Source organism: Vulpes vulpes, chromosome 4 (genome assembly GCF_048418805.1).
Source record: "Vulpes vulpes isolate BD-2025 chromosome 4, VulVul3, whole genome shotgun sequence".
Taxonomy (NCBI): domain Eukaryota; kingdom Metazoa; phylum Chordata; class Mammalia; order Carnivora; family Canidae; genus Vulpes; species Vulpes vulpes.
Genome location: NC_132783.1, coordinates 110,028,432 through 110,172,610, shown reverse-complemented (window position 1 = coordinate 110,172,610; position 144,179 = coordinate 110,028,432). Strand labels below are relative to the sequence as shown.

Sequence of the window (144,179 nt, the reverse complement as noted above, 5' to 3'; positions counted from 1 at the left end):
TACTCTCCATGTATTATCCACTTATTCTTCACCACAATCCTATGAACTACTACTCTTACCCTGGTCTTACAGATGAAGAAACTGAGGCTTAGGAAAGTTCAGTGATTTACCCACAGCCCAAGTCAACAGTGGAAGAGCTGGGATTTGATCCAAGGTGCTGTGACTCCACAGCCTGTGGTCTTAACCAATGTGTGGACTGCCTTTAGGCTGCAATATAAAGCCCCGGAGTTTGCCCAAGTTCAATACCACTGAGTAAAAGCTAAAAGGCAACTTCAATGTAGGGATCTTTTTCCTCTGATTGTGTTCCCCATCTAAAATAGCAGTCTTCTATTTTCCTTAAATCAATATATTCTTTGTTAACCTTAATTCTTTGTTAATATTCCAAATTATTGGAGGGTTTTTTCAATTCTGAGACACTGAAAGCTCCATGAGGGCAGGAAAAATGCATGTCTTAGTCACTGTTACAGCCTCAACCCTGAAAGCAGTGACTGGTGTAGAGGCTCAATAAATATTTGTGGAAAGAAAAAAATGAATGAATCCTCATCCAAGGGGACTTAGTTACTATGATGAACTTCAGTAAGGCAATTTTGCTTATAAGAAAGTCTCATAGCCATCATCACATTAGGAATAACAATCCACACAGAATACATTACGTTCAAATTGCAAGCACCTAATATGACTTCAAGCACCTAATATGTACCATGCCCTGTACTAGATCTATTAACCCTCACAACTCTTCAAAATTGAAATGACTTTTCCCATTTTAAAGATGGGAAAGCTGAACCCCCTTGAAGCACAGGTATTGGTAAGTAGCAGTGAGGGGATCTGATCCTCAGTTAAAGGACTCTTAAACCTATGCCTTTGCCATCATACTCTGCCTTTGTCCCAGATTTCTCTTTGGATTAAGGCCTGCTTTTTCCCAATGAGACACACATTCATCTACTCATCAAAACAGATGAGGACATGAGAATTCAAATATTGTCCCAGCAATGGGTTCAATAATTTACATGTCATGTTATTATTATTAACATATTAAAAATCTGGAAAGCAAAGTGCCAAATCTCCTAAGAAAAATTGTTTAGATACAAAGGTTTGGGTTAATCCATGGACCAAGAGTGAATTATAGATACTAAGAAAAATAAGACTACATGAACTACAGAAAACAGCATTTGTTTCTTTACTGGGCAATTGAGAAGGGAAAAAAATCAAGCTGAGATCTAAGAGATAGGATTTCTAATCACTTGCTTTGTCACTAACAGAGTTCCTTAGGCTGCATGCCTCAGTATACCCACTGTAAAATGGAGTTAATCTGTGCCCTCACATTTGTGTGAAGAGAATTCTCTGAAATACTATAAAGGTCTCCAAAACTTTCAAGTACCATTCAGATGTAAGCGACCATGCCACTCATAACAGTCAAGGATTTTATTTGTTCTGTGTTAAGGTAAGGTGTTTATAGGCCAGGATTCAGATGCTAGTCTTTAAGAGAACAATGAATGGCTAGAATAGGACACTCCCACCTCCACAGCCTCAAAAAGAACGTCAATTTTTTAAAGATTTTTATTTATTCATTCATGAGAGGCACAGAGAGAGAGGCAGAGACATAGGCAGAGGGAGAAGCAGGCTCCCGGCAGGGAGCCTGATGGGAGACTCAATCCCAGGACTCTGGGATCATGCCCTGAGCCAAAGGCAGATGCTCAACCACTGAGCCACCTAGGCGTCCAAGGACTCAAATTTTTAAAGATACTCTGAAATGTACACCATTCATCTGAGATTATAATCTGGTTTTAAGAAAACACCAAGATTGTATAGAGAAACATGGCTTTGCAACATTGTCTGTAATAATTTCAAAGATAACCACCTTTCAGGGCAACTGGGCAGCTCACTGGGTCAAGCATCTGCTTTCGGTTCAGGTCATGATCCCAGGGTCCTGGGATTGAGCCTCGCATTGGGTTCCTTGCTCAGTGGGAAGTCTGTTTCTCCCTCTCTCTGTTCTCTCTCTTTCTCTCAAATGAATAAATAAATAAATAAATAAATAAATAAATAAATAAATAATCTTTTAAAAATAAAAAAAAGATAACCAACTTTCTAAAGAACTTTCTAATAAATATAAAAGAGACCTGTCATTTTTCACCTTTTTTTTGTCTTTGTAAAGAGTGTATGTGTGTGTGTGTGTGTGTGTGTGTGTATGTAGGTGTGGGTGTGAAAAAAATCAAACCTGACATAGTACGAAGGTTCTCCAAACTAACTTCCCATTTTGTGAGAAAACTTCAATAAGGCATCTGAGACTACTAAAATGGTGTTTTAAGACACTAAAAACATCAGCATACTAATAAAAGGGAAGTGTATGGAAAATAGGAGGAAACTATTGCTCTATTGAACAATAATAAATAAGTTGCAAATAGAATGATTGTCTGATATTTAGATAAAGCAGGGGGAAAAAAAGCATTAGTCAAATCATAGTTGCTTTAAGAAAGATGGAGGAGAAAACAACCTCTGACCATGTGAAAAGTTGTCAGCCTGAGTGGAGAGCACCATCCAGTGCAGGCAGAGTGCTCGGGGAACTAGCGGGGTCTGAGGCCATACGAAAAAGCAGCAGCTGATACCGTGGAGTAAAACATCCTAACATTTCCCTTTGTTAATTTCCAATTCATTGATTAGAAAGACAAAAAGTTATTTCAATCCTGACATGTCATGTCATGAGTGTTCAACACATCCCAGACAAGGGCTCTTCTGGTCTACTCACCCACCTCCCCATACACATAGTTATCAATATTTGGTCAATCAAGCAGCAAATGAGCAAAAAAGTTCTTGGGGGATTCTTGATACTGATTAAAAGGGCTTTTTTTTAACCATTACAAACTTTACACGAACCAAAATCTGAGAATCTTGCCAAAACTCTCCACAATCTGTATAGCAACCAGGTCTATGTTTAAAAATGCAATGTGCAATCTAATTATTATTTTCTCTTTTTTTCTCTGCCCTGGCACTGAAAGTGTTAAAGAAAACAATAAAAGAACAAGTAAGTGTACAGGGTAGGATTTACTGGCATTTACTTTTAATCTATGGTCCTTCACTCTGTAGCTTATCGGGCCTCTGTCAGTGCTTTCTCCTCCTTTATACTTCATGAGGAGCCCCCCATGCTGCTACTGAGAGACAGAGCCCAAGTGTCTATAAGCTTTTTGTCAGGTAAAAAGAGAAGAAAAAGGAAAGGAACAAGAGGAAAAGCAAAGCTAAGAGGCATCTATTAGATGTCACTAGGCTTTTGTATTCATGTCAATGATTCAGGATTAGAGTATTTGAAATAATCTTATTGAGAGGAATCAAAAGGCCCACCGAGTGAGAGGCTGCTCTGTAGCATATGGCAAAGGCACGAACAATATCTTATTAAAGATGTGTTGGCTAACACTATTACTTTATATTATATTACAAAACTCTTGTGCCTCAAACAGTTAGCGGGATGGTATAGTTACCGAGTGCCATTTTGGAGGTTATTGTGTGGGATCGAGCTATATCATTTGCCGGCGTGTCTAGTTAAGTCTTTCCAAGTAGGGTCTGCAGGCAAGTTTGGAACTGAAACGAAGCACTTCACCTTCAAAAATAAAAATCCGCAAAGCACAGCGAAGACCACTCTGTTCCCACTGAAAGTGGAGTGTAGATGGCATGGATGAAACGCCACTGGCATTCTTTTCCCTCCGAATCAGATTCATTAAGTTTGCATCATTTACCATATGTGACCCCCACACACCCTCCAATTGAAAATATGCAGGGGTTTTTTTTTTTTTTGGCTTGATTCCCCTTCCCATGAAGAACACACACACACACACACACACACACACACACAGGCAGATACACACACACACTCAGCTTCACACTTTAGCAGGATTAAGGCAATTAAAATTCTATTACAATAAGTACTGTAACGTTAAAACCTTCATTTGCTTCTGGACAAAGGCTTGTAACTAGAGAGTTTGCGAGGGAGATTTATCTTCATCTACCCACACCTTTAAAGCCAGTAAGCAACCAAAAACAAACCTGTACTGTTCACCATATTTCATTGATTGCAATTGGAGTATTTAGGTCACTTTCATATTGTCCAGGACAGGGTAGAGTTACACAGTTTGTAAAAGGAAGGATGGGACGGACATGGGAGAGGGGAGAATGAGGAATTAGTAGTCTGTTTCAGATAATGCCTCATGCAAATTAAAATGACTAAAATACCATCTCTTTATATGAAGAAAAGTTTAAATGAGGTTTTTAAAATCTGGTCAATTCTTCTTAGAGAGTTTGATCAGGTGCTGGCAGTAGGGAGGAGTGAGGGGAATTTATCAATGGAGAGTTGCACTTGGGGAGGGTTTTGGGGTTTTCTTTCCCATTCTAAGCAATTTCTGTTAGAAAAGTAAAAGCATATTTAATATAGTGATATGTTCTCATCACAAACTGACTATGCAAAGTTGCTAGATGACACACAGGGGACTTTGTACTGCTTTTCTGTATTTTTTCAAAACTGTCACAAAAGCAAAGTTATGAGGACAAGGGATAAAAACACACACTACAAGCAGACGCCTGGGCCAGTTACACACATACACTGCTGATTCTCTGAAGCTTCGTTAAATACATTTCTTGGAAGTTGCTGCCATTACTTCCTTTACAGGAAAACCACTGTTGTTCATTATACAGTGTCTGCAGGAGTATAATACCATGTAAAAGTACTTTGCATTATGATATATTGTCAGCATATTTGAAATGCATGTTAATGTATCCTGGCTGTGTATTTGGGAATAGCTGGTAGCAAATGGAATACAGACTGCTATTAGCTTATTGTATTTGCTATTTTCTTATCACGGTAGCAAACAGCACACAAACGTACCCAGCTCATCTCATATTCAGAATGGTATTATCTGATATGTGATAAAATTTAGAATGATACTTTCTCACATAAGCCTCATCGCTAATAATCACATAGGAATTCCCACTGAGAAAACAAATGTTTAAATACACTAGGGTTAATAAACAACCATAAATTCATGCTCAATGTCAATGCTGGCTTTTCACTTTTGGAAAAATGCAAACCTCTCAATACAACAAAGAAGACAGCAATTATCCTGCCTGGGGCAATTTTCAAGGGTGAATTCTCCCTCTTTTTATTTTAACCGAGCATTCAAGGTTAGGAAATCAGATGGTATGAAGGTTTATCAAAACTCCAAGAAATGCATTTACACCTCCGGTTGCTCACGCCCCAGACAACAGTTTGTGTATCTCATAGCATGATTATCTGTAGTGGTGGGTCCTTCTAAAAACTGGGTAGAAGCCAAAATAAAAAGAGTTGAAAGGTCAATGAAATGAAACTCTGACGAAAAGCCTCATTTGCAACAAAGTATATATTTCCGTAGTTGAGGACTTGATTATATGCCCCACCTTACTCTATGATAATTCTAAAGTTTTACTATTGTCTTATTATATAGATGGACACATAATCTTATACAAATACATCAGGCCAATTTACTCAGGAAATTAGATGTTGACAAGACAACATTGGGCTTTTCTAGAAAGTTCAGTCATAGCTTTTACACCTCTCAGCTTAAGAATGGATCTTAAGTAAAATTTCTTCTCTGAACAACCCTGACATGGTCAAGCTTTTCATATGATGTGTGTCATGTAAATTCAACAGGTAAGGTAAGCTTTGTATTACTTTCACTCCTTAACATTCTATATCAGATAATAATCATAAAGCAAATCCAACTAGTATTGCCTAAATGAAAGTGATCTAGATCTTTAGACAATCTTGGAAAAGACAAATACAGGCTTTTTTCTTTCCTTCTTTTTTAGGACTCCCTTTGGTCAGTATGGCCTGAAGAGAAGTAATTCTAAACAAGCTAGGTTTCTCATGTTATAAAATTCATGTATATTTAAAAATGTATCACAAGGCTTACATCTCAAACACAGATATAAGGATCTTATAAATGGAAAAAAAAGACAAATCTGTTAAAGTTAATAAGCAAATCCAAAATTTTTAGGGGTATATTAGTCAATAGGCTTTAAAAATCCATGTTTTTAATACCAGCTATGAGGAACTCCAAACTTGCAGGTTACTCAAGCACGTTATATCTCAAAAGGACTATGTCTAAATTCACATGAGACTGGAAAACATAATTTGAGGAAGAATTTCACCCTTTATTACTTCTAGTAAATGAAAAAATGCCACTTGTTAACTACCCAGGATCCACAGTAGAAGGACATGAAGAATTGGGCACTTATTTTCTCCCTTTACTTGGTGGTCTATTTCATCAGTCACACTGATCCTAAATTGAAAAACCAAAGAAACAAACAAACAGATATTGAGCCATACCCTAACCTGCCCTACTGGAAATAAGCAAAACTAATCGGGCTGGAAACTTCAGGGCTCTCTGTAAAAGGAATCCTATGATATAATTGGGAGAAAGAAATGTTTTTGTAAGACCATCTGCATTCACCCATGTCATCGCTCAAAGATAGCTTAGTGAGTCAAAGATAGGAAAATAAAGAGTTTTGTGAAGCAAAACAAGAATGGATGGTAATCCTAACTAACTGGATATGCAATAACAGCCTGCACACTTCATATGTTCAGTTCAAGTATTTATAAAGAAGTTTCCATATTTAAAAATGGAAGATTTTTTTATAGATTCAGAAAAACTGGGTTCCCGATTCAGACTACCCTGTGTGACTTTTGTCATTACCATCTTTTCTGATTCTTACAAAGTAAACCTAATTAAGAACCTCCCTCATTAGTCTTCCAGAAAAATTAGCACAGCTTATGCTAATTACTCCTGCAAAATTTAATAAACTCGTTGAAATGGGAATAGTCTAATGAGGTTTTATTTATTGAACTAAGATAACTCCAAGGAAAAAGGTTAGGACACAAGGATATCCAATGTGGTAATAAAACTACAATTTATTCAATTTCTAAACATGAATTTTATTGCAAACCTTTTAAATTCAAATATGAGTTACTGTGTGAATATGTTAAATCAATCTCCACCTTAATTTAATAACAGTAAGTCGGTTTTTACTTTTTTATTTTAACAACAATTACCACACATAGCCGTTTACCTCAATGATAATGAAATTTGCTCTTTTTAGTTCCTGGTCATCGGTTATTAAACATAACACATATGACTTTTTCCATGTCTACATAGCCCAAATATCTGGATCATTGGGCACATCCTGGTCTTTATAATTCTTAATCAAGCCATTTGGCATCAGACTGAAATATGACCTGGCAGTCAACTTCCACAAACCTTCTACATTCACAGAAATTTTCCTATAAACTTTTTTGAAGTGACTTGACAAATTGTCACAAATGTAAAAAAGAATTTGGGTCATGTTTTTCTTACTTTGTTGCATGCTATTATAAAAGAAGGAAGTAGAAACCCATTTTCTAAATCATGACATGCAACTGCTGATTTTGTTAATCCCACTTTTTTAATAGAATATGCCATGGTGATGTCCCCAAATCACTGGCAGCAAATAATCTAGCCAAAATTCAACACAGAAAATAGCTTACCCTGCACCATTACCGTATGACCAGAAAACCTCTTCTATCTATCCTATAAATAGTTTTCCTGAATAACCACTGCTAAAAGTCTTTTGACTGATAAAAATAGCAGTGTTCTTCCAAAATCCGAAGGACAAGCAAAGGGAGCTAAAAATTATTGGTGCCCAAAAGGTGACTTCGTGTTAAAACTATGCTAAATCCTAACACAGTGATTGCCTATACCTTCAGCTCTATAATTGCATATTGTATGCATCTTGTAAAAACAGTTACTATTGCTACTGAATGCAGGCCCCATAACCTATTTTTGCAAAATATGCAGAGATTCACATCCATAAATCTGAAAGCAAATCAAACCCTAAGCACGTAACGCAGATATTATGCAATCAGTAATATAGAATCAAATTGGAAACTATGAAATTCAAACACAGTTGCCATCATTTTTTTTTCCTTTGCAGCAATTTTATGGAATTGAAAAATCTTTTCTATTTTGCCCTTCCTTGTGTGAGTTCTTTTCTTGTTGTTATTTTCTTCCCTCATTGTTAAAAATGAAAGTTTCACATATCAGCATAGACAGGGCTGGAGCTTTTAAAACCTTTGGCAGACTCAAGGACAAATAAATTCTGAAAACTCAGATGCAAATAAAAATAGCTAAATGGGGTTTTGCATATCAGCTGGCATCACTGCTTGAAAAGACAGTTCATGGGAGACAGTGGCAATCGCCAGCAAATAAACATATGTTGAGGCTTCTGCAGATCCACTGGGTTTCAGCCGTTTTTAAAATACTCCTCTCTTAAGAGACCAACATTGGCTACACACTGTTTTCTACTTTGTCAAACCAAAAAGGGAAAAAATGAAAAGGAGAAATGTCATGAGTAATATCTCTCAAGCCACCAACAGTATAAAGTGCATACTTATTTTGCCTAAATTGTTTGAACTACCCCAGCCAAGAAAAGGTTTTAAGTACCCTACTGGGACAGATGCTAGGCGGCAACAATAGAAGCCACACTAATGCAATCCAGGTAACACAATCCTGTTTCAAAAACACGGGCCGGGCTAATTACAGCGCTGCTGAGTCAAGTTTCTTATGCCATCGCAACCCACAAGAACAGGTCAAAATCAAATGTTATTCAAACCACAGTCATATCAACCTTCTATATCAGAGTCACGGCTTAAAACCAAATGAAGAACTTAAAAGCTTAACCCATTCACAAGCAAAAGGAGTGTTTTCATTGCGGGTGGCAAAGTACGGTTGCTTGTCATCATGTACACCAAAAGGAACTGCGCGGGAGAACAGAATCCTTATAGTTTCAAAGTTTGGGGGAATATTTGGGCTGGTCCTTTGATCAGAACACTTTCTTTTTAACAGAAGCATAAGAAAAACTTGTTTAAAATAACAAATGGTATTTCGGAGAGATGGATTTAAATAAAACAAACAGCATAAAGGTTATATTTATTTTTGACCTTTTTCATTTGAAGATTTATCTTCCATTGCAGAAAAAGGAATTACACGAATGGCGCGTCTGCTCTTGCAGACAAACATGCTATTCCAGCTCTATAGGCAGCACACAACCTCACTTCACACTAAACATCCACATGTATTAATTTTTGAATCAAGCATATTAACAACACTCAGTTATCAAGCAAGGGTGTATGTTTTGAGTGACTATTAGAGAGATGTTTACTGAAAATACCTGATTGAAATGTAAGCATTATAAAGCTACTTGGCAATCAAAATTGGGTTTAAGCCTGAAGAATCACATGAATCCAAATGAACAAATCAATGTTTTGACATAAATTATAATGAAGCAGTTTTTCAGTCAACTAAAAACAATAAAGTAAACCCCAAAAGGTAAAGAATTGGAAAGACAGATAGATAGGGTATGTTTGGGGTTTTGTTTTGTTTTGTTTTTGGTAAAAATCATTATTACCAAACTCAAAAAGAACTTTTGTTCAGCTGTTAATTTTCTCAATGAGGGATCAGATCAGTCCGTCTAATTTGCAAGACTCTTCCAGCTAGTGGAGGGTGCTAGCTTTTCCTAACTGACAACTGACAGTATCTATAAACCTTCCAGGCCATTTAATTCTCAATGAGTAATGCTATGTAACAAATGGTTTATCATACATGTTTCCATACAATGAATTTCAATAATTAAAATGTAAAATGAATATTTGGGATGCAACTCTGCATAATATGTGCACACACCGATTCCAAATTGCACCAAACAACTAAAACAGATTTATTGTTCTACAGTGATTTACTTGGTCATGTCAGATTAGTAATATGGATCTGTTTAAAAACACAATAATTAAGACAAGCAGGATAAATTAATCAACTTACAATACAGTATGAGCTACCATCAAATGCCGGGAGATAAGAGTAGAAAGTCTTGGTTCACAGATCTCTTTAAAACTGCTTTTATGCATAAATAAAACCCTAAAATGTAGATGGATTACGTCCAACTACTGTAGCTAAAAGTGATAATGATTCAAACATTTTTCAAATAAAAGTTAAATATTTATAAGCACCCAACCACATTTCATAAATCACAAACTATTATTATTTTATTTCTGAAGCTTCCTGGCACAGCATGAGGATTGAGCCACAGAAAATCAGGAAAGAAAAAAATATTCCTTTAAGATCATGAATCAGACACGAAACCGAAGCAATCCAAGAAAACGGGCCTCCAAAGAACATTCCATATGGTTTTCCCAGGAATCGCAAAAGCTCGGCGCAGACTAGTCATGGCCAACAGGCAAATTTCGGCCACATGCGTTCCTCACCCTCACCCATGAGCGACACAAGGCAGGTGTTTCATTATAATGAGGAATAAGAATCCAGTGAAAGTAGAGTGGTCCCTACCTGTCAATTATCACTGGATCTGAGGGAGTCTCATTTCGGTTGCCACAGCTCTTCTTGTCACAACAGCGGCTATGGAGCAAAAGCGAAAGGATTTAGTACAACCATTACAATGTAAAATCATCATTTAGGCAGACAGAAGGTTCAAATTGCTGGGTTGCAAATGCTAGAATTACCACAAAGCCATACCTGGCAATCAACGGATCCCTGGGACAGAAAATTGTATGTGGGTCGCCTATGGGTTAATGGCCAGGCTTAACCTCTCCCTGAACAAAGAAGGAGGGAGGAAGAGAGACTCTCCTGGAGCCACACTGACAGCCCTAAGATGGGGTCTCCCCATAACTGCCCGCAGCATTGAGGAGTTCACTGTGAAATGCATTATTATTATATCTACCCAATGAGAATATTCAGGGTTGTGGGTGGCTCAAACGTTCTTCCCTCAAGATCACTCTAATTGTGTGGAACGCGTCAATAATGAGGTATGAGTGATTTCTCCCCCTCCAGTCATTCTGTATTAAATGGATTCCTTTTTCCTCTCCTTTCTCTTTCAAGGGAGATGCTTTCTTCAACCGTAGCCTGCCCAAAATCCTAAAGCTATAACTGTTTGCTTTTGAACCATCTTCATGAGAATAAAACTACAACATAATAAAGAAGACGAAGAAAAGGCAAGATAAAACAAAGTGGACATCCACATGTTGTCTGGCTTCTATGTCCTATGCTTGCCATCATTTAAGTTTTCTGGAAGCATTATGGACAGTTGATCCAAAGGCTAGTACAGCCTTGACAGTGGATGCTCTTGATTAGGTTAGAGAAAAAGCAGCCAAGGACAAGAAAAGCACCCACTATCAAAATCCCACCCCAGCTCTGATGATAAGGCTGTCGGTTTCTGTAAAACCTGGATGCTTCCAGGCGGTGAAAAATTAAGGTTTTTCGAAAATTATCCATGATCGATGGAGAACTATCCATCTGAAACCTGTTTGCAAATAAAATATGTGTGCCTTGGTCACTCTACACCCAGGGGCACACTATAAAGGCACATGTTTGATCAGTCAAGGAGGCGAGAAAGTTATCCAAGGGCTCTACATTATGATGTGCCACCAATAAAATATGCACTTTTCTCCCTCTTTCTTACACAGGCATGTCTGCACACACACGCACACGCGCACATGTGTGCGCGTGCGCACACACACATTTGACTTAGTGAATCATAGGGCCTAAATTTAGAAAGCTGCTAGAGGGAACCAAACATTGAGCTGCATTTTCAGGACCCAGAAATACACTCCTGGATGGAGAGTCTTTCACCAAAGTTGGGAAGTCTCTTTCCTGACTATGACTATATCTCTGAGAAAAGAATCAGCTTCCAAATTTGGTGTTAATTCTCTTTGTCTCTCATATCTTCAGAAAGCAATAGTAAGAACTCTATCTCCTTTGTCAAAGCCCCAGCTGAACGTCACTACACCTAGCTTATAGCTTTCCCTTTCTGATTCAAAGGGAACTATTTCCTTTAGCCCTAAGTTCTAATGGGACTATGGGGATAGAAAGCACAAAGTGTCTCAATGAAGTGGCAGATGAAGAAACAAGGGAATGAGAAGTACCCTGATTGGAATGTTTGCAAAAAAAAAATTAAAAACTAAACATCATGATCCTTCCACTGTGATCCCCTACACTTACATTTCAAAGGCTTGCCAGAAGAGTGTGGTAGTTAAGAACAAATGGTTCCAGAATCAGACAGAGCTACCTGTACCACCTTAAGCAAGGTGATGGAATCTTAGCTTCCTCATTTGTACCATGGACAACTTTCGTGCCCGCCTCCAAGTGCCAGGGTGCAGACTCAATGCAATCAGGGTATAAAGCTGGGCTCTGCGACTGGTCCTACTAGCTGCTGCACAAAGGTTAGCATCATAGCATCATTATCACTCCTTGCTCCTTCCTCCTCTGACCTCCTCTTCCTCTGAACCTGAGCAAAGCTGCTCTGCACTCTGCAAAAGCAGCAGGTCTCCAATAGCTGCCTATCAACAGATCTCATGTCCCCTTTACCCAGGGAGAAAACCAGTGGGTGAGAAGGCCTATTTCTCTTCATCTTTTTCCATACTCCCCCACTTTTTTCCCCAAACAGTGAGTGGGCAAGGCAAGTTCCTGATGGTTGAACCCTCACCAGAGTCAGTGCCCTCCAGGGGCTCTACCTTACATGATGGCAAGTTCAGAGCAGAATCTATATGTCATGTCTGGTTCTCTCTCCTCACTGCCATCACCCTCATCCATGTCACTCTCATTCTTCACTTGGACTTCTGCAGTGGCCTCCCATCTAGCCTTGCTGCCTCCACTCTTTACTTCCTATAACAGCCAAGTAGGCTGGTCCCTACTTGACCAGCCTCTACTTCCTATTCAGGTCTCAGCCTCTACACTCTATCTCCAGGGGGGCTGTCCCTGACATCCTTTAGGCTTTTCCTGGTTTTTCCTTGCAACACAATGTAACATGGCATGTAACACAATGCAAATTATTCTTACATAAGTGTTTCTGTGTTGTTACTCTCCTTCTACTCTCAACCTCCTCCCCTACTAATCCAGATGCTTCATAAAGGAAGAAACTGTCAATTTTATTTACCTAATGAGTACTGTAAGGCCTGAAATAGAATGGGGACGCTCAAATATTGATTGATTGATTGATTGATTGATTGATCGAATGACTTCAAGAATGATGTAAGGTACTAGGGGAAATACAAACCAAGAAAATAGGAAGGTGACAGGTAGAGGAAGCCAAGCTGACCCTCTGATCAGGCACTGCTGATGGAAGGAAGGTTCACTCCCATCCCACCCCATGCATCAAACCACCTCCCCCAAGCAAGTGCCACACAAGGCCTGAGATTTGTCCTTTGACTTAAACCCTGTCTTTCTTCATCCCCTTAAAATAAAAATGCCCTTGAGCACAACCAGATGATTTGAAGCACAGCATAAATGAGAACCACTTCTCTCTGCTGTGCCCCAAGGGACCCCTGGGAAAGGCAGATGTGAAGAACAGAAGTGTAGAGGGGAAAAATGGAGCAGTAATAAAAGGAGGTAATGAAGGAAAGAAGAGAAAACAAAATCAGGGGGCTGAAGGTCACTTAACACCTATGAAAAGAAAACTTTAGGCAAAGTATAAAAATGGCCCCCCCATCAGGTTTCCTATCTCTGGGTGGGGTCATGTTCCTGCATCACACGGCCATCATTCCCCAAATGGGAGCCTTGGGCTCTACTCTGCACCTGGAGTGGTGACAGAATAGTGTCTACAGGATGAGCCCTGCTTTAAAAAGACATAGATATTGCACATATATGTGTGTATACATATATGTGTGTGTATATACATGTATATATGGAATTATGTACAGCATTAAAAAGATGAAGGTGGGTTTTTATACACTCTCATGGAAAGAAGTCAAAATCAAATTATGAATCAAGAAAGCCAAGTTGCTAAATAGTATGTATGGTATGGTCCTAATTCTGGGAGTAAAAAAGTAAAGAGTGAAAGAGAAAGGGGAAGAGGAGAGGAAGAGAGAATTGGCCACAAGCCAGTTCACCCCTCACTTCACTCAAATCTCTATGCAAGCCCTTCCCTGATTGACTGCCCCCAGAGCTCTCCTTCATCCTGTCTCACTTTTCTCCCTAGCACTCATCACATCATATTTTATATTTATTTGCTTCCTCCTATGCTGTCTGCCTCTCCATGAGGAAAAGGTCCTAGATGGTTTTGTCCACCCCCATATTCCCAGCAACTAGAACAAAGCCCAGGGCACAGCAGCAGACCCTCAGGAAATGGGTTTTGAATAAATGAATAGAAACTTCAAAGAAGTCACCTGTAGGGAGTAGAATAAGAAGCGGGGAGGAATTGGAGGGTATATATTTTATTTCCACACTTCTGTAGTCTTCTGCTTTGTAAGTTGGTGGAGACAGGTGACTTGGGGACCCTACTCTTCCACCATCTTGCCCTGCCCCCAGTCTTCTGCTTTGTACTGCAATATTTCTTTCCTACTAAAAAATTGAAAATCAACCAATCAATCAAGTTGGGGAACAAATGTCTTCTGTTAGGCTGAACTGACATCTGCCCTCCCCACTGCCTGCCCCCCACATGCAGCTCCCTAGTTCCGAGCCCAAAGCCACCCTGAGCAGGAACTAGCCCTTCCTCCCCATGACAGTCTTTCTCGCCCTTCTCTTTCATCTCTTCTCTAAACCTAGTGCCTCCTAGTTCCTTCTACTGAACTCAGAAGGATCAAGAAAGGTAGGCACTACCTCCATCACACACAAGACAGGCATTAACCAAAGAGGACAGGCTGAAAGGAGAACAGATTAGCTCCTGTTTAAGGCAGAACAGTCAGGCTGAAACAATACAGTGCATGGAACAAGAGACCTGAAACCTCTTTAAGAGAAATTTATCGTGTCAATGAAAGGAATGGCAGTGACAATTATGTCCTCATCACTGCATGACAGATGGATCTTCATCCACTGAAAACTTGTTTCTTTGGCTCTTACTGTACCAGGCACAGACCTGGCATTTGACCCCCAAAGTGGGCATCTATCAGGGGGCTCAGAGTTTCCTGATTGACTTTGTCATAGAGCAGGAAGCCCACTATTTCACATCCCTTCTCAACCTGCAACTCAAGAGGCAGGATGGCAATGTGGCATGGGTCACAGGAGTGGGTATCCAGCACCCAGTATCTACAAACACTGTGGACTCAAATATAGCCTCCTTTTTCCCCGGCAGGATGGTGCATCTCCCAGATAATTCTGCACACCCAGGGCAAAGCCAACGTATGAGCTTCCCCCTTAGCAGCTAACACAAGGTGGCATATCTCCAGGGAGCTGACACACAGCTTCCTAAATCAGGGAAAGCAACATTTATATGCTTCCCCATCACAGGACCTGCAGATCCTCATCTTACAGACATGGCATCTCTTCCTAGAAGTAGAGGCTCTCTCAACTAGAGAAAAGGATCACCTCAATCTCTAAGCTTTACAGCAGAAAACAAGATTATCTTTCCTGTTTAGCCCAAGTGGCTACAGAATGAGATACATGAATTATCTGAATAGTTTGATTAATAGTGATAAGGATAGGTTCACTCTTTCCCTTTGTAACCTAGAGGTCAAGTTTTCCCACTATCTTAAAAAAAATTTTTTTTCTCCTTTTCTCTTGAATTAGTTTCTTCACTGCCTACCTCTCTCCTCACCAGAGTCGCCATCATTCCTTGCCATCTAATCCCACAAAATCTGACTTCCAGGCCTCAGCACCTACTTGAATATCCTTTTTCAAAGTTCACCAGTGACTTTCTGGTGCTTTTCTCTGTGCAAATCCATCTGGATTTCCCAGGACTTATCATATGGATGGCTCCGCATCTTGGAAATAACTTTCCTTTCACTTCTATGCCCTGGATGCTCAATGTTCTTTCTCCTAATTCTTTTTTTAATGTTTCCTTTATTTTTAAAAATTTTTTAAAGATTTTATTTACTCATGAGACACACAGAGAGGTGTAGAGATACAGGCAGAAAAAGAAGCAGTCTCCCTGTGGGGAACCCAATGCAGGACTCCATCTCAGGACCCTGGGATCATGATCTGAGCCGAAGGCAGATGCTCAACCACTGAGCCACTCAGTGCTCCCTTTCTTCTAATTCTTGAACACCCTGCCTCCTTGCTAAATATTACCACTCCCCAAGAATATACCCGTGGCCTCTACTCTTTCTATTCTCTTACCCTTTCCAATCCCATGTAAGCCTATAGCTTCAAATCCACTGTTGGGAAAAGATGTCTCTGATGCTGGTTATCTTTCTTTTACCCTTACTCTCTCCCCAGCACCAAGCCCCAGCCCGCCCACCTGCAATCCTATCCCCAGAGAAATCATGCCAGACCACCAACAAACAGGCCCAAACACTTCTTTATACACCCTCTAAAATTCCTGTCCTATCTCACCCTCCTCCTCATTCCTGTGACCACTATCCACCATCAGGTACATCCTCCCTTCTCTGAACAACCACAGTCCCTCGCTTCACCCCTCATCACAGACAACCCTGTCTACATTGCAGTCTGGTCATCTGCCTACAGATCTCATCTCCTGGGCTGATCTGTAACCACTCCTACTACAGGACCAGTCCTTTGGCTCTGCATTCCACAGTGCTTTGCACATAGCAGGTACTACAAGAATGAATGAAAATATCCTTAACCACCATACCCAATGAACAAGGTATGTAAATGCTGTAGTAGGCACCTCACTTCCCTTCAATGTTCACTTATCATCCTTCACTCTGAGCAACTATGTACCAGGTACTTAGCTAGACACTGCAGATATTGCTGCCACTGGTACTACTACCGCTTCTGTTGATGCTACTGCTAATACTACTGCTATTCCTATCGGGAGTAACAATAGACACTCAGTACTGACTATGCTAAATATTTATGGGGATTATAGCATTTAAGCTTAACAACCACCCTATGAGAGAAGTCACATTTTCCCCCCATTTCACACATAGGACAATTAAAGCAGAGACGAAAGCTGAGTGACTTCTCTGCCTTCAGGGAGCTCTTAGTTCAGCAAAGGAGGACAGGTCCTGGACATATGGTTCCAACGTGCTGAGTGCTATGAAGGAAAAGCATAGGATATAATAGGAATGCAAAGCAAGGGGACATAACTCAGGCCCAGGGCCAGGGATGCTTTGCTGAAGAACCCATGCTTAAGTAGAAATCTGAAGGACAAAACCAGAACAAGTTGGCAAAAGAGGAAGAAAGAAAAGACTATTTCAAGGGGCCAGGTTTGCCCTGGGAACGCACAGTCCCCCAAGAGGCTGGGCACTGCTAATGGAAAAAGAATGCCTTCCTCAACAGAGCACCTATCCTCTGCAATCATCCTGTGCACTAGATAAGGAGAAAATCGGTTTTGGCCTGCCTGGAGGGCTGGGGACTAGGGCTCACCCACCAAGCATATTTCTTATTTTCCATTTACATTTAAACACAGGATATTGAGATGCACGTATAATCAAATCCCTTATAGACTCCCACTTTACAAAATCCTTGGGGAGGGCATATTTTTTAAAGAATTTAACTACTAAGTATTAGCAAAATATAATGATAATTGGTATGATAGATTCCAAACTACCAGAAATGCAGAAACTCTCCCAGAATCCCACAAAAAGTGTTCTATGTCATCAAGTCAAAGAGGTTTTGTCTCAAAGAGAGGCAGTAATTATAATCTAATGGCAGTAAATCCTTAAGCCAGCTCATGCAATGGGGTTACCCTCTCAACAGAATAAAATAATTTTTTTTTTAATTTGCAACCACCTGAGACACAACTCCCTGGTGTTTTTTGTTGTTGTTTTTTTTTTCTTTTTCTTTTTTCTTTGCCTGCAACAAAACAGAATCATCCAAGCCCTTTCTTGTCGATCTAAATTCTCTGTGTCTCCTTTACCATAGCTCCAATGTACTATAAATATACAGCTTTTGTGACATAAATGCAAAGTTTTATTGTGCCGTTAGCCTTGATAGAAAGCACTGCAGAAAGTTGTTTAGAAATTAAATATCTAAAACAAGCTATTTTAAAATCCAAGGCCCTCACTATTTCATGTCTGCAATGAAGAAATTTCATCTTGGGGAGAGCAAGCTGTCTTTCACACCATATGGCTAATGGTGGTGCATAGCAATTAGCCAGGCTGATTAATGGTGAACAGACTCTAATTTTATGCTTATAATTGAGCCTGCATTTGCACCCCTGGTGCAAATTCAGCACATCCCAACTTCCACTTACAACAGGCAAGAAATCAAGAGAAATAGGATGGTGTGGAAAGTGAGAATTTTTTTCCTAAAGCCCCCTAAAGAGCATCAGATTTGCAATTTAAAAGACTGTTAGCCACACAATAGATGACAGGTTTGTGTAATAGGGTCATGGCGGCCTGGTAAACAAACAGTACCCCTTACACATCTATAGGCAGCCAGGAAAACCGTAATCTGTAACATTAGCAGGATGACATTTTGAATATGGCTTTTCCCTCTTAGCCACACAGTACAAACATCATCATTTGCCTTCAGTGGCTTGAGAATTTTATTTTTGCTATTTTTATGTTTCTGAAAAATAGAAAGAACATCAGCAGCGAAGCACGCCAACCAGCATAATAAAGTACTTTGGACCAATGAATTTTAAGAACAAGAAAAATATAAACTGCACTAATAGAGGGTAGGCTTGTGTGTGAAAGGCATAATATATCTTTAAGTATTTCAAGAACAGAATTATTTCTAGCACAGTCCAAACGTGTACAGATATGAGATGCAAATCTATGATACATAGACATTAGTTGGCCTATTGTTGGAGATCCATCTTCCTGTCTGTCCCCTATTTGCCAGAACCACATATAACAGAACATGGAAAATTCATTCTAATGACATGCTAATTGCAGGAAGCTAAAATAGAGATATGATCAGAAAAACAGTAATACAAAGGAGGTCATTTTTTAAATGCTTTTCAAAATGATTTTACTCATTTAATTCTGAAAAGTGTAACTCAGCTTTAACTGTACAATTGCTGTATATGGTACAACACTAATTTTTATCTAATAATATCTTCTAAGAAATTGATGACCATATTTTTGGGTTGTGCTACTGTTTTAAACGCAAGGAAAAGCTACCTGTTCATGGAATAATTGACAACTTTTACAAATCACTGAAGTGAAAACTTGTCCAACACCTGGGGAATCTGGAATAATCTATTGAAAGTATGCTCTTTAAAAAGAAAAATAATAATTTTACATGCATCCATAATAACAGATATTGAAGTTAATATTTAGGATTTCAGTAAGAAAACACACTAAGCCCTTTTTATTTTATTCCCACCTGTGGAGTTTTAAGACTGCTTTCCCCATAAGTCCATGAGCTGCAGATAAAGCCCACCCATGCCGAAGTGGCAGCTGAAGCCTAAAACGACTGGTCAGTAATAGTCAGGAGCTAAGCATACTTTGTGCCAGGGAGAGCCTGCATGGCTAACAAAGCAATTAGTAGCCTTTCCCTGATGCATAGTGGCATCTTCATGCTTTGTCCAATTACTCAGAATATATCAGATGTTATTTTATGCTGGTGTTATTTTATGAAGAAGGAGAATCCTATACTGCAAGTTTAAAGGCTGTTTTCTGGTCTACTCTCTCACATGTGGAGGACTGGCTGAGGCCATGAAAGTGAATTTGGTCTGCTCTTATTTTCAAATGTGTGGCTTATGTCTGATTACAGGCAAAATAAATACACTCATTTGTGGGTGACATGAATTTTTATAACTTTCAGGTGTAAACATTTGCCATCCTTCTAAAAGCTCACTGCCACTGAAAAATATTAGCTACACTGTCACAGTTCTATACTGGGTCACTAAGATGAGAGATCAGATGCAAGGGGGAAAAACCCACGCTTGACTTAAGGAGGAATGATGCCTTTGCACCGACGGTCACATTTTCAAGTGGGAGAATTAAAAAGGGGAACTATAACTTTCAAGTCTTATCCAAACAGAGGCTTTGCTGACATCAATAGAACTCTTACTCATTTTACTAGCAATGCAGTTGAGCACATATATTAACACTAAAAGGATATACTGTATTTTGTTTGATTGAAAGGAAGAAGGAGAGGGCACTGCTTTGTGCCCATTAAAAGTGTGATATCAAAATGGAAGTATATGTCTTTCAGTATGAAATCTGATAGTCAAGAACTACTGAGATGTCTGTGACACTTTACTACCAATACTCGTGTTTAACAGTTCTTTTTAAATTATCTAATACAAGTAAGATATATACCCCTAAATAATCCTGAGCTCACCTAGATTTGAGATGCGAACTCATCTTCTCTCTGCTAATTAAAGGGAGAGAACAAGGTTTTTCTTACCTGCACATGATCTCATGTGTGAGCAAGACTCGGCACATTTCTGGGTTCTTGTCTTGGCCTTCATACACTATGGCCTGAAAACAAAGGCATGATTTGAGCTAAAAATGGAACTAAGTAAAGAGAACAAACTATTAACAATTGAGTACTTGACCACTTCAACATTGCTGAGAGCCAATTAGCTCTCTGGAGCTGCCTCACTGAGCTATTTCAAGATACATTGTTAAGGATCAACTCAAATCAAGTAGAGGGCATATGTTCCTCTCTGTCCCGTAAACTACATTACTATGACGCACACCTTTGGATCAGTAAGTGAGATGAACTTCTGTTGTCAAGACAACCACAATTTTCCTTTCAATTCAGAATAAGATAAACCTAATCATTGAAGGTAGAAAAATCCAGAAGGTTTAGCAGATTCAGATACCAGGGATTTAAAATACAGAAAAGCACGTGGATTTGACATCTAAACATGCATTTGTCACTTCATTTTACTACTTCCAGCCCCAGCATTTACTGTTCTAGAGATGAGTAGCAAAAAACAAGTGGGGGTATGGTTAATGAGTCCGTTCACTAACTGTGTCTTCTTTGAGATGATTCATCAATCAGGGAAAATCCTTCTTCCCGCCTACAGGCTGAAAACATGTGCTCTCCAGGGTGTACACCCACCCAAACAGTAATACGCGCCGGCATATGCTGTGTGTGTGTGGGCTTAAGCCATGGAGTTATCTCCCTAAACTGAGAAGAATTACATCTGACTCCCAAAATTTGGACTCCAAACTATCTCATGAGCCAGTATGTCTTTGTCTGTTTTTAGTAATGTGCATACAAACATTTTGCTTAAAATCACCCTGAAGTTTCCCTGAGATGGCAGCCTCCTGGAATATTGACAAGCTAATACCTGGGCCGGAGAAAAACACAACTATTGGTAGAGTAACGCTCTACATCAGGATACATTTTAACTAACTTAACACTCTATCAGTGCATAATACAAACACTGCTTCAAATTATTAATAAAATTACTTTCACACATTCAGATAACTCTCAATTTCTTGGTGGCAAAACTATTTAAATTAACCAGAGACTATCTTTATTTAGTACAGAGATGCTATGGTGACCTTCTTGTAGTTGGCTTTAATGTGCTTTGTTTATAAACCTGGGACTTTCAGAAGACACAGTGTGGGCAGACTCTAGAGCAGGCTCTGGGTATAATATCTAATTCCATTACAGAACAAAAATTGCAACAAATAAAAACATGATGTAAAGTACTCGTATAAGGAGAAAACGTTTCACTAGCCGTCAAAACCATTTTTTATGGTTAGTCTATCATAACCTTGTATTTTTTAACATTTTATTTTGACATAATTTTAGACTTACAGGAAAGCTGCAAGAATATATAAAGAATTACAAGATACTCCTTAATCAGCTCGTAATCAAATGTTTACACTTCACTAAAACCATTTATTCTTTCCTATTTTTTTCTAAACTGTTTATAAGTATACTGCAGACATATTTTAAATACTTCAGCATATATTTTCCTTAAAAAGAAGAATTCTCTTCCATAACCACAGTACAAGTATCTGAATTAGAAAATTAGCACTGATATACCATAAGCTAATCTACAGACTTTACTGACATTTACCAATTACCCAATAATGTCCTTCATTGCATGCATACATACATACATACATACATAAATGATTTTAAAAATCCAGTACCAATCACTGCATTCAGTTGTGCTGTCTCCTTTAATATAGAACGTTCCTGAGTCGAGTTAATGGTGTTGACATTGTTAAAGACGATAAGCCAGTTCTTTTGTACAGTATCCTCAGTTTGGGTTTGTCTGATGTTTCCTCAGACTTAGACTAAAGTTACATGATTCAGGGCCAGAATGCTACAGATGTGATTCTGGGTTCTTCCCAGTATATCAGATCACACTGTCAACTAGTTCCATTACTGGCAGTAAACCCTGACCATTTGGTTAAGGTGGTGACTGCCATCCACTAGAGATCATAGTCAGATTTCCCCCACTGTGAGATTACTACTTCACTTTATGTAATGCATAACCATCCTCTTGGAGAGATCATCTCCATTATGGTAATATCATATGATGCCTAAAATTTTCATCCACAAGTGTCAGCATCCACTGATGATTCTTTCCTGTATTCTTAAGAGACCTTTTCAAATACCCAAGAAGTTGCTTTATTCAAGAAAATGCAGAGTAAATCAAAAACATTTTGAAAGCCAAAAATTTTACCTGTCTGCTTTATTTATTCCAATCACTGCTCAAATCAAAGAAATAACTGTAAGTAACCAATTAGGTATCAAACATGGTGATTAAAAAAATGTTTTTGATTAAAAATTTTAATCATGCATTTTTGTGACATCCTATTATCACTACATGTTTGGGATATTCTCTTAATATCCCAATAACCCTCTGTTTCAATTTCAGTTTTTTGTTATGCTAAACTGATACAAGTAACTTGATAAATATATCCACAGATATGGTAGGGTTTTCCTTCCTGTAAAAAAAAAAAGTTTGGTTTTTTTAAGAGGAATGTGTTTCAGTTATATCAGCCTTCTCACTTTGATTCTTTCTAGATGATATTATTTTTGTTGAGGCTGCTGATTCCACCAAAACCAGTGATATCCATGGTGATATTCAATGAAAGGCATGCCACAGTGCAGATATGCTCACCACTGCCCTAAACAGTAGATGACCCATGGATGTCCAGGGATCCCAGGTTTTTATCTTTAGTGACTGAATATCATTTGTTGAAGGCCCAACACCTCTGTAATGCAACTCTTTACTAAATGCCAAGCTGCCAGTTCACTTCTGGCAGCAGAATCAAAATGGAGAATCCTCTAAATCAAGCATAGAAAAATAAAAGCATGACTTCAGATTTGCTCAGAAATAGTTAGGAATTCTAGAGAGAAGTGGAAGCATAAAGTTTCTGCCATCCCTCTTTTTGATGCCTCAACAGAGCAATATTTTTTAGCACATAAACACAGGGAAAGAAGTGCTACTTCTAAGATTTCTGAAATAAAAGTAAGAGAAACGGGGAGTCTTTTCATTCTCCTATGAAGTAGAACTAAAATCCTGGAAGTACAATAGATTAGAACATTAGTATAACAGAATTAGTTAAAGAGTGGACCTCAGTCACAGGCAGATCTACCTCTGACCTCACTGATGCAATATTTGTCACTGAAAAGCCTTCTTAACACACACACACACACACACACATACAATATCATATAAAAGATATGAGCCAAGAAATCAATATTCTAATGAGATCCAAAATGGTAAAATATGATAAATTTGTTTTGCTGAGTATATCTGAAGCAGAGTGTCTTTAGTAAGACAGACTTTTGAAAAATGTCACCAGGCTTTCCCTGCAGCTTACACACACAACTGAGAGCCACACATCAACTTTCTACCATCTACATTTTGTACACAAGTCAAGATGGGTTCACAGTTCAGCAAACCCAGACTTTAAGCCTAAAAGGAAAAGGAGCTTCTTATACCAACTTAGAAGTTTCTGCTTTTCTTACTAATTTAAATATGTGTCTCTGTGGGGTGTGAATAAAGCTTGCTGGGACTGGATCAGCTGGGAGATCACAGAAGCATATAAACAGCATTGACTATTTTAAGTGAAACCATTTTAATAGACAGCTGGTTTAGGGCCCAGACAATGGAACACGAAGAAGAAGGCTTATTTTATTTTCATCCTCCATAGTAAATCATGTGTCTGCTCACTGTGAGGAAGGTAGTCTGTTGTGAGAGCGACAAAGACAACAGTGGTTTAAATAAATCAATGTGTTTATCAGGAGTAAGGACCAGAGGCCTGTTACAGACATGGGCAGGAGGGGGAGGAAAAGCATATGAAATATATTATTTAAATAAATGAACTGATGGCAAAGCAAGTGCAGGTTTTCACCTAAGAAATAAAAAATACAGTATCAAGCAGAAAACGATATTGACCTTAATTCTGCCAATGGCAAGTAAATCCCTGAAGGTGACAGAAATACTTGTGCAGGAAGAAAACTAAAAGAATAAACAGCACTAACTTCAACTTAACTTTAAAAACCTGGTGAAATTGATAATGAAGTTGTCAAAACTTGACCTATGTGGAGCAGATTTAGTTTCCTGACATACTGGCCCTCTTTCCCCTTTCCCTAATGTCCTGTTCTAAGAAGCAGAAAGAAAATATCCAAGGATTTATAACACCTCATTAATTTTCAGACTGAGGATTTTTTTAGAATACTTTTTCATAATGAACAAAAATGAGGAAAAAATGGGAATTGTTAAACTTTCATACCCTTATGCAACAGCAGTGCCCGAAGTTTTACTGGGAAAGACTAAAATGCCATTAATTTCAAATTCCCAATTATAAATCCACCTATTCAGCCTTTGAAAAGGAATAAATCAATCAATGGAGAAAATCTGCCTCAGTTGCCACTGTTTTAGATAGCATCTTGTAAAGTGTGATTCATCCCTGATTTTCTAGGATATCACTGGGTCTTAGAAGTTAATTGAAACTTACTATGGATAAAGACCACACAGAAAAAACGAAAAATACACAGTGAACACGCACCAGGATCACACTTCAATAGGATGCCAAAGGAAATACAGAGAATTAAGCAGGCCTTTTCTTTGTTTACTCTTCTAATAGTTTTAACTCTTTTTGTTCTATGCCAAAACAAAGAGGGTGAGGAAAATAGTTTTGACTTTAGTTCTTCAAAACCCAAAAGCATTTTAGGAACAAATGTTTTCATGAGAAGCCTTTTTTTGGTTTACAAGCAAACAATAGGATACATGTCATCATTAGAAGGAAGGTAGGAGGGAAGGAAGAAAGGAAAGAAGGAAAGAAGGAATGAAGGAAGGGAGGGAGGGAGGAAGGAGAAAGAGAGAGGGAGGGTAGGAGGGAAGGAAAGAAAAAAGACGGAAAGAAAGAGAGAAAAGAGAGAGATGGGTAATTCATAATTAACAAAAACTCCTAATTTTCCATTTAAGTAAAAGCAGTAACCTTGAAAATGTTACTTCTTTTTCTACATACAAAATAAAGGCCAAACCGAATTTGTCACCTTCAAAAATAAGTTCATGAATGTACAAAGTACCTCCTTCAAACAGAAGTAAAATATCCTCTAAATACAGACTGTCAACAAGCCTTTGGTAGCAAATTACCAAAAATTGGAACGAATCAAAAAATAATATGAACACCTACAATATCAATGTACTATAATATTAATCATTGCATTCAACCACCAAGTTATATTACTTGTCATTAAGGAAAAAAAAAGTGCTAGCTTATGTGATCCCAGAAATTTCCAGTAGGTGAAGGAGCCCTAGTTAAAAATTAACCTGTGCCAAAGAAAACACTACAAATCTGACATTTCATAAACAATTGTGTCAAACAGCAATCCAACATTAATAGTGGGATAAAATAAAAAATTATTTTGCTTCAATTAGCAGCTGGGCTACTGGTGAACAAATTATAAAGATGTAATTTCAGCTTAGCAGCTAAGAAGGCCTGTTTTCAGAACTGAATTAGGAAAGTTGCAAAGGAATGATATCATATTCAGTATGCTGTTCAGTTACATCACAGTCCTGAATAAAAAGAGAATGTGTATCGAAAGCAGTTAGCTTTAGAATACATCTTTAATGTCTCAAAGAAATAAAATCCCCGATATTATTCAAGCACCGAGATAAAAACTGAATCACTCTAACAATCCCACATGGTATTTCTTTTTCTAACAGTAGTAAGAGATATTTCACTCATATGATAACTACATTTACATCTATATTAGTAGATACAGCTGGCTTTGTCAACCCAATGGGACAATAATAATAATAATAATAATAATAATAAAATAATAAAAGCAGCTAATTTATTAAGCACTTAATATGTGCCAGTCACTATTCTAAGCACTTCACATGTATGAATTCATTTAATTGTCACAAAAGAGCTTCAAGGTAGGTGTTATCATTATTTCCATTAGTTTTATTCCAAATGCTTACATATTTTAATTACTCTGAGATCAAATCATTCTTGCTCAACAACTATATAAACAATTCACCCACATCCAAACACTCCTTCACTCCTCTCAGCATTATAAGGAAAGACGTAAGAACAGACTATTGGTGTAGTCATCTGAGTTCGATAAATGCATCACTACTAATATGTTCGTTTTTAATGCTGTTCAAACATTCACATGGAAACAGCTCTAGCGTAAATATCCCCGAACAAATGGCTGTATATTATCCAGGAGGGAGCAGTTGGGCCGCCAGACTGGGGAAGTACTAGGCCATCTGGCTCCGGCAATCTCTCCAAAACCATCAGCTTTGTTTTCACCCCCAGACTCCAAACAACACATTTTCCACTGTGATGAGTTTACATTTTCCCAAACACAGGTCCTGATCATGCATAAAAATTCCAAACTTCTTCATTCCTCTATGTGCAAGGAAATTTAAATCACCTGCATTTTTGACATGTTACCAAAGGAGAGAGAAAGCTGCTACAAGGTGGCTCCTGACTCTAAACCTGCCCTGTCTTTTTCTGTTTGTAGGTTTTTCCAAATGTAGGAAAGAATCTCCCGGCTGGCCTCTTGAATTCCTTTGGAACTTATTGATATACTAAAAATGTGTTTATCTACCAATGAAGAACCATGAACTGAAAGGGTTGTTAATCAAATCTACGTAGCTGTGGCAGGATATAATGAAACAATCAATAGGAAGAAATGTGCTTGCATCAATAACTTAAAGTACCGGGAACAACAAAACAAATACATAAAGAAGATTAGCTTGTAAGAGAAATAGGACAGTATTTCTGATCATCGTACTTTGGACTTCCCACTATGCTTTCCACTTTTTAGGGTCCCCTTACCACATCATCTACCTTCAAGCCCATACTCGACAAGGATTTTGTGACTGTTATTTTTCCCTTTCCAAAAAAAGAGCTTCTGTCTGTGGGCAGGAATACTTTGTTTTTGATAACTTTATGGAACTTAGTACTCTTTCTCTAAATTATAAGAAAAGTCACTTTTTTAAAAGCAAGATGGTAGGAGAGAAGATAAGTTAAAGGCTTTTTTTTTTTAATTATTTAATGTTAACCCACCTAAGCAATCACAGAACGTAATCATATTTCAAATACTACATGAAAGTCTGAAATGAGACACATTAAACATCAGACCTCTCCCCACTGGGTTCATTTGAGCTTCTGCAGTAGATATTGTTTCTGAATGCAACAACCATAAACTTCTGGATCCTACAGGCCTTTTTGCATGCTCACTAATGGAATACCAAAAACAGCAATGACACAAAAACAACCTATTTTTAGTCCGGCTAAACTTGGTTTTGAACAACCCTTCCCAAAAGCAAGCCTCTCATTTTCTAGTTGGTGGATGAATTTTTTAAATATCGTCACATCCTTTGTGTTTTATGAGAGAGGCATTGGGATAAGGGTGCTCGGATCCTTATACATTCACTTATAATAAAACTTCATCTTTCCTGCTTGAGTCCAAAATTAAGAGTCATTACCCAAGGTAGTGTAATGAGACACTTTGAAAAGGTGTGAAATACTGTGTCATGCCAATACATCTTGGTTGATTGAGTACATTTCTGTTTGATTTCAATGCTGCTAACTCCACTCAAGTTCAGGAACATTCTATAAAAATATTGAGTGCACAGATAGTTTTGGATTTTGCTTGCCAAAGATTCTCTTTGAGTTTTAACCCCAACTTCTGAGTCCAAGATAAGACATCACACACATAAAGCTGCATCTCTGATATGAAAAATGTTACAAACAAGCAGCTAAGAGAAGACACTTGAACTTTGGCTAGGTATTCCCTCCAAAATTTTATGATAACTTCACTCAAATTATCCTATTTTGTACTCTAAATATCAAAATCCTGAGTCTATCTGGAAGAATTTCACAGGGGAAACAAAATTTTAACTATTTAATCAGTCAGCTAATGTCAAGCCTTACTTCTGATTCAAGATTCAAGGGGCCACTGCATACTTAATGAAAATATGAAATTTTTAAAAATTTAAATCACAGTAATTTCAAGCTAGATGAGAATCTGCTGTTTTACTCATTAAGACTAAAATATAATAATTATGTCAAAGCCAGGAAAAGTTATGCTTCTTCACACTGATCTGCTTTTTTAAGACTATTATATTAACGGTGTATACAAGAAGCTAACCTACTTCCCAAACTCTTACAGCACATAATCAACAAACAGATAATGGGCAGGGATTGCCTTTCAAAGTGAAACCTACACAGAAGGCATTAGACCGTTATTATGAAAGCAAACAGGTATGCCTCAGAAAAGAAATCCCTTTCTTTTGATATTTTTAGAACAAATTCAGATAACCATTTAAACCTTTTTCAGGTCCCTCCCCATCAAAATACACAATTGCATACATTTATAATTGTAACTTTTACTGAGATGTCATATTATGGCAAATGACTTTCTCATACCTGTTATTATTAAAAATAAACTAAATCTTGTTCTAGGCCCCCACCTCCAATTGATAGAATTTATAATACCAGGCAGTCAAAGAATGCCCTATGCTGTCATTTTTCCTTAAGCTCAATGACTTCGTTAGTAAAATGATATTTGATGTATTGCTTTATAAAAATCAAGATAATTCCTCCACCATATGAGACTGTGTAAAGTCAGTTCATTTCATAATGGGAAAAATCAGTTCTTGGTGGCATTTGTTGTTTAAGGGGTCTAAAAGTTTTGAAGGCAGTTAATCACTTCAAACGTGTCCTAGTTTTGCACTCCTTACAATTGTTTGTTTCATAGTGCTGCCTATGATTTCATATTTAAGTGACCAATGTTGCACAAGTAGACAAGCCTTTCACACTGATTTGTGGGGATTTTTTTATCTTTTAAAAAGTAATTTCCAATAAATGCATATGGAATATGTATTTGAGTTCATACTTTCTCCCTCCTCCTCCTCCCCTGTTTTCTTTCCTCTGATGAAAATGGCAGGAAAAGATATCTAGGGTATCAAAGACAATTTTTTAAAACAAAACTCCACTTAAGACATTTTTGTTTTCATACAGTAAAAAAAAAAAGAAAAGAAAAAGAAAAAAAGTTACTGAAATCAGGCTTTTGTATTTCTGCTTGGCAGGGAAAAAAAATTTTTTTAACAAAATCCAATGTGTCCAAATGAAAGAGAATTATCCTATGTAATAATCAAAATAAGTAAAGAAAATAAGACCAAGACTAAAAGTATAAATGTAGAATTTACTCTGACCAATCAACCAAGAAATAAATCTTCAAGAAAATCAAATATTTTAAGGACATAACTTGAAATAGATTTCAATAGGTATTTATTTATTATTTTTAAAACTACATTTCCCACCCTCATGTTTTCTACTTGGTTCACAATGAAATATGAGACCTAACAATCAAAATTAGCTATTATTGAAAGGTTCTTGCTGAGTAGATTTTAAAACTTCCAGCAGCTTATGAATGTGTATTTTGTACAACATATTTAAGCCGCGCTTATCTAAAAATAATTTTTAAATATGCATATGTACCATAATTTGAAAACTTCCAAGTCGGTGTCTGTGAAAGAAGGGATACCCTTATTTTATCCTTATTTTAAAGGGAATATTTTAAAATTGCAATCAAGCAAATAAGTTTTATTCCTCTTTAGTACACAATGGATAACTTTTCTCTTTGTTCTAACTTCTTTCCTCCACCCAATAAAGCTGGGTTCTTTTTTGTGCCTAAGTCCTCCAACTACCTAACCAGCTACTTAATTCTGAAACTAAACTTTTTCTTAAAATCAAAAAAAAAAAAAAAAAAGGCTCCTGTGCCTCATTAAAACGTCAGGCCTCTTTTCTGACTCGGCTCATAATTGTATCTTTTAAACCATAACTCAACCTTAATGTATACTGCTTGACACCCGAGTGTTGGAGAGTTTAAGAAAATGCCGTCTATGTACCTTTAAGACCACAAGCTCACTCATGCTGCCTGGCTTCTTGCCAAACTTGGAGGCAAAAGCAGGAGGATTTTTGCAAAATATCCTCTCTAACAATTGCCGCTCCCTCTTCCAACAGCACCACCACCACCACCTCCTCCTTTAAAAAAAAAAATCTGTGGAGTGGGTCATCTGCGCTCTCAGCTCATCTCACCACTCCTGAGTAAGCTCCCTAGGCCCCCCACACCCTTCCCTGCACTGTATCTCCCAGGAGAGGCCCGGAGGGGGTTCGGGTTTCACAGGCTCAGCCCACTCTACACCAAGGCCCCCCGGGCACCTTTTGCGCCCCCTGGGGCTTCTCGGCGGGTCAAAGGAAGTTCAGCACTTACTCTCCCCACTCAGGACCCTGTAGTCTTAAAGCACAAGGCCTGAGTCTCCCTTGGTGGGAAGGAGCCGTCGAGCCATCTTCCCCACGCGGTGGACGCTAGTGTGTGTATCCGCACCTGGAAGGCTGCGCTGAGCAACGGGGTCTGAGGTCCGCCCTGGCGTCGGGAGTTCAAGTCCCAGACCCCGCGCTAAAGAGTAGCCAGCTTCTTGACTTCCCCAAATTTCGAGGCCCTAGAGTCACCCCACGGCGCGAAATTAAGAAACTTACTTGTTTTGTCATGGAGTCGATGAGGCGCACGTAGAAATCTTGCTCCGTCCTTATCCCTGGGGAAGAGGGGAAGGGGAAAGGGGAACGAAAGAAAATTAAGTGAGAGGGGATCTGCCGGAAAAGAAACAAACAAACAAAAAACAAAGAATGGGGCTTTAAGGCTTATGCAACGCCTACTGTCCCGGAGAAGCACCGGCAGGACACCACCACCCCCACGTTCCCCAGTGTCCAGAGAGGGGCCAGTCCCCAAGCGCGGCAGCTGAGAATGTGGCAGGACCCCCACCTGGCTGCCCTCCCCTCTCTCCGTGGGAGCCCCTCTGCGCGCTCTCCGGGAGCCACCAAGGCCCCGAGCCCCCCACCCCAGCCCAGCCCAGCCCAGCCCAAAGGACTCAAGGCCTGGAGTCGGGGCTAAGCCAAGGAAACAGGCCTTAGGAATGGGAGGAGGAAAGAAACGGCCCCTGCGAGGGCCAGGCCTGCACACCTGGCCCCAGGTATGCGCGAGCCCGCTACGGCCGCCTTCCGGCTCCTCGGGGCCTCCTCGGGTGAAACCTCCTTAGGCGAAACTTAGGAGAGGCCCGGTGACCCCGAGGACCGTGGACGCCTGCGCGCGCTCGGGGCTCTGGTCCGCTTGGATCTTCCCGCGCACCCTGCCCTCACCCAGGGCCCAGGGCCCCAGGGTGCCGGCGCGGACCCGACCCGAGCCTCACCATTGCTGTAGAGGAGCTGGAGCCGGTAGTGAATCCCGTTATTGGTCTTTTCGCTGTTGGCTTCCTGGGTTGCAGCAGGACGCAAAGACACAACAAGAGACGCAGGAAAGAGGGCGGCGTGAGCGAGTGTGGACCGACTTCGAGGCAACTTTCCCAAGGACCGGACCCCCAGCCGGGGAGCCGGACAGGCCCGGGAGCAGCAGAAATTGCGGCCACCTGTGATCCCTCTGCCGCCCTCCCGACCCTTACTGCTCCCTCTTCCCTTCCAGAAAATTCCGTGGGGCCTGGGGGCTCGGGCCTGGGCCAGCAGAGGCAGGAGCCGCGCGTGGTGGCGCGGTTGAGGGCGGGTTCATCCCGGGCGCCCTTGACTCTGGAGTGCGAAGCCGGGCTCGCCTCTCTCCAGCTCTGGGGCTCCACGCGAACTTTTTTGGGAGCAGAACCTCACGGACGAGGAGCCCGGGTTCGCCCAGGACGGGAAGTGGCTTGGGGGACCCCGCTCAGGAGTGTGTTAGGGATGCTTTGCCCTCGCCGAGGAGCGCGCCTCCCGAAGCGGCTGGGCCTGCTCCCCGGCGGGGGGCGAGGGGCAGCGGCGCTGCGCCCACTTACTTTTTCCTTCTCCACGAACCCCACAAAGGCTGTCCTCTCGATCTCCACGGGCTGGCCCTGTCTGTCGTAGAGGGCCAGGACGAAGTGGAAGAAGTTGGATTTCCGCAGATTGGAAGGCGGCTGCTTCTCAAAGTGAGCCCGGGCCAGACCCACCCCGCTGCGGCCAAAGACGCAGAGTTAGACGGCTAAGCGGGACACCGACGCGCGACCCTTTGTCACCCCTCACACGCGGGAGGCCCGTCAAACACCAACCTCCTCTACCCCCAGAGCACCCAGTGGGCGCCCTACACGCCCCCTCCGGCGCCCCGGGCCCACCGGGCCGCGGACATGCGTGCTCCCGCGTGTCCAATCCTCCCGCCGAGCACAGGGCGCGCCCCCCCCCCCCCCCAACTCGCGGAAGAGCCGCGAAAGTTTTGTTTGGGTTTTGCGCAGGAGATAAAACCCTGCAAGCGTTTACTCCGACTTGACGCGCGCTGCGTGGGAAGGCAGAAAGGTGGATGGAGGTGGATGCGGTGAACCCGCGTTCGCGGAATACAGCCGGTCCTTTACAACCTGGAAGGAGGGGAGCAGGGGAATCGGTCCCCGCCACCCCCACGAGCCTCCCGCCTCAGCTTCGAGGGCAGGTGAGGATGGATGGGGAACAGGCTCAGCTTCTTGACGCCGCAGCCAGCCTCCAGGAAACCTCATGTGCCCCCGCCAAGCGCGGGCGCCCGGCCTCGGGAAACCGCATGCCCCCTCCCCGAATAAAGCAAGTGAGGAAAAGGATCTGGGGGGGGGGGGGCTCAGAGCTGTCAGGGGTGGTCGCTGTGGAACCGGGAGCTGGGGGTGTTTTTAAAAGACCTATCCTGACAAAGTTTCGCTGTTCCACAGAAATCCACACACTCATTCCAGAAACCCTGTGGACCAGGGGTGCCAACTGAGCGCGCCCGTGGGGGACCTGGAGGCTCGGGTGCCAGGGGCGCCGGGAGGCCACTGACAACCCGACCTGCTCAACACAAGGGCGCGCTCACACACACACACACACACACACACACACACACGCACACACGCACTCTTTCGCTCCCAGGCCAGTTACCCAACTCACTCTCACTACTAACCACCCCCATCCGTGTACTCAGCGGGGATGGGAACAGGGTTGCAGACACTTGTCCCCTGCCCGGAGAAGATGAGGATGAGGTAATTAGTCATCTTCCTTTTTCCCCTTCCGCCCTCTCCGAGTCCGAAAGGGCCAGGGGCCGCCAGATCTCCTACTCCCCCAAGCCCAGCTGGTGGTCTGGGGGAAAAAAAAAAAAAGACCATTTCTCACTTGGGACCAGGAGTCCCCGGAAAGGGTGATAAGAGTGCCCAGAAAAGTTCCCCCACGTCAATCTCCAAGGGCAGTGCCTCCAGGCCACACAGTCTAGCATCTCAGGAACTGAGAGTGGGAGAGGGGCTGGAAGGGACCGGTGACAGAGGGTGGAGAAGACTCTTAGGGGATGTCAGAATTAAAGTTGGGAGTTGCTGTTCTACCGGTGGACCGAGAAAAACTGAAAGCTAGCGAGAGGGGGACAGGGGGGGACAGAGAACCAGACCGAGGAATTAAGAGAAGGTTCTGGGGACACATGGAGAGAGAAAAGGGGAGAGAAAGAGAGGTAAGGAAAGGAGAAGAGAGGAAGGAGGGGTGAGGAAAGAAGGGGAAGGAAAGAATGAAGAAAGGGAGGGCGGAAAGAAGGAAGAGAGGAGAGGACGGAAAGGAAAAGACACAGGAAAGCAGTAGAAAAGGAGAAAGAAAGGGAGAAAGGTAGGATGGAAGGAGGAAGGAAGGAAAGAAGGAAAGGAAAGGGGGAAAAGAAAGAAGAAGAGAAGGAAAAAAGTTTAGAAAGGAGGGAAGAAAAAGAAAACAAGGAAGGAAAGGAAAGAAAAAAGGTAGAAAAGAGAAAAAAGAAAGAAAAAAGAAAAGGAGGAAAGAAAGTAAGAAAAAGAAAGCGAAGACAGCCAGCCAGGAAAGAAAGAGCAATCACATAAAAACACAGATATCCAACATCGTGCTGGTGAGACGCCTCTTCTGGCTTAAAACGAAATGAAAACAGTCACAGGCGAAGCAGGAGAAAGTGCCGGCAAAGCGTGGACTCCTCGCAGGCAGCTCGCGGCTCTCCGGCCGCAGGCGACCGAGGCAGCGCGGCCGGGGAGCGCGGAGCCCCGGAGGCGAGCCGAGCGCAGCGGCGGACTCCCGAGCGCGGCCCGGCCCCGCAGCGGCCGCCGCCGCCGCTTCCCGGCTCTTCTGCTTGCGGCTCGCCTCCCCGGCCGCGGTCCCCGAGCGGTACCCACCTCTGCGCCGCCGTGTTGGCGTCCAGCACCCCGGCGCCCTGCATCCACGTCCGCACCGCGTTCATGCCGCTGCCCAGCGGCTCTTCCTTCATGCTGCTTCCACTCCGTTGGATGCTTTCCTGAATCCCAAACATGAAAACAACCTTTTCTTGTGGAAAATCTCCTCCCCCTTGAAAATATTGAAAAAAAAAAAAAAAAAAAAAAAAGGAAAGAAAAACGCCAGCCAGAGATTTTTTTTTTTTTTTTTTTGAGACGATGAACTCGCTCTAGAAGATCAAGGCGGGCTGGAAAGCAAATTTTTTAAAAATGTAAACCTTCACTCAAAACTGAGCGACAACCTGAAAAAAAAAAAAAGGAGAGAAAAAAAAAAAAAAAAGAAGGGAAAATCCAACGAAAAGACCAAAATAAAAAAATAGAGATGTATGCTTGGCTGTTGGGGGTTGTTTGGTTGGTTAATTTTTGGTTTGGGTGCTTTTTTTTTTTCTTTTTTTTTTTTTCTTTTTTTTTTTTCTTTTTTTTTTTTTTTTTTTTTTTTTTTTTTTTTTTTGTAATGATCACAGGCCGGTGGAGGACAGGAGGGGCTGGAGTTTCCTTTTGTAGAGGTACCCTTCACTTGAAGAAGCAGGAAGAAAAAAAAAAAGCCCTGATGGCAATTTAAGAAACAATAGACTCAACTCGCGCTGCCGGCTTTGCTACTTCAAGTGTCATTTTCCACAACCAGGCAAGTTTTTTCCTCTCTCTCTTTTTTTTTTTCCTCCTTCTCTCCCAACCAAAGATGTTTCTTTCCTTTCAGTGCGTATAGATGAGGAGGACGCTGGTTGCCGTAGACAGATACACCAGAGAGGGAGAGTGGGGTGGGGGGAAGGGGGGAGAGAGAGGGAAAGAGGAAGGGGGGGGAAGGACAGAGAGAGAGAGAGAAAGAGAGAGGAGAGGGGAAAAAGAGAGAGGGGTGGACCCTGCTGGATGGAGATTCTGTTTTCTCCTTGCTAAAATAGAAGTGATTTGCAGGCTTTCCCTATGGAATCCAGTTTGACTCTCCCCAGAGCTAAACACAGGCACACTAACCCCAAAGGGAGGAGGCGGGGCTCGCGCCTCGCAGGCCTGCCCCTTCATTTGCATAACGTCATCCTTCCGCCTCGCTGCAGCCAATCGGGGCTCCAGGAGCCGGCTGGCTCGCGGCGCCGGGCCACGCTCCCTCATTACCATCCCTCTCCGGGTGGCGCGGGGGAGCTCGCCAAAGTTCCTCGCAAAGTGGCGCGCGGAGCATCGCCGAGCGCCGGCGTCTGTGCTGGGGAAGAGCTGGGCTGAGTCGGGCAGAGCCGGGCTGGAGAGGGGAAACAGACGCAAGGGAAGGGCGATATTTTTCTCAGGGATTTGAGCTGGGGTCTGCATCCTGGTCGTTGCGGTCCGAGTAGCATCCTCGCCACGCCCTGAGCGCGCTCGCGGTGCACTGGCTGCGCCCTCCCAGGGCTGAGGCTGCGTCCTGCTCCGCTGGTCTGGGACGTCGGGGGCAAAAGTGGAGGAGACGGGAGAGCTCGGGCAGAAAAAGCAGGACGCGCGTCCCAGGTGCCCACCTCTTCGCTTTGAGGAGGGGGTGGTGGGGTGGAAAAATGGGTGCTCGATGTCGGGGCGGGAGATCGCGGAGGGCGCTTGTCTCCACGCCGGGAGAGGTGGGTGGACCCTGGGCCCCGGCAAGCGAGGCTCTGTGGGTCCCCCCAGAGAGTAGGGGGACCCCCGACTCTGCCCGTAGCTTGGCTTCGGAAACGGTTCTCGCTCAGACGCTAGCCTCGAGCCCGCGGTATTAGGCATTATCCTCAACAAGCTCACTTATCTCGAGTAATCTGCGGGATGTGTAAACGGTGGACTGAATGCTGTCACACTGGAGTTGTAGCAGGAGGCGTCTTAAAATTTATTCAGATTCAACTCCCAACCCCTCCCCCCTACCCCAAAATGGTTTTTTTTTTCTTTTGAATAACTACCAAAGCAACAACGTCTCTGATTAGTTGGTTATTTGTTGTAGGATTTCTCTGTTCCTCATTCTTTGTGTTAAAATGGGGGACTTGAACACCCCTCCCCAACTTCTGCTCCTGCCAGTTGTCCAGAAAGCAAGGGATTGAGTTAAGAAGGTGGGGAGTGGGGATAGGAGAGAAGGAGGGACAAATAATCTCCTACCTCAGACCTTTCTGTATATATGCTTGTGGCTAGCAAACAAAATAGCTAGAAGTTTCTGGGTAATGTGCCCCATCATTTTTTAGCAGGTTGTAACCTCTAATAAGCACATGGTGAACTTCTGTTTCATTGCCCTCAAAGGAACTCCCTGACTGCAGCCAAATCTGCTAAGGACTCCTTGGGGGAAATTCTCTGCCAGAAATCCAGGTCCCCTTTCTGCTGGCCTTCCTTGGCCCTTTGATTTAGGAAGCTCATGGGGTCAGTGACGGAACAGTGCACATGCCCAAGTTGAATGGATGGAGACAGGCAAGAATTTCACTTTGTGCTCTTGGCAGAGCAGGAAAGTGAGAACCACTTCCTGATTCCTGTACCAGGAAAAAAAGACTATTTCAGGCTTGCGAGTACATGGCCACTGTGCTTAAACACTACTTTATCTTTGTGCATAAAGCCTGCCCAGCTCTCATACCATTTAATTTGGATCGCTAATGTACTGGGTACTGTGTCCCTGGTAATAATTAATAATTCATTTGATCTCCACCAAGACACTCCTGAAGAGATCTGTCTGCAACTATCAGGATCCCCATAGCGTCTACCAGAGTTCCTGGCACACAGCACGTGTTCAGGATGGTTATCTCACCTTGGTGGTGAGATTGGAAGGATTATAGGTTTGTGGGGAGGAGAAAGGGGGAGTTGGACCTTCTCCATCTCTATAGATTTTAAATGCATAATTGAAACTGGGCCTGCTGAAAACTTCCAAAGATCCAAGCTTAACCCCCAAGGCCCAGAGTCCCCAGAGCCAATCCTTCCCCCTACCTGGACCATCCCCTGCCTTCTCTGAGGGGATCCTTCAGGAAAGGGGAACCAGGAAGCAGAGGCTACCCTTCCATCAATGAGCCCCAGATAGCCACAGCAAAAGACTCAAGCCTCCCTCTCCTTAACTGCCTGAGCCTCCATTTTACCTGCCAGTGATCTATATTCAGGACTCCAAGTTGAGTCTGGCGACTACATACCCCAGTGATGGGCAACACACACTATGGTGGGGATCAGATCACTGCCAAAGGGGAGCAGCAAAGGTGCCAGAGAAAGGAGAGACACAGCCACTGCGAGGACCAAGATCAGTGTGAAGCATACAATAGATGGATTTCTAGGGGGGGGGGGGGCGGACAGAATTAAGGAGCACTCTGCAAGTGATGTGTTTGTTGAGGGGCCTGTTCCAAAAGAGAAATTGGCCCGGAGAAAGAAGACTTCAGCAGCCTGATTCCTGCCCCCCATGTAGGTAACCTCCAGAAACTAAATAAGAGGGCAGCAATCTCCACATCTCCCAGGCCCTAGAAGGAGGGAAGACAAAAGAGGGCAGGAATATTCTGATCACACTGATTCCTTTTGGCCGTGTAGAAGCAGCAGATACCTCAACCTGGGATAGTGAGCAACTGTCATTTAATCAGCCAGAGTGTATTCAGAGCTTTTCTTCTGGGTGTCCTAGTGCTTTGAACCTGGCTTTCTCACCCAGTAATAGATGTTTAAGTAGGTAGGAAGCTAACAAGAAGCTAGAAACGACTGAGAGGGTGATAGAAAACTGGGAACAACACCCCGGCCAGCAGAGTAGCAAGTTTTTGTGGATTTCTGCTGGTGAATTTTGAATAGCAATTGCAACTTTAAACTTTGAAAAAGTGCCTAAACACTTGTTCATCTTCCCTCATGTGAGGTTAGCATCACCTCCAGAAGGCCAAGCAGGTGTGTGGAGGAGTAGTGTGAAGTTACACTGAGACCGACTTCATCTTTTCACTTTTTCATCATCACTTCTCCTGTAAAGCAAAATACTGTACTCTAGCACTGGCCAGCCTTTACAGAATACCTGCGCTATGACTTGAGAGTGGTTTATAACAGTAATCCCCAAATCCTGCTCATCAGCCTAATCTGATGAGGGGAATGCAGATTTCCAGGCCTTGTCCAGATCTGCAGAATTAGGGAGGGAAAAAAGTGATGGGGGTGGGGGGAACCAGTGCATAAGAAAAATGTACAGCAAGATGCATTTTTATGTGGAGGAAGCGATTGGAAAGGCTTGATATTTCCTCTGGAGTTAAGCGTCCCGCTGAGCTTCTCAGGGTTTCTTCCGAAGGGAGGGCTGGCGCCCACTCCCTCCGTCTCCATTGCGCCAAACAGTAGGCAGGCTCCGCAGGCCTCAGGGTCTCCCCGCGCAGGAGGAAGCTCAGACCCGGTGGCAAGACCCCTCCTCCACCTCGAACTTTGGAAGCTTCTCACTCTTGGCTGTCCCAAGCCTCAGAAGTCTGGGGAAAGCATTCCGTTTCCCGGAGGGCATCAGTTGCTCCAGTAACTTCCCGGAGGTGCAGGTGGGAACACACGCGTCCCCGTCCCCCCTCCCCCCCACCCCCACCCCCACCCCCCAAAAAAAACAGAGTAGAAAGGAGATAAATAGCACCGAACTAGAACTAGCGGGACGTCCCGGGGAAAGAGGGAATCTTCTCGGCTCGTCCGCCCCCAGGAGGCCGGACTCGGGACCTGTCGCTTAGAACATCCCCTCCGTCTGTTTTCCTTACGAAGACGCGCCCCCAGAAGGGCCGCCTGCCCCGGGAAATGCCCCCCTTCCCCGGCGGCTAATCAGAGTCGGCTTAGAGTGAGACCGAAGACAAGACCCCTCCTTCGGGGCTGGGGAGAAGGGGAAGGGAAAGATGGGGCGATGGAGGCCAGAGGCTGCAGTTCCACCGCGTGCGGCCGCCCTGAAGGCGTGGGCTGGCGGCCTGGGGTCGCGGCCGCCGGGGTGGGCAGGGGCCAAAGCGCGGGCGGCCCGAGGGCAGGCGCGGGGTGGTGGCGCCGCGGGTCCCCGGGAAATGGAGGAGCTGAGCGGGGCGCAGCCTGCAGGGCTCCCGAGGCGCAGCCGGAGGCCGACCGGAGTGGCCCCGCCACCCGCGCGCGGAGCCTGCCGCTACCCTCGGAGACCTTCCCCTGCGGCCCCGGGAGAGCGGCCGAGAGCAGCAGGCCGCGGTGCCACCGGCCATCCGTCCGTCCTGCCTCCAGGCCCCCAGCCTTCGCCGGCGAGCCGCAGAGGGCAAGGGGGCATTCCCGCGGACCCCGATTCCTCTTACAGACCCCCCAGTGCTGCAGAGGCGGCGGGCTTGCTAGCCCAGCCAGACGGACAGCTCCAGTGTCCGGGAGCCCGCGTCTCCCCACGAGTGCAGACAGGGAAACTGAGCCTAGAGAGGAACAAAGACACCCACGGACGGCTAGGACAAGGGTTTGGGGCGAGAAGCTCGAACAAATCTTTCCCGGATCCAGCCTGCCGACTCTCTCGGGTTTCCCCTGGGGCGGTCCCCAGATAATAATAGATAACATTTGTTGAAGGCTTTACGGGCATAAACTCACTGAATTCCCACAAGACAAAGAAGGCAGGTAAGATCCCACCCCCACCCCCCATTTTACAGGTGAGGAAACTGACGTCTCATGTTTGAAATGAAACCACCTGTCCAGCCCCACTGCAAATAAAGACGCCGAGCCCAGATTTCCCCAGTCTGTGCCCTTGGCCTAGGATCCAAACCAGCCACCCAGCCGCGGTGGCACTTTATCTCTGGAGTTTGCCCTGGTGCGCCCTCGCCCCCCCCCCAACCCCGCCCCGCCTCCAGGGCAGATCTCCACGGCCCTCGAGCCCTCGGGTAACCTGCATGACAAAGGAGCTTGGGCGCAGGTTGCTTTCCGAGGGCAGGCAGCAGAAGGGACGGAGGAGGGGAAACCTGTCCTGAAAAGCTCCAGTGCGTACACTGGGAGCGCATCCCCTCGGGCAGCCACCCGCACGCGAGTCTCCGGGCAGCCCCAGACAGGGCACACCAGGGTGCTGCTAACTCCAGCCCTGGCTCTGCCGCGAGTGCTATGTGACCTCCAGGCAGCCGCTTCTCCCAGTCCCAGCTGACGTCTTAGAGCTCCTGGCGCCTGCAGAGTCCTCTAATTCCTCCTGACTAAACAAGACTTTTCGGGGATGCCTGCGACGCCCATCAGAGGGCAAAGATCTGCACACCCGCGAACGCGCTTTAATAGAGGAAGACCATGTGGCCTTAGCCTGACCGTAGACAGCGAAAAACTAAAATTATACCGAGCCGGGGAGTACAGTGGGGGACACCGCGGGAAAGGGTCTCCTAATCCCAGGCTATCCTGGGGCGCGCCCCATACCCCGCCCTTGGCCCTTCCCCCACCAACCTCCTACCTTCCTGCTTGGAGTCGGATCAGCGAAGGGCCCTCGCCCCTGCTGCGGAAAGGGGGCCCAGGAATCGAGAAGGGAGCAACCGGATTGTTTAGAAATTAGCATCTCTTCAGTAGTGCAAACTCAAAAAGAAGGAACTGAGGCCTGCGAGGTTTTGGCGGACGGAGGGAGACGCAGGCCTACTTGCTCCGGGAAGGTAGGATAAGGAAAGGGAAGTTTAGCAGAGGAGCTCGAGATGCCCGGGTCACAGAAAGTTCGCACTTGTATGTTCTTTGAAGCACACTCCATTAGTTATTTACTCACCGTTCGACCCTTCGAGGTCTTTGTCGGCCATCGAGATGCCAGATGAGGGTGAAGTGAGCGTGCAACTTTGTATATTTGTGGGCCTGGGTAGTGCGTGTGTGCCAGGGAGAGCGCGCACTTGGTTGAGCAGGATTGTTGCACGCAAGCGTGAGTACACGTGAGCCTGTGTAGAGTGGGTGCACGTGTTACGTGGAGACGTGTGTCACATATGTGAGTGGGTGTGCGTGTGGAGGAACACTGGGTGTGCAAGAGCATCGTACACTTTTGTGCGAGCCTGAGCTCACACGTGGTTCGCTTGTCCACGTGTGCATGTGAAACCCGGCGAAGAAGTCCCCAAAATCTCAGGTCCCGTGAAAGGAAAGGCGCAGGCAGGTGTGCGGACCGGGCACCCCCAGGCGAGAGGCGACACTGCTGCTCCTTGCGCCTGCGGGAGCGGGAGCCGCCCACGGGGCGCGCGCGCGGGGCGGAGGGTGAGCGCCCGGCCCGGCTGCGGGCGGGAGAGGCCGGTTCCCGCCCGGGCGCGCCGGCTACCGGGTCTGCGCTCGCAGGGATCCCTGCTGGGCAGCTCCCAGCGCCTAATTGTTCCTCGCGGACAGTTTCTGACTGTTGATGCCGTGTGTCCCGAAAGAGACCGCTTCCGGGTTATTTGCTTATGTTTGTATCATCTCTGTCACCGTCACGACTTGGTGGCTGTAAGAAGGTGGTGCCAAAGCCACCGGCGCGGCCCTCCCCTCCCTTACATGGAGCCACAGCGCCACCTCGCGGGCCCCAGCCTCCCTCCCGTCGCTGCCTCCCGGGGCAGAGCCCGCCCTGGCGCAGCGCCCCCAGATTCCCGGTACCGGTTGGTTTTCCGTTCGCTCTCGCCACTCCTCTTTCCCCGCACTGGAACGTGTCACTCCGCTGGAGCCCCGAGATTCCGCAAACACACCTCGCTGAGCGCGTCCGCGCACGACCAGAAGGCCGACTCCCCGGTCCACCTGGAGAAATTCTGCTGTCTTTAAAAGCACGAGCCCAAAGTTCACTTCTTTCACCAAACCTTTGCAGACCCGGCCTATGCAGTCATTCGTGCCGGTCCCTGATTTCTCTGGTGCTCTTATCACATTGGACAGGAAACCTTGTTCAAGTGTCTCTTTCCCGTCCCTAATCAGGGAGCTCACCTACAGTATTTTCTGCGTCTTAGCAACAATAATGACAATAAAACCTGGTGTTAACGAATGCACTAAGGATGCTCTAAGGAGCATCTCATGCATGCAATGTGCTATGCCACCCACTTTACTCATTATCTCGCTTAATTTTCCCAGCATAACTGTGGAGTAAACATCAATATAAATTCCCCAGTTTGCAGATGAGGCTAGACCGTTCCTGTCTAAGGTTGCTTTGCAGAGCCCAACCCAAGTCTGCCTGTCTGATATGTCTTAATCTCTCTCTCTCTCTCTCTCTCTCTCTCTCTCTTTTTTTAACCTCTATGCCTTGCAGACTTACTCGGCTTTATAGCCACAGGCTTTAAGACAGGACCAGGCACAGAGTGGGCATTGATATATTTACGAATAAGTGTACCACAGCCAATATAATAAGTTTTTTTCTTCTCCAAGAGAGTTGAGCTAGAAAAACACTGCACTTATCAGATACCTTGATTGAAATGGTACCACAATGATTTATCCCAAAAAGGTATTCCACTACTAATGAGCTAGATAACCTTGGTCAAGTCACTTCATCCTCAATTTCCTCGTTTTTAGAAGTATGTTTAGCTGTATTAAATGAGGAAAAAACGGGAGGTATTTTATATAAGCCCTAGTACTGTAATCAATACTCAGTAAAAGTTGGCTGTTCATATAATTATTAAGGATAGTTTTAAAAACTAAAGCGCAGAACACAAAATTGACTTACCTCTAGTCACACAGAATTCACCATACCTCTGCATAAAATTATCTTACTATTATATCTTCATTTTCATCTTGGACATAAAGCATGTAATAAAATATGTTTAGTTTATTGTGGTTGGGGTGTTAATGTTAACCCTGCTCTGTTATAAAATTTTAAGGGGCAGGGGGGAAAGATATAATTAAACAGTAAATCAGCAGGCTTTGACTCTCACCCTTTCCTCCTGCTTTGTAGCTTTTTACCAAGAAAGATTTAAAGAAACACTATAAAAGTGCTTATTATTCTGGAAAGTACAAAACTCTATTTTTTAATTTAGGGGACATTCTGGGCTGGTTTGAGTTTTCCCCCACTTGAAACACTTTGCTGCTAGTAATACACTAAAAGTTTAAAAATATGTATCTAAGCAAATGATTGTACCCGAATAAAAAACAAATGAGGGTTGTTTCAACATATTCCAGACATCAGATGTTTCCCAAAAAGGCTGTTTTAGAGGTTTGGGGTTTCTTTCTAAAATGATTCATTAAATAATTACCACTATCAGCAGTTAAAGTGAAAATGAACTTTTCTGTCTGGTCAGGTTATAACTTTCTTACTAACAAATTATTTTAGAAAGACTATTAACCAGTATAGTTATCTTATAAATAAGCAAAAAGAGTCTGATAAAATCCACAAAAGGCAGGGATCCCTGGGTGGCGCAGCTGTTTAGCGCCTGCCTTTGGCCCAGGGCACGATCCTGGAGACCCGGGATCGAATCCCACGTCCGGCTCCCGGTGCATGGAGCCTGCTTCTCCCTCTGCCTGTCTCTGCCTCTCTCTCTCTGTGACTATCGTAAGTAAATAAAAATAAATTTAAAAAAAATCCACAAAAGGCATAAATGTGTCTCCCCATGTCACTGACCCACAATGCGTTTCCAGAAACTTTATCCCAACCCCAATTTATTTTAGTTCATTTGTACCTGGTTCCCATTCTATGCAATACCCTTTTGTGCAGATGAAGAAATGAATTCAGGAAGCTTCACCTGCAGCAAATTAATGTGTTGAGATTTTATTGTACAGCGGACAGATATTTTATTACCCTTGATTGGGGATTTGAGTAATATTGACAGCGAGACACTGTTTCCCACAGTTTGGGGAGGGGGGCGTGTCTGTTCTGTTTTCTTTTCTTCTTTATTTTTAATATGGCAGCCACTAGAGATGCTCACCAAAATTATGGCTTTCCTTCTTCCAGGTGCATAGTGAGAGTAGAGTATTCTGATTCTTCTGCATTTAGAAGAATATTAAATACTAAACCCTGTGGTTTGCTTTGATAAATGAGGAGGCATCAGTAATATGTGTTATTTAGAGGCAAAAGCTTTAAGAACCAATGTGCAATTCACCCAATCCCCTTCCCCTTGCCATGGCTGCAGGCATATGGAGATTCCTTCAGCCTGCCACTCTTTGCAAAGATGACATGGAGTAGAGCCCCTCTAGCCCACAGCGAACACTTAACATGAATGTGAAATAATCTTTTGTAAGTCCCAGAGATTTTTTTTTTTTATGGCAGCATAACTGAGCCTTTCCTGACTAATATGCCTAGGAAGGTAACTCAGCTTTTTTCTTTTCTTTTCTTTTCTTTTCTTTCTTTCTTTCTTTCTTTCTTTCTTTCTTTCTTTCTTTCTTGCTTTCTCTTGACAATGTTAAAATTCTTCTCCTAGAGTGAAAGACTTCCATATCTAATTAAATAATCAGATCATGCAATTTATTCAACTAGAAGCCTATATCTCACTTTCTTATGCAATTCACACATTTCCTGTTGGTCAAAACATCATTTAGAAAACTCTGAAATGGGGAAGACAACTGAATTTTAGAAGTGCTGAAAAGGAATCTCAGAATCATTGCTGGACCTCCCCAGGAATTTCCAGGGGGCCCTTTGCCAGCCTGCAGATACACAGTGAAGGGTAAGCCATAAGCTCTGATTTGAAGAAATTTTATTAGCAATTGTATGAGCGGACAGAGAAACATCTGTTCCTTCGGTGTGTTCATTTCCATAACTGCAGGATGATGAAAGTGAAAAATATTTGGCTAATCAACTTATATTTCAGGAACATGACCTAGGGAAAGTTATTTCACTTTTTTAGACCATAATTTCTTCAACTGGAAAATAAAAGTGTGAGGCATGATTATGTTCAGGATGCCATCCTGTTCTACTAAGCTGGAATTCTGAGATATTCGAGTGATATCAGTTTCAGGAGTTGATGCTACAGTGTAAGAATTGTCTTGTGTTTCTATCCTCAGCACTTTTTTGTGAGACATTTAAAATTTTTTTCATGCTGATGCTAACTTAACTGCTTCTTGGGCAAGATAGATAGTGCTTTTTTTCTTCAACCTCAATTTTGTAGAAAAGTGGGCCATATAGATTTGAGGCCATGTAAAATGCTTTGTCACTTTCCAGCTAAGAGGGAAAATTTACTTTTATTCGAGAATTATTCTTTTCAGTTTTCATTATCTGACGTAAGGAAATTTCTTGTGAATTTTCAGGAAACTTGTGTGACAAAATATTGATTGTGTGGCAAGTGCTATAGGGTGAAATCATTACTATCTGTTCCTTATCCTTAGTGTGGCATAACTGATTGCCAGAAACAATACTATTACCTTCATTTGGATAATAATTTACAGCTGACAAAGAGGTTTCACATCAGTTATTGCTTTGATTCCTCTCAAGGAACCATGCAACTGACATTTCTCCCCCATTTCACCAAGGAGATGCTGAGGTTTAGATTTGCCCATGCCATGTGGCTCACCAGCAGCAAAGCTTGGCTGTAGCCCAGGAGCCACACTGCCTATGAAATTAAGAAAGCAGTCTGCAACTTTACTGGGGAATAGAGAGTGTTGAAACCAGGCCACAGGGCACTCCTTTACAGAAGATGCAGACATTGTTTCTGTCAACCAATTCCTGATTTCTCTCTTCTCTGGGCACCCAGAAAGATTGTAGTCCTCTCCTTGAAGGTAGGTGTGATCACCTGACTTACTTGAGCCACAGCATTTACTTAAAGGTGAGAGAACCTCCCCCCCCCCGCCCCCCCAGAGGACTTGCTCTGCTAAACAGAGGGTTTCTGAGGGTAGCTCCATCAGTTTGGGTCCTGATGATCAGAACCCAATGATCACAATGAACAGAATTCCTTAGCAATATGCAATAGATTTAATGTAAATAAGTGGTTAAGCCACTAGGACTTGGGGCATGTTTGTTATTGCAGCTTTACATAGTCTGTCCTGACTGGTAGAGTTTCCAAATTCAAATTTAAATATTTTGTAAAAGAGAGCTATCTCTCATGGGTGGACTCTTATAAATTTGAGTTATATGCAATTAAATTTTAGAATGAAAATACCTTCTGGATCTCTCATGTTTTTATTTAAATTAATTTTACTATCTTACAGAAGCACAAGTATAAAACTATGGACACATTCTTTATGCAGATAACATTTGAACAACTGTGAAACCAAATTACAAAGTTAATGAAAAAGAAAAACTGCACAAAACCAAAGATTTATAAATGAAAACTATAAAATGCTGGATAACATTTTGTAGAAACTAAATTGCCACTTAAATATCAACATGGTTCTGAGTTTGGTAAAATAGGTTCTTTTGAAAACGGCCTGTCTACATAATTATGCCCTGTGTAATGTCTCAATTCTTCTACCACTTTTCTCTTTTTCTGTAAACTACCTCAAAGCGTTCCTGAATTCATATGTGTAGGAAAAGCTTAAAGGAGTCATTTCAGTATCAAATCCACCTCTGTTCCTTTAAAAAAAAAAAAGATTTTATTTATTTATTCATGAGAGACACACAGAGAGAGGCAGAGATATAGGCAGAGGGAGAAGCAGGCTCCATGCAGGGAGCCAGATGTGGGACTCGATCCCCGGACTTTGGGATCACACCCCAGGCGTCCTGATCTGTCCCTTTTTTTTTCCAGCCTATTGTTGGCACCAATAAGCACAAACTAAAATTTGAGCTTGGAAATTTAGAGTCAGTGATGCCTGGGTGGCTTAGTGGTTGAGCGTTTGCCTTTGGCTCAGGACATGATCCCGGAGTTCTGGGATCAAATCCTGCATCAGAACCTGTGCATGGAGCCTGCTTCTCTCTCTGCCTATGTCTCTGCCTCTCTCTTTCTGTATCTCTCATGAATAAATAAATAAAATCTTTTTTTAAAAAAAAGAAAGAAATTTAGAGTCAGCACTCAGTTTTAAGGTAATTATTCAGGTAAGTCTGGTGGTGCTTAATTTTTTAAATAACTTATTTGTAATGACTTAGCTGAACTTAACAGTTCTTTTGAAGAACAAAGAGGACAGAGTGAATGTAAGACTCTAGAGCAGTACCATTCTGTGCAGAATTGCTGTTTGTTTTCCTTCAGGGCCACCATTAGACCTCATTTCTCAGCTTCCCTAGCAGCCACTTTGGCTATATGGCTGAGTTCTGGCCAAAAACACGTAGGTGGGATTGATGGAAGTCATTTCCATAGTTCATAAAAACCTCCCACATAGTCTTTCATGCCTCTTCCTCCTACTTCTGTGAGCTGAATCAGAAAATCCAACACAAGAGTCCAATGCTCTAGAGCAAGGCTCAGCAAATGTTTTCTGTAAAGGTCCTGATAGGCAATATTTTATGATTCATGAGCCATAGAGTCCCTGTTGCAAGTGCTTCACTCTGCCATCTTAGAGTGAAAGCAGCTACAGAGCACAGGTTATGCATGATCAATGAATATGGTTGTGTTCCCATACAACTTTATTTACAAAAAAAATAATAAAATAAAAAAGGTTTACCAAAACTTTAGATCAAATTTGGTCCATGAGCCATAGTTGGCTGACCCTACTCTAGAATATGTCAGGATCACAAGGTAGAAGAAATCTGGTCCTTAGTGACTGCATGGGGTAATAAACTTTATTCAAGCAAGAAATAAACTTCTATTATGACAAGTCATTGAGATTTAAGGGTATTTCAGCATTAACTGAGTCCTCCGATACTGCTGGAGTATTCAACCTCATGTGACCTCAGGTTGACCTATCAGTTGCCCCTACGCAATCAGAAGCTCCTCATCCTCATCCTCTCCTGTGCTTCGACTGTACATTTTGCCCAACATTCCCTCAATGGGAACTGTTTTCAAGGATGCAGTCTTAAGAGAACAATGTGCTGTTGAGACCATCTGGACTGTGTATGTGACTGAACCCAATTAAGGCCTCTGTATAAGCTTTTAAGGCTCAGGTGGGTGGATGCAGAGATTTACTTGTCTTGTGAGCTCCCCAGATGAGCCTCATATGGAAGTTCCCTTGCTTATGAAACCTGCCACCTAGAAATCCAAGAGTGCTACCACCTACCAAGAGTGGTTTACCACTTTCTTCGGCTTCTCCTCACCTTCCATGCACCAGACCCAGTGCCAGATTTCACTCTAGACCAACAGATATAATACCCCATCACACAGATGACTTTCTATAAATAATAGATTTCCTCTTCATCCCCACATTCCTTTGAGAACAGACTTATTCATTTGTCATAGAACCTTCCCAATACATGTTAGTGAGATAAATAAAACGCCATCAGATAATCGTCTGCGTGGAACATGCATATCATGCAATCTATGACATCCAAGTTGTCACTGTCACCTCTTTCCATCTCACCACCTAAATGCACCTAGATGCATATCTGAATTGTTTTGTGCCCCCTTCCAGTTAACCAGACACACATTTGGGAGACAGTTTGGTTGGTTAATAGGTTTGCTTTCTGTGAACAATTTGCTCCCACTTACATCAAGTCTCTGGAACATGTTGCAAAGTCATCTTTGGGTTTTTGCTCAGCTACTATGTAATGGCACTCTACGCTGGTCACCTACAAACCTGCAGCTTGGTATTTTTACTCCTAATTTATAATCAGGGAGCCTGAGACTCAGAGGGGTTAAAAAACTTTTCCAAAATCATATGTTGGAAATATCCTATACCTAGGCCTGCCTGAGTCCCAAACATCATGCTATCAAAAGTTGGATTCTGCAGCCTCTGGAATCTTATCCACCTTCCCTACTTGAAATGTATTTGTTGGGGAACAATTAACCTCAAGATGAGTAATTTGTCACCATTCTGTGTGCGTTTCAAATTTTCCCATTACACAAAGAAAATGAGAAAAATATGTCCTAGATAATACAGAGAAAAATGCTTCATTGTCTTAATTGCCTTTCTATTTCAATCAAGGAAGGCATTTAATTATTTCTGAACTATATTCAAAACTCTCTCTCAAGAATATGACTCTCCCCAGGTGAGTTAACCAAACCTGTGCAAAATATTTCTCTAGTCTGGATATTAATATCAAACATTTGTTGAGCATGTTTTATATGCCAATGACTGTTTGAATTCTCTCCATTTATGATCTTGTTTATTCCTCACAGCAAATCTATGGAGTGGAAATAGTCATTATTCTCCATGAGCGAATGAAGAAACTGAGATACAGAGAAATTGGGGAGCTTGTCCAAGTTCCAAAGGCAGTAAGTGGTGAAGTCAATATTTGATCCTCAGCCACCCTGGAGGTCACATTGCTCTCTTCACCATTCTGCTGTGCTGACTCTGAAGAGAAATATACTTTCCCCTCTGAGTATATGGGCAAAGCCAATGTGGAAAACTCAGGCAAGATGACTTGAGTCAGCTACTCAAGGGCCATTCAGAACCTCAAGTCTCTAGAATTTGAGGTGGATCATCTGAAAGCTATGGAGTCAAGAAGGGTAGAATTTGTCTGGTTTCTTGCACAATCTGAGGCAAGAAGCCCTTGTCATTGCTAAACACCACTGCCCGGGGCCCTGCAAATGCTCACAACATTCACTCTATCCCCTATGTCAACTTCATCACCGCTGATGTAAACCACAAGACAAGGAAACAACTTTTCTATGATATATACTTTATGGCCATTCTTCTTACCTCATTATTCTTACTTCGCTTGTAAAAAATAAAGAACAATCAAGTCAGTATTTGTTCTCTAAAATTGAATGGTATGAGCATGTGTGTTTTATAAGTAAGAAAAATAAAATATTTTCTGGTGTACTGGACTGTACTCTTTGAAAAGCATACCTTATAAAACAGAATGGAGATTGGATTTTGAAATGTGTGGGCCACATCATTAGAAAGGCTGACACTATTGCTTCCAATTATTTGAACTTGACAATAGATAAGCGGAGGACATGTAACAATATACTTACATCTTCAGACCCAAATATTTTATAATTTGGGTTTAAAAATGTTTAGTCTTCACAGTAGTCTTAGTCTTGATTTTTTTTAAAACCATTTAAAAGATTTATTTATTTAAGAAAGAGTGGGGGTGGCAAGGGCAGGGGCAGAGGGAGAGGGAAACAAGCAGACTCCCCACTGAGTGGGGAGCCTGATGCAAGGCCCTATCCCACAACCCTGAGATCATGACCTGATTTGAAATCAAGAACCAGACGCTTAATCAACTGAGCCACCCAAGTGCTCCTATTCTTAACCACTTTAATGAAAATATTCTATTTCATTAACTTTGTATCAGGGCATGTATGAGAAAACATTGATGTTTTTCAAATATGAAATATAGCCTCATTTCCTAATCAATAAGAGCAATTGTGGGTTCTCTGTGTGTCTTTAAAGGCTTCTATTCACAAGTCTAATCATCTGTTCAAATGAACCTATTTTAGCCTCAGTAAATATGTTAACACTTAAAAAGACTGAATAAGCTCAGCTTCTTATATAAGATTTGTGAAAATATGGGATGCCTGGGTGGCTCAGCAGTTAAGTGTCTGCCTTTGGCTCAGGGCGTGATCCTGGGGTCCCAGGATCAAGTCCCACATCAGGCTTTCTGCAGGGAGCCTGCTTCTCCCTCTGCCTATGTCTCTGCCTCTCTCTGTGTGTCTCTCATGAATAAATAAAATCTTTAAAAAAAAAGATTTGTGAAAATCATACAGCCTTGAGGCACGCAAGCAGATGTTTAGTAAAGACTTGAACCATATTCTTAAATACCTGGAATTTTCATTTTCTCTTCATTTTCTTTTGTGCTAGTCCATGGCTATGTGTATAGTGTATAGTCCTTTACAAGCATTTACATACTCCTATTTCACTATGTTCTGGAGAGATCATGGACATGTTTGATAGCAGCTGTCATTCAGATCAACACCCTACCCTACTCCTGCCACTGGTTCAAACATATCTATATATTTATATTTATATATTTTAATACATTATTCTAAATATTTATATATTTATATATATATATATTTCTAAAGTTTTTAAATTAATTCATGAGAGACACAGAGAAAGAGAGAGGCAGAGACATAGGCAGAGGGAGGCTTACCCCTGTGGTGAGCCTGATGTGGGACTCAATCCCAGGACCCCGAGATCATGACCTAAACCAAAGGCAGACACTCAACCATGAGTCACCCAGACGTCCCCCAGTTCAAATATTTTTTACATCTCCAAAGAAGAAAAAAAAAAAAAACCCTGAAGTGCCAAAACAACAGTGGGGAGTTTCTAGATCAGGTTGTGAAGAAAAACCTATAACCAGAGAGATTAGTGAATGAGTGCACTACAGCACTTATGCCCAAAAGCATTTCTGGTTACTGTTCACTTGGGCTTCTGCACAGCACCTGCATGGGGGGAGGAGCGGCAATGGTCAAGGCTCAGAGCCCTTCCAAGGTGGGCAATTTTCAGGAGACCTTTTCACCATAAGCTTGGATTTCAAAGAGATACATTATCAATGTCAGATCAAAGTGAGTCTAAACCTATCCCACTTCCCCCAAAGCTGGGAGACTTTTGGCTCCAGACTGGAATTGAGGAGGATTTATACTCAGATACTCACAGCCAGAGTTGGCTAAGGATTCTGAGTTTAAGATGGTAGCCAACTGGTAGGGCACCCAGGATCCTAATGGAGCAACCCTGAAGCGTCTCAAGGATGGCATATCTGTGCCAGGCCTTGGTTATCCCTACAAATAACTTTGCAAAGGAAAGAAGGCAAGCAATCAAAGACTAGCAGAAACACAAGGAAATACTATGTAATAAAATCGAGCAGAACCCATGGGAAACAGACACACCAGCACCCTGCTCAGACTTGGAAAGTATGGAACAGACTAAAATATCACCAGAATTACCATGCTCAAAGAAACAAATGACAAACTGATAACATCTGCAGGAAACAGGTATATTAACAACAACTTTGTATTATGGGAAACTATAAAATTTGTCATAGCAAATTGGAAAAAGAAACAGAACTTTTATAAATAAGTACTAAAATAACAAATGTTAAACACAGTGAAGGATTTTAACAGCAGATTGGATAAAACATAGGGAGAAGTAATTAACTGACAAACTAGGAAGATTTTTAGGTATAAAATTATATCTAATTGTATCTACAAATTATATACAACGTAATATATATTAGATATAAATTAGAATAAACTATCCAGTGTGAAACATGGAGTAATAGATAAAGAGAGAATAAGACACAGGAGGATAGAATGAGAAATCTAGCATGCATTTGACCAAGGCCTTAGAAGGAAAGGAAAGAGACGATGAGGCAGAGGAAACGTTTGAGGAGAAAAATCACTAGGAATTTTCTAAAACTGAAGAAACACATTAATCTATAGGTCAAAAAAATCTAGGGAACCCCATGAAAATAGTTTTAAAAATCTGCTAAGAGAGTAAGTCCTCAAAGTTCTCATCACAAAGAAAAAAAAATGTTTTATAACTATATGAGAGGATGGATGTTAAGTAAACTTATTGTGGAAACCATTTCACAATATATAGGAATGTCAAGTCGTTCTGCTGTACACATAAATAGATACAGTGTTATTTGTCAATTATACCTCAGGAAAATGGAAGGAAGGGAGACAGGGAGGAAAATAAATCTACAACTAGATGCACGATAGTGAAATCGCAGAAGAGCAAAGGTAAAGTGAAAAACCTCAAGCAGCCAGAATAAAAAAAAAGAAGTTACCTTTAAAAGGGCGGCAGATAGCTAGCAAACAGCTAGATGTTTTCTCCACAGCAAGAACGGAAGACAGAAGACAGTGCACTGGTCTCTTTAGTGCATCAAACAAATGCAATGGCCAGAGAGCAAGTTCTGCACCCAGTGAAAACCCAACTAAACCTGCGAGAAGTTGTCAGCAGCGGGTTCTCACTGCAAGATCTCTATTGATGTGCTTCAGGCAGAAAGAATATAGTTCTGGAAAAAAGATCAGAGACGTGAGAAAGCTGGTGGACCAAAGAAAGTAGAAAATGTGGTTAAATGAAAAAAGCATAGACTGTATAAAATAGTAATGAGAATTTCTAGTGGGGGATAAAGGGATTAATTGAAGATATTAGACAACAAAAGCGCATGAGTAAAAGAGAAGGGATGAAAGATTCTGGTTTGCAGTTTCCTTGTGCTCCTTATTCATCCAGGAGAGGGTAAAGGTTCTCGTGACTTCTAGTCTCAGGTGTATTGATGATGCAGGTTGTAGATTCTAAGACGTATTAGATCAGAAGGGCTGCCATAACAAACTACCACATAGTGACAGGCTTGAAACAACAGAAATTCGTTTTCTCAGTTCTGAAGACTAGAAATCCAAAATCAAGGTGTTGGCAGAGCCAAGCACCCTCTGAAGACTCTTTCCTTCACAGTCTTTCCTGGGGTAGCCCCAACCTTGTGGCATCATACCTCTGATCTCCATCTCTGACTTCACGTGGCCATCTCCCTTCTGTGAGTTTCTGACTCCCCTTCCTGTAAGGACACCAGTAGTACTGGATTAGGACTCATTCCAATGACCTCATCTTAGCTTGATCACATCTTCGAAATCCTATTTGCAAATCAGGTCACATTCACAGGTCCCAGGGGTTAAGATTTCAATATAATTGGGGCGGGGTGGGGAAACATACTCCAACCCATAAATAATGTAACAATGAAAACTGTAGAACTAGAGTATGTCACTTCCAAACTAGGAGAAGAAAATGAGTTGAAGATTAAAAATAATATTGATACCAAAACCTAACAAGAACATCATGAGAAAGGAATATTACAGAATAATCTTATGCATGAACACAGATTTTTTTTAAAAGATTTATTTATTTATTTTAGAGAGAGCATGAGCGAGCAGAGGGGCCAAGGGAGAGGGAAAGAAGCAGACCTCTCACTGATCAGAGAGCCCACCTAGAGGTTTGATCCCAGGACTCTGAGATCATGACCTGAGCAGAAACCAAGAGTCCAAGGCTCAACTGAATGAGTCATCCAAGAGCCCCTTTGAACACAGATTTTTAAAAAATATTAACAAAATATTAACAAATTGAATTCACACTGCATAGAAAAGATAATATCTCATCAACAAGTAGGGATTAGCCTTTGATTTTGAGGTCGATGCCACATAATGAAAATCAAGTAATACAATTCACCACATTAATAGATTAAAAGAGAAGAATTGTGTTATCATCATCATGAAAGAGAAAATAGATATTGATACAGATAATAACAGTACCTACTTTCTAAATCTATTGTGATGATAAAGTGACTCTATCCAGCACTTAGAACAGTGCCTCACACACAGCGAATACTCAATAGCATGTTATCTGTTGTTGCTATTTATCAGTTCCAGCAGGCATTTCACAAACACACACACACACACACACACACACACACACACACACACACCATCGGAATGACCGATACATAGATAAGGAAGTGCACCCTCATTACGATTCAGGCAAATACATAATAAAACTGGAACAAAATACAATTATACCCATCAAATAGGTGAAAGTTAAAAAGTCAGACAATACCAAGCATTGCCCAATACATGTAGGAGCTCTCCTACACTGCTAATAATACAACCATTTTGAAAAGCAGTCCAGAATTATCTATAAAACTTTGTACCCTATACCCCAGAAATTCCACTTCCAGGAATATGCCCTATAGAAATGAACATTAAAACAACCTAGCATTCCAGGGATAAATCCCACTTGGTCATAATGTATAATCCTTTTTACATATTGCTAAATTTAACTTACTAATATTTTGTTAAGAATTTTTGCATCTATGTTCATGAGGAAAAAATGGTTTGCAGTTTTCTTTTTCTGTGAGGTCTTTGTCTGATTTGAGTAACAGGAAACAGTGGCCCCGTAGAATTAATTTAGAAGTGTTCCGTCCTCTATTTTTGGAACAAGTTATGAAGGAATGGTATTATTTCTTCTTTAAGTATTTGGTATAATTTACCAGTAAAAATTTTTTAATTGTGCTAAAACATACATAACATACTTACATCTTAACCATTTTTAAGAATATGGTTCAGTAATGTTAAATATATTCACATTGTTATGCAACCAAACTCCAGAACTTTTTTTGTCTTGTAAAATTGAAACCCATTAAACAATACCCATTCTTCCCTCTCCTGGCCTCTGGAAACTACCATTCTACTTTCCATGCCCAAGACTTTGATTACTCTACCATCTCATAGAAATGTCTTTTTATGACTGATTTATTTCACTTAGCATAATGTCTTCAAGTTTCACTCATGTTGTAGCATGTATTACAACTTCCTCTATTTCTAACAGACCTATCCACAGTCTCTATTTTTTCTTCAGTTTGACAACTCATGTCTATGTAGGAGTGTGTATATTTCATCTATGTTGTCCAATTGGTTGGTATAAAGTTATTCATAATATTACCGTATAATCCTTAGTTTTTTTTAGGATTGGTAGTGATGTCAATTCGTCATTCCTGAGTTTTGGTAGTTTGTGTCTTTTTTTTTGTCAGACTTGCTGAGGATTGGCCAATTTTGCTAATATTATCAGAAGGTCAACTCTTTTGGTTTCATTGACTTTTCTCTATTGGAGGGGTTTCTATTGCATTAATTTCTGCTCTAATCTTTATTATTTACCTCCTTCTGCTTACAGCTTCTTAAGAAGGAAGCTTAGGTTATTGATTGGAGGCATTTATTCTTTTCTGAGATGGGCTTTTAAAGTTAAAAATTTCCCCCATAGCTCTTATTTAATGCATCCCATAAATCCCTATTATAAATCCCTATTATATTGTGTTTTCATTCTCATTCAGTTAAATATTTTAACTTCCCTTGTGTTTTCTTCTTTGACCCAGAGGTTACTTGGAAGTGTGTTGCTTAATTTCCAAATATTTGAGGTTTACCCAGAATTCTCACTAGTATGGATCCTTAATTCAATTCTGTTCTGGTCACAGAACAAACTTTGTATGATTTCAATCTTTTAAAACGTATTGAACCCACAGTTAACATCGTATTCAATGGGGAAAAACTGAAAATTTTCCTGATAAGATCAGGAACAAGACAATGATGTCCACTCTCACTACTGTTATTCAACATAGTAGTAGAAGTCCTAGCCACAGCACTCAAACAAGAAAAAGGGAATAAAGGCTTCCAAATTGGTAAGGAAGAAGTAAAACTTTCATTTTTTTTCAGAAGACATGATAATCTATATGGAAATCCCTAAAGGTTCCACTAAAACGCTACTAGAACTGATAGATGAATTCAGTAAGGTCAGAGAATATAAAATCAATGTACAGATATTCATTGCATTCCTATACACTAATAATGAAGCAATAGAAAGAGAAATTAAGAAAACAATCTCATTTACAATTGCACCAAAAATAGTAAAACACCTAGGATAAACTTAACCAAGGAGATGAAAGACCTGTACTATGAAAACTATAAAACACTGATGAAAGTTGAGACGATACAAACAAATGGAAAGATATCCCATGCTCATGGATTGCAAGAAAAAAATACTGTTAAAATGTCCATACTACCCAAAATGATCTACAGATTTAATGCAATTCCTATCAAAATATCAGTAGCATTTTTCACAGAAATAGAAAAAATAATCCTAAAATTTGTCTAAAACCGCAAAAAAAAAAACAAAATAGCCAAAGCAATCTTGAAAAAAGAAAAACAAAGCTGGAGGTATCACAATTCCAGATTTCAAGTTATACTATAGAGCTGTAGTAATCAAAACAGTATAGTACTGGCACAAAAACAGATACATAAATCAATAGAACAGGCTAGGAAGCCCAAAAACAAACCCATGATTATATGGTCAATTAATCTTTGACAAAAGAGGCAAAAATATGCAATGGGAAAAATGGCAAAAATATGCAACACCATTCAACAAATGGTGTTGGAAAAACTGGACAGCTACATCCAAAAGAATGAAGATGGACCACTTTCTCACACCATATAGAAAAATAAACTTGGCATGCCTGGGTGGCTCAGCGGTTGAGTGTCTGCCTTTGGCTCAGGGTGTGATCCCTGTCTGGGGATTAAGTCCTGCATCGGGCTCCCTGCGAGAAGCCTGCTTCTCCCTCTGTCTATGTCTGCCTGTCTGTGTCAATGAATAAATAAATAAGATCTTAAAAAAAAAAAGATAGAAAAATAAACTCAGAAGGAATTAAAGGCCTAAATGTGAGATCTAAAACCATCAAAATCCTAGAAGAGAGCCCAGGCAATAATTTCTCTGACATCAGCAGTAGCAACATTTTCTAGATATGTCTCCTGAGGCCAGGGAAATAAAAGCAAAAATAAGCTATTGAGACTACATCAAAATAAAAAACTTCTGCACAGGAAGGAAATAACCAAACTAAAAGACAATTTAATGCATGGGAGAAGATATTTGCAAATTACATATCTGATAAAGAGTTAGTATCCAAAATTTATAAATAACTTCTACAACTCAACACCAAAAAACCCCAAATGATCCAATATGAACAGACATTTCTCCAAAGAAGACATCCAGATGACCAAGAGCTGTATGAAAAAGATGTTCATCATCACTCATCATCAGGGAAATGCAAGTCAAAACCACAATGAGATATCACCTCACACCTGTGAGAACAGCTAAAATTAAAAAAAAAAAAACATAAGAAACAACAAGCGCTGGCGAGGATGTGGAGAGAAAAGAATGCTCATGCACTGTTGGTGGGAATGCAAACTGGTGCAGTCACTGTGGTAAACAGTATGGAGGTTCCTCAAAAAAATTAAAAATAGAACTACCCTAACTACTGCACAATCCCAGTAATCCTATTACTGAGTATTTATGTAAAGAATACAAAAACAACTAATTCAAAAGGATATGCACCCCTATGTTTATTGGAGCATTATTTACAGTAGCCAAGTTATAGAAGCAGCCCAAGTGTCCATTGATAGATGAATGGATAAAAAAGATATGATATATATATTCAATCCTAAAAAGAATGACATGGATAGAGCTAAAGAGTATCATGCCAAGCAAAATAAGTCAGTCAGAGAAAGACAAATGCCATATGATTTCACTCATGGATTTTAATTAAAGGGAGACAAACCAAGAAACAAACTCTTAACTATAGAGAACAAACTGATGATTACCAGAGAGGGGGTGGGTGGGAAGGTAGGGAAAGTAGGGGATGGGAATTAAAAAGTGCACTTGTTGTAACGAGCACTGAGTACTATCCAGAACTGTTGAATCTCTGTATCGTGCACCTGAAACTAATATAACACTGTATGTTACCTACACTGGAATCAAAATTAGAAACTTAATAAAAATCAAAAAATCAAAATAAAATAAAATGCACTGTGGTTTGTTTTATGATTCACTATAGGATCCATTCTGAAGAACGTTACATGTGCAGTTGAAAAAAAAAAAAACATGCATTCGGTCCTAGGGCTGTCTCACATCTGGACATTCCTGTTAAATCCTTGGCAGTCTGCTAGGCCATTGCTTGCCCCAGACAGGGCCATAAGCTCAGGCTAGTGGCCCACTGCTGGCTCTCCCCCTCTGCTTGGCACCGAGATTGCCACTTTGGCGGACAATGCTCCAAATCAAAGAGCCCATTCTGGTAGCAGCAATAATGCTGTTGGCTTTCAAGGCCTGACCCCCCTTACCCCAGGGTGAACTACTACCACAGAACTGGGGCCCAGGGAAGGGGTGGGAGTAGCTCCCGCAACAATGTCACATAGTCATATGATCTTACCCAAAGTTCAAGGGATTTCATCAGTGTGGTATGCTTCTGATCAATTGCCAGAGCACTGAAATGGTTGTTTTTGAACTTTTAACCAACTTAATTGTTGTTTTTGAAAACAAGATTTGTCAACTTTCCCACTCCATCATGCTGAAAACTGGAAGTCTAAAAACATCATCTTGAAGGAAATAACTAAGGTGTGGAAGAGTACATGCAGTATAATTTTGTATGTATTGATTTCCTAGTGCAGGCAAAACTAAACTACACGGTTTAGGGATGAATGTTTAAGTGGTAATACTGTGAAGATAAGTAGGTAAATGATAATCCTAGAAGTGAGGATAGTGGTTACCTCTGGGGGGAAGGGTTTGTAGGTGGAAATGGATACATGGAACGCAGGGATAGTTTCTGGGAAGCCAATACTATTCTACTTCTTGACCTATATGGTGGTTAACAAGGTTCCATTACCATTGCCTAAAGAATATATATAGTTTTATGCGTGTTTCTTTATGTACATTATACTTTACAATAAGACTTGTATAAAACATACTATTTATTTGTTAATGTATTCAATAAGTCTTTATTGAGCAACCTTAGTATGAAAGGCACTGTTCCAGACAATGAGCATACAGTAATAGAAAGATAAGATCTCTATTTTTATGGGGCTTACAGCTTAGTGGGAAGATAGATGGCAAAATGCAAGCCCCCCCCCCAAAAGGCATTTTCAGATTACAGTAAAGAGTCTGAAAAACAGGGTGGTGGCTAGAGGGAGGCATCAAGGATGAGAGCCTTGAAGCCAGATTGTCAGCAGGTCTCTGTGAGGAGATGACATTTGAGCCAAAAACTGAAGACCCAGAAGGAGCGGGCCATATAAAGATTGGGAGCAAGAGTATCCCACAGAGAGAAGATAACAAGTCCAGAGCTCAGAACTGTCTGGAGAAGGAGAGAGTGACATGAGAGGAACTTGCAAGCTGACATCCATCATCTAAAGGATTTGCTTTGGAGGAACTCAAGAAAGCAGGGCAGAGCGAGGGACAGTGAGTGAAAACCGAGGGAGGCCGAATCCTGCTCCAGGAAAGGCAGGACTTGGCAACTGTCAGAACTCGAGCAGACCCATCATACTTTGATGCCAGGGGCAAGAAGCGTTTTTATAGTCATCATTTTAACTGTGTACCATGTGAAAGCAATTCTGCACCTCTTCTTTTTTGGAATGGCTCTTTGAAAAGCATATTAACGTCAAGAATGTTGGCTGCAATATGCCATCTATCTCAGTGGAATGGTTCTTTGCGTTTTACTGTACAGCATACCAACAAAGGAAACAAAATGAGGAATAGTCGCCCAGCCTTTAGGAATGAGTTCGGGTGGGCCTGCTTTTTATGACCTGAAATCATAATTTTCTTCTGGAGAAAGGAAGGTGCAGATTAAATCTTATAATAGTTTTTCCAAAGATTTTATTAATTTATCTAAGAGAAGGACAGAGCATGAGCAGGAGGAGGAGAAGCAGACTCCCCGCTGAGCAGGGAGCCTCTGCAGGGCTCCATCCCAGGACCCTGACATCATGATTTGAGTGGAAGACAGACACTAACTTGAATCAGCCACGCAGGCGCCCCCAATTTTTGAATATTTTTAAATGTCTTTTTCACAATCATGTACCAGGTAATCAATTTCACACTAACCTGATTAAATAATGCATGTATGATCTAGAACTGTTTGCACTTAGAGTTTTTTGTAAATATGAACTCTAATTTGTTGCCCATTTTACATCTATTTTGTGTCACATTTAAGGAAAGATCAACCAGATTTTTTTTATTTATTTAGAAAGCATCATAAATATAGGGGTGCCTGGCTGGCTCAGTCATTGGAGCATGCAACTCTTGATCTCAGGGTCACAAGTTCAAGCCCTCTGTTGGGGGTAGAGATAACTAGAAATAAATAAATAAATAAATAAACTTAAAAAGAAAAGAAAAGAAGTATCATAATATAAACAAATTATACCACTGTCATTTTTTTTTAATTAAGACTCATGATACAAAGCTGAGGCCATCCTTGAGGACAGTGCTTCTCTAGAAAGCTGAGGGTTTTGTTTGTTTTTAAGATTTATTTATTTTGGGGGGAAGGGCAAGAGAGGGAGAGAAAGAGACTCCCCCACTGAGTGTGGACCTCAGTGAGGCTCACTCGATTTCACAACCCTCAGAGCAAAACTTGAACGAAATCAAAAGTTGGACACTTAACTGACTGAGCCACCCAGGTGCCCCTAGAAAGCTGGGCTTTTATAAAGAGAACATGTGAACCTTACATGATTAATAAAGATTTCCTTTGAGGCAGAAAAAATAAAAGCCTTTTCCCCCTAGATCAATAATGATACACAAATATTTGTATATTCATTTTTAAAAGTCAAAAATAGGAAATAACTCAAATGTCCATAAACAGGTGAATGGATAAAGTAACAATAGTATATCCAAAGAATATTACTAAACAAAATGAAACAAAACAGAATGAGCTAATTTACAGAATATCATTGATGAACCTCAGAGTAACTATAAAATGTCAAAGAAACCACAAGAAAAAAAAGAGTAAATTTTTTTGGATTTCAATCATATAAATTGTAGAAAATGCAAAGGCATCTAATGTAAGCGGCAGCCTTATTATATCTCTGTAGAAAGGATGGGGGTGGCAATCCGGTTGAAGGTAAGTTTGGGGGAACAATTTTACACTACTTTTACATAACATTTTGAATAAATGCAAGAAATTTTGACTACCCAGACTAAGAACTGATGAGGGGAAGTTAAAGTCTCCCCACAAAAAATAATCTTGGAGTCACCAGTAGATAATTCCTAAAGACATTGCCAGTTAGTACCTGGTACCCGGATCCCCAGAGTCAGTACAGGTGGTGACCTTTCTTAGCTGATTCTTTGGATTTTTTTTTAATTCTATGAGCTATCTTGTATTAGTAAAATAAATACTCCTTTTGGTTTAACTCGCCCAGAGTTGGTTTCTATTACTTGCACCACAGGTGGGGACCTGGGCACCAGATGGGATGAAGGGATCTTTAAAGCCTCTTTCGATGCTGTGGTCCTAAGATAAGCACAGATATAATCAGACCTCTCTCATAGGAATCAATAGTTACAGATGTGCTAGGAAAACACTGCTTGACTTAGTATCTCAAGCAGACATGTTGGCTCTAGACACTTTAAAACAATGAAATAAAGTATAATTTGCAGCCCTTGGGATATAGTTCCAGAAATTGGCTCAAAGTACCCTTACTAGTGATACTCAGCAAAACTTGGAAGGAGACTCTCCCAGAATACCATCATCCATTCCATTGAGAATAATGTCAATACATAATAAAATAATTGACTGAATGTTGGGGGGGGGGCATCTGTAAACATAAAGAGGATATTGGAATCATAAACATGAATTGGCATCAGGAACAAAACAAAGTTAAAGGAAAACTGAAAAATTCTTGAACAAAGCTCAAGTAACTCTTTCACCAGAAAATAACCATGCTTCATAGTCTGATTGTCATTAGTATACTCAGTGTATCTTATATATATTGAGAAATCTAATATCTGCTCACTGTGGTTTGGATTTCCACTCAGGTACAGTCATGAACAGAGGGGGAAAAAGCGGGATTTTACTCTGCACTGGGGGAGTGGGCGGTCAGAGTGTAGTTCTACTAAATTTGGTATAGAAAAAAAAAACTCCGCTGATTCAAATAAACCTTTCAATGAAAATTTCTCCTGAAAAGAAATCCCTCTAGTTTTTGGGGGGTTTTTTTCCAGATAGGAACAGTGTTTAATGCAAGACAAAAAGCATTCTGTTCCGTTGAACAGTGAAACAACTGACCTCACAGCTTTTGGGTTTCTAATGGCAAGTTAAACCCACCTTGCCAAGGAAATTAAATTATAAAAAAATAACTTTTGTAATGTGGGAAATATTTGGTATACTGATCTTTATGAATTTCCTGATTTCTTTACCTTTGAATGGTTTTCCTTGATGGCAACACCAGCATTCAGAAAACAAAACACATCTGGTAGAAATTCTTTGTCTCCCCTTTTAAATTATTTAGTAACGCTGCGTAGCTAAGAAATTGTCCCCGCTCCTATAAAACTCTATGCTAATTGTGGCCAGTAAATTAGTAATTATAACTGATTATACAAAGCAGGAAAGGGCTACAGTAATGCCAGGGAGTAAAGCGTGCAATTAGATGGCTCAGCTTTAGACGTCTTCACTCTGAATCTCTGTGAAGAATGAAGAAGAAAGCTCTACACCAAAATTGAAGGGGACCAGTTTTCTGATTGTGTCCTAGGGGATTTGGATAAAGCTCAAGCAATTTGAAGCATACCCTCAGGTTGTACTCAGCAGATTTCCTGACCTCTGCCACAACCTATCTATCATAAGCCTTTATCAGGAGAAGATGCCAAATCACAAGCCATTTGGTGGCATATAATTGCTTCGACATTGACAGCAGAGCGGTATATATCATCTTCTCTGTTAAGGAGGGAGTGAGTGTATCAATTGGAAGAAGACTGACTCCAAAAGCAAATTTAAATAAACACGAAACGGAAGCTAAACCAATACGAAACAGAAAGGATTATCAAAATAAAACAAAAGCTTAAGTACGGATTGGAAAAAACAATTAATAAATGTATGATTACTAGTCATACTCTTTAGAGTCTATTAGAAATATTGAAGAATCAAGAGTGGAAAGAAAAGAAAGAACAAATGAACTAAAAAAAAGAACAAATGAACTTAGAACAGCTTATGGAAGCATGGGACTGGTTTTAGATGGGATATGAAATATTGTGGTTAGTTCACAGATACAGAATTAAGTAATACTGAACCCACACAGACAAAGATCGTCTCTCAGTCTCAATTCTTTTGCTTACATCAAGAGGGAAGTCTCAGGGCTAGTCTGTCTTCACCTTCTCTTTAACACCTCCAAACCTCCCTATTAAAAAGGAGAAACAGAGCAGGCTACAGACTCTGAGCCTTTGGCAGACAATAACATCTACTCAAATTTAATTATATTATGTTGTTTTTATGATGTTTATTTTTGTGGTTACCCTCTATTTATGACAAGTGAACTGGTTTCCATTCGTAATCGGCCTATAAATTATTTCCTTTATTTGCATTTTTAAAAACCAAGTCAACTTAAAGACCAACATTATATAAATTAGAGTACTGAGAAAAAAAAAAATAGGGAAAATCAGTAGCAGGTCCAGCACGGTTAAGCAAAAATCTTGCAAAGGGCCCTGAAATGATCTTTGTTGAGAAAACATCAGCTTAAAATCATAAACTGTTAGAGCTAGAGGTGACTAGGAGCCTGCAATCCAAATCCCCTCATTTTATAGGAGGAGACCAAGACTCAGAGCCTGCGCAGGGCCAGGACCTGCCCTCAGAGTTTGTAATGCAGAGACAAGTTTTCATCTAAGCCTGTTATTTAGACTCCTATTATTTAACTTGTAGCCTTCTCAAAAGCTGTGTTGGAATTGGCTACATATATCCAGTCTTCAATGATGCCCAAGCAAGGAGGCAGGCCACATAGGAATGGAGATTTACTGAAATGGTGAAAACTTTGTGCAACTTGCAAAACCACAGTGACATCTAGTGGTTTTCTTTGATAATGCAACTCCTGAGGCAACCCTGGGTTTGAGCATGCTTCTTTAAAAAGCGAACATTTTCTAGAACATCCCTGTTTGGGTTTATTTCCTCATGAATTGATTTATTGTCAACCGGAATAAATGTAATTGAAGTCTTGCCCCCCTTGTGCATCATATCAAGAGGCACCTGTTGATCATTTGTCCTATCGCTGATTATGTATTACTTGTGACTGCTTGGTTAAGAGGCTATCTCCCAGTTACTGTCTTTTCCTTTCTAATTAATAAGTGATTTGTGAGACAATGTTTTGAGCCCTATAAATATCTTTTTCTTCTTCAAACTTTCATCCACTAGTTTTTGTATGCATTGATAATTCTTGCCTGAATTATTTATTTTTGTAATGGTTGCCAACTGGTATTCCTAATTCTCTCATGCTGTTTTACATTTTATTAATTATCATTTTTCAGAAAGAAGAGCTTTCCCTATTCTCTTATTTATGTTTGTATATGTTTATTAGTATGTACACATGAATTCTTACATCATCTAAAATCTACACAATAGATTATATGTATAAATATCCATATACTTATGGTTATAAATTTACCATGTATTTACCATAATTAGAGCAGATAAGTAAAATTTCTTTAGGTTCCCAACCAATTATGTCCTCTCTTGCCTCTGGGTTTTTGCTCTTGCTGTTCCCTCTCACCTGAAGACCTCTTCCCTGTAGATGATATTATGTAAAAATTCATGAGTATATTCAGGAATGTACCATATAGTAGATAATATATGTAAAATATTATATAGAGTATAGATTATGCATTCATGTATAGGTTATAGACCATAATCTATATATAATCAATACATGATAGACTATATAAAGGTTTGTACTATATATTATTTACACTATACATTATTTATCATTATTATTTATCATTATTTATCAGTTATTTATTCTATTCAAAAATTCAAATGTCACAAAAGTCAAAAAGTTTGAGAAATTGTTCCAATTATAAGAGATGTGACACTTCAGTGTAATGCATAATCCCTGGCTTGGATTCTGCACAGGGAATGGGGAAAAGAGTTGTAAACAGCTATAAAAGACATTAATGGACCCCTGGGTGGTGCAGTAGGTTGAACATCCAACTCTTGGTTTCCACTCAAGTCATGATCCTAGGGTCATGAGAGGGGCCCCCGCATTGAGCTTGACCCTCAGCATGAAGTCTATTGGTTTCCTCTCTCCCTCTTCCTCTCCCTCTGCCCCTCCCCAAACTCATGTGCACTCTCTCTCTAAAATAAATAAATAAATCTTTTTTAAAAAGGCATTAATGGGATAATTGATGAAATTTGGATAACCCTGTGAATTGGATACTGTGGACTAAATAGTATTTCTCTGCCAGTGTTAAATTTCCTTGTTTGATCATTTTACTCTGGATTATATAAGAAAATGTTCTTGTCTTAGAAAATGTACACTAAAATATTTAGGGATGGGTGGTTCCATGGCTAAGCATCTACCTTCCGCCCATGATCCTGGGGTCTTAGGATCAAGTCCTACATCAGGTTCTCTGCAGGGAGCCTGTTTCTCCCTCTCCCTATGTCTCTGCCTCTGTCTCTGTCTCTCATGAATAAATAAATAAAATCCTTAAAAATAAATAATAAGTATTTAGGGATAAAGCAGCATTATGTCTGCAGCTTATTCTTAAGTAGTTAAAAAAATAATGTGTGTGTTGAGAGAGAAAAATGACAAGCCCATGTGGCAAAATGGTAACAGTTGGTGAACCTGGGTGAAGGGTATAGAGGTTCTTTTGTAGTCTTCTAGCAACTTCCCTGTAAGTTTGAAATTACATCAAAATAAAGTTACCCAAAAAGGGGAAAATAAAGTTTAAGGGTATTTTAAATGTCTTATTATTGAAAAAAAAAGTGAAAAAAGTGCAAAGCAAATCAGTAAAACTGTACTCAGAGGCTTGAGAATTTCAAAGTCTCAGCTACTAAGTCTCTTCCCACTGCTGCCTACAGTTTGAGAGAAAGCCCCACTTTTTTCATTAGGGAATTATCATGCTAGGCAAGGAAATCTATTATAAATTTCTAGTTTAAATTCCCCAGACATCTGAAGAGTTCCTCAAAGGCACACATATTTTTATAAAAGCTCACACATTTAATACCATCACATACAAAGGACTCATCCAGGTTGGGTTCTGGCATTGAACCAACCAGCTGTGATTACCCTTAATTTGGAATAGAAGCAGCTATGAAAGAAAAATTGCTCTGAAATTGAATTCTCATCCTTGAAAGGAACAGAAAAAGAAGATACAGTGGTGAAGATAGAGTTGGAGAAAGCATCTCACTGGCTGTGGGGGGAAGTCGTTAAGAGTATCGTATAGAGAGAAAAATACAAAATAAAAAAATAATCTCCAGATTTGGAACTAAATAGCCATGGGTTAGAATACAGCTGTGGAACTTACTAGCTGTGTGATCCGCGGAATGATTTTATGTCACTGCTTTGAACCCCAGTGTCTCTCCTGCAGAATTAGAGCTATTTCAAGCGGGTGTTTCTATACCTGGCACTGTAAGCAGTGACTGCCTTCTAGGTCTTAGGCCCAGCATGATGTGATGGTAGGAAATGGATGTGTCTGACTGCTGGGGCCTCCTCACCCCCTACCTGCACCGCCACAGCCTCTTACCAGAGGCTCTACCATCCACTTTTTTCAATTCTTCCAATCCATTTTCCACATGAAAGCAGCATGACCTTCCTAAAAGAAAATCTTCAGGATCACCTGGGTGGCTCAGTGATTGAGCATCTGCCTTTGGTTCAGGTCATGATCCCGGGATCCCAGGATCGAGTCCCATGTCAGACTCCCTGCAGGTCTTGGCCTCTCTCTGTTTCTCTCACGAATAAATAAATAAATAATCTAAAGAAAGAAAAAAGAAGAAAAGAAAGGAAAAGAAAAGGAGAAAGAAAGAAAGAAAAAAAGGAAGAAGAAAGAAAAAAGAAAGAAAAGAAAGAAAGAAAGAAAGAAGAAAGAAAAAGAAAGAAAAGAAAAGAAAATCTTCATTCTAAGTCCAAACTTCCTATTATGGTGTGCTAGCCCCCTTGTGACCTCCCGACCTTGTCCCTGAGTGTCTCTCTAGCCTCTCTATCTCCAGGCTCTAAGCTCTCTTACTGTCTTGTAGACCTTTGTGCAATGATAGACATGTTCTATAACTTGGAGATCCAATACGGTAGCTCCATGGCTATTGAGCACTTGAAATCTGGCTAATGTGACTGACAAACTGAATTCTTAATTTTTGAAAGTTCATTTAAATTTAAATTTAAGTAGCCACCTGTGGCTAATGGCTACCATACTAGACGGAGCAGACACATGAAGCTTCTTTAGGGTCCCAACCAACTATGCCTTCACTTGCCTCTGGATCTTTTTGCCCTTGCTGTTTCCTCTCATTCAAAGACCTTCTTTTTGTCATTTGTCTCAGCCTACACTTCACTTGTTAAATGCCTTTATAGGATAGGAGGCGTATAATCTCTGCCACCGACAAAATTTCAACCAACTTTAATTTGTGAAAGTGTGGCTACATTTCAGAGCAATAACAATTTAACTGTGCCCTTTTGATTTCCATGGACAGATGTGCAAGATGTTTTTCTCTTTGTCCTTGCAGTTCATTAAGCCAATGGGTGGAAGGCATCATTGGGTGGTCAGAGGCCACTCTTCATGCCATCGATGTGATTTGTTTGGCTATCACATTTTTAAAATGGAGCCAAAATTTTTTTTTTAAATTTTTATTTATTTATGATAGTAACAGAGAGAGAGAGAGAGAGAGGCAGAGACATAAGCAGAGGGAGAAGCAGGCTCCATGCACCGGGAGCCTGATGTGGGATTCGATCCCGCGTCTCCAGGATCGCGCCCTGGGCCAAAGGCAAGCGCCAAACCACTGCGCCACCCAGGGATCCCTGGAGCCAAAATTTTAAATGGAAGAGTCTTCATTAAAAATCTGGACTCCTGGATGCTCTGGTAAAAACAGAACATCTGTTCACACTGGACCCACATTCACTTCTGCTCAGCAATAATCTGCTAGACTCATTCCAATATGGTTATCACTAGCCACATGTGGCTATTTGAATTTGAATTAATAAAAATTAAATGACATTTAAAATACAGTTCTTCAGTCACACTAGCCACAGTTCGAGTGCTCAAGCTACACATGGCTAAAGGCTACCACCCTGTTGGACAAGGCAGACCCAGACTTTTTCTGTCATCACAGAATGTTCTATGAAGCTGCATTACCTAGAGGGTAGTTGGGGAGGGGGCAGTAGATGCCAGCTTAAGAGGCTCCTATGCTTCTACTGAATATCACAGTGGGAATGGACATAGATTTTCTGATTTTTCTAGGGAGGTCAAGAATCCAGATTTCTTTTTTAATTTTTATTTATTTATGATAGTCACACAGAGAGAGAGAGAGAGAGAGAGAGAGAGGCAGAGACACAGGCAGAGGGAGAAGCAGGCTCCATGCACCGGGAGCCCGACGTGGGATTCGATCCCGGGTCTCCAGGATCGCGCCCTGGGCCAAAGGCAGGCGCCAAACCGCTGCGCCACCCAGGGATCCCAAGAATCCAGATTTTTTAAGTGAAATTTACCAATTTTTAAATGTTAGCTCAAATTTTTAAAGAAACATTGTCTAAGCAAAACAAAGCATATTTGCCACTCTGACTGATCCCCCTAGGTACCAGTTTGCCAGCTCTGAGCCCCAACAGTGGCAGAGGCATCTGAGGTCAGCTTGCCTGAAAAGATAGGGCATTGAGGATATAAAGGTTTGGGGTGGGAGAGGGGCATGGGGGAAACACAGGGCCCTCCAGAAACCTATCCCCCCCACCCCCCCCGCAGCAACACAAACACAGACTCTCGTCTTTGTGGGTTGTACAGTACAGCTTGTAACAGGAATGTGAGTGCCCCCTTAAATTTCAGTTGTGCTTCATCTCTTCTAAGGGACAAGGAAAACTTTCAGAGTAATTTAGGGAAGACTTAGTAGGTTTTGGAAAAGATTTATCAAAAAAACTAGAAGGAAAATGAGAATTTATAAGGTTTGTATCTATCCCTTACATGTTGCCTCTCAGTGATGTAAATTCCTCTTGGTTGGGGAGTAGTTTTATATTTTAAAATTCCCTAAATCAAGACTTGAGTCCCCAGTCCCAAACACTGCTCATCTGTTCCTGCAAACAGCACGATCGCGTGGTCTGTACCATTCGTGGCCTCTAACTACACAGAGCGCATTTTCCTAAAAAGTGATACAAGGACACTTCATAGCCAACCATTTCCTACTTCCACGTCTTGATGGGCTTTGGCTTGCTGTATAGTAAGGTTCATTCTGCACCTTAACTTTTATTTAATCATTTCCCCTTTTAAGACAATTTGTTTAAAAATTGATGTCAGATTGATAGTTTCAAATATTATGACAGCTTAGAAAACTTTCACTCTTCCATCTTTTCACCAAAGCTCCCATGCAATACCTTTTAGTTTAACAAAGTAGGACAGCCCAGGTGGCTCAGCGGTTTAGCGCCACCTTCAGCCCAGGGCGTGATCCTGGAGACCTGGGATAGAGTCCCAAGTCGGGCTCCCTGCATGGAGCCTGCTTCTGCCTCTGCCTGTGTCTCTGTCTCTGTCTCTCTCTCGTAAATAAATAAAATCTTTAAAAAATAAAAAAATATTACAAAGTAGCTCTCTTGAATACAACATAACACACATGGATATTTTGATACTTTTTTGAGGTGAGCAGAAATAATAGGAAGAGCACTAGACCAGAATTCAGAGATCTAAGAATGATGCCCAGGCCAGCCATCAGCTGTGTGTGGCCTTGGACAAGCTGGACAGCATGGTCCCTTATAAAATAGGGCCAGTTGATCTAGATCTCTGAAGGCTGGTTTACTTCTAAAATTATACAGTTCTTTAATTCTGTATGTTTGTGGGAAAAAACTGACAGTGTAAAACTGAAAATATAAATAGCTGCAGATGTTTCTGGGTGGTTAATCAACCACAATGGTTGGTAGACTAGATCAGGTCTCACACACGTGCACCTGCCCTAACATGCCCGCCAGACTTTCCTGCTTCACTGTAGCAGCCCTATAAGCTATGGGAATCCTGACCCATAAATGTTTCTCAGCGGCAAACATCTCTATGTATATTTCCTCTTTAGGAAACTTCTTCCATAAAAGCAATAGTCCCTAAAACAAGGACCCCCCACACACACACACACACCAAAGTAGCAGGAATATTTGCCCTAGGTCAAAGGTTCTCACATTTTGATGGATCAGAATCATCTGGGGGCAGCCTGGGTGGCCCAGCGGTTTAGCGCCACCTTCAGCCCAGGGCGTGATCCTGGAGACCTGAGATCGAGTCCCACGTTGGGCTCCCTGCATGGAGCCTGCTTCTCTCTCTGCCTGTGTCTCTGCCTCTCTCTCTGTGTGTCTCATGAATAAATAATTAAAATCTTTAAAAAAAATCACCTGCAAAATTTATAAAGAGAATACTCAGTCTCCATCCCAAACAGACCCAGTCAGAATCTATGGGGTTGGGCCCAAGCATCTGTAGTTTTCACAAGCTTCCCACCTGCTTCCAGTGCCCAACAAAGATGAAAGAACTCTGGCCCAGGTCCATGCAATAAGGTGGTGATATCACAAACTTCAAGTGTAGAGCCAAACTGAAAATACATTCAAATGAAACACCTGGTCACTGATTTTCTTTTTTTAATGACTACTATAATGAAAGAAAAACGAAGATACAGATTCTACACTTTCACAAACGAACATTAGATTTATCCACATTGCTCCTGGTTCTCTTCTATTTTTCACTTTGATGAATACAGAATATTTGCACTATACAATGTCATTAAATGAGAAGCCAAGCTCGCCAGTAATCCCAGCATCTCCTACTTGGACAGAAGTTTGATGATAACAACCTAATTTCCAAGAGCAGGTAATGGTGGGGAGAGGATCTGGGGTGAATCAGAAAGCCGACTCGACTCACTTTAGCTCTGCCAACTGTCTCCAGGCAGGAATGAGTAACCTCATGCAGCCAGCTCTTCTGATTTTCCAAGAAAAGCCAGATATTGGATTTGTATGTATAGGCTTGCAATTTTTAAATTTTTTTAAAGATTTATTTATTTATTTATTCATGATAGACATAGAGAGAGAGAGAGAGAGGCAGAGAGACAGGCAGAGGGAGAAGCAGGCTCCATGCCGGGAGCCCGACGCGGGACTCGATCCCGGGACTCCAGGATCGCGCCCTGGGCCAAAGGCAGGCGCCAAACCGCTGAGCCACCCAGGGATCCCCAGGCTTGCAATTTTTAAATGATTGGCAACTAACTCCAATTGTTTTTTAAAATGTCATTTAAAAGTGCATCTTTGAGGCCAAACAAGAAAACCAAGGGAAAAAAATTCATCAGCCCAGATTTCATCTGAATGTCCCAGGTTTGTAATTTCTCCTCTAGAAAGCTCTGAGTTCTGTATCTGAATTCAGTTGGAGAATCAAAAACCACTCACAGAAATGACCTCATCTCACTGGCACGTAATGTTATGCTCTCTGCCCCTAGAACTAAGAGAATTCTCTGCCATTTTTAAGCTATGGGGTTTATATAAGGAGCCACATACTAAGTTCATTTGTTCACTCAGGTATTTAGAGAGCTGCTGCTCTGTCGCAGGCACTGGAAACAAAGTAGTACTGGAACCTTAGCTAAGTTTAATATCTGGCATAGCAGATTAAAAAAAAAATCCATGAAGCTTATCACTCAGTCCCTGGTAAGGATTAAAAATACGGACAGGCAAAAATCTTAAGAGCAGAATGACACCTCAGAGATCATTTTGTCAGATGAGGCTGAAGCCCAGAAAAAAACAAAGTCTGGCCAAGGGTCACACAGCTCAAAAAAGGAATAAAAATTATAGCCCAGAACTCTAGTCTTTAGTTAGGCCTACTCTCACCTCTTCTGTGCCGATTTGCCTAAAACCAAAGGGACTGATAAATGATTGTCAGAGGAAACTAGCAGGCTTGGTGCCACGCAGAGAGATGACTTCAGTTTGGCAAGTTCTCATTTGTAAAGTAATAGAATATTCCATCTAGAATTGACACAGAAATTCTTCTAGATTCATGGGGTTTATTATTTCCAGCTACTCAGAAGCCACTCTCTTACCTTAGAACATACGGAACAACAGAAAAGCAAGGAGTTAAGAATAGAAAGAAAAAAACCAAGGGTCAAACAGCCAACATTCATAAAAAAGAGATTAGGTGAACACCAATATTAGTTTTAGCAAGTGCAAGGAAAATGGATAGGACTCTAGAGTAGGAGTAAGGAGGGTTTACTAGGTCTTTACTAAAAATGTCCCGCCTTCCCTCTGAACAATAGCAACAGAATGTCAAATCTCCTAGAGAAGAAAGGGAGTCTTTTCCTGAGTGGCCACAAGAATAATTAGTTCTGTAAGCTGCTCCTAGTATTTTTTTTTAAAAAAATTATTTTCCAAGCAAATGCTACCTATAAAATGCAACTTTAAGTCACAGCATTCTGTATTTTCAACGTTGGGAGAATAGGTGTACCTTAACTGATGAATTACAGAATTGTTTGGGATGTATTTGAATTTCAGAAACCAAACGATAGGCAACAGACTTTAAAAATAGAAGTAAAAATGACTCCCAGATGAGTGGGGATGTACTTGTCAATGAGGGGAGTTCTGTTAGCACTGTCTATAAAAGTAACTTGAAAATACTAGTAATACCAAAACTGAAATTATGGGTGATTTTTTATTCTTTTTAAATACTTTGCTTTCCAAATCATAAGCAGTGTTTAAAAAAAAAGAGGAAAAGGTATTTTCAAAAATCATACAGGGTTAAAAAAATAATCGAAACCTTATAATGCCTATCTTCAACTTGCCATGATTCTAAAATTACTCTATTTTTTATGAAAGCCAGAGTAGAAGCAACTAGAGTGTAAAACTTATTTTCTTCAAGGTTTTTTTCTCCGAAAAAAAAAAAAAACTTAGCATGTAAGTTATTAATACTTCAATCTCTGTAAGGTTCTTTTCCCATTACCAGAGCCATAGAAAAAAAGGTCTCCCTTTTAAACTTGGAAACTACAAAATTGTTCCTTCTCCACTAGCCAATTAAATTCACAATTTGACATAACGTCAAAAGCTTTCAGGAAAGCAGAGTGTTTCTGATGCAAAATGCTCATGAAAACATGCCATACTTCAGAGACAACATGGAAGTCCTAATGAGGGATCTCGGAGCCTCGTGTTTGGGCTAGTGTTTGAAAACCAGACCTCTAGAGACATACTGTGCCAACAGCATGGTTTAGATCACTGGAACAAGTCTTATAACATGCAAACACCACAAAGTGGGAATACATGTAACTAGTATGAGGGTTTAGACTGTGGAGTATGAACTTTGATCTCAAAGCTCATGGGGTGATAAAAAGAAGAGAAAACTGATTATGAGCAAAGATGTACACATGTTCTGAAAAAAACAGTGGAAATCAGTAACTGGACACAAAAAAGGCAGGCCCAAAAAGGGTATAGTGTTTTCTCACTTAATCTGAGCAAATGTAAGAGAAGAGAAAATGAATCAAACTTTCTCTTCAGCAGTAGAGAGGTTAAACATTGTCTTAAGTCAGACGTCTGAGTTAGAAACTATTACAAAAATGATTGAGAAACAGAAATTTGAAACCCAGATGGCATTATACACGAGGGGAAGGTCCCAGAATGTCAAAACAAGTAGCAAATTAAGCCAGGCTTTCAGTCTGTATCCTTGGAACAGGTGTGCTCCCCAAATCTGGTAATACGTAAATAGAATGATGTGTTGCGACAGCTGAGGTGTGCTGGTCCTCAGCCCTGCTAACGTGCTCTGGCCAGGCCGCACAGAACACCAAGCTTCTGCACCTCCCATGCTGGTGAGGGGAAAAGGGAAGGGGCAGGTGTCCACTGCTAAGAGGAGCCTGGAATTGCTAATGAACGGTCTTCCAACAGCCCTTTGTCCCAGCCATGACCATCGGGAAGGTTCAAGGGTGGCTCTTCCGTCAGCCTTGATCCAAGTGCCTGTACCAAATAGATCGCTCCTGCCAACTCGGCAGTCAGGTATGCAGTGTGCACGAGACAAACTTCTGTTGCTTTACAGCCACTTGAGATACGGAGGGTTTTGTTACTATAGCAGAATATAGCTCTCCTGAATGAGACAAAAGGTTCTACACCGAAGAGAGCAGAACACTATGCTATGCGTTCGCCAGGCTGGTGAACTGAGAGGCTCCCGTGACTTGGGGAGTAGAGCTAGGGTCTCTGTGCTAGTAGGAAGTAAAAAAGCTTATTATATGAAACATGTCCAAGAATTCTCTACTATTATTAAAACAGTTGAGTACGTTTCTTATGATCTATTTGAACAGTCTTTTGGTCAGAAGTGTAAACAATGTTAAAAGATGGCCAAGTTCACTATGCCATAAGAATGATTTCAACTTTAACTGCAATCTTAGTTCTTTGAACAAAGCAACAAAAAGTTGAATATTTGAACATGCACCTTTTGCACAAAGGCTAAAAATCAATTTTAAATCAGAGATCGCTACCAGCCTGCCACTAGAGGGGGCCATCTGCCAACAACAGTGAGCAACTTTAGCTACACCCAGGGAGAAACACACTCTAGTCTAGCTTTTTTCTAAACAGGAAGCTTTGAAAAGCACATTCCCAGAAACCCCCAAAGCCTGCCGAGTCATTGTTTGAAGTTGAGCTCAGATACGTGTAATTTTTAAGCACTTTTGGAGTAAAGTAGACAATGTTAGTTTCAGGTGTGCACCAGCGACTCCACACCTCTGTAGAGGTTATGCTGTGCTCACCACACGTGTAGCTACCACCTGTCACCACACATCACCATTACGATACCCACGATATTCCCTATGCTGTAGCTTTTATCCCTGTGATTTATTCATTCCCTAACTGGAAGCCTGTGTCTCCCACTGCCCTTCACCCATTCTGCCCATCCCACTATCTCCCTCTCTGGCAACTATCAGTTCTCTAAATTTATAGGTCTGATTTTGCTTTTGTTTTGTTTGCTTATTCATGTTTTGTTTTTCAGATTCCTACAGTATTGGTCTTTCTCAGCCGGACTGATTTCACTTAGTGTAAGACCCTCTAGGCCCATCCATGAAATGTGTACTTTTTTTAAAAGCTCCCCAAATGCTTCTACTGCAGAGCTAGGTCTACTTCCCCTGGTGTAGACAATTTCAAAGAGCTGGTCATTTTCAATCAAAAAGTTCTGCCATCTGCAGGGCATTTCTGACAGGGATCAAGATGAAAGAAACCTGGCTAGATAACAACAAAACCTTCTAAGAAGAGAATTTCAAACACTTTACAGTAATAATCATCACAGGAACAAAACAGTTATCTTCAAATTTAAATTTATTAAGACATTCAGCTATGTCTGTCAGTCTACATCCAAATTTGCTACTAAAAATAAAATAAAGTCACATCCCACATTAGGAATATCGAGTCTGAAAAACACTTTTTGAGCCAAGCCTATTGTATAAATAAATGACTAGTTTCTTTTCATATCAAAATTCCCATAAAAAATTACATTCCCCCCTCCCCAGTTCTACCTGTTGCCATGATGAATGTAAAAATTTAAATATGACACATCCTTGTCAAAGAAAAGGTGCAAAGTCTATTAACAGCTTTAAAAGTGGCATTTGCAGAGTGTGATCATACAGTTATGTACTCATTCCCAAAGTGCAAATATTGCCATAATTTAACACTGTTTTGATTCAGTTGCAAGAATTTAACATTACACAGGATCAAAAAGTACACTTAGGGCCTTTATCAGTGCCCTAAAGCCCTTCCCACTTTGGTCTCCTACACTAATGTGGACCCCAAAGTGTTCATTAGAGTTTTAGTTTACTTCACACAGCCAACACAGTATACAATATATTAACAAAAGTTTCATATACATCAAAATATTGAAGACTCCATCATAAAGTTCAAGAGTCTCAGATTACATGAATGCACCCGCAAGGCCCAAGTGCCCACCCACCCACTCCCCTAAAGCACATACGAAGTATGAGCGTGCTTCCATCTTTGAATACAATCAATGCTCTTAACGTCTTTGATTTCAATTTCAGTGCTGTACAAAACTCAATTATCACCTGACTGAGTTCCAATTAACTGAGGGAGAAAGTGGGGGTGGTGAACAGGGCTGGTCACTACTCATACTCTGCAATAGGAATGATCCTGTCCCATAGAAAGTGAAATGTCAGTTCCGCTTCTGCCTGCTTCTTCCCATGCTGTCCTGATGCTCTTTATCCTCCTTTCTTTAGCCCCTTCCAAACACTCAAATCCGATTTTATTTATCCCTTACAAATTAGGGGCAGTTTCTGAAGTTGTTGAGGTTGAATTCTCTTGGCAAACCTCTACAAAATATCAGCATAGGATATATAAATACATTTCGATTAGCATACATTGCAAAATTTTTCCCACAATGTCAAGGGGATGAAAGCAAGCAGTCTCCACTCAGAGTACTTCCTGGATCAGATCCTTGGAATGTCAAGTTTCCTGCCTCATCATCTCATACATTCATTCCTCAAATCTGAGCTCAAATTTCATAGTAAGTTAACTTCTCCAGAGTATCAGTGTTACTTCTGCTTCTCTTCTTCTAGGCTGACCTCGACAGGACATGCTTCATCTTTTGCACTAAAAGGATATTCCTTAGGGTCACGAGTCCCTTCCTGGCTATCTGATCTAGTGGCAATGCACTCATTATTGTCCTTAGAACCTTCCTGTATCCTGGTCCCTGGAGGATGCTCTTGATTTGGAGGTTCAGTTCCATCCTGAAGCATGATGTTTTGCTCAACTCCAGCATGAGGCTGTGGAGCCAGCTCAGTTCCTAACCCCGGAAGCTGTGAGGAGTGTTTGAGATGGCAGTGGCACAGAGGGCAGGTCTCCTGGACATACAGCCACTTCTTTAGACAGCCTGCATGGAAGAAATGACTGCAAGGTGTGATCACAGCAGATTTCATGTCCTAGAAGGGGAGGAAAGATACCTCATAAATGCCTATTATCTCAAAGCTTTGCTGCTAACCCCAAACTCTAGGTCCAACATTTCTTTTCCACAAATTCCCCAGAGAAAATATGTAACACAGATTTTAGAATAAAACTCATTTTATAGTGATAATCCTCTTGCCATCAAGAGACCCCCCCCCTTTTTATTTTAAGATTTTATTTATTCATGAGAGACAGAGAGGCAGAGACACAGGCAGAGGGAGAAGCAGGCTCCATGCAGGGAGCCCGATCTGGGACTCGATCCCGCGACTTCAGGATCACGCCCTGGGCCGAAGGCAGGCGCTAAACCACTGAGCCACTCAGGTGTCCCATGAGACCCCTTTATACCAACAATGCAAGAACCACTGGCTAAACAGTTTTAAAAAAAAAATAAAGAAGCAAAAACCAAAAATGAGAAAGAAACGAACTGGCTTCTGCCTTAGTATAAAACATGAGCATCACACAACTACTGCAGTGTGATTACTGGGTCTCTCCCCCACATGGCAGGAGTGTAATTAGAACTTCAGAAAATTGGATGAAGACTGGACTTTCCACAGTTAGGCTTCAACACAGCTGAACAGACTATTCTATGATGAAATTACTGGCAAGGAAACAAAATCAGCCACATAACACCAGGGTATTGGCAAGGAAGTGGCAATTTCAATAAGGGACATAACTGTATGTATATAGTAATACACTCTTCAAAATATGGCCTGGACAAGCTAGCACTTCTCAATTGGCATCACAATTACCCTGGTTAACCATGCATATTCCGGGGCCACCCAGACCTACTGAATTGGGGTATCTGAAGATGGCATTCACAAATCTGTAGTAACAGCAAGCCACCCATATGACTTTTATGCACATTAAAGTTTGATAACCACTGGATTAAGAAGTGGTACACTTTGCATTAATGTTCCTTGCAGAAGATATGCTTGGGGAGGGAAGGCTGAGGACATGATGTTTCAGTTGTTAAGAATATACACTTGGTGACTCAACCATTAATTTCATTTGAAGTCCCAAAACAAGGAGTTGTAGTTGTCACAGAAATTCCTTGCCAAGAGCTGGTAACAACCTAGGAGTCAACTTTTAAGCAGAAAGCCATCCAAGGAAAAGCAGCCAGCTGGGAAATTAAGCAATTTGACTTTCATTTTCTGTGTGGTATCAACAGGTAGTTCTAGCACCTCAAAAAAAGTGATGTGACAACAGGAAATACAAAAGAAAGACTCTTAAATCCCAGAGATGGAATATTTAGACATCAGCTACTGAAGCTGATGTGCCCTGTCTTTAATGTGCTCTGTTCTGTGTACCATGATGCTAGCAAGCACAAAGGAAGCAAAACTAAGACAATGACCACTTCACTTGGGGGTAACCTTACAATACTCCTTAGTCCCCCAAATGCACCAACAATCCAGAACACATTATTTTACAAGTACCCAAAAGTATGTTCTAATAACAATAAAAAAGTGGTAGTTGCATTTTATTCTTAGACAAAATTCTTATACTAGGTAATCTTAAACACATACAAATACATATACACCCCCTTCTAGACTGTAAAGCAGCCTTGACAATGAACATTCCCTCAGTCACTGACACTGTCTATAGTTTTATTCCACCAGCCTACACTCTTTAAGAGTGATTTCAAAGGAAGAATTTGTGTTGTTGCCCTTAATTTCTGTCCATACTTCCAACAGTACGGTATAGCTATAAAAGCTGCTACTCAACCACCCCTTTGCACAGGTTACTGGTGACTAAACTCCTGGCCTATTTTTTGTTGTGATGTTTCCAAACTCATTTAAATACTATCTTTCAATTTTAATTGTCATGACAAACATGCCAAAGATGCCAGAAAGGCCAACTACAATGGCACACTGACTGGCTGCCTAAACGATATCCTCCTGCCCCCACTTCCATAAACACAAGCTTGTATCCATCTCATATCTATATGTATAAACACATACTCTCTCCACCTATGTTAAGTAAATGAATACTTTTTCCCCATCCTGGAAATTCCAGAAGTAAAAGAGTCAAAATCTTGGCACACCACTTTTCAGAAGTTGCTGACTCCTGATTGATAGTATATATTTGATAGTACATATATATATATATATGTATGTGTATGTGTATGTGTGTGTGTATTCAGGAGTAAACATAAAATACACCTGACCTGTTTTTCCTTTATTTATGGGTGAGCAATGTTGAAAAACAATAAATTAGAACTTGAGGGACTAAATTAAAAACTTAGTTTAGAAATAAAATGGAAATATTGTATCAGGTCTTTAGTAATTTCTGAGACCTATTTTTTTTTTTTAACCAAGGAAATAATTCTGCCTAGAAATTTAACTTAAATTTGGTTAATGTGGTTAAAGTCCCAGGGGAAACATAGACAACCCACCCAAATGGATTCTTACTGTGTGAGTTACCTGATAACAGATGGCACAAATATCATTGTGTTTCTCAAGCTGCTCTTTTGTAGCAATGGGTAATGATTTAATCTTGTTCACAGCATCCCTGCGGAGAAGGAAGCTCTTCCACCCCAGCTGCGCCCGAAGCCACACATTATAATAGGAATGGATGAAGATGATCATTGAGCCCATTACAGTCCATTCTCCAAAGATGGTCTCTGAGACACCATAGGCCACCACACAGAGAGCCACAAGAAACTCCAGAAGGCGGTAAGTGCCATTCACATAGTAGATGACATCATCCATGTTTTCCACTGGCTCTTTTCTGAATTCTTCAACCATAAATAAGACATAAATAAAAAGTGTTCCCAAAACCTGGGGGAAAAAAAAATACATGTATTTTAAAACAGAGTGTGACCATTAAGAAAGGCTTTTCATAGATGTTAAGCAATAACAATATTCTCAATACTTTTAGGATACCATATTTAATATCAGAGGAGACCATGGTATAATTAAAATGTGGGTGATCTCAGCAATCCAAGGATTTGATACCAAAAAGCCATACCTTGAGACAGAACTCTGATTAGTCATCACTTCTCCCTGACTCATCCTTTCCTTTTATTCCCCAGATCACCAAAACCCATTAAAATGCTATCTACATTTTCCTAATTCTGTAGTCATACCTGTTTCTCAACTTTCAAAGAACCTTTACCTCTACAAGGAACAATGAATAAATCTTTGTTCGCAGTGCTATATTTTCTTTTATAGCTTACTGATCAGGCAGCAAAGATCCATCTTCAAGTTACAAGAAGCTTATCATTTCCAGGGCAATATTGTCTGTTGTATGTATTATGCACACGTCATATATTCATATACATCAGGAAACTAAGGATATTTTCGAGTGGGTTTTTATTTTAAAAATATGCTCAAAAAAGGGGAGGGGAGGTGGGGGATCCCTGGGTGGCTTAGTGGTTTAGCACCACCTTCAGCCCAGGGCCTGATCCTGGAGACCAGGGATTGAGTCCCACATCGGGCTCCCTGCAGGGAGCCTGCTTCTCCCTCTTCCTGTGTCTCTGCCTCTCTCTCTGTCTCTCTCATGAATAAATAAATAAAATCTTAAAAAAAAAAAAAGCTCCAAACAAGCTATATTATATTTTACTATTTTAGTGACTTATCAATTTAAGCTTTATGATTGATCTGTATCATTTTAAACATTTGCAAAGTTTACCTTGATAAAAAAAATACAGTGAAATAGATAGGTGTGGTTTTAATAACCTACCATCTGTCTAATGCCAATGCTCAAATCAGTGTAATTAATGTTTTTCTGATGAGTAGGGCAGAAAGTAATTACCTAAATAGGCTACTTATAATCATTCATCTAGAAATAGCTTAATTCCTTTTCTGGAAGGAAAAATAAAAAAATCAGTTATTATATAAAGTTAATTATTCCTAGGCTTACCTGAAGAGAGGTGAGAATGCTGCTAGAAATAATGATAAGCAGCCAAAAATCCATGTGGAAAAACTGGCAAATCATGTAAGCCATATAAGCAGGGAACACTAGCAAAAATAAACAAAGGCTCACAGCACGGAAGTGCTTCCATAAACTCCTAGAAAAAGAAAAATATTTCTTTAAAGCACATGTCACCCAGGACCACAACAACCACGTTAGCACGTGATAGGTCTTGGGCCACACCGACATTTCCCAAATCCTTTACTAAGCATCCTTCTCTGTGTCAGTCATTGTACTAGATTTCAGGACAAGGGTCATAGCCCTAGTATTTCAAAGCTACATGACTCACCTTTTCTCTTTTCTCCACTTAGTCAAAACTGCCAAGCACCATCAATTCTTTCTTTTTTTTCCAATAGTTAACTTTCAGTTCCATTTTCATTCCTACCAATTTCAAAGGGATTTCAGGCTTTTGAAGCATTAAGCCTTAACAATTCCTTAAAAGTAATATGAGATCTTAAGTCATGAGACATCTTCCCACCTGTTGCACTGTGATGAAAACCTCTTACCATGAGCACAGTATTACTAAGAGGACTGGTTCTCCAACAGCTAAATTAATCCTCACATCTGTCGGGTCTGTGGGCGAAAAACTATGAACCACTGCATTGTAGGACCTATTAGCTGGTCTTCTTCCTCTAGCGTCGGATCTATCCTGGACACTGCCTGCCTGATTAATCTTCCCAATGTTCTACTAGTGTTAAAATTGTCAATGCCTTCTCTAAACTTCTAGCCTGACATCTGAGCTCCTTGACTTCTAATTTTTTGATCCAAACTTGTCCACATCTGTTCCCCACTATAAGCAAAGATGGCTAAAGAACTGTACTCCCAGAGAAACACAAGCACTTTTACATCTGACTAGAAGTGATTCTGTTCCACTCTCTCTTGTTCTAAACCCTTTCGGCTACCTCAAACTGAACAAATCAGGTAACATGAATCCTTCCTCCAGGAATCACTGACTCTCTCAGAATTCTTAACACTGTTACCAGCCAATCATACACTAAAATTGTAGTACTGTTCCAACGATATATTTATATATTGTATACTTATATATTTTTATTTATATTTTTATTTTATAGTTATTATCTAAATAATATAAATGTACACACACATAAAATGTCTTATCACCCAAATTTAAAGTCCTTGAAAAAAATAATAATTCTTCCTTTGCAAAGTTCAGTTTCTAAGCTCAAAGGCTTGTTTGAAGTGGCAAATAAAACTTGAAAGTTATTTCTGCTTTGTGTTTTTCAAATTATTTTCCACTGATTACTACTTTTGTTTTAACCTATCTATCCACCAAATGCAAAGTCCTATGATATAACCAGGACAAAAGTTATCATAGTTATCTCATGGAGGATACAAAGGAGCCCTGTAGAGAAGGAATGTAATTTTTTCTTTTGTGTACCTCTTTATACCTCAGAATATTCTAATAAATCATCCCTTAAATTCACTCCAATGTAAGACAGATTGTATACAAGTTCTAAAAGATACATAAACAGGGCAGCCCAGGTGGCTCAGCGGTTTAGCGCCACCTTCAGCCCAGGGCGTGATCCTGGAGTCCCGGGATGGAGTCCCAGATCGGGCTCCCTGCATGGAGCCTGCTTCTCCCTCTGCCTGTGTCTCTGTGTCTCTCATGAATAAAGTATTTTTTAAAATAAAAATTAAAAGATACATAAACAAAACCCTCCCCAACAAGTGCCTTAAGCAGAACTTTGAAAAATGTTTTCATACAATAGAAAAAAAGATGATTTCCATCCCCTGCAAGTTTACTTATAGTTACTTTATATATCCAATTTACAAGCAAATTGATGGTAAGAGGGCTATCACAAGGATTAAAAAAAAAGATATTAGTTATTTCCATTTCCTGGGTAAATAAAAGCCAAAGATGGAATAATTTAACATAGTGATTACAAATCTAAAAAGAAATCAGCATGAACCCAAAACAGCTCTCCTCTCTCTTAAAACATAAAACTCAATTGAAATTACAATCTATGTAAACTGAACATCAAGACTTAGAATTATTAGTGATTTCCTATAAAACATGAACATTTATTTAAAATCATTATGAGGGGCAGCCCCGATGGCTCAGCGGTTTAGCGCCACCTTTGTCCCGGGGTGTGATCCTGGAGACTCAGGATGGAGTTCCGCGGTGGGCTCCCTGCATGGAGCCTGCTTCTCCCTCTGCCTGTGTCTCTGCCTCTCTCTCTCTCTCTCTCTCTCTCTCTCTCTCTCTGTCTCATGAATAAATAAAACTTTTTTAAAAATAAAATAAATAAAATCATTATGAGGAAATGTAGATTTCAACCAAAATAGTTTTTAGTCCATGGCTGCAAAAAAATTAATCGGTTTTAATTAAAAATCATCTGTGATGTCAAATCCATAGAGTCTCAAGGAGACAAAAAAAAGGGGGCATAAAACATCCTTTCTACCTTTAGCTATAATAATATAGGTGGGAAGGAAAAATAACCACAAAGTTAAATGCTAGACTGTGTGGGACTATCTATAATTAGTAATTCAGAGAAGAAAGTGAATTATTATGGTACAAATTAAAGCTAGGTACTTTAGAACTGTTTACATCTTTTCTTGAAAACATTTCTACCTTCCAAAGTTATGGGACAAACTTGTCAGCGGTTAAAGCTTTATTCTTTTTAAAGAAAGGCAGGAAGGGATTACTATAACAGTTGTTATACTTTATTAGATGTTTAATTATAAATTATTTTAATAGGGTAATTTGCCTTAAAACTTTAAATATATTTTCAAAATCAAGCAATGATCCATTTGTATAAAACAGGTATATATTTACACATAGGCACAAATGTGTATTTATATATACACAGAAAAGCATAGACACCATTATGCCAAGAGTTATAAATTATGTTTAATTTTGGCATAAGTGAGTATACATACAAACATGCAAATTCATATACACAAACACAGGTGTGTATGTTAGATACACAAATATATATATCCTTATTTAAGTAGTTAAAATTCAATCAAAAATCTAATTTCAGATTAAATAACATAAAATGACCCTGAAATCTTATTAATAGGTTATTCAACTAGAAAAAGTTTTAAAATTTTATATTCACCCCAATCCATTTTCTTAGAAGTTTGTCATTTAAAAATCTACTGTATAATTTGAGTAAAGAGACCATTGCTCTAAAATTCCTTGTTAAAAAAAAAAATAAATAAAATAAAATAAAATAAAATAAAATTCCTTGTTAAAAACTAGAATTAAATTTATAAAGGCAACAATTATCCCTATGGCTAAAACTGAGACACCTTTTTAAGTTAAACACTAGACATTCTCTCTAGTCCAAGCAACTCCAAAGACATAGGAGGATTTTTTCCCCTAATAATTATTTCTTTAATGACAGATAGCAGTTTTATACGAATGTCGATATTCTTATTTCTCTAATTTGAGAATTAAGATACTTTTCATTTCCTTTTTCAATCCCCAGAATATTGAATTAATCATAATCCTTGATTCAGAATACACTGTCACCACTGGTCTGTGGGTGTCCCTCTTTTATTGAATTAGTAATCTAATTAGCTATCTTTAATATTGTAACGAACCCATCTCTATACAAAAGCGAGGACATGGACAATAACCCACATTTAACCAAATAGCAGGCATGCCTATTCCACATCCTTACTCCCTGCACCCATTGAAAGCATTAACTTGAATCTGTGTTCTTTTTATTTTCTTGCTTTCCTTATTTCTAGTTATGTTTAATCTGTATGTATTTCTGAAAAATATGTTAAATCTTTAGTTTTTAACATAAAAATAACATTCTATACTGTCATCTTTTTGGATTTACTTTTTAACTGTATAACACTATGAATCATACATAGTGTTTTCTGTGTCACCATATTTCTAACATTCCACAGTGACTATCATCACATTCACTCACCCACTTTGCTGTCTGATCGTCATTTGGGTTGTTGCCAGATTTTTGCTACTGTGAATTGTGCTATGAACATTCTTCTACATATCCTTACTGAACTTGTGCAAGAATGTCTTGAGTATACACATAGGAGATAATGGCCACACTGTTTCCAAAGTGATTACACCACTTTACACGCACCCACCAGAAACCAGACCTTCTTCCACTCTAGGTATCAGTTGCCTTTCCTTTCTCTCTCCCTTCTTCCTTACTTTATTTACTCCTTGCCAATTCCACAGGTTTAAAATAGCACTTCAATGTGGTCTTGATTTACATTTCTCTCATCACTAAAGATAGCAAGCCTCTCTTCATATTAATGTGTCTCCTCTTTCACCAAAAGCCTAAAAATAAAAATTAATTTCATCCATTTTTCTCGCTCATTTGAGCTATTCATATATTGATACCAATTCCTGGGCAAGTATAAATACTATGAATATCTTCTCTCAATTCGTAAAGTTAACTTTAGGTTTAAAAAGTTATTACGTAATCATTAACTTTATCACTCTTTCCTCTCACAATCATAATCATTTTTAATTCTTAGTCTTGGTCTTCCACAGCAGTTCTATCAGTTTAAGAAACTGTTTCCTACTTGAAAGTCCAAAATAGGGACACCTGTGTGGCTCAGCAGTTAAGCGCATCTGCCTTCAGCTCAGGGCATGGTCCTGGAGTACCAGGATTGAGTCCCACATTGGGTTCCCTACATGGAGCCTGCTTCTCCCTCTGCCTGTGTCTCTGCCTCTTTCTGTGTCTCTCATGAATAAATAAATAAAATCCTAAAAGAAAAAAAAGTCCAAAGTATATTAGCCTATGTGAGTTTTAGTTTTTTGTTGACATTTTAGGTCTCTAACATTCCAGAGTTGATCCTCTTGTTTATGATGTGAGATAGGAACCCATTCCATCCTCTTCCAAGTGGAAACCATTTTTTTCTAGCAACCTTATGGAAGAGTACCACCTGTCCCCACTCATCGGACATACCTCTGTCATGTACCAAAGTTCAACATACATGGGGTCGTTTGGGGCTCTCTGCTCCAACACTCAAGTTGTATATACTGAAGCCAGCATTACAAAAGCTGCATGGTACCCACTACTATGAGTGAAATAAAACTATCTTTCTCAAGTTGTCTATCTGATTTCAATACAGGGATTATATTAGCCTCACAGAATGAGTTGGGTAGCATTCTTTTTATTGTCTGGAAGTCTGTGTTTCAAATAAATATAATCTGTTCCTTCAAAGTTTGAACTTGACTATAATACCATCTGGGTTGAGATGTTTGCCATTTGCTTCCACTTCTTTAACAGCTAACTATCCAAGGTTTTAAATTATTCTTGAGTCAGTTCTAGTAAGTTACATTTTTCTCATACTCTTCCATTTCCTTTATTTTAAAAAGTATTGGCATATAGCTGTTGATAGTACTCTCTCATTACCGCAGGTGATGGCAGGAGACAAGAACCTAACCCTAACAATCAATCCATCCCTATTTCATCCTTTGACAGCTAAGAGCCCCTCTTGCTTAAGGCTAATGCTGCAGCAGACGCCAGCAAGAACACTGACACCAATGCAAAATAACCCCCCCACACCCACACACAAGGCTTCTTGGTTTTGCTCCTTTATCCTCTGTATTTGACGTTGGAGGAAAAAGTCAGTAATGAGGCTACTTCAACATCCTGGAGGGAATCAGAACTGGATTTACTGGTTCTTATGGCAGTGGAATTATATTTTTTTTCTTTCTCTTTTCTAATACTTTCTATAGTATTATATTACTCTTATCAGTATATGCTAAATTAATTTGTATAATTAATATTGCTAAATGATATCCCCAGAAATGACAAAATAGTGTACTTAGGTCAAAAACAACTCAATCATTTAAATGAGCATTTAATCGAGTTCACCACTGAGTTCAACATCTTAAATGCTTCCATGGAGATACCTTAAACCTCAAAGCCAAATCTCAAATAACGATAATTAATTATAATTATCTGAAACAAATCGAAGAGCTCTGAACTTATTTAAATTGATTCTTGCAGCCATTCTACCATTTGAGAAAAATTTCAGAATGTTCAGCAATGTGGGATATGGGGATAAAAAAGATAAATCTTTTGAACTGTAATTAAAATGTTAATTTGGAATGTTTTAAAAATCTGCTGTAGAAATTTTATCTCCCAAAAGATTGCCTGTTCCCTTACTCATAAAACACTACCGAAGCAGCAATAAATTCAGGTATTTCAAAAATCACCAGAATGTCAACAGGTGCTGAATTTTTAGTAATTCTTTATAAAAATGTCCTGTATAAACTAATTTTATACTGTAACTAGTACTTCTAATTCTTAGAATTAGAATTCTGAGAATTAGTACTAATTCTAAGATAGAATTAGAAGTACTATCTTAGAGCTAAATAATAACCTGACTTTTACTTCTTAAGAAAACTTCTGAAATATGGCATGAACATGAATGCAGCTATTAATTTCACTGGTCCCATAAGGTATCAAGAATCCCCATTAAAACCTAAGTTGCAACTGTCTAAAGGCCAACAGATGAGGCCTTATCCCATAGATGCCTATCTTAATGACTTCCTGAGAGCCTTTATTTCTCTTTCCTTCAAATGATTTTCTCCTTTCTCCCAATGCTTTCTCTGTGTTAGTATTACACAGAACAAAATTATATTATTTACTATATTTCCTGGACTAAATTTGATGCTTTCCATTCTTCATTTTAAAACTGGACAAATATAAAAAGTATTAATTAAATGTCTCTGAAGAAAAAGCTGACTTGTAATTACATGGCCTTTGATAGGATTTCTAACTATAACAAATCTTGAGAGAAAAACCAGAAAAGTTAAACACATAGAAAAAATAAAAAAGGAAACTTGTTACCTTAAACTAATACCAATTATTCATCCATTTTCTGTCTCTAAACATTATGTTAATCTTCAGACAACAAACTCATATAAAGAATATGACAAAAATTTCCTTTAGGAAGTTTCTTACTTGTCTCTAGATGCTCCCAGCGCCAAAACAATAGGATCTGCAATCTCTAACATAGACTGTAGAATAGAAGCTACAACAATGAAAAGGATAATACTAAGCAGGAATGCCCGGTGAACAACCTGTAGTTCTATCAGACCAGTCTGCACTGCCAGGATTAACAGCGTAACTCCTTCTGTCATGCCCCTAAAAAAAAAAAAAGCATACATTTTCAAAAACAAACAATAATCAGAATTTCATTTCATTCCAAGAGAAAATAATCCAAAGATGTAGATGGTTATGTATTTGTGATCTATTCTGACTTAGACAAAAAAATCTGATCAGAATATTAACATATCTAACACTGATGTAATAGTAATATATAATCATAATATACCATTATATATGTGGAAAACATAATATCTATTATTTTAGCATACAATGAGGAAGGAAAAAAAGCAACTTCTAAGATAAATAAATGTTTTTGTTTTTTGTTTTTAAAGATTTCACTCATTTATTCATGAGAGACAGAGAGAGAGAGAAAGAGAGAGAGAGGGAGAGAGAGAGGCAGAGACACAGACAGAGGGAGAAGCAGGCTCCATGTAGGGAGCCTGATACGGTACTCGATCCCGGGACCCCAGGATCATACCCTGGGCTTAAGGCAGCGCTAAACCGCTAAGCCACCCGGGCTGCCCAAAAAGAAGTGTTCTAACCAGGTTTTGCTAATGAGCCAGCTACTCTACCATTCTTAGATAGCCACTGAATTATATACATTTATATCATGAGCTATATCTTGATTATAAAAAATAAAATCATAGGTGAATGTCTTCATAATCTTGCAGTAGGAAAGATCTCTTTAAGCAGACTATAAGAACTAGAAGACAAACTTTTTTTTGAAATTCAGTTTCCATATGGAAAATATGTACAAAATCATACTAACTTGATTTATAAAGAACTCTCAAAAATAACTGAGCAAAGGATAAGTCCAGTTTTCAAAACCACAAATGAGCAAATATTTCAAAGTTTGATGAGGCAAGCATTGACAAGGAATTTGAGAAAAAATGGGGAGACTGATGTTGATAAAACAGATAAAATATTTCTAGAGAAAAACTTGCTAATAAATTTAAAATGTACATACCCTTCAACTCAATAATCTTATTAGTAGTAATTTACCCTATGGATGTATACAAAAAAAAATGTAAGTGTAAGAAAAAAAATATAGTGAATAATATAGAACATGTTATGTGGCATCACAGGGATACGATTGGCAAAATCCAGACTGAAAAACTAAATAGGACAATCTGGTGTCTTCAACAAATAAAATGAAAAGGAAAAAATACAGAGACAGCAGGGACCTAAATATTAAAGAAAGACTTAAAAAATATTAACCAACTGCAATATGTGCCTTTATGGATCTGAAGTTGAGCAAACAAAATGTTAAAGAAAAAAGGGGGGCAGTATATGAACACCAACTAGGAATTTGAGGTCAAGGAATTCTTCTCTTACTGAGAATGAATAGGCTACTGTAGTTATGCTTTTTCAAATGAGACTAAAATATTTATGGGTGAAATAGTATTTGCACCAAACAAATGCAGCTGGGGATTATGGCAGAGACAAAGTAAGTGGAGTAGATAGGCGCACGCATGACAGAAGACTGGCCGTATTACTGGAAATGGGCGACAGGTATATGGAGGTTCATTTTACTATTCTCTCAACTTTGCTAATTGAAAGTTTCCTAATTAAGAGTTTTTAAAAAAAAGAAAACCTACAACAGTACCATGTTTAATAGCAAAAAAAAGAAAAACATTTGTATTTTGGAATACTATGTCTTAATCAAAAAGAACGATGAGGTTTCTGTGTTGACATAAAAAATATCTAAAACATATTTAAGTGAAAAAATAAGGTGTAGACCTGTGTATAGTATGTGGAGATGAAGCAAAATAATAGCAAAAATATACATATGTGCACTTTTTCCCATAAGAAATTTTAAAATAAACAGTCTATAGCTGTTACCTTTGGGGAGAGGAAATGGAAAGCAGGCGGAGGAAGAGTTTCACTTCCCATTTCGTATTTTCTGAATGGTAAGAATTTTGTGAGTTTATACACAAATTTTTCTTTCTTGTCCTCCTCCCTCTTTTGCCATTATAAAGGTGTTAGCTGAGACTAGCAGAAAGATTATGAAGCATAGGTTTTTTTCTCATTAAAAAAACTAATGTACACCCAAAACAATTTGTTTCCTCTAATTTACAAGGTACTCACCATCTACTAATTCTGAAATATTCCATAAAGATTTTAAGAGATTACATAAATTTATATAAATTAAACCATTAAAAATTCCTACGTTAAACCGAAATCATGACAAGTTCTAGAAATAAGGTTTCCCAATATCTGATCTTACTGATTTAATAACTAGATTAACTATTCTGCATTCTCATTAATGCATCCTTTGAAACTTCATTATCAAAATTCTGTCCACACACACAAAAATTTTTTAAGTATCAAATACAGAAATTTGATTTTAATAGGGCTGCACATAAACTTCAAATGGGAAAAAGCAAGCTATCAAAAATCTCTTGGGGTGCCTGGGTGGACTCAGTTGGTTAAGTGTCTAGCTCTTGATTTCGGCTCATGACTCATGATCTCAGGGGTTATGAGATCGAGCTCCGCATGGGGCTCCATGCTAGGTATTCAGCCTGCTTAAGATTCTCTCTCTCCCTCCCCCCGCCCCAAATCTCTTAAATCTACAAGTGTCCAATATATACTGTTATGCACATACACTAAAAATCCATCTTTTACATATGGAAATCCACCTTTTACATATGGAAAGTTGTATTTTTCATAGTATTCAAATCCAAATAGTTGCAACCATTCAAAAAAAAATCTTAAAATCCATTTCCTCTGAAATTCCTTATTAGTTCTTCAAGTTATATATAATATTTGAATGTCTAGAGACAACCATAGTCAAGAACTTACCGATTCATGGCAGGATCATTCATGAAAGCGCGATAACCTTGCAAGTAAAATTTGCAGAGTGTCAAAACACCCAAGGCAACAAAGGAAACCGTGAAGACCAAACCCAAAAGTGAGTAAGGAGTGCTGCAGCATTCAGCAATACTAGAAAGAAGAGGAGGGGGAATATCGACAGATAAAAATTTTCCATTTGAAATAAAACCATCTTAAGTCTTCAAATAATCACCAACCTTGATCTGATCCTCATCAATTCAAAAACCCTAAACCAAAATATGAGGTAAATTCACCTAACCTCTCCACTAATAATTTAAATCCCTATTATCCTAACTTACATTTTTAAAAATCTCTTTGGCAAATACTCAGTATAGAGCACCATATCTGAAATAAAGTATTTTTACTCTATCACCTCTTTCAAATGCAGTAAGGGCTTAAATTTTGTTCAAACCCTAAGAAACATATAATTAATGTGCTGATATTGAAGAGACTCGTATACTTGCCCACAGTTCCCCCTGAAAAATGTTGGCTATTCAAACTGTTCAAACTATGAACGATCTGTGCTAATTTAATGACTTATCAAAACTCTTTATTTGACCAAATGCTATCAGGCCAGGCCCATTATCGACTTTGCAACCCTTAACTCCTCTCAATACTAGAGTATTTTCCATACTATTGATACTTTTTAATTTAGGTTTATATAATTGAATTTTTTTCTGGGTTATTTCAAAAGCATATCCAAGAATATAACTCAAGACCATTCAAAAGTTATTTTAATATCAGTTTTTAACATAAAAGTTTGCTATGAATACTACTTATAAGGAGAACTGAAAGACCTTACACTAACTAAAGTTTGGAAATACTTTCACACTTTACAGAAATACATTCAATTCTTTCACTGAACATATTAGATACAAACTTATTAATAATTATTTTACAAACATATCTAATATTATGTAATAATAATTTGGACTTAGCACTTAAACAGCATTTAACAAATGTTCAGAGATGTTTTAGAATTCCAGTGAAGAATTTCATTTGTATACATGAGGAATTCATTCAGGCAAACAATACCTATCCTTTACTACATAGCTCTATGCTTTTGCTAATAGTTATCCTTCCTACACAATTAATTGCTTATAAGTAAGTTTTTAAGTGAAAACATCTACTTTTATATAAACCAATGTACATTATAATAAGAAAAAAATGTCTGGTTTTCTTTTAGGAGCCAAAATATCTATGAGTCATGGTGGTTGAAACCTAAAGGAATGATTTTATGGCATTCTTACAAATCTAATTTCTGAAATGTGACATTTTTCTCAGAGAAATCACTATATATGAAGTTTAAACAAACTGTCTAGTAACTTAAAAAAGTGATAACCATGGCTAATAATATATTACAAATTTTACTTCATTCTCACTGGAAGAGTCTGAAAATTTTACAGATTATCCAGACTCTTTCTCTATTCTTGACTCCATATTTAGAGAAATCTTTTATATCCAAGCAGTATGATTTAATTACATTTTCAAGAGGCTATTTTTCAAAAGCCTCTCAGTTCCCACCTAACTTTGAGGGAACTGAAAGAGTTTGGAAAACTTCATAGAACTTTTCGTCCTCTCTTCAGTGAAAGGTTTTATTGATTTTAGTTTCTATTTTCTGGCTGCAAAAACAAACCCTTTGTTTGCATGTGCTTTTAGTTGGTTTGTTTAGTCAGAGTATGCTGATAAACTTGCAATCTTCCTTTTGTAAATAAGTTGTTCTTTACCAAGGCAACACACAAATGTAACCTGGCACAAAAGAGCACCAAGGACAACAAACAATGCTTACAGAGATATAAATGAACAGAAGAACTATATGAGAACTTCTCACAAAAAGCAAAACATTCCTATTTTGAAGAGGGGGGTAATCTATCCTATGTATAAAAAAGGAATAGAGAGAAAATTATTTTGGAAAGATACCTAAACCTCATCTAAAAATTTCAGTATTACTTTCTCAGTTTGTAAATATGTCCAAATTGTAAATAAGTCCAAATTCATTCACAGCTTACTACACAGCTTTCACAGCTTTGTTAAGCCTTACACTATGCTACACTTGATCTGTGCTTTTTAATGGCTAATAATCTAGTTTAAAACATTAAAACATGACCAATCCCAGGGGCATCGGGTGGCTCACCAGAAAAGCATCTGCCTTCAGCTCAGGTCATGATCTCAGGGGCCTAGGATCAAGCCCCACATGGGGTTCCCTGCTCAGCAGAGTCTGCTTCTCCCTCTGCCTCCCCTCTCTGCTCATGCTCTCTCTCAAAAAAAAAGACATGACCAATCCCAGTGCCACACTTAAGTTACTGTCCTAACCAAAGGATTCTTTCTCTTTAAATTGAGTTATTTTGGATCATTTTAAAATTCTTCATAAAACTTCCATAATATTTACATAAAAAAACAACAGCAGTGAAATTTAATCAGTAATGAACTGGCTATTAAAATGTATTTGATATCAATTTATTGCATGCTTATAAGCTATTTATCAACTAAAAGTGTTATTTTTAGAAAGTACAAAATCTGACTCAGTGCCAATAAATTTATTCTGCTTATTTACTAAAATAAAATAGGTACTGTTCTATGACATTTTTATTGATACTTAGCACTGTGTAACATTTTCCCTACACCACTTAATGCACACTGCTCCATCGCTTGCTTGGTTGAGAAATAATGGCTCTATTAACTAAAACTCAACACTTTTATCTGCCTATACATACTTTCCCAAAGGACAGAGTTTCATTCTTGTCTTTATGTGCCAGGGAATGAAGATATATAGCCATGTGCTAGATTCTGAGGGCTTCAGATTTAAACTCAAGAGTGGGAAAATAACAAATGCGGATATAGCATAAGCTCACAATACAGATACTTTGTGTATAGAAAGGACTTCAACGATTAAAAACCTTTTTTAAAAAAACTAAATCTTAAAAAACAAGTCTTAGAATTCCTTTGGGGTAAACAGCAAAAAATTACAATATACTCATTTCCCCAATTATTTGACTATATCTGAATAATGAAGCAAAACATTAAAAATAATGGGGGCACAGCGCAAAGTAAGTCACTGGGTTTGAACTCAAGATGGAGTTCGACATCAGCACTGTTTCTTTTAGCAGTGTCACCTGGGGCAAGTTACTCTTGGTAGAGTCTCCTCGGCTATTAAAATAGTAAATGATAACAAAAGCACCTATCTCTCAGGGTTGCTGTCAAGGTTAAGTGTGAAGAAAAAGTGTTTAGGAGCATAGTTGATACATATTAAATACTTAGTAAATGATAATTATTTCTAATAACATTTTATTGACTCAACCAATAATTTAACTTGAAATTGAAAAAGTATTTTTAAATTTTGCTATGTTCCTTTTCACAAATCATTTGCTATAGTCAAATATATACCATTATTAGCTTAGCACCTCCCTACACTGCCAAATCTAGGCATCCACCGAATGAAAATCCTATCTTAATTAGATATGGGTATTCTAATATAACTGGAAATTTACAAAACTTGCTATTCCCAGACAAAAGTTTTCTTTTCCTAAGGTTATGTACAGTATCATATGTTCTTATTACCTTGTCAGGAAAAGGAAAAGAAGCCTCTCACGTGATGCAGGCTGATCTCGAGTACTGAAATAGGAGTAAATCTGAAGAGCAAATAAGACGAGCCAGAAAACCATGAAAAGCACAGGGACTACAAGCTGATTCCACAGAGACATTCCCAAGGCTAGAAGGCCATATACCTCTACTACCTAAATAAAAACATAAGATAGGACAACATCTTGTATCACTTCAATAAACACTTTTAAACACAAAAGAATTTCAAGTACTTAAAAGGAAAAATTAAATCGCTTCTCTTTCATGGTAGGATTGTTTCAGCTAAATTGCTTTGAAGTTATTAGCCTACACAGAGAGTTAGTACATTTTCTAAAATTCACTGATTTTGCGTTATTAACACTTGACACACACTCATCAAATGACAATCACAGGGATGCCTGGCTGGCTCAGTGGTTGAGTGTCTGCCTTCCTCTCAGGGTGTGATCCCGGTCTGGGATCGAGTCCCACATCAGGCTCCCTGCGAGGAGCCTGCTTCTCCCTCTGCCTCTCTTATGAATAAATAAATAAAATCTTTAAAAAAACAAAACACAAATGACAATCATAAACTGCCCTTAGGGTTCAGAGTAAAGTTGCTTTCAAGAGTAAAACTACATCAAAGGCAGGTATCAAAGGCAGGTTAAGAAGACTTTGTAAACTTACTCATCTCTAAATCAAAATGATCAGGACTACCATAAATGATGTGATAGTGTGAATGGCTAGAAAAGGGAGCAATGTAACAGGAAGAACTTTTCAGGGTTTATTTAGGAAATGTCTTAGGGGAGAAACAGTGTGATGGAAGACAGAATAAAAACTACAGTTTACTCTACTGGAGAGCAAAGATAATTATTAGCAAGTCTTTCCCCCAGACAGATTGATTCCCCTTGCTCCTCCTGTGTATTTATCAAACAACATTTCTCAATTTATTTGATTTGTCTAGTGCATTAGCGCCAGGAAAAAAGGTACAACTACAAACAAGTTTATTAATCTACTAATTAGCAAATTAGCTGTCTAGTTTGTAAAACAATCTCTTATGAGATTGATTAGGAGGAATCAATTATCATAACCTGATTCAGCCTAAGAGCATACATGTAACCAAGTTTCTGGAGTTACTATGCCAGGGACCAGACCGTGGTAACACAACAGAGTTCTGCAAGGCAGGCTACAAACTCCAACCTACACAGCAAAATGGTCTCGCTGGAACTCTCAATGTGCTACCAGAATGTTTTAATAAACTATAAATTTCTTAAATTAAAATACACAGACTAAATTAAAATACACACCTGATTTCTGATTAATACCGATCCCTAGGAAGATCTAGATCTTTTAAGTTAAAATGCAATGACTTCAAATTTAAGATTATTCTAAATTTATCTGTAAATCAAATGCTTTCTGAAATCCAGTCAAAATAACTTCCATTTTTTCCCCTACTAGAAAATATTGAAAGAAAAAGTGACTGTCCAACTAGCAGCAAAATTACTAGCAGCAAATTAATTATTGAGAGGTAGAGAGTACTTTTCCTCCTTTCCATTCAAGGAACAGATGACTAAAAAGCCTGAGAGTTTCCATTTCTTGCCTATCCAATTCTTTCCAGGTTGCGGATTTCATAACCTATATTTTCAACTACAACATCTAGTAATGCATGAATCTTAAGGCAACCAAGAAGGTGAACATGACACTGAGAAATGAGTGCTCTGTCCTTATGATGATTAAATAATGTTTACTGATTATCTGCAGTTTCCTACAAACTGAGGTAGCTCCACAAGATAGAATTCAAAGAAAAAATACATTTTACTCATTCTTACTCTGTATACAACTACAACCCTTCCTCATGAAAAAAATTCTTCATTGAGGATGAAAAGAACTTCCTCTTCTCTGAAAGATCTACTTTCGGGAAAACTGCCCAAATTAATCATTAGATACGATGAACAAAGAAGGTAGAATCAACTTAAAGCCAAGGGTCAGGGAAATTTTTTTGGGAAATCTGCCCCTGGGGCTACAAAAAAATCCCACTTCACTTAGTGATTTCAGTTTAGTCAATCTGAGGGCCTCTTGTACCTTACGGTCATATACACATAGCCAAAAGGTAGAAAAGGATGCCTATTTTAACACTCTCTTTTTTGGGACGCCTGGGTGACTCAGCTGTTGACCATCTGCCTTTGGCCCAGGGTGTAATCCTGGAGTCCAGGGATCAAGTCCCACATTGGGCCCCCTGCATGGGGCCTGCTTCTCCTGCATATGTCTCTGCCTCTCTCTGTGTGTCTCATGAATAAATAAATAAAAATCTTTAAAAGATAATTAATTAAAACACCCTTTTTATATCAATGTCAGTTTTAATATCTATTTTATATACTGAAACATCAAGTCAAATTGAAATATTTAAGTATCTATTGTTTCTGTCTGAGAATAATCTGTTTTAGAGCAAAGGCTAAAAAAAATAAGATAGAAGCATATTGACATTGGCAAAATCAATGTATCTAGACAAAATCTATCATATTATAACCCAGAACTACTTAACTTCTCAGTTTACATAACTTAGGCAAATACAGTGGAAAAAAATTGTAGGACTTTAATCAGAAGAAAAATAAGGATTTTAACTTCTAGGTTTTCAAATCTGTATTGTCTTCATCATAATAGTTAACACACAGTGAATACTGTCTGCCACAGTGAACTCATTTAAATCTCACAACAACCCTACAAGTTGAGTATAACTGTTATTATTAGCTCCATTTTATAGATAAGCCAACTTAAGTGACTAAGTCCAGGTTACACAGCTAATAAACAGTAGAGCCAGAGTAAAAACCCAGACACTCTGCTTCCACAGAATCACTTCACTTCATTGCCTCTCTACAGAACACTTCATCAGAAAAAAATCCCAGATGCTCCGAATTAGCAGAAAACAGGTGCTATTTAGAATGTTACCATGACCATGAATGTGAAATAATGAACTAAATCTTTAATATAACTAATTTTTGTGTGGAACTTTATCTACCTGGGTGTGGTTGTCAGTCTTACCTGAACCAATTCTCTGTATGCAGACTTAGCAAGGTTATAAGGTACTAAAAGATTGGACCCAAGAAAATAGAGAACTTCCAATCCAGTAAAAATCATAGCAAACTTGTTGATGATAACAATTGTCTCCAGAGGGACAAGGCAGAGTCGTGCTAGCAGGGGAAGCATGTGAGCTGAAAAGAGCCAAATCTGCTTCGTTTTCATGACACAGGAGCATAAAGTACACACCACCAACTGACCTAAAATGGGGAGGAGAACATAATGCATTTAAGATTTGCTATCCATAAAATAAAAACAAAAGACAATAAAAATGATGATATAATTTTTGAAGATATCTAATTAAGATCTCTTAGATGATATTTTAAATCAAATTTTTACCTTATCTGACCGTAATTACATGCATTGTAATTATTACATGTTCTGTCAATTTTGAGCACCAATTCCCTAGATACTGATCTGAAAAAAGCAGCACAAATATACTCTTCAGATTTCAGATGACATATATGACACAAAAAGGTTTTTTTTAATGTCTAATTCAATATTATATTTATTCAGCTACTATTATTTATATACAGCTCTTTTTACAAAGGCCCTCAATATTTAACTGTTCTGGTCTATAGGTGAAAGCATAAAATCCCAGAGATACAGTTACTTCTCTAAGATTATGCTGTAACAAAATTTATCCTGAGATTTTCAAGCTTTAATTGCATTTATAGGACTATACAAACCTTCTTTCAAAATGACTCAATAATGAAAGTTAACACCAAAAGTTTTAAGCAACAAATTCTTCCCAGAGGATTATACATGATCATTATAGAAAAGCTAGAAAATACAGAGAAATAAAAAGGAGAAAAAACTCAGTATCTTATAATCCTATCACATAAAGATAGCCCATTAATACCTTGGGTCCATTAAATGAAGCACTTCATAGAAAGCCTTAGTATTGTATCTGAAACCTAGTTAAATGCTCAGTAAAAACTAGGTATTCAGAGGCACCTGGGTGACATAGGCAGCTAAGCGTCTGACTCTTGGTTTCAGATCAGGTCATGATATCAGGGTTGTGAGATCGAGCCCCCACATCCACTCCGAGCTCAGTGCAGAGTAAGCTTGAAATTCTCTTTCCTTTTTCCCTCTGCCCTTCCTGGTCATGTAAGCACGTTCTCTCTCTCAAATAATCTTTTTTTTTTAATTACATATTCATACTGTCACTTTTTCAGATTTATTCTATGTGAACATATACAAATGTTTTATAGATTATAGTGTACATACTATTTTACAACCAGGTTTTTTTTAGTTAATACATACAATGCATGTGTCTCATCAGAAAATGTATGTGTGTGTGTATGTATGTGTGTATGTATATATGTGTACACACACATATATACATACAGTTGTTTTTAATTGTATGGTTATATTTCACTGAACGCATATGACACAGTACTACCACTTGGCTATTTTCAAATAGTTCATAATTATAAATGCTTGTTATAAATAAGCCTATACATGTATGACACCCTTGTATAAACTACTTGGAGTGCATTTCCTAGTATCTTCTTACACTAATTTCCTAAAAGTGGAATTACTGAGTCAAAGAAACATGTCAGGCTTTTGACACATAGAAACAAAAGTACCCAGTGTATATACAGGGCACCCATTTTCCCATTGACTTGCCAGCAGTAAAAATAATTTAAGAAAAGGTAAAGCAATGAATATATTCTAAGCTTTTTCAGATTTACATTTGTTGATTACCAATTACAAATAAGTTACAAAAATAATCTGCAATTATTTGGTGAAATGCTTGTTCACAGTCTTTGGCCATTTCCACTGGAGAACATAGCCTTCTAGAATTCTCTGATTAAGATACTCATTTTCCTTTGTCTTGTGATTATATTTTGCCAGTGTGTGATTTGAATCTTTTAATAATTTTTTTCTCTTACAGGATATTCTACTGTAAATAATCAAAGATATCAATCTTTTTCCTTGTTGGTTTCTACCTTTGATGCCATGATTAAATCATGAGTTCCCTTATTCAAGATTATACAAGTAATGACCTACATTTTCTTTTAGTATTCTTTAATTTAAAAATTAACACATTTGAGGGGTGTCTGAGTGGCTCAGTCAGTTAAGCTTCCAAGTCTTGATTTTGGCTCAGGTCATGATCTTGGGGTCATGGGATCAAGTCCAGCTCGGCATGGAGCTTGCTTGAGATTCTCTCTCTCCCTCTTCCTCTGCTCCTCTCCTCACTCACGCTCGCTCTAAAATAAATCTTAAAAAAAATTAATACATTTTGAATTTATTTTAGAATAAGGTAAGAATGATCTAAGTTGGTTTTTCCAGATATTTAGTCAGCTGTCTTAAAACTAGCAATTAGTGGCATAGCGGTTTAGCGCCTGCCTTTGGCCCAGGGCGCGATCCTGGAGACCCGGGATCGAATCCCACGTCGGGCTCCCGGTGCATGGAGCCTGCTTCTCCCTCTGCCTATGTCTCTGCCTCTCTCTCTCTGTGTGTGACTATCATAAATAAATTTAAAAAAAAAAGAACCATCCGATTCAAGGACACCTGAGTGGTTCAGTGGTTTAGTGTCTGCTTTCAGCTCAGGGCATGATCCCAGAGTTTTGGGATCGAGTCCCACATCGGGCTCCCTGCGAGGAGTCTGCTTCTCCCTCTGCCTGTGTTTCTGCCTCTCTCTGTGTCTCTCATGAATAAATAAATAAAATCTTTAATAAAAAGAAAAAGAACCATCTAATTCTTTTCTCATTATTGTGAAATGCCATTCTAATATACTTTTACATTTTTCATATATTTGTATCTATATCAGAACTTTCTATTTTTTTTTTAAGATTTTATTGAGACAGAGTGTACAAGCAGGGAATGGCAGGAGAGGGAGAAGGACAAGCAGACACCCAGAAAAGCAGAGAGCCTGACATGGGGCTGGATCCTAGGACCCCAAGATCATGACCTGAGCCAAAGTCAGATGCTCAATCGACTGGGCCACCCAGGTGCCCCCTTGCTATTCTTTTTCAATTATCTACTCTGATGACAATACAACACTGTCCCATTTTACTGACTGGACAAGCCCCGTCTCTTAGATCCCTTTAGAATTTCTTGAAAATTCTTAAACATGTTATTTTCCAGATAGGAATCATTTAGTCAAATTCTCTTCTTTCTTGCCAAAGCAAAACAGTACTTTGAGATTTTTACTTTGTGTTCAATCTATACAATTGTTAAAAGAACACAAAAAAATGGCAACCATTTCTGAACAAAGCTGAACAACATTTGTTAACAATCTACCATGTTATAACATGTGGTATTTTCTCCCACAGAGTATTAATTTTAACCTTTAAAGAATAGATATCTAAATAATGTGAAAAATATTCATAAAAGCATAAAAGGAGGAAAACTCATAATACTTAAAACAAACAATAACAACAACAACAACAAAAAACCTGGAGGAGAGGCCACCAAGTGTGTAATGAGAACACTTTAAAGGACAAAGAATGAAGAGATAGGAGGCAAGGAACTTAGCCAAGCCACTACTCTTTTCCGCACCCAGGAGTAAGACCAAAGTCTGCTCTCTACAGAGATCAAAACAGGCTCTTGGACACCAGAGCAGAGGTAAAGATGCCCAAATGAAAAGAGGGGATTAAAACAAAAATTTACATATTGAGAGATGAGATCTCTCTACGTACGCAAGCATGGATGCCATGTTTATTGTCACCCATTCTAGTGACTAATAATAGCCTCCCCTACAGGGGACAGGAAGTTTCCTTCTTGGGGAAGATGATCAAGTCCAAGTGAAAAGACACACAAATACTCAAAACCAGCCAATTCCACTTGAACACCAACTGTGAAACACACCATTTGGTAAACCTAAAGAGATTCCAATCAACAACTTAACTTACTTTAATACAAATGATTAGTCAAGGACTCACAGATATTTAAGTAAAACTTATTGTTTAAACAGCCTCAGAGGAGGCCTAGGCATCAGTACTTATAAATCTTTAATATAACCAGGTGTTTCAAATCCAGGCTTGAGAAACACTACTATCCCATGACAGACAAAGATCAAAACAGAATAAAAGATCTCAGAGGAAATGGATAATTCAAGGAACAAAAGAAAGTTTCAAAGAGATAAATGATATATTTAAGAAATAAAGACTATCATAGTAAAAAGCATTTGATGGAAACAAGTTCCTGGTTATTAAAAATATAAAACAAAAAAGGTACAATAAAACAGTTGGAAGATAAAGTTGGGAAATCTCAAAAACAAAAGACAAAGACAGAGAAAGGAAAACAGAACAGTAAGAAAGGTCAATGTAGGAGGAACATTATCCAATTGATAAGATTTCTAGAGAAGAACAAAAGAGAAAATAGCAGGGAAGACATTATTGTGACTGAAAAGGAGAAAGGCCTCTGGGAATTGATACAGGCATGTGAAGAGAAGTGATGTAGGAGAGAGCCAATTTTCATCATACAACTCTGATGTGGTAGGTCTTGACTTTTAAAAATAAGTGTAGGGATCCCTGGGTGGCGCAGCGGTTTGGCGCCTGCCTTTGGCCCAGGGCGCGATCCTGGAGCCTCGGGATCGAATCCCACGTCAGGCTCCCGGTGCATGGAGCCTGCTTCTGCCTCTCTCTCTCTCTCTCTCTCTCTCTCTCGCTCTCTGTGTGTGTGTGACTAACATAAATAAATAAAAATTTAAAAATAAATAAATAAATAAATAAAATAAAATAAAATAAAATAAAAATAAGTGTATTTTTTTGATGAAAGGATTAGCAGAAACTCTAAAAGAAAGTACTTGGAGGAAATGCTTCAATACTAGGAATGATTAGGAATTTTTATTCTGGCTTATCTTTCACTGTACTCATAGCTGTGATATTTAAATTTCCTTGTTCAGCATGATGTAAACTTCCTCTAAACTCTGAAAATTCCCCTAAGTCTATGCCAGCACATTCAGTGCTCAACTCTGGGGTTATAGGCTTCACTTATCTTCTTTCATAGAAGAATATGACTCATATGTTGTAATTCTCTTTAAGAGAAGACCACTTCTTGTATTTAGGTGAGTGGAAAAGGAGTGGAAATCTTTCCTATAGCCCCCAAAAAACCTGGAAGTTGTTTAAGTTGGATGTGCCTATTTCAATTAGTAATTCTGAATAAATCAAAATCACGAAGTAATTTCTGGATGTCAGGATTCCACTATCAGAAATAGCTCCAAGAAGTCTGCAACTCTAAGAAATGATGGCATATTATTATCACTTGGTTTTTCACTAAAAGTTCATTAATGAAATGGAAGAAAATAAGAAAGTACCTTTAACATCCAAATTGGATGAAAACATAGTATTTAGTAGTTTATGGATTTTATTTCCAATTAACTGGATCTTAGCTGAATAAACAGAATATCATAGCCACTGATAGGAAAATTTAAGGAAATGTTTCCATTTTATGCTATATTGCACCAATTATAGAATGTAAAATAATACTTGACAAGCTTTCTAACCTAGCAAATATAGTTGACATCTAAACAACGCAAAGGTTACAGGTGCCAAGACCCCACAGTTGAAAATGCTTGCAGAACTTTAGACTCCCCAAAATCTTAACTACTAACAGCCTATTGTTGACTGGCATTCTTAGCAATAACATAGTCAATTAATACGCATTTTATATTTTATATGCAATACATACTATACTCTTACAATAAAGTAAACTATGGAAAAGAAAATGTTATTAAGAAAACCATAAGGAAAAGCAAATACATTTACAGTACTGGATTGTAAGTGGACCCACGCAGTTCAAAACCGTGTTGGTTAAAGGGTCAGCTGTATTTTCACATTTGAATGTTACAGCTATTAAATACACTAACTCCTAGGATACGGTCCTAAAGCAACATTATTTTTTCCCCTATCGTCTTTTAAAATCCACTCTGTGAAGATTAGTGTTCTCCTGTCCCTAAGTAAGTCCTATAACTTTTCTAATCTAGTTTAGGTTACACACTCTCAATTGAACAATAGCCAATACTCTGAAAATGATTTGAAGTTGAGGCTTTTCCCTTACTCTAGCTCAGGCCTCCTACAGGACTACAGATTGAAAACCTGCAGTTGTGAGAGGGGTGGAAAGGTTGTGGCAGGCTTCATCTTCTTTGCCAGCATCATCGCCCTCTCTTCTTGACTTATCCAGGGTTGAAGCATGTAGGGAAGGCGAGAGGGAAGTAGGAAATTGTTACTCAACTATGCTCTTAAAATGACAGGGTGTGGGTGCACCCTGAAGCTGGGGCATAAAAAATTCCCTTGGGGCGCCTGGGTGGCTCAGTCAGTTGAGTGTCTGACTCTTAATTTCTACTCAAATCATGATCTCAGGATCCTGAGATTAAGCCTTCCACTGGGCTCTGAGCTAGTTGTGGAGCCTGCTTAAGATTCAGATTCTCTCCCCCTGTGCCCCTCCACCTCCCTCCCCATATGCACCGCCCTACACCTTAAAAAAAAAAAAAATTTTTTTTTAACTCCTTGCCTTTTCTCCTGGGCATTTTTATGGGTTCTTCTGAGATTGTTACCATCACTGTGGCTCTCCCACCTTAGTGCTTGTTATATACCCTTCTCTGGCTATTTTTGGTTCTTTGCTTATTAACTCCTGGAAGTTCAATCCCCATTGGAGTCTTATCCTTCTAAAGGCTCTCTTAGAAGGACCTAAAAAAATACCATTGACTCTTGGGGCCCTTATATAGTTCATAGGAAACTAACATCCTTTGCCTACACAGATTAGAAGATATAAGAGGACTCCACAAGACATTTTCACTATGTCCGCAGTCAGAAAACTCAACAGCCAGTCAGCCCACTGCTGTCCTTGAAACCTCATTAGAATTATAATACGAGCCACATTTGTAATCTTTAACCTTGTAGGAGCTTCCTTTTAAAAAATACAATAAAAAAAAAAACAGGTGAAATTAACAATATTATTTTATTCAATCTAATATGCCCCAAATATCATCATATAAACATTCAATCTACATTAAAAAATTAGCAAGACATTTTGCATCCATATTTGCACTACGTCTTAGTATTTTATACTTACAGCATATCTTAATTTGGACCAGCCACAATTCAAGTGCTCAATAGCTACATGTAGCTAATTTTAGATGGTGCAGCTTAAGATTTTGAAGGCATAGGTCAGACACCCATTCATAGTATCCCCACTAAGCCACAGAAGACATGTGACTCTCCAAATGGTCTACTGCTGAATTCTCTAAATGGAGAGGTATTTCAGAGAAAACAGCTCTACGTAGAAATCCTCCTTAATTACCAACATTCAACCTTTTATCAGCCTCTACATGCTGACTTTAAGAATCGCAAAGTATGTTTTCTCTCACTTCCCTTTTTAATAATAAATTTATTTTTTATTGGTGTTCAATTTACCAACATACAGAATAACACCCAGTGCTCATCCCATCAAGTGCCCCCCTCAGTGCCCGTCACCCATTCACCCCCAACCCCCGCCCTCCTCCCCTTCCACCACCCCTAGTTCGTTTCCCAGAGTTAGGAGTCTTTATGTTCTGTCTCCCTTTCTGGTATTTCCCACACATTTCTTCTCTCACTTCCCTTTTTAAATTCTGTCACAGTAGGTAGGGTCTGGTATGTCACTTGGGACTATACCTATATTGTTATATTGTTTTGGGGTCTTAGCCAACACTCCTATTTTTAACATTCTGCTACCTAAATATTTCAGTCATGTCTCAAGTTCTTGATGTTTCTGGCAATTTATTTTGGACTACAGTGATGACTTTCAATAACAATAGACGACTTTAAAACATTGCATAGTAATAATTGCCTTTATTAACCTTCCAAATAATTAAAATATCATTAAAAAACACAAGCAACTATAGGCTATGTATGATTGTAAGCATGTAAAGACAATGGTAAGACTGGCTGGTCCCCACCTACACTTTTAATTCTTTTATAATACTTACCTATTAAGGCTGTGGTAAACCGATTCATGGAGAGAGGTTCTAAGTACATTGGTCCTTCATAGGCAGACTCTAGTTCACTCCTGACATAGTCCCTGAATAAGTAAAATGGTAAGAATGTATTAGATACATTCCAAGCACATATGGAAAAGAGAAGTAGTTAAAGCACAGTATTCTTATAAAAAGCATATTATGTTAATAACACCTCTTTCCGCACGTATAGTAAGAAAAAGTTAAGTATAAAGAATTATATAAGGATGGACTTCATTTCCTTCTTCCATGAACTGGATCAGATTTACTAAAGGTGAATTTTACTACGTAGAAAAGACAGCCAAAGCTCCACTCTATGGGATTTTCTTTCTTCCCAAGGCCTTATAAAAAATTATTTCCAGTAAAAAAAGAACAGTTGATATGCCATTCCTCAACCCTACTACTTAACTGATATACTCAATAATATTACAACAAATTTCCCCTCTTTGGGCTCTCTTCCACCATCCCACCTATCTTATTTTCCCCAGTTTTATCCCCAATTGTACTCAGTTACAGGTAAATCACAAACTAGCTAGAAAACTGGCTCACAGCAAGACAATCCTTAAAAACTGTCACTTTGACTCTCAAGAATCTATAATTAGGGTTATAATATGTAAGCAAGCTACAGATTTATTTTGAAACAAATTTTAAATCACATCAAATATTCCTTTTAAAATTTATTTAACATGTGATTACTAAGAAGTAACAGGATTTAAGTAACAAAAACCTTTACACAACTAAGAAAACAGAACTTTGAGTGCACATCCAGGAAGCACAGAAAGGGAGAATTTATTATCAGTAAGCTAGATAATAACAATAGAAGACTATTGTCTTAAGTTCTTTTGACATCATAGTAGGGAAATTTGTGTTAAAAAAAATCCTCCTTTTCTTCACTTACTGAATGCTTTATTCACTGTATTTAAAACAGTTTGAATGTTTCTAGTATTTCTGAACAAACCCATGGCTGTATTTACTTTTTCCATGAAATTACTTCCTATTAGGCAATCAAGTTGAAATCCTTCAGTGTAGCATAGCCAAACAAGAAATGACTCTTACATAATTCACAAGGAGAGTACCGCCAAAAAAATCAAAATTAAAAACTACGATACATTTTATGAATGGAAGTAGTTTGGGGTACAATTATAAAATCAATAATGGCCCTAGATTCATAGGTGATTTAGTAATTTTACTCTATTACTCTATGATAACTATTTCTAACAAATAATATGTTAACAGTCCTTTTTACTAAAACTCTCAAAAAGAATGATTTTAACGCAGTGGTGGTCAACCAGGGGTGACTTTAACTCCAAGGGATATTTTGCAATGTTTGGAGACATTGTTAGTTGTCACAAATTAGAAGGGCTGGGCCTGCTAAAAGACCTAGGCTAACATGCTGCCACAATGTTCTACTGTGCATAGGATAGCACCCACAACAAAGGACTAGCCAGTCCAGAGGTCAGTGGTTGAAACCCTGTGAGAGGCATAAATGCTACACATGCAAATTACATGTAAATATCTGATGCCTACATTACTACATAATCATCAATGTAAAATTATCATATTTTATAAAGCTTTAAGACAGAAAACTAAAGAATTAAGAGAAATATGAACTTTAAAATGAAAACATATAAATACTACTTAACATATATGAAGTCTTTGAAAATGACTTCTGTAAGAAATAAATTTATATTTGAAAGAGCTCTGAGTCCTAGGTCTCTAAAAGCCACATAATTTCTTGTGAACACAGTAGATCCCTCTCCAATAGGTCCAATTATAAAGAGGGAAAACCCACCAAGACAAAGTGCAGATTGCTGCTTGCTGGGGGCTGGAGGCGAGAAAATGGAAAGGACACATAATGGGTACTGGTTTTTACCGTGGGGTTATGAAAATGTTCTGGAGTTAGATAAGGGTCATAGTGCATAACATTATGAATGTACTATATGCCAATGAATTATTCACTTTATTTTTTTATTTTTATTTTTTTTAAGATTTTATTTATTTATCTATGAGACAGAGAGAGAGAGGCAGAGACACAGGCAGAGGGAGAAGCAGGCTCCATGCAGGGAGCCCGATGCAGGACCCAATCCCAGGACTCCAGGATCATGACCTGGGCTGAAAGCAGGCACCAAACCCCTAAGTCACCCAGGGATCTCCGAATTATTCACTTTAAAGGTTACTTTTGTTTTACGTGAATTCAATAAAAAGGGAGTAGGGACGCCTATAAGAGCACTATTCCCTGGAAGAGCCAAAAAGTTGCTCCCCGAGGGCTCAGTCCCCAGATTTTTTTTTTCCCCAGCAGATCTCTTAAGGGGGTGGGGGTGGGAGGATTGCAGAGCTGGGTTCCCTGACATGTTTCCTTTCCCTTGTTTGCTTTTGTAATCCTATTACTGATATCTTATATATAACTCAGCAAAACCATTACTCTAGAAATTTCTTATTGCTGAGATATTTTTAATTACTTTGTATTATTTCCTAGCCTACCTTAGTTTATCTTCTTTTTTATAGCTTCTTTGCCTTTCTTTTAAGAATTCTAACTTCACATAACAAAACTTGTAAGGAAAATTAACAAGCTCTATACTTTTTCTTTTAAGCTCAAAAATTTACTGGGGGCACCTGGGTGGCTCAGTTCATGATCCCAGGGTCCTGGGATGGAGCCCCCAGTCAGGCTCCCTGCTCAGTAGGGGTCTGCTTTTCCTTATGCCTCTGCAGCTCCCCCCCACCCCCGCCGGTGTTCTCTTTCTTTCGCTCTCCCTGTCAAATAAATAAAATCTTTTAAAAAATAAGGTCTGTTTTTTTTTTTAAAAAAAGAATTTACTGTATACATAATATGTTGCTAGCACACTGCTAAACTTTGGGAATACTACAGCACACAAGAAACACATGTTAGCACGAGCTTACAAACCAGGAAGAGAAACACACATTAAACAAATTATTTAATCTAATCATTGCAATTTTATAAATGCTCTAAAAAATCGAGAATGATTTTCTTTTTACTTCTTTTTCAGTCTCTGTATTTCATGACTTTGTGATTTGACAAGATTATGGGATACTAAGGGAGAACTGCCTTCCAGAAGAATCATCCTTTAGGCCCTAATGACAACAACATGGTGTTACACGGTTTCCTCCCACTAACTCTCTGTGCTGCTTTCCTCCAGGACCATAAGAATAGCTCTCCTCAATGCTCCAACCTCCCCCATTACTGTGTGACCTGAGCCACTGGTCCAATCATCCTACCAAAGAAGTTAACACCTTCTCTAGGTACCTTAGACCCTTTCTCCTTTGGCTCAACTCCTGTCTCTCAAGACAGTCCTTCAGAATCTTCCCTGTTTGGCTGACTCACCAATAAATCCCCCCTCAGTAAAGAAGGCCATGCCAAGAAAGCCTGTAGTACTTCTATGGGCCAGCTGAGCCTGGCTTGCCAGAGCCAGGGCATTGGCTTCAGTAAATGCTAAACTACTGGTCTCACCAAGTAACCTCTACTGAGCTATCTCTTCTGAAAGAAGAACCCAGACATTGCATCCCAAAGTACACAGAAGAACTGTAATAGGAATCAATGTTTGAACAAAGATCTCTATATCTAAGTTATGAACAACTTCATGGCATCTTACTTGGACAATAAAAACTCTTGATTACTCAGTCTCTCAACAGAGTGGGTCATTCACAACATAAATAAACAAGACAGTAAAACCAAATAAGAAGGCTCCAGACAAGGAATTACCCAAATTCCATGAGTCATTTTAAGCCAAAAATTAATCTGATGCAAGAGTCATGAAATTCTAATTTTTAATAGAATTTAATAACTATTTTAAGACTGAATCAGATGAAATGTTCAAAAGTACTATTTGTTTTTTCAATTTAGAAGATTTAAATGGTAAAATGTATTAGGCTGGTCAGAAGCAAGAATCCCTGCTGTCTACTTATAACTGAATAAAATCTTTACCTTCTTAAACATTTTTCATTTGTGCAATTTGTACAATACTGACGATCAACCCTGAGCACTAATAAACTAAACACTTTGAAAATCTACTTCTCTTGTCCCCTGTGGTAGCCTATTATACAGCAATTGAAACTGTTTGGGGGCATAAGAATGTAGAAGATTGGATCCCTGGGTGGCTCAGCGGTTTAGCACCTGCCTTTGGCCCAGGGTGTGATCCTGAAACCCAGGATCAAGTCTCACATCAGGCTCCCTGCATGGAGCCTGCTTCTCCCTCTGCCTCTCTCTCTGTGTCTGTCATGAATAAATAAATAAAATCTTTAAAAAAAAAAAAAAAAAGAATGTAGGAGATATATGTAAAGAGCCTCAAGGATAGCTTGCAATTAGAAAAATTCTTGCTATAAAGAGAAGCATACAAGTTACAAAAAATAACAACAAAACCTAGAAGCTTACCAATTCACAACTGACCTGGTAACATCTCTTAAAGAGCCTGAACGACTTAGTATAATTTGTACATTCCGGCCACTTAAAGCTTTCAAACTGTAATTCTAAAGAAACCTAATCTACTTTTACAGAGAATAAAGTGGTGAACTCTCAAAGCTATCTTATGCAATATGTGCAAACAAAAGGCATTGCTCAATTTAAGGAATCCCAGATACTCAGATTTTCTAGCACCTGTATTTGAGTACCTACTATACCCTAAACAATGTGCTAGTAACTGAATAGTTCATTTACCCTGGGCTCAATTATTTAAATCATCTCTGCCTCCCTGCTTCTCTCTTTAGCTTCTTTCTGACCCCTCACTGAAATATTTAGTGCCTGGATCTGATAATGTTCAAAAGAAGAAAATTTATCAAATACTGAAATGAGTCTATTTTATTCCTGTCAAAATTAAAAGCAGAGTATATAATGACAAAACTCATTTTATTAATTCCTTTATTTAACAGCAGTTAAATTTAAATTGTGTTACCCAGGAAAAAGAAAAGAAAAGAGAAAAAGAAAAAGAAAGAAATGAATGTTGTTACTCAGAAAAGCACATTTGGCAATTAGGGACACTCTGGTTTCACAATTGCTAGAAATGGGGTGCTATATGATCTAGAGGGCAGAGGCAGTAACATACACACAAGATTGCCCCCACAGCAAAGCATGACCTGGCCTAAAATGCTAATAGTCCTGTAATAGAGAAACCTTAAATGAGACAAACTTTCATAAAATGGGTAGCCAATAATCTGTATTTTACATATAAATAATTCTTGGTAAAATTTTACATTTGAAACCCTACTTACATACCAAGGCAGGATAAAAAGGAGGATACTTTTAATATTGTGAAACCCATGGGCTCTTAATTCAACTCATACACACATAAAATGGACACGTTGGTTCATAAATCAAACAGTAAGACAAGGAATTCAATACTGGAATTTAAAAATTTTAGAGAAAAACACACAACTGTGTTGTAAATCAAGACCATACCCTTGCAGGAATGGTCCTATCAGTTGTAGAGTTTTTCTTTCTTCCCCTATAGTTCTGGATAGTCTCAATTTGAAAGCAGGATTGAAACTGGAAAATACATTCCTTATATTACTCAAAATGAAAAACACAGTTTAGTACTTTTAAGAGTTCAAGAACCTGAAATTTATCTAATTTTAATCAGTTCAAACAGAATATTAAATGTCCATACTATGTGACCTGAGACCATGGATTTTCTAAAGTTTAATTCCTATGAACTACAAGCAATATCCATTCTAGACATATTCTACACAAGTTTATTTTTCTAAACACGTTTTTATTCATTTAAGGGTAATCAGCTTCATTATTTGAGTACATGTCTTTTTTAAGATTTTATATATTAATTTGAGAGAAAGAAAGAGAGAGGGAGGGTGGGGAGGGACAGAAGGAATAGCTGACTCTCCAATGAGTGGATGTAGGGCTCAATCCCAGGACCCCGAGAAATCATAATCTAAACCAAAGGCAGATGCTTAACCAACTGAGCCACCCAGACACCCCTATTTGAGTACACGTCTTAAGGGAAAACAGAAACCCAGCTTTTCAAGAGCTTATGAATTTTTTTTTTTAAGATTTTATTTACTTATTCATTTGGCAGAGAGAGAGAAACAGCACACGCACGCATGAGAGAATGCACAAGCAGGGGGAGCAGCAGAGGGAGAGGGAGAAGCAGGCTCTCTGCTGAGCAAGGGAGCCCTATGCAGAGCAGTATCCCAGGACCCTGGGATCATAACCTGAGCAGAAGGCAGCCGGCTGCTCAATCGACTAAGCCACTCAGGTACCCCAAGAGCTTATGAAATTTTCAGTTTAAGAAATTAGTAACTGCAAATGACTTTTTATATAGTCCGTTTCTGAAGTACTGAACTAATTAAATTATCCAAGTACTGATTCTCCTTAATACCATACTACACATTGCCTTAATATAACTAGACTGGTAAAAAATATTTGTAAATCATGTAACTGATAAAAGACTTCTATCTAGAATTGAGTTGTATTACAACCCAGTAATAATAATAATTAAAAAAAAAAAGACAACCCAATTAAACACCTGGCAAAGAATCTGAATAAACATTTTTCTAAAAAAGATTTACAAATGGTTAATGAACACATGAAAAGATGCTCAATACCATCAGCCATCAGGGAAGTGCAAATCAAAATCAGATGGAATATCACATCACACTCACTATGATAGCTATACTAACAAAGACTTATCAATAAGTATTGGCAAGGATGTGGAGAAATTGGAACCCTCATATATTGCTGGTAAAAATAATATAGCTGCTTTAGAAAAGAGTTCAGCAGGGGCGCGTGGCTGGCTTAGTGGGTACAGCATGCAACTCTTGATCTCAGGGTTGTAGGTTTGAGCCCCATGTAGTGTAAAGATTACTTAAAAATAAAATCTTTAAAAAGGAAAATACTATGGCAGTTCCTTAAAAGGTTAAACACAAATATCTTATGATCCAGCAATTCCACCCCAAAGTCATATGCCCCAGGAAAAAAGTATGCCCACACAACACCTACCCATAATGTTCACAGCACTACTTATAATAGCCAAAAAGTGGAAAGAACCCATGTTCATCAATAGATGGATGAACAAAACATGGTATATTCGTACAATAGAATATGATTTGGACAGAAAAAGTAGTAATACACGCTACACCATAGACGAACCTTGAAAACATGCTAAGTGAAAGAAGCCAGGCACAAAGGACCACATACTGTATGTATCTGTATGAAATGTCCACAATAGGCCAATCCATAGAGTCAGAAAATAGACTGACAGTTGCCTAAGCTTGGGGGGAAAGGGACCGATGGAAAATGGGGAGTGACTGCTGATGGGTACAGGGTTTCTTTTTGGAGTGATGAAAATGTTCTAAAATCAATCATAGTGATGGTCTGTATAATTCTGTAAATGTACTAAAGCCACTGAGCTATATCCTTTAAATAGGTATGTAAATTTTATCTCAATAAAGCTGTTAAAGAAAAAGATAGTTATAAGGTTGCTACATGAAATCTGAACCATTACGTTTTCTAAAACTAAAAAACTTCAGCCTTAAAATTTTATAAATGTAATATTCAAGCCTCAATATTTATAAATGTGACATATTATGAATAATTCAAGGGTAACACATCTTTGCTAACCTTTTCTAAGACAGCATCATTTAGTATAAATTATACTAAGAAAAGAAATTCTCAACACACCATTTCTTGAAATTTGTTAGGTTAATATCAAAACTAACACCTTAAGATGGACATTGTCTTCCTTTTACATTTTCAAAGAAGCAACTTGCCAAGGTAACATAGGGAAACTAGTTCGTACTCAGTCTAATTCTAGAATTTATTTTCTTTCCACTAACCATGCTGCCTCCCTGGGAATAAACTACCAATTAGAAAAATCTACAATCAAGTTAAAGTCTGGGATTGTTCCTCCCAGCTATTTGCCCACTTTGGTTTTTTCTTCTATAAATATGAAAGGATTACTAAAAAGGATCTAAATGAAATAAAAAATAGGAAATGATTTGTACACTCTAAAATTTAAATACAGCTGCGATTAAAGTACATTTGATTTTGTAATAATAAAAACAAACTTTTTTTTTTTTAAGATTTTATTTATTCATGAGACACACAAAGAGAGAGAGAGGCAGAGACACAGGCAGAGGGAGAAGCAGGCTCCACACAGGGAGCCCAACGTGGGACTCGATCCCGGGTCCCCAGGATCAGGCCCTGGACGGAATGGGGCGCTAAACCGCTGAGCCACCCAGGCTGCCCAATAAAAACAAACTTTAAACATTAGAAAAAACATTTCCATAAATTAAACGTCTAAAGTTAAAACTGCCACCAGAAAAATGGTCAGAAAAAGGTTTGTATTCAGCTCTGACATGTCAGGGCTCTGTTTATACTTACATAATAGAATTCTGACCTCTGAAAAAGCCTGGATGGTAATACTATATATACATATAAAAACAGAGCTACATGCCTTCGGCCATCACTATACCACTAAACCACATAGAAACCAAAAAAGCATGAAGGAAAGTACAGGATCATTGTTTTCTCACCCAGAATTATAACTAATAAAAGCAACAATTTTCATAACCCTACCTTCAAGTTTAGAATTTTAAAAAATAATCGAAGAAACTACATCAACTCTAAAAAGCTATCATTATATAGCTCTATCATAAAATACTCTGATTTAAAGTCATTTTTTAAAGAATGCTCATAAAAGACTTCTACATAATAAAAAAGACATGTTAGTTAAAATTCACTGAACAGAGGGGTGGCCTGGATGGCTTAATGAGTTGATCATCTGACTCTTGATTTTGGTTTGGGTCATGGTATCAAACGCCATCATGGGGTAAATGCTCCATGTGGAGTCTGCTTGTCCCTCTCCCTTCCCTTGTGCTCTCCCTTACCCATTTGCTCACTCAAGCTCTTATTCTCTCTTTAAAAAAAAAAAATTCACTGATCACTACACCCAAAAACCAATCCAATTAAAAAATGGGCAGAAGACATGAATAGTCATTTCTCCAAAGATATACAGATGGCCAACAGGCACATGAAAAGATGTTCAAGATCACTCATCAGCAGGGAAATACAAATCAAAACTACAGAGAGATACCACTTCACACCTGTCAGAATGGCTAAATTAAAACACAAGAAACAACAAGTGTTGGCAGGAATGTGGAGAAAAAGGAACCCTCCTGCACTGTTGGTCAGAATGCAAACCGTTGCAACTACTCTGGAAAACACTATGGTGGTTCCTCAAAAAATTAAAAATAGAACTACCCCATGATCCAGTAATCCCACTATTGGGTATTTACAGTAGAATACAAAGACACTAATTCAAAAGGATATATGCACCCCTATGTTTACTGTGTCATTATTTACAACAGCCAAATTATGGAAGCAGCCCAAGTGTCCATTGACGGATAAATGGATAAAGAAGATGTGGTGTATGTGCATGCATACACATACATACATACAACACAAACACACCACCCAGAATATTATTCAGCCACAAAAAAAAAAAAAAAAGAAAGAAAGAAATCTTGCCATCTGCAACTACATGGATGGAGCTATCAAGTATAATAATAAATAAAATAGAGAAATACAGATACCATATGGTTTCACTCATATGTGGCATTTAAGTAATAAAACAAAGGGGAAAAAAGAGACAAATCAAGACAGAGTCAACTATGGAGAATAAACTGAAAGTTACCAGAGGGGAGGTGGGCAGGGGTAGGGAAGATGGGTGAAATAAGTGATGGGTATTAAACAGTATACTTACCATGATGAGTACTGAGTACTGTGTATAGAATTGCTGAATCACTATATTCTATACCTAAAACTAACATAACACTGTATATTAACTGTATTGGAATTAAAACTTAAAAAAAAAAAAAGGAAAAAAGTCATTGAGCTCTACACTCAACTACTCTAAGAGCTTTATATCCTTTATCTTACTGAATCTTTACAATAGTCCCTTACGATATTACTACCACTTTGTAGATTAAGGAAAAGGAGACCTATCTCTCTAATAAGTGACACAAAGGTTATATTGTAGTAAATAAGGAACACAGAATTCGAAATTCTCCAGTCACCACGCACTTATCCAAAAGATATGGCACTCTTAGGTGGCTAGGCACTCATCTACACAAAAAAAATTATGAATCAGAAGCCTATCTACTGGGATCCCTGGGTGGCTCAGCGGTTTGGCGCCCGCCTTTGGCCCAGGGCGTGATCCTGGAGGCCCGGGATCAAGTCCCACATCAGGCTCCCTGTGTGGATGGAGCCTGCTTCTCCCTCTGCCTGTGTCTCTGCCTCTCTCTCTCTGTGTCTCTTAAGAATAAATAAATAAAACCTTTAAAAAAAAAAAAAAAAAGCCTATCTACTCTACTGCATTATACTCTACAGATAGAATTTTTGCTTAAAAATGAATAAAGATAGAGAAATGTCTCTACCTTGAGCTTGAGCTCAGATTCAGAGGTATCTTGGGCAAAGCCACAGGAACAGACTGTGTCAGGGTTTGGGACTGGTGGTACTGCAATAGGAAGGACACCATGTTGTCTGTTATTACTGGTCCCTGAACTATTTTAAACTATGTGGAGAAAGATGCTCCAAATCTACTTCATGCTCCCATGAAAGAGTCCAAGACACAGGGACACACCTGTGTGATACAAAATTAGAAAACCCATGCCTTCAATTTAAAGTAAAACAGTTCAGTTTCAAGCACTGTTACGATTATAAAAAATGTAGCCCTACTCTGGCAGCTCCAGATTTTCCAACTTTGACACCCAGCGACATGCCCTGGGCAAAACAGCAAAAGTTAGAGAGCAAAACACCACCTTCCAGGCATCATTTTGAGAAGAGGAAACTGATCAGAGAGGAACAAAGGAGTGGAAAATGAAAAGACTGAGTTTCTACAGAATACTATAGAGCCTTTAAGAAATAACTGGATGAAGTATTACGAAGGATGAAAGTCTTTCTTCAACAAGAGGGGCCAAGAGTCAGTGACTATTGTTATTTAAACTCTTTTGTATCCATGAAAGTGGTGAAAACTGGAAGGTATTAAAAAAAATTGAGGAAATGCCAGAATTTTAATAGGTTTATCTCTGAGTAGCATAATTTCAGGTGATTGTTACTGCCTTTAAATGTTCTCTATTTCCCAAAAGTCATCAACAACGAACAGTATTATTTTATAATCAGAGAGTAGAAAAGGTTTCTATGTCAATTCAATTCTACTAATATAAAAATGCTGTTTTAAGATTAATTTTAAGATTCATTAAATGCCAATACCAGAATCTGTTTTTCAAAACTACAGAAAGCTACATCTTTTTATACATGCAAAGTAACCATCACTCTTTTTAGGATTGGGAGTATATTTCATTATGGTTATACATTTCAGTTAAGACAAAAGAAATTAGAGGAGCCTGGGCGACTCAGTCAGGTAAATGTCCAACTCTTGATTTTGGCTCAGGCCACGATCTTAGGGTCATGAGATCAAGTCCTGCATGGGACTCCATGCTGGATGTGGAGTCTGCTTAAGATTCTCTCCCTCTCCTTCTGGCCCTGCCCCCCACCAACTTGCACCTGCACTCTCTCTAAAAAAAAAAAAAGAGAGAGAGAGAGAGAGAGAAAATTATACCTCCCAAATCTATTTATACCTCTATTACATTTATTGTGTGGGCTTTTGGTTCTCCAGTATTTTAACATTCTTGCTCCAAAGTAGGAAGTTCATTTTCACTGGCAAATCACAGTCTTAAAATTTAGGACTAGCAGACCTATGTAAACACAGTATTACTAAAGATGCAGAATTCTGAGCTATACCATGAACCTCATCAAATAAATCATATAAATCATCCACTATATACATGGCTGCACTGTTTCTTATGCAGCATAAACTGACTTCGTAAAATGATGAAAGTAATCAAGTCCATAACTGTTAAATGTTCTATGGCTTATCTTCAGAAATTCTTTTCTTAGGTAATATAGAAAAGCTCCTAAGTATCTCTGTAAACATAATCTTAGGGCCCATTTCATATTTGGATTGTTTTTCAAAGCAGGAAATAAAATTTGAAGCACAACCCCAGCTATTAATTCTATACAGTAATATTTACTTAGAAAACAAATATCAAAAAAACTGTTTTGGATATTTAGCAAAGCCTCAGCTTCTTAACAGTGTTCATAAGAAAAGTATTTTATCAGTACTGAAAAACTTCAAATTTAGTCATACATTTCGAAAGCAAGGTCACATTCTTACCTAGAGATTTGATGTCCAGCATAGAGGAGCAGGGCAGTCAAAAAATACAGGTAAAGTTGAACCAGATGCTGCCTGGGCAAGGTTAGTAACACAACACTTAATATATAACCTGTAGTAGAAAAAAAGAGATTATAAATAAAAAATGATTCTAATTCAGTCTCCCAAATAATTACACATAAAAAGAATTTGAAGTAAATTACTTTCCAATTAGGTTTCAACAACCTTGAGGTTTTTTACTTCACTATCAAAATAAGTTTAATACAGTATAAATCAGTATAGATGTTCTGTTGAAAAGAAAGCAGTTTTCACTTTCTTGGTAGATTTTTCTACTTTATAATCAAAACAACACACAAAGGTACACCAGGACTCCTCTCATTACCTACCTTTCCTTGATGTCCACTTACTAGTTCTACATCAATTCTGTCATTCTCTAGTCCCAGAGGAAGAACTGTCCGTAATGTCCCTCTCTAAAGCTGCCTCTTCCACTTGACTCAAGATCTTATTTTTCCAACTCCTGAACAACCTCTATCTCCTGTATCTTTCAACATTCCCTGACACCAGTGCACGCCTTTCTTTTCAAAGGATGTAGAGGGCTCTTATTCTAATCTTGAAGAAAAACCTCTTTGTGCTGATTTTTCCTTTTTCTATTACCTACCTTTCTCATTCCACTGACAAATGTTATAAACTACCTCTACCAATGCTTCTGTTTTCTAACCATCCACTCTTCCCACTTTATCCTCTACAAAATCTCTATGAGCCCTCTTTACCCTTCCACTCTAAAGAACCTCAGAAGTCAACCACTGCCAACTTGTTAAATCCAAAACATCCTGCTTATCCTTGTGCCAGCACAACTTTTTGAGGCTGGTTGCACCTGAAGCAACCAAACTCAAAATTGGCTCTGTGGATTTCCTCTAAATCTCCACTTTCTTTTTACTCTCTCAAATAAACATAGGAAATCTAGTCCCTGAATAATTGCTTTTCTCTCTATAAAGTTTCTCAAAGAATTTATGCTGTTGCTTAGAATATACCATTCCAAATGTATATTATCAATAAAGTTACTGAAAACCTACCTACTACACACACACACACACACACACACACACACACAAAGTAATCATTTCTTATTCTAAGCAGACATCTCCTACCTTATGATGCCAGAGATATATTCCACTTAAATGTTCTCATGCATGTGTACAAACTGAACTTCCTACCTCCTCCTTCAACAGGCTAGCTCACTCTTTCTCCTAAATCCCATTCACTCTGACTCAAACCCAAGTTATCTTTTTAATGTCATCACCAATCTAGACTCTACTTATTAATGAGTCTTTATTAGGGCATGGATATCCCTAATAATACCTCTCAGGCTTAAAGCTAAAGAATTAATCATACTTAAAGCTAGAGAAACAGGGGCAATATGCTAGGGACTAAAGAGGTAGAATTCAGATTTCCCCACACATCTAACTTTAAGAACAATCCAACAAAAACAGAGAGAAGTATTTCTATTTTTTTAATTTCTTAAAATAATTTTTCTAGGGATCCTTGGGTGGCGCAGCGGTTTTGTATTTTGTATTTTGTATTTAAAGGGATGTTTATTTAGCAAGCATGTTTAGTGTTTGTGGCTGAAGGATTCAATCTATTGCATGAAACGTCTCCTTAAATTCTTTTAATGAACTATCATATCTCTTTCCAAGTATTATCTTTCCCTTTTCGTGTAGATCTCATAAAACAGCTGCCAAATCCTCTAGACCGAACATACTGATTTCATTCATTCTTTCAATTATCCAGTCACTCAACCAATTATTACATGTAAAGTGTGATCCATATGCATTCCTAGACATGGAAGACCCAAGAATAAAGTAATCACAGTCTAGTGAAAAAATAAACATGGACAAAAGTATGATACAATATTGGTGCTGTAATAAACCAATAGCAGAAGGGCTATGGTTGGTTAAATGATTAAGTTTGACCTGGACCTAGAAGGGTGAATGGATCTTCACAGGCCAAGAAAAAAGCAGCAGCAATCTGGGAAAAGAGAATGGCAGGAATGAAAACCAAAGGACATTTTCGGGAAACAATAAACTTAGTAGGCTAAAATACAATTTGGTGTAAATAAAAAAGTACTGGCAGATGATACCAACAGATCTGGTGACTAATGCCTCAATATAAATATATATAATAATAAGGAGGTTAGACTGTGCTAACAGTTCTCAAGTCTTTTAGATATACTTAAAGTAAGAAGCCAAAAAAAAACAAAACAAAAAACCCTATGGCTCATCTATATCCTCTTTCACATTCCAGTGGAAAAGTAACTTTGATAAAATATATCACACAAGAAGAATCTTTTTTTTTTATTTTTTAAATTTATTTATGATAGTCACACAGAGAGAGAGAGAGAGAGAGAGAGAGGCAGAGACATAGACAGAGGGAGAAGCAGGCTCCATGCACCGGGAGCCCGACGTGGGATTCGATCCCGGGTCTCCAGGATCGCGCCCTGGGCCAAAGGCAGGCGCTGAACTGCTGCGCCACCCAGGGATCCCCACACAAGAAGAATCTTAAGGAATTATTAATACTGCTAAAGCAAAACAGTATAAGTTATTTGAACTGAACCACAATATGCATATAATTTAATCATTTGAAAAACACAAGCCGAAAAAAGAAAAACACCAGCCAAAACTATTGCTGATGCAAATATGCATCACTATTCATTCTAACAAACCTCAACAACCTCAACTGATAATGATGAAGCTAACCCAACAGTAATTTATAATTAAAACGCAAGGCCAGCAGCATTTAAAAATAATGACCTACCTAAAATAACATTAATGAATGCTCCTAACAAAATGCAAGAATTTCTGCTATTTAAAGGTGATTTTAGGGCAGCTCGGGTGGCTCAGCGGTTTAGCACCACCTTCAGCCCAGGGCCTGATCCTGGAGACCCAGGATCGAGTCCTGCGTCGGGCTCCCTGCATGGAGCCTGCTTCTCCCTCTGCCTGTGTCTCTGCCTCTCTTTCTCTGTGTCTCTCATGAATAAATAAATAAAATCCTTGTAAAAAATAAAAATAAAAAAAAATAAAGGTGATTTTAGTAGTGGGGGAAAAAATGAGGACCTGGAATAAATCAGCAGCTTTGGTATGGAGTTGGCAGGATCAGCTATGAGATACATATTTGAATAAGTCTCAGTGGTTATCTATGGGTGAGTGGTTGAGAACAAGGAAGTGAAGATGAGTCTGATGTTTTAGCTTGAGAAGTAATCAAGAGGACAACTTTGCTATTAAGATAGGAAACACAGAAGGAGGAGGAGGTTTGAGTTAAAAATGATAAAGATGAGTTTAGTAATCACAAATTGAAGTGTGTACAGAATATTTAGGTGGAGATGCTGAACAGTAATTAGAAATCCATTCAGTACCAGGCACAAGCTAGGTGCTGGAAATACTGAGATTACAGACCATACCATTCCTACTTTAAAGGAGCTCACAATCTTGTTACGAAGGTAGGTGAGCATTAGGACCCTTAGAATGCAGCAGAATAAGTGCTATGGCAGAGGTATAACTGGATGGCTGTGGGATAATAGAGGAGGAACACCAACCCCAGATTACAGGGTTAAAAAGGCAATGCAAAGCAGAAATAGAGACTTGCAGCCGAAACTATTTGAGATCACACGAACAAAAGATGAAAATTAAACACAAATTCGGGACCCTATGGACACTTAAGTCTAAAAAATGATAGCAAAAACTCAAAGAATGGTCAGGAAGTTACAAGAACTCAGAAACACTGTCAAGAGGAAGCAGTCAACAACTTTATAAACATGGGAAGATCTGCAGAATGTGGACACAAATGAAGCTTGAGTTTTACATTTTAGGTTAGTCACTAATCATTTTAATGACTGCAGCTCCAACAGAATTATTGTCATACCCATTCTTCCCTTCTCAACTTTGACAAAGCTAGTTCTGGCTGTCATTACCTCTTGCCGAAAATCCTAACTCATCTTCTTACCTCTGGATTTTCCCCTCCCCAATGCAGCAGCCTATACAACACTAATCTATCTTAATTTTTTTTAAGATTTTATTTATTTATTCATGAGAGACGCACAGAGAGATAGAGAGAGAGAGGCAGAGACACAGGCAATGAGAGAAGCAGGTTCCATGCAGGAAGCCTGATGTGGGACTCAATCCTGGGTCTCCAGGATCACGCCCTGGGCCGAAGGCAGGCACTAAACCACTGAGCCACCCAGGGATCCCACTAATCCATCTTAAAATGCAGCTCACCTGCTTTAAATCCTTCACTGGCCTATCATTATCTACCAAATTAAATGTAATACCTAATAAATGTATTCAGGTCTTTTCACAAATGGCCCCACTTTAGCTTTTCAATATTATTTCCATTTTCCTTTTTATATACTACACTTTGCTAAACAGTTGTATAATTAACATTCCACCAGTTATATTTAAACAATCACTTCTTTTTGCTGTCCTCAGACAGAACCCACACTGGAAAGCTTCTCAATTTGAAGGAACATATTCCATAAACATGAATTTTAACCACACCCTACCTTGATTTTTGAGCTCTTAGTAACAAAGGATATAAAGGGGGAAAAAACCACAAATGTAATAAAAGATATATAATACCTAGGAATAGAACTTAACAATGAATGTCCGAGACCTATATAATGAAAACTTTAAAACACTACAGGACTCAAAAGAAATCTGGAACATAAGGAGGCTCTCTGTGTTCATACACAGAGAAGAGTTAGCATCTTTAAGCTATCTCTTCCTCCTAATTTAAACCAAGTAATTCTAAAGTTCACATAGCAAACAATATCAGAAAAACTGTGAAAAAGAAATAAAAAAAACAATGAAGGGATTAAGTCCAGACAGTAAAATATAGTCTAAGTATTCAGTAAGACCACACACTAAAAGAAAAGGGAAAAAAATATTCAGAAATGAAAGTAAAGGGCAGCCTGGGTGGTTCAGCGGTTTAGCGCCACCTTCAGCCCAGGGTGTGATCCTGGAGACCCAGGATTGAGTCCCACATCACGCTCCCTGCATGGAGCCTGATTCTCCCTCTGCCTGTGTCTCTCTCTCTCTCTCTCTCTCTCTCTCTCCCCCCTCGCCGTCTCTCATGAATAAATAAAATCTTAAAAAAAAAAAAAAGTGAAACTAAATAGACATGAGAATTTGTTATATAATAATCACTCAGGAAAAGGTGAACTATTTAATAAATACATGAAGGCTACCAGATAGTTATTTGGGGGAAAAAAATGATACCTATAACACAATGTACATGCAGATAAAATCCTAAGTGGAGCAGAGTTGTAAATATAAAAGAATAAAACAAAAATAATGGAGAAAAAAACATGATAGAGAAGTCTTTTTTAATAACGGAGTCAAAATTCTGTTATAAAAAAAGAATTCGACCACATTAAAAACAAAAATCTATATATCAAAAAAACAAACAAAACAAAACAAAACAAAAAAACAGAAGCCCAAATCAAGACAAGGACTAATCTCCCTAATGTATACCAAACTCCCACAAAGTTTAGCAAGAAAAGGCTAAAATCCAGAGGAGGCCAGCCTAACCACTCTGTTGGTTCTGTGTCTCCCTTCAGATTGATGTGTAGCCCCCAATAAAGCTTTGCATGTGTCTTTGGGGGAAAAAAGGAGGAGTGGGCTAAAATCCCATAGAAAAATGGGCAAGGGACATCAACTGACAAATCTCAGAAGAGGAAACACATTTTTCTTAAACATGTGGATAAACACAATCTCACTCAGAAGAGAAATACAAATTAAAACTAGTTAGAACACACCCATTTTTCACCTACTGGAGTAGCCAATATAAGTTTGATAAGAATGTTAAGACTGCAGAACTGTGGAGGTACAAAACAGCAAAATCCTAGGGAGAGCAATATCGATCAGTATTATAAATATATATACTCTTTAACCCAGCAACTTCACTTCTAATAATTTATCTTAAGGTTATATTTACACCTGTCAAAATTATAGCTATATAAAATTATTCAGGGCAGCCCCGGGGTGTGATCCTGGAGACCCGGGATCCAGCCCCGGGGTGTGATCCTGGAGACCCGGGATCGAGTCCCATGTCGAGCTCCCTGCATGGAGCCTGCTTCTCCCTCTACCTGTGTCTCTGCCTCTCTCTCTGTGTGTGTCTCTCATGAATAAATAAATAAAATCTTTAAAAAAAAATTATTTGGTGCCACACTGAATGAAAAAGCAGAAGAAACTAGAGTGTCCACGAAAACAGTAATTAGTTCAATAAATTATGGTATGGCCATACAAGAATAAACTATGCCACTATAAAACAGAACTGGAGGGCTGGGGGGAGAATGAGGCCTTAAGATTTAATCAGAATCTTAAAATTTGTCATAACAGAGAGCATCAACATAAAACCAGCATACAGAGCTTTATTTCATGAATATCTAAAAGCAGTAATTATGGCCGTGATGTAACATTACGTTAAAAAGTTGAGAATAGTGTATATTCTCCTATCTGTACAAAAGACATACATTTATAACTATATACATGTATTTACCAATATATCTTTTATATTGACATATGTACACAAAAACATCTCTAGAATTTTTCACAAGGAAATAAAAAAAGCTATTTGCTGGGGCTTGGAGAACTTAGTGGATGATGAACAGAGGCTGGAGAAAGATACTTTTCACTGTATATTTTTTATGTTTTTTTTTTAAGACTTTATTTATTTACCTAATAACAGAGAGAGAGAGAGAGAGAGCACAAGCAGGAGGAGCGGCAGGCGGAGGAGAAGCAGGCTCCCCACTGAGCAGGGAGCTTGATGCAGGGCTCCATCCCAGGACCCTGAGATCTCGACCTAAGCTAAAGAAAGATGCTTAACCAACTGAGCCACCTAGGCGCCCCAAGTTTTGATTTCTTAACATAAACAAGTGTATAAATACATCACTAATTTTTTAAAAAGTAAGAATATTTAGGGGTGGAATTTTGACACACTACCTAAATACTTTGTCACAGAAGTTACTCTAACCAAAAAAATGTTCACGCTGAGAATGTCTACTCATGTAATCACTGACTTTACTACCATTGCATATAATAAGTGTATTTAAGAAGGCTCAATTGAGTTCCTAAAGTTATAAGCCAGAGTATGAACTTCAAAGTACTTGAATCCATTCAATTTCTAAAATTAATGTTTCTGATTATTAGCAGCTGTTTTAAAATAAATATTTCAATCTATTCAGAAATAATATATGTGGTAAGCACATTTTTTAAACCACAATATGAATTACTTTGCTGATTAAGCTAAAAATCTAAGCCAAGTACCCAATTGCCCATCTATAACAGACTAGAATTATTTTCCATAAATTGGCTAACATACAAACCCTTTAATAAAGGGCTGAGAATTACAGTGTTTTGCAGCATAAAAGAACCTTCTCATTTCACAGAATTTCCCAAGGTGGTGCCACGTAAGAGAGATGAATTTATTGTACCCAAATGTTCTGCTTCTAGTGTGTTGCCTTTTCTACTATACCACACTTCTTTCTACAATGGCTTACTTGGAAATCTCTCAGAGCTGCAAGGGGTTTTCAGGGCTAAGCTTTGGAATCCAAAAGTCCTCCTATCAATAAAAATAAATATCACAGAAACAGGACAAACCCTTCACAATTTTATAAAACATATACTTGGATGGGTGATTCTAATAATAAAAATATTATTAAATCACTATAGTACATTATTCAAACCACATCTTGAATTATGCAACAGCAATGCCAAATTAAAATATATTATTGCTAATATTACATATAAAAAATTAACCTAAAAATTAAGGATTATGACTTTCATTCTAGATGAATTTTTATGTTTCCTGCCTGTATTTCTTTTTTTTCTTTTCTTTTTTCTAAGGTTATTTTAAGTAATCTCTGCACCGAAGGCAGGGGGCTTGAACTCACAACCCTGATATCAAGAGTCACATGCTCTACTGATTGAGCCAGTCAGGTGCCCCTACTGCCTTTATTTCTCAACTTTATTTTCTTTAACCACTTAACCTTTTTAACCTTTAATTTCTTTAACATTACATTTACTGCTAATGCCAAATCATATCATTTATATTTCAAGGAATATTTTTTAATATTATAAATGTCATTTCCAACGTATGTAACTGAAATGCCTTATGTTCAACTGATGTTAATGTTCAATAAAGAATGTCATATTTAAAACGCTTTCTGAAGGGCACCTGGGTGGCTCAGAAGTTGAGTGTCTGCCTTTGGCTCAGGGTATGATCCCAGGGGTCTGGGATCAAGTCCCACATCGGGGTACCCACGGGGAGGCTTGCTTCTCCCTCTGCCTATGCCTCTGCCTCTCTCTGTCTCTCATGAATGAATAAATAAAGCCTTTTAAATAAATAAATAAATAAATAAAAAGCTTTCTGAATTACTAACAAAACCCAAAGCAGGCAAATTAGAACAGGCTAAATATCTGGAAAGGTAGTTTCCATTATTTACATTTTATCATATTAAAATCTAAAACGTTTCCTTCTTCCTTCTAGTTTCATCCAGTAAAATAAATCCAACACTGTTTTCCTCTAGCCTTAATAACTCATGTGCAATGGTAAGACAAATTACACTACAAATCATATTCATAAACATTCATCAATGACTGTATCACTGTCATCTCAATGTAACCAAATCTCATTTTACTCAAATTCAAAAACATACAAAGACATAAATCAGAATGCTCACTAAAATATTAGATAAGGTAATGTACGGGTGCTCTGTGGCTCAGTCAGTAAAGTGTCTGACTCTTGATTTCCCCTCAGGTCATGATCTCAGGGTCATGAGATAGAGCCTTACAAGGAGTGTGGAGCCTGCTTATGATGCTCTCTCTCCCTCTCCCCAACTCCACACGTGTGCTCTCTCGCTCTCTCTCTCTAAAAAAAAAAAAAAAAAAGAAAAAAAGAAAAGAAAAGGTAATGCAGACACTTACCTACATAATGCATATTAAGAGCCAAATACTTATACTGGAAAAGAGGGTTGTTACTGAGGCTACTTCTTTGGATCTGCTGGAAGAAAGAGCTGACATCCCATCTGTACAGGACATCCAACAGCATGATGCTTGGCACCCTCAGGGCCACATTTAACACTGCCTCTAGTTTTTCCTTTGCAGCCATGTTTTTTCTTGGAGCAGACCTAAAGTTCAGGAGACATAACAGATAAAAATAAGTCACCTCAAATAGCTTTTAGGTATCCTATGAATCTAATGCATGGTCACATACTATACAAAAACTACGTAACAATTTATAACTCTTTAGCCACAACTACTACTTCCAGATATTCTATTCATGAAATAATCCTTGTATTGAGTTTTCACATTGACTCTTTCAGGTCTTCCCAAACTGAATCAGTATTAAGCCCTCAAATTTATTTTTAAAAAGCTTAACTCCAACTCTAGGCACTAGCAATAAAACACCCTAATAATACTATAGCTTTTATCCAATTAACTTGAAAGAAAAAATTCACTCCTATAAAACTGAGATTTATGTAGCTCTTAAAAAAAAGTAAATTTTAAGTGGTTATTATAGGAAAAAGCCTAAGCTATTCAATAAAAATTTGGTAACTGCACATTTAGTTTGCAACATCTCACAGTATATCCTTTTCCTTACTGCTTACAACCAGAATTGAAGTACTGAATTTACATGATATATATATAATTCAGAGAACTCATGATACAGGTAAATAAAACATGGTTTGCAATACTGTTTCCTTGAACCATTAAAGTTAAACTCTCCATCTGAAATTCTCATAATCTGCCTTCAAAGTGGGGAAATAATGCTCATCAAATTCTTCCTGTGATTCACAGATATGCTGGCACAGGGAAAAAGGCATTGGAGTCTGCAGCCCCGGTCTTTGCTCAGCTATTGATGAGTTGTAGGAACAGAATTAAAAAAAATAAATAAAAATAAAAAGGAAGGAAATGAAAGATCTCCAGAACAATTTATTATTTAAAAGGACTATTCTATGAAACACTGCTTTATATGATAGAGCTTTAAATTAATCCAAGGAATTATGAGAATAAGGTAAACAGAAGTGGGTTAAAGACAATTTTAAGAGTAATGATAATTCTGGATTGTTGGCTCTAACAATATCCTTTTCAGAATTTTGCTGAGAAAGCTAAAGATATTTCCAGCTTTGGCAGTAATTTCAGACATTACAGGACAAATGAAAACATTTATTTCTGAAGAAAATTACAGTGACAGATTGCTATGCTACGGTTAAATATTTGTCAGTATTTCCATTTTACCCTAATTTTCATAGCTTCTAGCTCAGTTAAAAAACAAAAAAGGAGCTCAACTTGACAAACCATTATTTTAAGTTTCTCAATCACTGAAAAACTGATCCATTGTATCGATCATTGAGTTATCATATATCATTCTCATTACTCAAAAGTGATATAACCTAAGACTGCAGAGTTAACATTTTCATAAATAAATACTAAATTCTAATTACTTTAAATAAACAAAACCACTTTAAAATTTTTCCTACATAATAAAAAAACACTGTGAAAGAATCCTAACCACGTAGTTGTGTCCTACGGGGAAAAGAAAGATAAAAACTCTATAATTGACATTTATTGTAAATTACAGCATTCAGGAACCTCAATTTCTCACAGCTCATGATATTATTAAATTTTTTTAAAATCTTAAGAAGAAATACACCAAAATATCACAGTAAGGCCAAGGGGATTTTTATTCCTTCTTTTACTGTTTGCCAAATGTTGTAAAATACCCATAATTGGGACCTAAAAAAAGAAATTCCTTGTAGAAAGTGTTAATACATCTAAGCTATCTATATGACTTAAGGAAATATACAAAACCTAACTACTCACTCAGGCGGTCAAATAAATAACTTAGTTTGGTTTATTTCAAAGTACATGAATAGGTTTTTCTCACAAGCCACCAGTCATGCGTGAAAATCATCACAGACTGAGATAATATCACCAAGAGGCTTTATATTATAATGGAAAAAAGTTAACACTCTTCCTATAATGTAGAATCCAATATAAATCTCTATTGTTTTTGCAGGTACTGCTACTGAGTTAATACTTGTGGTCCATTTTTATTTCATCTGACTAGGAGCCTTCCTCTTTTTAAAAATATTTTGCTATTTTTAAATGTATCCACTTGTTCACCATTTTTTGTAACTCTCAAAAGGGTCAAGCAAAAAAAAAATGTAAACAACCAATCCTGCATCAGAAATCAACATCTGGACAGCTTAGCAGGACAGGGTGGGACCTCCCTAATTTTTATGGAAGATTATCTCTATTACAAAAGAGGGCCGGGGATCCCTGGGTGGCGCAGCGGTTTGGCGCCTGCCTTTGGCCCAGGGCACGATCCTGGAGACCCGGGATCAAATCCCACGTCGGGCTCCCGGTGCATGGAGCCTGCTTCTCCCTCTGCCTGTGTCTCTGCCTCTCTCTCTCTCTCTCTCTGTGCGACTATCATAAATAAATAAAAATTAAAAAAAAAAAAAAAAAAAAAAAAGAGGGCCATTAGCAGGAGGGTACAAATTCTTTCTCAATTACCACCATTCCACCTCACAAATGGAACAAAACATAACAAAAAAGGTCTTGAGTTCCTATAGCTCTCAATACAAAAGAATATCCAAGACGATCCCCAAATTCTACTTCATAGTAAACCCAAGATTCAAATGTCTGAATTAAGAAGGACCTTGGATACAATGAAATATGCCCACTTAATAACAACTCTAGGGACTCCTGGGTGGCTCAGCAGTTGAGCCCCTGCCTTCTGCCCAGGGCGTGATCCTGGAGTCCCACATCCAGCTCCCTGCATGGAGCCTGCTTCTCTCTCTGCCTCTCTCTCTCTCTCACTCTCTCTCTCTGTGTATCTCTCATGAATAAATAAAATCTTAAAAAAAAAAAATTCTACTGTTCAGTAAACATTTATTTCTGTATGTGAGTGGTATTTTAGCAAGTCATTAGCAAGCAGGCCCTGTATTTGGACAAATTCAATATATGGAAAACCAAATCTAAAATGGTACCTACAAAGGGCACCTGGGTGGCTCAGTCTCAGTTGATTAAGCATCCCATAGGATTTCAGCTCAAGTCTCAATTTTGAGCCTACTTAAAAAAAAAAAAAAATCTAAAATGCTACCCACAAAAGCTGTGGGGAAAAAAATTAACACCCCCCCCCCGCCCCCCGGCTAAAACTTGATAATCTTGAATCTTCCTAAAGTGTAAGTACCACATGATTGGGTGATCACCATCACAAATAAATACTGCAGGCTACAATCTGGCACCACACACAATTTAAAATATCGTCTAAACAAAATGTGGAAACATTTATCTTGTTTAAAATCACTGAAATAGGGCGCCTGAGTGGCTCAGTTGGTTAAGTGTCTGACTCTTTGTTTTGGCTCAGGTCATGATCTCAGGACTCTGAGATGGAGCCCAGCATGGAGCCTTGTCTCAGGGTTCCCCACTCCATGGGGAGTCTGCTTCAGATTCTCTCTCTGCCTCTTCCTCTGCCCCTCTGCTCAGCTCTAATAAATAAGATAAATCTTTAAAAAAATAAATAAAATAAAATCACTGAATCACTCATGTTTGCCAAACCACACTATTAAAAGCATGAAGTAAAAGTGGAGATTTATCTCCTGGGGGAAAAAGATTATTATACTTCTATGATGCTTGGTTCAAGCCTAACTTATCTTTTTCTGAGATTTATTATCAGAGCTAATGAGCATATTCCAAGTCAGAGGAAGCTTAAAATTCTCTTAAAATCAAAACAGTATCAAATAATCCTCACAAATAAGCAGAGGAACTGAACGAAAATTTAAAGTCCTTACTCTCCTAAAGCCAAATATACGTTATTTCCTGCCTTGTACAGTTACACAAATTTTCTCCTCCATGAAAGATTTTTTTTTTCCATGAAAGATTTTTATATTGCCTCCTTGATACGTTAGAAGAACTTGGAAAGTAATATGCAAAAACTATGTCTCAGCAAGTAATATAAACTAAATGTGACTCAAACTTAAAGATGTTTTACACAGTGGAACAGCTTTTAAAAAAAACCTTTCCAAAAACAGCAAAAAAAGACTCAACAAATGCTAACCAAAAACAGGGACCACAATGATTTCATTAAATGACTTTCCCAGACTTGGAAGCAGCAAGCACCACTTACACAGTAATGTCCTGTACAAGTATAACGTTGCACAGTTCACCATTCATATTTGTGGGTTAGGAAACACAGGAGTCTCATTCTACACATTCCTGAAAACACTGCATTTTGGGTTTTGAATATGAAGAAATCAAACAAATCATCCTGAACAATTCAGAAATCATATACTTCTTTAAGTCATAGTTTGTTGAAAAATTATGTTAAGAAACACAAAATCTGATCTTACAAAAAAGAAAAAGAAGGGTATTCACATCTAGATAAAACGCCTTAAAAAAAAAAAGGCAAAAATCAGAAAGTTGTATGACCAAATTTTAAATTCAGTACAATAGAAAATTTAAGGCTGAAACTTTCTACACTTTTTTCTCCCACCAAAATTTAAAAATCATCATTTTTTCTTTGTCCAATCCAATGGGGAAAAAAATTCCACCATGGGCTAAAACCGATATCTAGAAAGGTTTTCTGGCTGTCCATATGTTAGGACGGTGAGCCCTGCAAATATCAGAGGCAAAACTAGAACCTAAAATCGTAGGTAAACTCAGCTCAAAACTGAGATACCCGGGAGGAGAACGCATTTCTTACATAAGCATTGGCACATGTTTTAAATATAGCTGGTCCTCCCCACTCCCACACTATTCCTAGCTAACTTTGCATGTATGATTTCCACATAAACTACTAGCAATTCTGTGGTTTCTCGATATCTCCAAAGTGGCAAAGACATGGAGTCCACTCTGAATAACCGGACCATCTTTCAACACTTGAGGGGATAAAAACTGCTCTCTCTGCCATTGGGCCCTCAGCCTGGGTCACGACTGCAGCACCGACAGCTCATCCTTTGGGCATGATTCAAGATTCAGTAGAACGGCACGGTCCGTATTTTAAAAAATAAAAAGACACACAGTCCTCTCCTTTCCTTTCAAACTAGTTTCCTGTTTACTGCAGACTGCGATGCAAAGCCATCCATTAATCTTTGATGCCTTCTCACTGCAAAGCCCCCTTCCTCTCTCCCGGCACCTCCTCCCCCACCCCGCCTGCTGATCTCAGCTGCGTTTGAACTATAGTAACCCCAACCCAGCTCGACGCAAAGCAGGCAGCGCAGCAGCAGGGCCGCTGCCGCCGCGGGGCTAGGGGATTACGTTCGCAAAAACTCTGCCAGTAGAGAGGCCCGTGCCAGGGAGCTCCCCTCTTGTCTGGCCAAGGGTGCTGGTCCCGCGGCGCCACGCACCAAACAAAAAGCTTCCAAAGAAAGATGCGGGAGAAGTTCATCATCCCCGAGCAGGAAGGGGACTCCTTCCTAAAGGGAGGGCAAGGGTCTCGGGTAGAAAAAGCAGAACAGGAGTAGGCTGGAGAAGGGATGGCAGGCGAGAGAGGAAACGATGGGGACAAAAAGGAAGGGATGGGGAGCGCTCTCACGGTAAAAAAGGACAGATGGGATGGAGAGCAAATGGGCCCCCATTCGAAGGATGGCTTGGCAGGCCTCTCTGCGCCCCCAAGCACCCTCAAACCGCATAGGAGGAGGAAGGAGGAGACTGAGTTTGGGGCCTGCGTGGACCAAAGGAGGAGAAGTCAAAAGAAAAATGGGAGGGAAAGCTTGGAAGCAAAGTGGACAAAGACGCAAAAGAGGGAAAGTTGGAAGTGGAACTGCAAAAAAGGAGCTGGGAAGCAGCAGCTAGGAAAGAGGCAGCTCCCGAAGGGGCTTAGACACAGCCTCGAAACGGGGTCCTGGGAGGCGATGGGGCAGAGCTGAGAGGGGGCATCGCTGGGACGCCGCGGGGAGGTGAGGGATGCCTCCAGGAGGGTGGGGAGTCGGGAAGGCGGCGCCCAGCGCGCGGGGGCTGGCGGAGGGGCCTGGGGGGGTCCGGGAGCCGAGCACAGAGTGGGAGAGGGCCGGCGGGGAGGGGGCGCGGCGGGCACGTCGCCGACGCCGGGAGGAAGTAGGGAGACGAACCCGGGCAGGGGTGAAGGGGGAGAAGAGGAAGGAGCGGGCGGAGGGCTGGGGGAAGGGCGGCGGGAGGAGGGGAGGGGGAGGGGGAAGAGAGGGGAGGGGGGCGGGGACGCGCCGCGACCAGACCGGGCCGGGGGGCCGGGGGGCCGGGGGGCCGGCGGCGCGGACGGCTCGGTCACCTCGGCTGTGGCCTCCCTCCCCGCGGGGAGAGCCGCCGGCGGGCAGGCGGACTCCGCAACTCCCCGGCTCTCTCGCCCGCCCTCCCGTTCTCCTCGGGCGGCGGCGGCGGCGGCGGCGGCGGGGGCCGGGGCGGCGCGGCTCACAGCGGCGGTTCTTCCGCGCCGGGCCTTGGTTGCAGCGTCTTGGGAGGCGGCGGCAGCGGCGGCGGCAGCGGCCCGACCCGTGCGGTCACCATCGTCCGCGGCAGCAGGCGCTGCGGGCCGAGCCCCTCAGCAGCCGGCGGCAGCCATGGCCTACTGCGCTCGCTCCTCCCGCCCCCGGCGCTCTGCGGCGGCCGCGGTCCGCTCTCGCGCTCTGCGCCTGCGCGCGCCGCGCCCCGCCCCCGACCCCGACCCCGACCCCGACGCCGCACGCGCACGCGCACGCGCCGGCGCGCGCTCCCGCGCTCACTCACAATCGCACCGGCCCGGGGCTCCCCGCGCCGCCTCTGGTACGTGGGCGGGAGACACGCGGCCCACGCGGCCGGGCTCAGGCAGCTATGGAGACGCGTACCACGCCGACACCTGCACGCGCACTGTGACACGCGCCATTCTGACACACGTGTGCTCTCACACTCCCCCGACACCCGGAGCCGCACGCGCTCGCACCCACACTCACCTGCCGGGACCACGTGGGAGGACTGGAGGGGCTGATCCTCACGGTGCAACCGCAGTAGCAACGATGCCGGCATTTTTTTTAACTCCCTCGCTGACTGGACTCGACTGTCAACTCCATGGCGTCGGGAACCAAGTCTGAGATGGCTCAGCAATGCCTAGCACACAACTGGGGCTCCTTACGCCTCTGTCGAATAAGTGAGTGGATGCATCAGTGAAGACGTTCACGGGTTATCCCTTGATTTTAAATTTCCGCCCCTTGGTTTAAAGAATTTGTTCAAGGAATTTTATTGTATGAAATTAAATGGTATTTGTTTCGTTTGGTTCAAGGGTCAAAACAGAGATTAGTGTATACACCCCGTTCCCAAGGTCAAGGAGGCTCAGGCTCGGTTGTTTTCTCCCCAACTGACCAGCCTTCCTACCCTAAATGTTAACATCTTTTAGGGCAGAAACTGTCCCCCACTTCCCCAAACAAAGCCTGAGGCACGTCGCGTGTGCGCAGAACAAAACAAGAATGTTGCTAGGCTTCTGAGCTTTGCTGCACTCCTCATTCCCCAGTTTTTCTAGGGCCTCACGACTCTCCACAAATCCCTCACCCCATCTGCCTCCTTTTTCCCCGGGGAGAAAAAACAAAAACAAACAAACAACAACAACAACAACAAAAAAAAAAACCCTACACTGTTCCTTGCTGTGTCTTTGGTGAGTTCCTGGAGATGGAGATCCAGTCGCTACTAGAAACCAGTCTGGCCTTTGATGTTGGCAGCGCAGTATGTACACAGAAAATACACACCCAGTAGTAGGTAAGATGTTGCAACTATACTAGATCATCCTGGAATTGTGAAACCTCCACTTCTGCATGCACCAGAGAAATTAACCTACTCCAGTCTAGATTTCTGTGTTGGGGGCCCCCCTTGGAAATTCAAGTCTGTCTTCTGTGCTTTAAATAGTAAACCTCCAAGTCCTCACAACCTTCCTATCTTGCTAAAATTGTAAAAGCAAGCTCCACCTTTAGCAAATATAATTCCTGGACGTATCATTCAGTCAGATTTAGAGGAACTTTCTTTCCACTAGTTTGACAGCTCTATCGAAATGAAGTTTTAAAAATTTCTGGGAAGTGTGTTCATAACTTTCCATAGACACCTTTCATCCTGGTGCCTTAGACTACTTTGGAATAACCAAGCCTGATACATGATAGAGCAGCAGTTTTATGAGTCTTTTTATATATAGTCTGGTAAGAAATTACAGAGGCCACATGACTAATGACTAGAATAGAAAAGTGCCCAAGAAAGCAAAGCCTTATTCTTTGGTTTCCTCCTCATTTTAACAACCTTACTACTGACTCAGGCAAAAAAATGTAAGGTCAGAAACATTGCAAAAAGTCAAAATCTATATAACCTTAAATTCTAATTGGTTTTATTTATTCTTTTAGGGTAAATTGCAGAATCTTGAAATTTTCCTTTAATATTGTTACCAGATTTATGTTTTGTTTAAATGGAGGAGAAGCTTACCTCAGCTCTCAAGTTTCCTTTTTTAAAGGAAAAAAAAAAAGGCTTCAAAATCCTATAACCCTCACTAATAATAAGTACTCCAGACTTGTAAAAGCAGGAAAAAATCACATGTCTTTTTCACCTTTGAATTTTACAGTAGCTGCCTATAAATGCTAAAGCTCAAAACAAGTAAAGAAAATTACTCTGGTAATGAAAGGGTTACTGCTATTATATTGCTGCTAATCCAGTTTTGGGAAAGCTCCACATTGCCAGATGCAGGTAACTGAATAAAACTAGAAAGAAAAAAAAAAACAGAGAGAAGAACTGGGGGTGGGGCTATAGAGAAGATTGCCGAAGATGGCCCAAATAAAAAGCACAGTATAGAAATGACTTGCTAGAGGCACCCAACTCACCCAAAACAGCAAAGGTCAAGAGTAAAACTTGTAAGTACCTGGAACCAGGCTTAAGAAAATGCCCAAATGCTACAACCTGGCCATAAAAGGAATTATCTTCAGGGCTAGAAGGAAAGAAGTGGAATGTGTATGATGGTGGGAGACTGTTTAGGACTCCAAAGGTTATTCTCCTGTTCTCTAAGTTTGGAAAAGTGCATGTTTGTTACAGCCCTAGTTATTCCAAAAGACTAATGCTTGAATGCCTTATAAAACCAACTATTGGGCAGCCCTGGTGGTGCAGCGGTTTAGCGCCGCCTGCAGCCCGGGGCGTCATCCTGGAGATCCCGGATCGAGTCCCACGTCAGGCTCTCTGTATGGTGCCTGCTTCTCCCTCTGCCTGTGTCTCTGCCTCTCTCTCTCTGTCTCTGTCTCTATGAATAAATAAATAAAATCTTAAAAAAAAAAAAACTACTGCTAATAATCCCATAGAAATTGTCCTCTGTTGCAAATCTGCAGATAATTGATAGCCAATTCACTATGCCTTCTGGATCCAGAGATAAGAGCTCATATAACAGGGATCCCTAGGTGGTGCAGCGGTTTGGTGCCTGCCTTTGGCCCAGGGTGCGATCCTGGAGACCTGGGATCAAATCCCACGTCTGTTTCCCGGTGCATGGAGCCTGCTTCTCCCTCTGCCTGTGTCTCTGCCTCTCTCTCTCTGTGTAACTATCATAAATAAAAATTTAAAAAAATAAAATTTAATTTAAAAAAAAAAGAGCTCATATAACAGACTTCAGGTAATGGGGCCCAAATCCAAAAAACTCAGATAACCAACACTAGAAATACAGGGGAAAGGAGGCTTATCATATATTCAATGTATTTACTCATTTTATTCCTATGGGCACCATGAGGTTTTCTCTAATTCCAAAATAATTAACTTTCTTGAGTAGAAGAGTCTAAATGATATATAAAATTTAATTCAACCTGACTACCCTCATGATTTGATTTTGAAAGTCAATTCTAAGAGGAAAACTGTAGTCTTCTTAGGCAACATGGTTCAGTAAAGAGAAATTAACTCTTTTTTAGATATAATTGAAATAGAATTCATATACCACACGATACACTTCTAAAGTGTGCAACTTAGTGCTTTTTAGTAGATTATCATAGAGTTGTGAAACCATCACGCAATCAACTTAGTACATTTTCATCACCACCTCCTTTCCAAAAAAAAAACCCAAAATACAAAAACTCTCTTTCCCTCCAGCCTTAGGCACCTGCTAATCCTTCTGTGTCTTACAGATTTGCTTATTCTGGACATTTTATATAAATTAAGTCATACAAGATGTGGTCTTTTCTGTCTGCCTTATTTCCCTTAGCAACATGTTTTCGAGGTCCCTCCATGTTGTAGCATGGAGAGTTATTTAATTTCTTTCTATTGCCAAATAACATTCCTTTGTATGGCTATATCACATTTTGTCTAGCCATTCATCAGTTGATAGATATTTGGGTGGTTTCCATATTTTGGCTCTTATGAATAGTGCTACTATAATCATTAGTATCATATACAAACTTTTGTGTAGACACATGTTTTCATGTGTCTTGAGTATATACTTAGAATAGAATTGAATTACCTGGTCGTATAGTAACTCTGTGTTTACCTGTTTTCCAAAGTGGCTGCTCCATTTTACATTCCCACCAGCAGTATATGAGGAAAGAACTCTCTTAGATTCAGATACCCCTACCTGTTAAATATGGGACCCTGTGCCAAATGTTCATAATTTACAAACATCTCCATTTGTCCTCTGTAAAATAGGGATAATGACAGTATCTATTTTACAGGATTATAATAAAAAATAAATAAAACAATATATGCTAGTATTCCTGGTACAAAATAAGTCCTCAATATATGTTATTCCCTCTGTCTTTGGTATCTGATTGGCAACATTTTTTTTTTAAGATTTTTTAAAATTTATTTATTAGTGAGAGACACACACAGAGAGGCAGAGACACAGGCAGAAGAAGTAGGCTCCACACAGGGAGCCCGACATGGGACTCGATCCCGAGACTCAGGATCACGCCCTGGGCCAAAGGCAGACACCCAACCACTGAGCCACCCAGGCGTCCCAGCAACACTTATTCTGTACTAAAATCAGAGATAAAATTATAATTTCCTTTAAACAATAAGAAATACATACACACAATTGGTGCAAATAAATATTTTTCATGGATAATTGGAAAAGCAATAGAACTTATATAGTTTTAATTAAAAAATTATCTTTTTATTTTAAAGATTTTATTTATTTACTCATGAGAGACAGAGCGAGCGAGAGAGAGAGAGAGAGAGAGAGGCAGAGATACAGGCAGAGGGAGAAGTAGGCCCCATGCAGGGAGCCCGACGTGGGACTCGATCCCGGGTTTCCAGGATCAGGCCCTGGGCCGAAGGTGGCGCTAAACCACTGAGCCACCCGGGCTGCCCTAAATTTATCTTTTTAAAAAAGATTTTATTTACTTATTTGAGAGAGAAAGAGCACAAGCAGAGGAAGGGGCAGAGGGAAAAGCAGACTCCCTGCTGAGCTGGGAGTCCCCAGGGCTCAATCCGAGGACCCTGGGATCCTGACCTGCGCCAAAGGCAGATGTTTAACCAACTGAACCACCCAGGTGCTCCTAAATTTGCCCCTAAAGTTATCTTTTTCTTCTTCCTTTAGACCTAATGCCTGAGACAAAAGGAAAAAATACATTGTTGTTTGGTTTGGATTTTTCGGATTTTCCCCAAAATATTTTTTATTTCCCCAATTTTTTTATCTTAAAGAGTTTCAAAGATACATAAGATTTTTTTAATTGCAATCATCACTCATATACTCACCATCTAGATTCAACAATTGTTAAAGTTTTAAATATTTGCTTTATATGTGTGTGTTGTGTGTTAAGCTCTTTGAGAATAAGTTGCAGACATCAACATACTGCACCCCTCAGTACTCCAGCCTGCCTCTTCTGAAGCTTTCTCTAATATTATCAAATGACCTTACCACACCTAAGAAAATGAATTATAATTCCCTAATCTTTTACTAATTCCCTACTACTTTTACCATTTACTATCACAGTTCTCCCTGAAATATGTTTTACAGGTAACTTTTTTCCTAACCCAAGACCCAGGCAAGTTTCACTCATTGCCTTAAGTTGTTATACCTTACAAAACAGCTTTGCTTTTAATCAATCTGAGTGCTTGTGCCTGTTTTGAATCTCTAACATATCAGCAAGGTGGAAAATGTATTGTTGCCATTGTTTTTAGATTTAAGCTCTTCTGGTGGACCTCTATCCCACTCACTTTATCTGTATTGATTCTGATTGAGACTGGGATGGGTAGTAATACAAAATTGTGTGCTGCATGATGATATTCAGCTGAATAAAATGGATATTGTCATAGGCATTTGTTAGTTGCTTCCCCATACCCATTATTCCCTTTTTAATACAATCTTGAACATTCTAGCCATGTAGTCTATTGGTGTATTAATCAGTTTATCCTATCTCCCAACATGGTTAGTCCAGAGAAGGACCCATGACCTGAGAATCAGGGCAACACTCAACACCAGAGCTTTGGATTCAACTATTGAAAGAACAAAGTTTCTCTTTCCTGCTTAATCTAAAAAAGGAATCTTACAATTTCAGGGACTACAGGGAGTCATCTTGGATCTAAAAGGTAAGAACTTGAAAATGACTCAAAGCAGGTAAAAGAACATAAAAAGAAACCAGGATCTGGTCCCAGTGTATCAGTCCTGTTCTAAGCCCCATCCAAAGCCAGCATGTCCACCTCCTGTTCTTTAACTACATTCATCAATAAATTACCTTTTTTTGCTTAGACAGTCAGGTTGTGTTTTCTGCTGTTTGCAGTTAAGAAAGTCCTAAGGCATTTGATCCTTTTAATTTGTTAGAGTAATATGCTGTTATAAACATAGGATGTAACTTAAAAAAAATAATGCAAGGTAGAAACACAGTTGTACAACTTAACAAATTGTTATAAAACTCAACTATTTAACTACTCTCCAGAAATAGAAGCTTGTTAATACCCCAAAAAATCCCCAATACTCTTTCCCATCACAACTATCTCACCACAAAGGTAACCATTTCTCTGACTTTAATATAGTCACTTCCTTTTCTTTGTTTAACCACCTAAGTATGAATCTCTAAATGTTGTTTAGTTTTGCCCTACTTGAATTTTATATACATGGAATTATACAGTATATATTCTTCGGTGACCAGCTTTTTTTTGCTTAACCTGTGTTTGAGAGTCAATTATATTCTTATGTGAAACTGTAGTTCAGTCATTTTCATTGTGGTATAGAATTCTATCACATGCAGAGAACATTATTTATTTATTCATTCTGCTATGTATGAACATTTGGGTTCATGAACACCCAAATCCCAGGGGCTACTACAAATTATGCCATCAACATTTTTACACTTGTCTCGCAGTGCACACAGGCACACATTTTCTTAGAAGTACATTGCTGGGCCATAGTCTGCAGGTATTCAACATTCTTAGGTAACTCCAAATTGTCTTCAGAGGTGTTTGCACCAATTTACACTCCCAACAGCAATCCCTCAGAGTCCTATTGCTCTATATTTCAGCCTACAATTGACATTGTCAGCTTTTAAATTTTAACCATTCTCCTGGGGTTTTTAACTTGAATTTCCCCAATTGCTGATGAGGGTGAGTACCTTTTCATATGTTTACTAGCCTTTCAGACTTCCTCTTGTATAATTGTTCAAGGCTCTTGCCCAATTTTCTCCTGGGTTGTTTGTCTTCCTTTATATTGTTTTATATAAAAGTTGTTTTATAATCCTTTATATTCTGAATGCAAGCTCTTTGTCAATTATCTACACTGAAAAAATCTTCTCTTGTTCCATAACCTCCCTTTCATTCTTTAAATGGTGTTTTTAATGAACATAAATCCTTAATTTAATATTTTTTAAATGTTTAGTGCTTCTTTTAAGCCTATTTCCCGCCTGCTCCACAGTGCCATCCCAAGTCAGATGTGTGTATTTGAGTAGGTCTGTTTCTGAACTATTCCATCCCACTGGTTCGTCTGTCTTTGTGTAGATACCAAACTGTTTCAATTACTGTATCTAAATAAGAAGTCTTGATAGGTGGTAGAGCAAGTCCTCTCCCCTGAGCTTCGTTTTATTTTGTTTTCTTCAAGAGAATCTTGGCTCTTTGCATTTCTTTATCAATTTTGGAATCAAATTTGGAATTTGTGCTTGTTAAATTACCTAAGATCTAGTTGAGATTTCTAGTTTTCAACATGGAGGTCTTACATTACCTTTTGTTACATTAATTCTTAGATATTTTATGTTTTTGACGCTACTGCTAATGATAATTTACATTTTGTGTTAGTCTTTGAATATGTAACGGTAAATCTCAAGAGAATCCCTGTCCCCAAGAACTTCCAATCTCTTGGGTTTGCAGACAGACATATTAAATGTTTTAATGTAAAGTGAAATGGACTAGTTATGCTAAGGTGGGCAGAAGTTACCATGGAAACACAAATGGGATGGATTCACCCATTCTGTGGGGTCATGGGCTGGAAGAAAGGGAAAGGCATTCTAAGTGTTAAAAATAGGTAGGAATCAGCTGGTGACTACAGGGTGAGGCAAAGAGGGTAAGAGCACACATTTTATATACACATTTCAGAAAGGATGTTTACGTGGAACACTTCTTGCCTTAGTGTTAAATGAGGTGCCAAAACAATAGAATCAGATGTCAGCATGGGTGTGAAGCAAATTCTCCTATGGGCATAATTTACAAAAGGAATGTGAGCAAACTAGTTCTAAGACTCCTGGACCCATTTAGCCAGATAAGGTTATTAAATGCTGTAAAAGTGTGAGTAAAGAAAGGATTTGAGAAAAGTTTCTTTGGAGAGAGCTGTTGCTGTCAGTACTGCCAAGCAAATGAGACATCATGGGGATACTGCCTCCTTCTCCTCTGGTCTAATAGTGATGAGATCTTCCATGAGACCATTCACAGAGTTTGAAATGTGTTCCCTGCAAAGGGCTGGTGCCTGATGTCCACCTGAGAGAGTGAAAGCAACCTGTGGCTGTGGGATGGATGATCATTGCTAGAGTTTGTCAAAGGAAGTAAGAGGTATGTGGGTGTTTCCCATGGAGCAAATGTGCACCACATGGGAAACAGGGCAGGCTGACCCCAATTGTCTGGGGCCTTTTACAGTAGGACTACATAGAAGGGCAGAGGGCCCTGACAATAAGAAATTGGATAGAGATAAAAATCCAATTTTGAGAGTCACATGAGAGTCATTCTTTATCTAGAATAAAGATATATATCCATCCAGGTCATTGATACCATAATTAAGAAATCTTCAAACAACTCACAGAGGGTCACCAGCTTCATGCTTTAGTTGATCTGTTATAAAAAGTGAGCTAGCTTCTCCTAGTTTATATACCAGTAGCAATCTGGTACTAATTGTTCAGATTATACAAAGTAACTAGTAACCAGTATAGAAATAGCCTAAGCACTCTTGGAACCAGGTCCTCCATCTAAGTCACTTCATGGACTAGCATCCTGAGCCATTAGCAAGTCAGTGATATTTATCATTTTCAGTTGTATTGTCCATATATCCTTCTCAATCAGCCTCTATTAAAAAAAGAGAGAGATGTGCACTAGGCAGAGAAAGATTCAAGTTTAGCTACCTGCCAGATTCAGAGAGTTTGAAGGCTACTAACAAGTATGAACTTCCCCATTCTTGACCTGTCCTGCTTTGGGGAGCTTTCACCCAGGTGGGGTCTGATGCAGCTGCTGGTACACAGGAAGGAAGGAAGTGGGGACAGAGCAGAAGTCTACCACTTCACATATGGAGAGAACTCTCACTGTTTGAAGGGAGATTGAAGCATTTAATTAATCTCTTGAGTGGACACATTCTAATTACCAAATTAGATCTGTAACTTAGAGTGAGTAGGACTGCTCGTTAATTAAGAAGTCTTGGGATCTGTCCAAGTTTGCATTGGAGGGCAGGAAAAATAAAATAAATTTTCTGAATAAAAATAGTAAGGGCTAGTAGGTAACAAAAGCAGATACCCCCAGAGTGTAAAGTACATGTAAGAAGTGAAAAGCAATACAATTATGACTGGATCTAAGATTTACAGAGGGAATACAAAGAGAGATGAAGTAAACTGGGCTCTGTTCAGGAGCTCAGCAAAGACTTTCTATGCCATGCTAAGGACTCTGGACTTCAAAGGAAATGAAGCAATACTGAGGAGTTTGTGCAAGAGAATTTAATAGTTATTGGTTATTTACTGTGTTCTAGGCTCTGTCAGTGGTTCACATGAATTATCACATTGTACCCTGCTTCATGTCAGACTAGCCATGCCAGAAGAAGTAACACAGAGTCACATTTCTGAGTCTATTTTTAATTTTTTTTAAGATTTTTATTTATTTGAAAGGGCACAAACGGGGAGGAGCAGAGGGTAGAGAGGGGGACAAGCAGACTCCTTGCTGACCACAGAGCATGATGCCAAGCTCAATCCCAGGACCCTGAGATCATGACCTAAGCCAAAACCAAGAGTGGGACACTTAACTGACTGAGCCACCCAGGAGCCTCCACATCTCTGAGTCTAGAACTCAAACTCCAGTTAAATCTAAGCCTTACTCTTGACTAGTTAGGTGACACTGGGCAAGTTACTTAACCTCTCTATACCTCAGTTCCTTTATTTTTAGGATAAAGATAATTACCCAATGCACTTCATATATTTTTTGTAGGATTAAATGTGTCCTCATTCTTGGTGACTTCAACAACAGATAATCCATGTGGGGTTTTCTTTTTATTTTATTTTATTTTTTTAGATTTCATTTATTTATTCATGAGAGATACACAGATAGAGGCAGAGACATAGGCAGAGGGAGAAGTAGCCTCCTTGCAGGGAACCCAATGCAGGACTTGATTCCAGAATTCTGGGATCATGTCCTGAGCCAAAGGCAGATGCTCACCACTGAGCCATCCAGGCATCCCTCTTTTTCTTTTTTTAAATTGTGGTGAAATTCACATAACATCAAATTAACCATTTTAAACTGAACGACTGAGTGGCATTTAGTATATTCACAGTGTTGTACGAACACCACCT

The 144,179-nt window shown here is 39.3% G+C and overlaps 2 protein-coding genes across 9 annotated transcripts in view; both read right to left on the bottom strand.

The window, feature by feature from the left end:
* Positions 1–34,933, bottom strand: part of EBF1 (EBF transcription factor 1) — a 384,911-nt gene extending 349,978 nt beyond the window's left edge. For 5 of the 8 annotated variants that reach the window (XM_072756733.1, XM_026007789.2, XM_072756736.1 and 2 more), the window contains exons 1-6: positions 34,468–34,913; positions 32,161–32,317; positions 31,555–31,618; positions 30,848–30,903; positions 20,259–20,332; positions 10,392–10,460 (exon numbers count right to left, since the gene is read on the bottom strand). In XM_072756733.1, coding sequence (XP_072612834.1) covers positions 10,392–10,460; positions 20,259–20,332; positions 30,848–30,903; positions 31,555–31,618; positions 32,161–32,317; positions 34,468–34,601 — 554 coding nt within the window. In that variant the 5' untranslated portion in view covers positions 34,602–34,913. Of the gene's footprint in view, positions 1–10,391; positions 10,461–20,258; positions 20,333–30,847; positions 30,904–31,554; positions 31,619–32,160; positions 32,318–34,467 lie in introns of all 8 variants that reach the window. The other 3 variants (XM_026007793.2, XM_072756737.1, XM_072756735.1) reach the window with 2 other exon arrangements.
* Positions 34,934–75,980: 41,047 nt separating this feature from the next.
* Positions 75,981–133,847, bottom strand: RNF145 (ring finger protein 145). The gene is made up of 11 exons (XM_072756732.1): positions 133,520–133,847; positions 127,192–127,394; positions 118,220–118,328; positions 105,996–106,087; positions 98,042–98,277; positions 95,009–95,184; positions 91,421–91,561; positions 88,472–88,654; positions 81,495–81,642; positions 80,054–80,410; positions 75,981–77,611 (listed from the first exon to the last, which is right to left on the bottom strand). Exons 2-11 carry the CDS (start codon positions 127,373–127,375, stop codon positions 77,225–77,227), a joined length of 2,013 nt encoding a protein of 670 aa, XP_072612833.1. The 5' UTR covers positions 127,376–127,394; positions 133,520–133,847; the 3' UTR covers positions 75,981–77,224.
* Between the last annotated feature and the right edge of the window lie 10,332 nt (positions 133,848–144,179).

What these genes read in the sequence shown, in the direction of transcription:
- RNF145 (XM_072756732.1), bottom strand. Translation starts at nt 127,375, where the DNA reads ATGGCTGCAAAGGAAAAACTAGAGGCAGTGTTAAATGTGGCCCTGAGG. An exon ending in GCTGGACATCAAATCTCTAG is followed by an intron (nt 106,088 to 118,219) that starts GTAAGAATGTGA and finishes TTACTTATTCAG; the next exon opens with GGACTATGTCAGGAGTGAAC. An exon ending in CATACAGAGAATTGGTTCAG is followed by an intron (nt 95,185 to 98,041) that starts GTAAGACTGACA and finishes GTTTTTATTTAG; the next exon opens with GTAGTAGAGGTATATGGCCT.